We start from the raw sequence: 144,179 nt of genomic DNA on the forward strand, positions 1-144,179 counted from the left end.
TTAACGGTGACTTATGTAGTTATATCATCATTAACCTGCATCCTGCTCACGTGGCTACGAGAAAATAGATAAAAAGAGCAGAGCTGCGGTAACATAATGAATAAGAAGGCTGTGGTCAAGTAAATAAATAAATTATTTTTAAAAAGTGTGACTGCTGAGAGCAACCAATTCTGGAACTAGGGACACCGGCCCTCGCGGCCAAAAAACGGACCGGCCCACCGGGAATTCTCCCGGTCCTCCCGATTAGCCAATCCGGGCCTGTTATTGAGCATGCCTGGGGAAGATGAAGAAGGAGGCATTGAAGATGAATGCAAAGACTCTTGAACTCTGGGAGTTCTGCAAGAACGCTTTCTTTGCCATTCCAGATCACTTAATTATTAAGTTATTTGAGTCATTTCAGAGATGTATGAGAAGTCCTCCAAGCTCATGGGAGTCATACACAATATTCATTCTGTTTCCACTGCACCAGGACTTGAAGTGACAAGACTTTTGTCTAATCAAAGTCAGACCTTACTGTCCTAATGAAAACATTAAAAATCAAAGCATGATCAAATTTTATTAAGGTAAAATAAGCATAATCTAAAGGCCTTTGCCTTTCATGTAAGCCACTTCTGATAACAAATGATCAACTAGAAGTCAAGTTATCATTTGTTGTTTCTAAAACTTGGATTGGTGACAAGCGGTTTGACAGGTAGTGTAGCTATTTACTCACACTTTACTTGCTATTTACACTCTTTACCTAACCTGTTTGACTTTCCTTCTTCTGTTGAACACAAAAAAGATATTTTGAATCTATTTGGCAGTGGCGCAGTATAGTGCTGTCGCCTCACAGCAAGAAGGTCGCTGGGTCGCTGGTTCGAAATTCGGCTCAGTTGGTGTTTCTCTGTGGAGTTTGCACGTTCTCCCTGCTTTCGCGTTTGTTTCCTCCGGGTGCTTCAGTTTCTCCCACAGTCCAAAGACATGCGGTACAGGTGAATTGGGTAGGCTAAATTGTCTGTAGTGGATGAATGTGTGTGGATTTTTCCCACAGATGGGTTGTGGCTGGAAGTGCATCCGCTGCGTAAAAACTTGCTGGATAAGTTGGCGGTTCATTCCTCTGTGGCGACCCCGCATTAATAAAGGGACTAAGCCAACAAGAAAATGAATGAATGAATCTTCTTTGGTGCTTAGTAAAAAAGCGTATATGGATTAGAAACCTCGCGAGGGTGAGTACATTTTTATTTTTGGAGGTGAATTATCCTTTTAAATCTAAAACCCACAGAGCTCTTAAAATGCCCAACCCCTTCAGCAGCAGCAGTTGCTCTCGCGAGATTTGCGCGGCTCGTCACCCCGGTCTCTCACAGGCGGAGTTCCGTCTTCCCCTTTCACAGTGCTGCTTCAGCCCACACTGACCTGAACTGTCACAGCGAAACAACCGGGCCGGAGCCGCAGTCCACCGCGCTTCCCGTTCAGGAACACCTTTGCATCCCGACAACAACAACAGTAGCAGCGAGCACACTACCGCAGGTACGTCCAGCAGCGGCTTCAGCTCGCGCTATCTGCAGTGAAGTGAAGCGTGAAAGAGTGAGTGGATGGAGCAGATCACACGGGCCTACTGCTCTGCTGCTCCGATACTCATCCACCGGTTCTCGGGCACACCTTTACTGCAGCAGGGCTTACATTTAACTGACAGAGAGCTGAGATCTCTGCTGTCCGTCGGGCGATAGCACACGGGCTCGCTATGCTAACGATGAATGCTCTTAAGCCTGTGATGATGCTTGATCAGTCCACGCCTCTCTCCTTCCAGCTAAGCTAAGCTAGTGGTCCTAATGAGTGCGATAATGCGGATCATTCCTCATGTTTGCAGCTCTCAGTTCCTTGTCAAGTGTGGAAACACACGAGTGGACAGTCAAGCACGCGCTGGTTGAGTTAGTCGGTCAGTCATATGTGGTGGTCAGTCAGGTGTCAGTCAGTTTCTTATTAAACGCCCCGACCTACTTTAAACCCTGGCTGCCATGCAGCTCTTTCAGGTTCTCTCTCTGTGAGGACTTTGCTACTTGCGCTCCACTACTGTTATCTTATCGTAAAGGTGTGTGCTGTATTGTAGACCTGCTGCAAATACCCCTTTTACTACGAATGTCTCTTGTTTTGCCTTGAAGTTTTGTCCTTTTAGTAGCCCTGGTGCAACGCACATTTCCCCGTCATGTGGGTAACAGAGGGCATTATCTGTCATCAGTAGTAGATGTGTGGCTTTTAATAGTAGCATGTGTATGCGCACTGAGCTGTCATTTAAAGAACTGGGAGGAGGCCTCATGGCAGGGAACATGTGTTCCAGACTTATTTAAAGAGCACATGAATTGGACATTTGAATTTTATTATTAATCCTAAATCTGTTAACTAGTACACTTAACTGGATACATGTATGTCTAAAAAATGTGATTTAATGGGAAAGTCAATTTCAGAATCATTCAAACTCTTGTACTACACAGTGCCTTCACAATCCGTTTGATGCGGCTGACATTGTGATTCGTAAACAGCAATGAGCTATGGGATGCCAGAATTGTTTAATTTATTTTAATTTGAGTTTCTTTCTCAATGGAATTGTGTTCTGGGTTAATTAGAGTTTTGGTTGAGGCCCAAAATCTTTATGGTGAACAATAGTTTCTGAAAATCTGTTCTGTGTTGATTTGGAGTTTTCCAAAATGCTATTCTCTTGAATCGACTGTGAGCTTAGATTTTGACTGCAGTTACAAACAGTTGTAATTTGCTTGCATTCAATTCCTTACAAGCACCACTTGATTCTCAAATAATCATTTATAAAGTTAGGAAAGCTTTAAACATATTACAGGATTCTTTATTGAGCTGTTTTTATATTAATTTTGTTATTTTTAAAGGTCTCATAAAATCAAAATAGTATTAACTTATTAATATACTTTTTTAGATGTTAGTTTCAATCTGTTATATGGATATCTCATTACCTCCGCCTAAATTAGAGGTGGCTAAACTTTTTCTTATGAAAGGCCAGAAACCAAACTTGATTAAGGGTGGTGTGCTAAAGGTATTACATTAAATTTGCCAAGGTAATTTCTTAATTTATTACTATATATTTAAAAAAATTGTATAATTAATAATTATAATTTTTATAATTGTATAATATTTTAAAATTTTACAATGAACTTCTTGCTAAACAAACAATCTTATTTATACAACAACGGAGTTTTATGCATTGTCTTCTATCTGTCAAGTAACAGCATTTATATTTTAACATTTTTACAAAATCTGATTCATTTAATTGAAACATTTAATTTCAGTCTGCTTTTTTTTTTTGTAGTTCAACAACTAAATACACAAACAAATGTTTATGTGAAATTAGAACTGACGGTCTCTGTTGAAGGCATTTGCCTTAACCTTTACCATCATTTCCCAACCTCTTCTCAGATGGGACGGCAGGCCAAATCAAAGGATACCATGGGCCAACTTTGCCCTAGTTTAGACATCTCTGGCCTAAATGGATCAATGGTTTTATTCATGATACTTCATACTTTAGTCTCTTATTAAATCTTCTGACCAATCAATTGCTCTTTAGGATCTGACATGCCCCGCCCCTTTAAGACATTTCTCTTTTGCTTTTCATTTGATGCGCTTGATGTCAACCTCTCTCACTGTCAGCTGTGATAAAACAAAACGCTATTGGCTAGTCTATGTCCCACCCTCTTTTTAGTATTCAGTTGAGATTACATCAAACATCAAATCGATTCAAGTGAGAATAGCAATACATTTTGAGAATCTCAGAATCAAGATTTTTCTTCACAGCTCTAGTGATGTCAGGACGTTAAGGTGTCTAATAGGCCAGCTCTGGAATCTGGATTTTCTTGATGGTATAGACCATTTTATTGTGCTTATGTCATTGACCCATGAACATTTCCTGTTTGTTATCAAACTATTTCATAACTGTAATGAGGCAGTTCAATCATAACTTAATGTTAAAACAGTTTTCATAACATTATATTTATTAATATGTAGCTTATTGGAAGCTGTAGAAATTAAAATTGTAAAACAGGAAATACCTTGGGACCATTGTTATTGTTTGCACCCCTTAAAATAGTCTATACTAGTGTGTCCTGTTCCACTAAGCTGGCTGATGATCTCCGCTTCAGTGCAGATAGTGAGGAGCTGTCTGGTCTGTGTTTCATTCCAGTTTGCAGACGTTTTTTTTTTCTGTTGTTGATGCTGATATTTATCTAAATCCCCTGAGGCCTGTTGCACAAAACAAGTTGAAGAAACTCTGGGTTGTAGAGTAAATTTCTGGTCGTCAAAAAATATGAACCTATTGCTCACTTTTTAAAATGTCTAATCATCTTGTTTAATCCCGCCCCTTTTCGCAGTGCCGTATGACAGAATTTTGCAGACATATGCATATGTAATGTTGAGCATGATTTTATATGCATATTTTATGCATGATTCACACTTTTACAGAATCATCATGAGATATTGAAGTAATCTAGTGAAATTTTATTTATATTACAGTAAAACAGAATATCGCAATATTCGATTTTTTCGATTATATAACATTATATATATTTTAGATATACATTTTCAAATGTAAATGCTAATTTAAGGCATTAGTAATATTACAATTCAAAAGTATTTCATTTTATAATATCAATAATTATAATTCATATAATATAAACAAATTATTAGATGCAAAAAGTGATTTAAAAATGCTAAAAATTATTTAAACATTTCTGGTAATACAAAAGACTTTTATTTTGGAGCAAAAGAAACACTGAAAGTGAATTTGTTGCATCAGGTATATGCAAATTTACTCGCAGCTCTCTGGTCCAGTTTGGTTTTGCAGTCTAGCCGACAGCTAGCTCTCTGCAGCTCTCACATGGTTACCCGCTGAAGCTAAGCAGGGCTGCGCCCGGTCAGTACCAGGATGGGAAACCACATGGGAAAACTAGGTTGCTGCCCGGAGTAGTGTTGGTGAGACCAGAAAGAGGAGCTCAACCTGCAGATTGTGTGGTTCCTAACGCAGAGTATATTGATGGACTCTATTCTGCTCAGTGAGTGCCGTCTCTCAGATGAGACGTTAAACCAAGGTTGTTAAAAATCCAAGAATGTCCTTCGAAAAAGCGTAGGAGATTAACTCTGGCATTCTGGCCAAATTTACCAACTATCCATCATTTCTAACCATCCCCATATTATAATTGGCTTCATCACTCTGTCTCCTCTCCATCAATCAGCTGGTGTGCGGTCCGGCGCAATATAGCTGCCGTCGTGTCGTCCAGGTGGATGCAGCACACTGGTGGTGGAGGACCCGCCCCCCACCCCCTCAAATGTGTAAAGCGCTTTGAGTGTCGAGAAACTCGCTTTATAACATATTACCATGGCAATGAAACCTGATAAAAAAAACAACCTGCCGTCTTGAGCCTAAAAAACTCAATTTGCTTCGAGTAAACATGAAATTACCTGGTTAAAACCTCAAATTGGCTTTTTGCAAAAGGCTTCATCTCAAAGAGTTGTTTGATAACTGCATGATAACTCCCAGCAAGGTCCCCATGTCTTCTGGAAAACGTGTGACTGACAAATAGACGTTCTTCAGTACAGAGCTTTCAAACATGATGAAGCAAGAATATGGTGTTGTTACCAGTACAAAGCAAACTTCTTTAGCCATTATAAGTTACTGTTGTTTCAGAAAGTTTTGTCAAATTTTGTCTTCTTAATAGCGGCATGTATGTTGTTAAAGAACTGATAATCCCTCAGAAAGCAATGTGTAGTCTGACCTTACAAAAACAAAAAAAAACAACAACATAAGCAATAAAAGTGAGGCCAAAACTTTTTAATCATTCTGCCTGGTGGCTGGATCAAGTAAAGTGAATAAATCCTGTGACCGTTTTCTACAGTGGAAGGAAGTGAAGATGCGTCATCCATCTTTTTTTCAGTCTATCAATGGTGGAAGCGCAAGCAATAAGTTTTTAGCTACAATTAACTTAACAGCCACTCTAATATTAATAATTATAGCACCGCAAATTGAATAAACACAAATTGAGTTACCTTTTATTGTTTTTTGCAAGTTTAAGTGGATTGAACATAAAACAATTAAGTGTTCCCAAAAAAAAAAAAAACGAAATTGTGTTGATTCGGCTCACTTTAAAGGGTGCAGTAGGTGATCTGCCAAAATGCTAATCGGATAATATTTTAGCTTTGGACGGCAGGGAGGGACTGTGTTTTAAAGCCACGCCTCTTGAAATCATGAGCACGCCCACCGTGACACAACAGCAGACAACCCAGTTCATTCGCCAGTTAGAGGCGTATGTAGTGGTTGGCCGGGCGGCGTGCAGGAATTTCACTTATTACTAAGCCACACTTACATGCTGTTTCAGACTGAATATTCAGTGTAGCTGTAAACAATTTCGGGAGTGCGTCACAGGCTGTCATTGTTCAGAAATGACCCAATGTGAATATAAAAGCAACTTCAGCTCAGCAAGCAGGCTAAGCGGAATAGCAATATAGTGATGATTTGTTTTTAAACTGAATAACATTATAAATCTACATCATCCATGCTGTAAAAGCTCCCTTATGAAACTAAAAATAGTTATATTTTCAGAGATTTCAGTGGCTGAACAACATGTCTGTGCATAGAACCCATTCATAACGCAATACTCTCTACATCAGCTCTGTGTGACTAATATAGTTTTAAAACAGAACATTACCTCTCTAACAGAAATACTTTAGCCATTGTGTGGTGTCGTCCTTTGTCCAGCGTGCAAAAGTAACTCCAATACTGATTCAGGAGTTTCAATTCAGCATTTGATTTTGCCATAACTGACAGTCTCGCTTGCACATGTCGCTCATCTAGACGTGCACGCGTGGCAGACATGCACATGCTAATGGCGGATATGCGTGACCAGAGATGCGCAAAAGCCCTAATCTGCATTTGTTGACTGACAGTTTGAGTTACTTATCGGAATTATGAGAGATGTCGGTCCGACTCTATTTAATTGGATGAACATTTTTTATCCTTATGCCTTACCCAGAATGAAAAAATATGTATAAATATTTCGATTATTTACTTTAATCATTCCTATTGGACTGTGAAGAGACTTTCAACCAGCACAATAAAAAAATGTGTCTGAAGACAATCACCTACTGCACCTTTAAATTAGCAGACAACCAGCACAAATCCCCTTTTAATTGCAGATTGTGTTGTTCGGGGAATTGCAGCTTTTTAAAATGTATTTTTGTCTTCAAATTCTACAATAATATTATGAATTCGCCTCATAACTTGGTTGTCTTATGACTCTTTAACAAATACTTTTCCGATTAACTATTGGACCTTGATTACCTAAGTGCTTTTAGAACCAAGCCCATGGAGGAAATGGGCAGCCATTGTTGAAGTCAGTTGTTAAAATTTGTGTCCAATCAATTGCTCTGTAGAAAAACAATGCTCTTCTCACTATCAGCTTCAGTCTCTGGGTAGTTTCATCCAACCATGCTCCTCTGCTGTAATGTATAAAGTGTGATTTCATACTTTGTTTTATTAACATCACATGTGCAGTCCCTACTACCCGTTTTAAAACAAAAAAAACATTACTATAGTAAAGAAACTACTAGGTACTACTAAAGCATTTAGTATTGGAGTGTTTAAGTGTTTATTTTGGTGTGGAAGTGTACTTCGCTGCTTTTGTTTGAGTATGTACTTTTATTTTTCTCTATTTGTCCGAACCATTGTTCTGAGTAGTGTGTATTTAAATTAACAAAGAGAGGAGTTTACATCAGTAGATCACTTCATTTTTACTTCCTGTGCCCTTCTTAGGGGGAGTTTGCAACACAACTATCTTAAAAAGTGTTTTCTGTTTTTATTCTTTTAAAGACCAGTCAGGTTCTTTTTTTGTGGCGTTTTCTGCACTTTTAACATGCACCCACAATGTTTTTATCACATGAGCTACTAGAATAAGTTGTCAGTTTTATTGGTAATTTCTTGTCTGTGGTCTAACTTGTCCAGTGCATGCATGCTTCAGGATCTCTGCAGTAGAAGTAGGTAAATATGGTACTTCTCATCTACTGTTTTTATAATACTATGATTTTGGACTATCTGCTGAGTAGAGTTGTCCGATAAATCAAAATGAAATTTCAATTTCAAATCAAATTGAAAGGCTGCAGTTGTCATGCACATCTTGTCAGGGAAGCACAGTTCTGTGATCAGTAGTAAATTTCCAAATATCTTGCTCAGTGGTTTGGACCTGCCTAGCTGTCACTGTTCAGTTTGATTATGATTATTATTAGGGGCGTCAAAATTAATTGTTTTTTCGGTGCACCGCGATGCAGACGCAGATAATTCAGTATCAGTTCAGTAATAATCATAACCGATAATTGTGTACTGACTGGGTGTTTTGTTCTGAATGCTACCTTCAGCTACAAGTTGCTAAAACTCGCACATTCAGAAGTGGTAACTGGCAGCATGCAACAACTTTAATCATAAGTAGAGCTGTACAAGTCTGGCTAAAATAAGATGTGCATTTTTCTTTTGCCTAAAAAAAAGATCACGATGTTCTCACGATTCTGTAGATATAAAATAAAGGTTAACTTGAGTGGGCTATTATTATTGTTATTCTTAAACGTGGTAAAACAGCAATAGGTTTTGTGTAGCTGTACTGTTGGTTAAAATGCTACATTTTGTATAGACTTGGAATGGTGGACTTGAACAGACTTTAGATTTGTCCTGGTCAATAATGCTGATGAAGATAACTCGGATGTTGAATTATTGTGTTTGAGACATATACTAACAATCTGTAATTGTCTGCTTAAAATCCGTCACTGACTTGATTTTCGTGAATACAGAAGACTGGGTGGGTATTTTTGCATTTCAGCGGGTTTTGGATACTTTTTGGGCTGGAATCAGTCAGCTACATCTGGCAACACTGTGTGAGCTTTTGGTTTCATTTTCACTGCTAAGAGCGGTTCACTTCCCGCGCGGCTCTCAAACGATCACTCTGTGCCATGAACTGAATGTTATTTACAACTTTATTACCTGTAATTCACAGCCCATGCAGGTTCTGTTCAATAAAATACATTTCATTCAGAGGCGCGCGCGCCGGCCTTCCCTGTGGTAACAGTTGACGGTTAGCTCACGTCACGTGTGATTTTGCGGTCGCAAATACATGCATACAGAAATTACATTTTTTGGGTGAATTATATCTTATAAATACAGCATGTGACTTCAACACTATTTGGAGATGTCCACGTTACTAAACAACACATGTAAAACAATGTGAAGACTTGTGCGGCCACCATTGCTTCTCTTATGAACTTGAAAATATGATTGATAGAATTGTAGAAATGCTGGATTAGGATCGTCTAGGGCACAGGTGTCAAACTCGTTTCCAAAAGGGCCGCAGCTCTGCACAGTTTAGTTCCAACCCTAATTAAACACACCTGATCAAACTAATTGAGTCCTTCAGGCTTGTTTGAAACCTACAGGTAAGTGTGTTGGAGCAGGGTTGGAACTAAACTGTTCAGGGCTTCGGCCCTCCAGGAATTGAGTTTGACACCCCTGGTCTAGGGTGTCGATTCGAGATCACGATTCTTTTCAACTATTAATTGTGCAGCTGTAATTATAAGATAAATGCATAACGAAAGTTTAATCTGGAGCTTCTTCACAGGACTCGACACTTATAAACACTCACTCCATCGGGCTCGCTGCTTGCTCTCCTGCCGGCTCTCGGCCCCACCCATTCTCATCATTGATACCATGCTGACCAATCACAGAGCTTGTGCTATGCGTCGCTGTGATGTGCAGTTTTTTGAGAGGTCAGCATCAGCCACGGTGAGGGGTATGCAACTGCGTGAAGGCTCCACCGGACCACTATAAACCAGCCTTTAAACTTCTTTGTTCTGTTTGTGTTGCTCTGCCAATAACACTTCCGAAATGCTAGCAGGCAGTGGGGTTTCTTTATGTTGAGTTTGTTCACGGATGTTTTGTTTACACCAGATGTGTGCTCTGCTAACTTAATGTAGAAGTAGTTCCAACTCGCACCGATTTATAGAAGAGACAAGAACCTGCAAAAATGCAACATGCAGGACTCTGCACTTGTTCAAAACTCTGGCTACCAGGCTCACTCCGCCCACAGGACTCTTTGCCCCGCCCACACTCATCACTGATATCAAGCATGCTGTTTGTGTTGCTCTGCAATAACACTTTCGACATGTTAGCTGGCAGTAAAGTTTTTATGTTCCTCTATGTCGTATTTCTTCACAGGTGTTTTATTCTGAATGCTACCTTAATGTACAAGTAGCTAAAACTTGCTCATTCAGAGGCCGGACAGGCGGACATGCAACAACTTTAATCATTAGGTAAACACAAAACAAAAGTTTCCATCTGGGTTTCCATCTCTGATTTATGGAAGAAAGGGGCAGGAAGCTGCGAACATGCTACATGCAGAACTTGGCACTTGTTCAAAACTCTTACCAGGCTCACTCCATACACAGGACTTTCTGCCCCACCCACACTCATCACCGCTGCCAAGCTGACCAATCACATCTCTTGCACCATGCATTGCCGCCACGTGTAATAACATTATAGAAGTTTGCATCAGGCTATGAAAAAGGTTACGCGAAGGCTGCACTGGACCTTTTTGCATGGTTTCGAGACCGCATCCTACCCAGTAAACTCTCTTATTTACATCCGAAAATTAAAGGCCACCTATGGTGAAAAATCTACTTTTCAAGCTGTTTGGACAGACGTGTGTAAGTATAGTGTATAGACCGTTATATTGGGATGATATACACACACACACACAGTCCTTTTTTTCAATGTAACATAAAAACGGTGGACCAATTGGAGCGGTTTTCAGAGCGACTGCAACTTGACGTCGGAGTGCGGTACCCCCGCTCACGAATTTTGTTTGACAGTCGCATCACCATCCTCAGTTTCTCGTTTCACGTCTGCTGTTTTCAGCGTGTGAGTCAAAGCGATGTCACTAAAGGAACACCCTTGCTCTATTTTTAGATGTAAAGCTCATTGGGCTCAACACAAGATCAGTTTTCTCCACATTATCGCTCTAATCGGAATTATTGTTTGTACCTTTTGGTATGTTTGCAAACATGTACTTTTCATTGCGTCAACCTTAAACTTCAGCTGTTTGCATTTCTCAAGGTCACAGAAGCTCCCTGTGAGTGTGATCTTAACAAGGTGCAGCTGTAAAGTGCGAGCGCCTTTGCCTTAAGTGAGTTTCACTCCATTGAAAATAAAATAACAAACTTGCCTGCATGTCGCACACCAGAAGCGCCTCTCTGCGTGGCGCAGCGCCGTGCATTTCGGAGTTCTGGGCGTGGGTTTCTGTCGGGGTGCACACGTTGTATTTGCCCTGGTGGAGGCTGCGTGGCGCTACGATTCGGGACACTTCATGTTTCTGCCACGCCACTGAGAGTGTGCCGAGTGTGCCGTGTCGTGGCTTCAAGCGGCACATCCGGTGCCTCAGTCAAAGTTAATTTAGTGTGCGTGTTTATTAGTCTAGGTGTAAAAGCTCGGCACTTATAACTAGCACACAGTTGACAGTAAAACTAGACAAAGACACAAATGATTTTGTACTCACTGCTTGGTCTGTGTCTGAGTCGTACATGTACGGTTGAACATTGTTCCTAGCTTAGCTTCTCTATGTCAGCCTGTCTGTTGCAAACACAGAGCGTGGAAGCTTTTGGCTCCGCCCCCTTGTTACATTGGGTGGGAAGCCGAAAAAAATTTTCATGTGAAGCAACATGCTTCTAAAACAGCGAGCTGTGTACACGCCCACAACATGACACTTTTGAACACATTATAATAAAAACATCTGAACTGTGTGTTGAACTGATTCTAAACTGGCACACTTAGAAGAACCATAATGTTAATATTTAATCATAAAAAAGGGCTAAACTATGTGCCCTTTAAAGCTAGTTTAATGTGGACAATGAGCATACTATGCAAAATATCCAGTGCTGTACAAGCAAAGTGTTTACTAATCCAAACAGGAATGAGTCATTGATAACATTTACATGGATATCAGTAATCAAACGATTTACCTTAATCTGAATAAGGCAATAATATGATTACGGTGTTTATACGAGTTGCTCCTATCATGTTCCTGTGTAGTACAAAGATTGATTAATGTAATTACATCACCACACTTCCCAATGTTTCCTCTGGAGTTTCATGCAATTGTAGATGTTTCATTTTAAATTTTTCGATTTTCGATTTCATGAATGCCCCCGTGACAAACTCAGAGTTGTTTTAATGGCATTTGACTCCGCACACCGAATGGAAAGAAAACGTCTGCATTTTCTAGACATTTGTGAAATTGTGTTTGGTGATAGAGGGTGTAAGTCTCACTGAGTTCACTGTGGGTGGCTGTGGTCCTGATCTGACTCAATAGGTGTAAAGCTGCAAATGTGGCCTGTCCTGTTGCAAATAGTCGTGAAAAGTCCTACACGATGATAAAAGTTTGATTAAGGTGATTACAAGTCTGTACTGCACTTCAATAATGCAGCTGAATACTCCACGTGCCTTAATTTTCCATAACTACAATTATTACTTTAGTTTGAGTTAAGGTCATCAAAAACCTCTGTTTAAATGCTAGATTCTTAATCAGAGTATTGTCTTGTATTGTGATTTAAATTAGAGGATTGGTGTCCATGTTAATATACTGATTAGTGTTGTTGACCACCGGTTTGCCATTACTGAACACCTCCTTCTGTGGTAGTGCAAAAACTCTCATATTTGTTTTGGTTTTCTTCTCAGCAGGACAAAGAAAAGTACAAGCAGTTCAGAGCAAGCGAGCAGAGCACCACACCCACTTTGTTCTGGGTGAAGCTAGCAAACGTGCAGCCAAAGAAATGTGTTTTCACTTACTTGACAAGGAATATACAAGTAAGGGCAATAAGCAGATTCAGCTTCCATTTCAGCGGCTGCTTGTCCCGTCTTGTATGTTTTCAAACTTTCTTTACTGCTTATGTACTGTAAAAAATAGCCCAGTATGCTTTTTTCAGTATGCTGGTACATCTATTGCAGAGTTTGACTTTTTGACAAACTAAGTCAAGACTGCAGAATATTAATGTAAATGTAGGAGTTTGGATTGAAGTGTTCCTCTCTTTTCCAACTCTTTCAATGTCCTTTAGTGCGTAATGTTTCTGTTTGTGCATGAAAAATATCATGCAATTGTGCAAAGTTCATTCCTAAGGGAGCAATATTCTCTCTCTCTCTCTCTCTCTCTCTCTCTCTCTCAAGTTCAAGTTGCTTTATTGTCATGCCATTCAGTACAGTATTGCCAAAGCACTTCAAATATGAAATATATTAAAACCATTGAAAAAAAAAATAATACAGGTAAGATATGAAAAAAAACAATACATTTGATAAATATAATAATAATAATAATAATAATAATAAAAAGTTTTAATTATTTAAATAAGATACATGAGTTTACATTAACCATTTCTTATGGTGTGTAGGGTGTATACATATTTTGCAGCTAGTCTAGATGTCAATTCGTCCTCTTCGATTATATGGTAGTTTTTCTGAGTCATTTAAATTAAAAAATAAATTGATCAATGTTTCAAATTGGGGGAAAATATTTCTCTAGTTGTGGACAGAAGGAAGTGTGTTTTATCTTCTATTTGGTTTGTGTCACACTGTATACATAATTTCTGTTCTTTTGGAGTACAGGAGTACGTGTCTTGTTTGAATGTTCTCTTAAAATTGATGTATGCGTTTTGTTTGTTGTTGGCAGAGTTACAAATGCACGGACTGTAAAAGGCAATACACTTTTTAGAAATGTGGGTGGGAAGTAGCATTTTAAGAGACATGCAATTTCATTTTGATTTAAAAAGATGTAAATGATGTGTTTTTGTTTCCATCGAAAAAGTATCACTTGCAGTTTGGTACAATAAACTGTTTAAAGTTTTTTTTTTTTTTTCAATTAATTTGCAAACTCGTATGTTGTAGAATTCAATATGTAAATGCAACAATACAGAATTACTATTCATAATTGATTATTTGGTGGTGTTTTATCCATTATATTTATGCAAATGTTTAGTTTTTTTATTTATATTTTGTTTTTTAATAGCATGTAATATTTTTGTCATTGTCTGACAATGATTGTTTAGTTTCTTGTTTTTGTTTATGTATGTTTTATTTTTTATTTGACACAATAAGTATGATTAACAGTCTACTGCAACACACGTTTAGTATAAATAATTGATAATGATTGATGTTTAAGCCATCATATTTATGCAGATTTATGGTGTGCTTTTAATGGCTCTAGCCATTGCTTTCATCCTGTAGGTTAAAGGATTACATATAGTGTAATGGATTTAATTTGGGTCTTTTGACACAAACCATAATTAAAAGATTACAACAATGCTCAGTTATTATTAATAATTATTTTGATTAAATGTTTTGCTATGTCATTAAAATGGCTTTCGTCTAGCTTTTTAAATTTTTTTAGGTTGTCTAATTGTTGTACAGTTACACTGCTTTATAAATGTTTAGTTATCCGCTTAAGTGCGTTGTATGGAATTGTTTCCAGGTCCAAATCGCTACTTATTTGAATTGAAAAAATATTTGTTTATGACCACTTTTTAGTCATAGCACACAGTAAAGTTAGTCTTATATACACATCAGTCTCCGGACTTTATCACAAACACCCATTTTTAACTATTCATAAAAAATTTCTGGCCATCTGATATTAGGCATGTGTTTGTGTGTGTGTGTGTATATATATATATATATATATATATATATATATATATATATATATATATATATATATATATATATATATATATATATATATATATATATATTGCAGTCTTGATTTTTAAAAGTAACAGTGCTTTGTTAGCGTTTATTATTACCATTTGATAAGCCTCCCCATACAGTTTGGTATAGTGCTTGGAGCCGGATGCTGCTTTGCGTGATGACATACTTAACAAGCTTGATGGTCAGTATATTTTTCAAATCCCAGTATTTAAGTTTCGCCATTATAGATTTATTCAAAATAAGAAAGACGTTTCCATCCAGAGATACAAATTTTGTACTAAACTGGAATATTGCGTAAAACATTTGCGAATAATAACACACACATAGATTAATGATGTTGTGAAGGAGTATACAATCATGTGAGTTGTCATATTTACAAACACGTGTAAATTAAGCAGGCTCAGACAAAATTTTGTTTGGTGGAAAAGGAAAGTAATGAATGATTTATGAATGTGTGATGTCATAATTTTGAATTCACTTTATTTTATTTGAATTTAATGATGTAGTTGGCGTAACCAGGTTAAAAGCTTAAATGCTGTTTATAAAAGTTACTTTATCTGTCAACCAATAGCCAATGAAATATTTATGATTAAAAAACTTTGCTGCTACTGATACGACTAACCTTATTTATGCTGACTGTAAGCAGATCATATTAAACAAGCATATTTAGTTCCACACTCATTCTGTCTGTGTCTGCATTGGGACTAATGAAGGAACACTCCACTTTATTTTGGAAATGGACTTATTTTTCAGTCTCTTAGATCTCCAGGTCTTCCGGTAACACTTTTAGCTACATTTTAATTTAGTGTAAATCATTGAATTAGCTTTGACCATGAATGGCAGCAAAGTTAATTGATTATTATGGCGGAATGAGACTTCTTTGCCGTGTCAGCCTACAACAGGGCTGTCAAACTCAGTTCCTGGAGGACTGCAGCCATGCACAGTTTAGTTCAATGCTGCTTCAACACACTCACCTGATTTCAAACAAGCCTGAAGGACTCAATTAGTTTGACCGGGTGTGTTTAATGAGGGTTAAAATGCAAAGCTACCGCCCTTAGTATTAGATGTGTAAAGTTTTTTTTTGAAAAGGAAAACTATTAAAACACTTTTATCAAATATTTTGAACAGATACTAGTAGTCTAATCAGATTCAATGTTTTTTGCTAAGCTAAGCTAAAAGTGCTCCCGGCAGAACCAGACATCATCTGAATGGATTTCAAACTCCAATGTTTACACCTAAGGCAGTTGAATATTGAGCCTTTTCCAAAAAAAAAGTGGAGTTTTCCTTCAAGAATATGGCATGCTGTATCTATCATACATCTTTATTTCTTGGAAATGTTTTTTTTTTTTTTTGGCCTGAGATGTGACCGGAAAATGCAGAATGTTAGACTTATGACCTGTGTAAGGACTCCTGGGAGCTTGCAATATAATGGCGCTCTTAAATGTATTCTTAATGTAATCAGCTTATCCAGATTCCCAACACAGTGGATCTTTAAGACCAGCAGAAACAAACTGACTTCAGTCAGACAGAGAGCAAATAGACCTGGTGCTTCTTGCTGCTGCTTTTTTTCACTGTCCTAAAGGCAAGATTCAGCCAGGCATGTCTTCCTGCACAACAGTGGACTGTTTTCTGTTTGCTTCGCATTTTGTACTGAAGCACTCAAGCAAATGTCCACTTTTATGGCTTCCATCAAGAGGCTGTATTTTACTTTGTGTCTTTGATGTAATTGCACATCAGACAATACAGGTTTATCTTTTTGTAGTTGTATTTTAACCCTTAAATGGATCAAAGCTTTTCAAAACATTTTTAAATATTCAAGTCTTTACCGTCTCTTACTTGGATGTAACATGGACACTATCTCTAATTGATGCAAAAGCATAAAACTTAGTGATATTTTTACGTATAACATACAAAAGGATAAAATACGCTATGTTTGTTATCTTTTGTCTCTTGGAAGGGTTCAGTTCAGGTAGTTTAATTCACTATTATTGTTGAAATGGTGCTCAAATCTCCGGCAGCTAGCTCTATGCAACTCCCACATGATCGCTCACTAAATCTAAGCAGGGCTGCACCTGGTCAGTACCAAGATGGGAGACCACATGGAAAAACTAAGTTGCTGCCGTAAGGGGTGTTAATGAGGCTAGCAAGAAGGGTGCTCAAACTGCGTTCTGTGTGGGTCCTAACACCCCAGTATATTGATAGACTCTATACTGCTCAGTGAGCGCTGTTTTTCGGATGAGACATTAAACTGAGGTCCTGACTCTGTATTAGTTAAAAATCCCAGGATGTCCTTTCGAAAAAGAGTAGGGGATTAACCCGGCATTCTGGCCAAACTTGCTCACTGACCTCTGTTCATCATGGCCTCCTAACCATTCCCATATCATTATTTACTTCACCACTCTGTCTCCTCTCCACCAATCAGCTGATGTGTGGTGTGTAGTCTGGCGCAATATGGCTGCCATCACATCATCCAGGTGGATGCTGCACACCGGTGGTGGATGAGGAGATTACACCCAAAATTGTGTAAAGCACTTTGAGTATTCAGAAAAGTGCTATATAAATGTAAGGAATTATTGTTAAATCTTAAGGGAAATTAGCATCTGGTTCATATTTATGACTTCAACGATATTCTGAAAATAAAGTTAATAAAAAAATGAAAGTACACTTCTATATCATAGATCAGTAATCACCTTTTTACACTTCTTACAAAAAATAATAATAATTTGTGTGTGTGTTTTTAAAAAAATCAGGTGAATGACTGAAAGACATCATAAATGTCAAAAAACCATGGGTTTTAGACTCAAAGTACTTTTGTTGCTTGTTTAAACTACTTACTCAATGAGTTGAAACAACACAATTCTAAAGATTTTTTTGGAACAACTTAATTGTTTTGTTCATTCCACTTTAATTTGTAAAAACAATTAAGTTACCTTAATCGATTTGTGTTGGGACAACATGAAGCAATTATGTGAGACCCAGCATTTTTTTACACCATATAGAAACCTTCCTAAAAGTAAACAAACAGTAGAATATAGTTGACTTGATTTATTTATGATTATGGCTCATATAAGGATTTAAAGTAGTTTAATGAAGCCAATATGTAGTTAAATATGTTTGCTTAGAACTTACCTACAGTTATCCACATTCTCTCATCAAGTTTATTTTTTTATATATATAATTTTGTGGCAATTGGTGTACTTATGTTTCCACCCCCATTTTGTGCATGCACCTTGTTTATAAATGGGATAAAGATTTAAAACGGCAGGTTTTTCATATTTACATTTAACAAGCTGTTTGGATTTAAATTTTTATTTTGAGATTAAAGGTTTAAATGAACTGAAATGTAATTTAATATTAATAATACATGAAAAGCTCACTCTTATTTAAACACATACAGGAATCTTTTTTTGTTTGTTTGTTTTACTAAACTAAGGATAAAAATTTAGATTGTACTGTTATGGTGTGTTCAAACCAGACGCGGATGAAGCGTCAAGCGTAAGTGATTTACATGTCAAGTCACTGCAAAGACGTGAATAAACATGCTGCAGCACTATTTGTGAGAATGAGGCGACTGATAGTTAACGCAGCAAGAATGTCCGCTTAAATTCAGATTTTACAACTTTAAAGAAAAATGATTTATTCATGCGAATCACTCTAGTTGGAAAATCTGAACTTCTGCTGACATTCGTGCTGCGTTAACCAATCAGGAGCTTGATCTTGTAGGACCATGATCATGACGTAGCGCCTATTGCTGGTGTCCTGAGGGGAAATCCTCCTGCTAACACCAGACAACAGCTCATCAAACTGGGCTCCGTCACCCAGGTATAGTTTCTGGAGGAGTTGATGAACTCACAGAGCTGGGTGCACTTCTGAAAGGATCTATCGGTCTCAGACACAGCGCCGAAGGAATCTACGCTGTTTTTCAGCCTTGCTAAATCACATAAAGCACAGCTAATCTCTCGAGAAAATCCATGTTAGCCATTTAGCAACGAAACTAGAGTCGCCGGGCAGACAGAAGCCCTGCCCACGACGTGAATCCGCATCCATTGTGAAGTAAATTTGATGCACAAAGCGGGGAAACTCAAAGTGTTCATGCAGCTAATTGCGTGTGAATATCATGATTTATTTGCACATTCCATGTCTAGTGTGAACACCCCAGTTGTATTTGATGACATCTAATATTAAAGTGTGTTTTTATAATTACGTTAAAAATACAACAACATGAGCCATAGTAGCACGAAAGCTTTATTTTTATTTTTTAGATGCTGCTTGCTTTCACTTGCTTTTAATATTAGACTGGCACAAGAATGACATTCAGCCTGAAAAGATTATATATTTCTTCTAGGGCTGCACTGAGGCCTTTAACGGCTAAGCTTTGGACAGATTAGCATTGAGGGGGAAGTCAGTGCCGTTTTCAGCTCCGCGTCAGCGTTACTGGAGTGACATTTTCCAGGCTGGATATTTTTGTTGCCTGCAAAGCCCCTCTGCTCTTGAGTTTAGGATGTCATTTTAGTTAGCAAGGGTGTCTTGAATGACCACTCCGGCTTGGCACAGCTCTACGGTGTCATCTGTTCAACAAAGAAATGCCATTTATTTTTCAGGATGACCATGATGCTGGCTTTTTAATTTAGTTCATTGTGATCATATTGCTTGTGTGCAGTCTTTGTTCATGCTGAGCAAAGTGGATGTGTGAAGATGAGTGTTGCTGGTTGCAGGTGCTTAGCTTGGTGTCGATGAGTAAACCCAGATTGCTGCCCTCAGCACACATGCTAATTGGATCATACCACTGAGCGAGGCGGTGGAGGTGGAATGGACAAACCTTAATTATGGAGGAGGTTATGAGGGGTGACTTTTTTTCTAGCCCCTCGCTAGGCATATTTTTTCTTTCTCTTTATTATTTCTCTTACTGCTTCAGAGGTTTGAATTCATTTGACCTTTAAGTAGACTTCTCATGATATTCTGCCATGATTCCAGTTAAAAGTAAAAAGTAACATGTGCAAGACGTGACATCTAACTTATCACATGATTATAGTTAAATAACCCTTTACAATAACTCATTACCCTCAAGTTCAGCCAGCCAGCAGGGGTAGAGAGCCGTGAACACTAGTATGAAGGGAACATGTCTATCTCAACCAAATTTGTTCTTGGAGCTCTCGTCTAATGGGCTGGTTATCAAAATCAGCTTTGTTAAACAAAAGAGACATGTAAATGAGCAGTTTGAGATTGAGAACCGTTGGTTGAGGGTGAGAGAAAAAGGGAAATGTTTACCGTAGTAAAGGAGACATTGTTTGGGAGCCTGTTGGTTGGAATATCTTATTCGATTTGTTAAACAAGTGTACCATGGCTCTTCATTTTAGTTTTCTGTCTGAGAAACGTATCTCCTCTTGAGATTTGATTTGGCTTAGATCTTCTGGAAAAATTCATTATGGCTAAAAGAGCTGGGCGATACAGCAAAAAAAAAAAAAAAGTCACAATAAGAGGTTTCATATCATTCAATATCAATAATTATGGATATTTTTTACAGTCCATTTAGGAACTTTTTAAAATTGATTTAACCACTTTATTTTAATTTTCAAACATAGTACACACGAAGGCAAATAGTTTTAATAGTCAAAAACAAAACAAAAAAATTAATGTCTTTAATGTCTCATTATGTCTTATTAATAAAATAAACAAAAATGTTAAAGAGACTTTTAAACTTGATTAATAAAATGTTAAGTGTGTGCAATTTTAAAGTGTAAAGGCTGAAGAATCAAAGCTAACTTTAAGGTAGATCAACATCTGTAAGGTGTAAATAATAATGATACAGTAAACCTCAAAGTCTGTAAACAAAGGAAATTATTATAATCAAATCTGAGCTTTCTAGTAAAAGAACTAACCATCATTATTCGGATACATATTGCAACATTACAAAGTGTGAAGTTGAATGACTACATTACCCCGTATGCTAAAAACTCTTTCAGATGGAGTGCTAGTGGCTGGGATGCGCAAGAAAAGAAACCAAAAAGCCAATCTCCTCATGGCTGCTAGTCACGACAATCTTTTTTGCTTGTTATTTTGACCTGAGGTGGTGATGACGAAACTTAACCGGAATCCGTTCACATGATTCTTCTAAAAGCAGGTGCAAAACACTAGTGCGTGGGTTCCTTCACCATTTTCAATGGGTTTTGAAATGATTACTCTCTTTTGACTTGTATTTTGTTTTTAGCAAACTGTTTGCAGAAGGAAAATATCAGTACAGTAACACTACGGCTGCTGAATAATGGTCAGCTATGTATTGAAAGGATTCACTCATGTATATTAATGCTAGCAGTAAATATGTAATAGTGATTGTAGAGTTGAATGGCAGTTTGCTTCTGGAATGAATATTTGTCCTCACTTCTGTCTATCTGCTCTTCTTTGTGGTCTAGAATGGCGCTGGACATGGCTGACTCACAGTACCTCCTCATCCTGGCACCGACGCTGGTCATCGCTCTCATGTTTCTCTTTTTCTGGCTCTTCATGAAAGAGACTTCTTATGATGAGGTTCTGGCCCGCCAGAAACGAGACATGAAACTGCCTCCTGCCAAGCCTGATGTTCGTAAAAAGAATGAAAAGAAGAAGAACAAGAAGAAGGAGAGCAGCGGAGGTGGCACGGGTGGAGGAGGTGGAGGTGGTGAATCAGAGGAAGACCTGAGGGATTTCGATACATCTGATGCTACTAGCCCCACCTCAAATGATGAGGATTCGGAGGCACTACCCGTGAGTCCACCTGCTGCTCCGGTCCAGGCAGAACCTCCGTCCGGGATAAGAGAGAGAAAAAAGAAAGAAAAGAAGCCTAAATCTTCTCCGACTGCTGCCCCAGCTGTTGTCCCAGTGGTTGTACCTATAACACGTACCACCCCAACTACTACTCCTGCTTTAGAAGAACCAGAAGTTAATGGTTCCAAATCCGCTGTCCGTAAAGAGCAACCCATCCTTCTGACCAAGCAGTCCAGCCCACCGAAACCTAAGGCATCACCCCCTGCCCCCTCTGAGACCACCAGCAAAAAGAAGGCCAAGAAGCAGAAGAGTGAGGCTGGTGAGTAAACCGCATGCGAATATCAACTTGTGTCACATTATCTCTGCTCACATTAGTGGTTAGCCACCAGTTACCCTCTACTGAGGCAGTGCTAGTTCGGAGCCAATGTAGTAGCCAAATAGTTTTTTTGTCTTTCAACATCCGAAGCACTGGCTCTTAAGTATCAACAAACAGTGGCGTAGCGCAAAATGCGGAGGCCCCCCTGCAGGGATCACCGATGGGGCCCCCAGTTTTCAAGGGGTCGGGGGGGTTTGGGGGCGGCAGAGCCAGAGATATACACATATATCTATGATCGGGAGTTTTCCTGGATGTTAGTATTTTTATTTTTATTTCAATTATGAAAATTATAATTTTACATCACTTTTCTACATTGATGGATGGGCATTCCTGACAAAAAGCTTGTGTTTGTGTGTACAGAAATGTACTATCCACCCTCCCTGTTAAATTTGATCTAATCATGTCCTGAAACACAGCTCCTCTCCTGCTTTCACTTCTCATACTGATGGAGGGAGCGATTTGTTTGTGAATGAATCTCCATTATCAACGACTCCTTCACTAGCCGACAATAATACAAGTTTCTGGCACCGCAGCATCTCGTTGTCATATTTCTTTTTCATTGTTTGCTGATTTTATTCAACAAAGCTAGCATAAGCCGAGTATTTAGTGCGAATTGGAGCTACTTTGACTTATAGTGAATGCAGTAAGTGGCTTTATTTTTATCAATAACGCTACCTGTTTAGCACAAATTTCAGAACATACAAAAACGTAAAAAACTTAATCCTACCTATGGAATGTTCTGCCTTTGGGCTTTGTTTTCTTTGTTTGCTCGTTACTACACTCGTAGACAGCGCTACAGTCCCGCATCTTCACGTAATAACACTTGTCTAGTGCGACTGAATGACATTTGTCCTGGGAGCACTGTACCAATGTGGCGGCGCTATTGACGCATGCTCAGGGTCATTATACAATATCTAGTGTATATATCTATGTAACAAATTGAGGTGCAGGGAAAGGAGGCGGAGTGGAGCGACAACGCGGGTAATCCTTCACAAACTGAGGAGCGATCACAAACCGAAAGCGGCGAGAGCGTCAAAGTAGCCAGAAGTCATTCATTTTTTAACGAGAACCGGCGGCGAGAAACAGCGGCGCGTCTTCATTGGCTATGACGCGGTTCGGCGGCAAGCAATCAGAATGAAGTAGTCCACCGCTTGAGAGGTGTTCAGAGAACACAGACCTGTGAACTTTGGTTCCGTCCACAATTGTTCCCAAGAGTTTGATTATTGCGGTTCCTGGATTTTCAATTTTTGAAAATCGCGACGACGTGGGGCCCCCTAATCACGCGGGGCCCCCCCCCGCGGTGCGTGCCCGTCTGCTACGCCACTGTCAACAAAACACTGCTGGACTAGAAGTAAGAAACGCTTGTGTCAGGGGATGAGCCCAGGGATCTGAGACCAACAAGATAAACAGTTTTGAGCACCGTGTTTAAAATAGCAGCGAAAAACAATGCTGAGCACATTATCAGTTTTTTTGTTTAGTTCGAGAACAGTACTGACATTTCAGAAAAAACTATTTCCCTGTTAACATTTAAAGTGGAAGTGAAGCAGTCAGTGAAGTTTACATTATTTTGTAAATTGGTTTCCACTTTAAAGAGCCATGACACCCCCCACTTTTGGTTTAAGTCTACCTCAGAATTAAAAAAAAAATTCATCATAATGGGCGTGGAGCTCTGAGATCAGAGGCAGGAGTGGGCGTGGCCAGCGGAGAAGGAGGGGATAGAACAACTGTTGTTAGTTGGCTCACAAAATGAAACACAAATCCTGAGGAGACGTATGATTTTATAGTTTAAACAGTAATTTAATGCCCTGCTACGTTTGTCATTTGTAATTTCATAGACTCAACCACAATTTATATCGTTATAAAGATATTGGTGTTCCTAAACACTATAAAGGAGGACTTCTCCCTTAATCCCTGGGTCTGAATGCAGACTCAGTGCAGCAGGTCTCTTGCCCTGTCTATTTCAACTGAATTGGTCTCAATTCTTGCTGATAATCTCAAGGATTTAGGCGAACACAGCAGCACGCCGATGTGTCTAAATATGAACAAACTCCACTAATAAAAGACAAAGTCCGCCATACTTGTACAGCTCTCCTGACAAAAATGCTTGCTGCAAACAAACAGCTTTGCTGTATCGGCCCTGACAGGATCGTGGGGAAAAACATGCAAGAAACCCTGTGGATCATGGAAACAAACACATACGACCCTTCATGAACGGCGAAATACTGTGTGCCGTGGCTGCGTGGAAGAGGTCTCACCCAGTCATCAACATAGGGTCTCACAGCTTGGCACTGGCAGGTCTGTCTTGCCTTCGGAAAGCACACGCATTCATGATTTTTTAAGAAACAGGCTTTTCTCATAGGATAAGAAAACTCAGCTATGAATAAATAATGAGAAACTGACACGTCATATTTGCACTTATGTCACCGATTTTGATTCCGGCCCAAAAATCATTTTAAACCCGGAAGCTGAAATTAGCTGACAAAAGCTCAAAATTATCCAGTTTTCCCTCAATTAACACTGACATGTGCTAACATTGTTTTAACTGACGCTCAACACACAAATCTTTTAAAATCTGAAAAAAAGTACTTGAGGGTTTCATGAACCTTAAATGAAAATATATTCAATGCTTGGTTGATGAAACCATTTTGAAGAAAACAGCATCTTTTACTATAGCTTTTAGCGCAAGGGGGCAGCCATCTTGGATATTCCACATATGACGTCATGGTTTTGATTCCGTTGCCTCAGCTGAACAGATAGTGTAAATAATGGGCTGAACACAGAGACTGAAAAGCCTAATTTTACCTAATGCATGAAGTTGTGGATATGCTTAACAGAGCTGCTGCAAATACAAGCATCAAAGTTGTGTCCAATATAAACAAAAATAATTTTACGTTTTCTTTTTTTCTTATTTTAATACCTTTCGTTTGATGCGCTTTGGTCTACTCTCTCTCATGCTGCTCCAGTGCTGCCTGACGAGGGGATTTACATTCAGACTAATGCAATGATTAAAGCACAACCAACATCACGCTTTAAGTCAAGTCTTTGTTGATTGTCAACACATATTCCTTTTTCAAGTGGATCAACTTGATCCCTCAGCAAGTATAAATAAAGTAAAAAAACTGCCATGTGAAAAACCATGCTAATCTTAGTTTGGTTTGAACATGAAAAGAGGTGAGCAGCTGTAGTAGTAAAAGGTGAAATTACCCCCTTACGTCAGCACCGGATCTTGGTGAATCCATAGTTGAAACCCATTCAGGCAGCAGAATACAGAGAGTGGCCCAAAGCGCATTAAATAATCTGTAATTATAAGGGGAAAAAATAAGAAAAACAGATTTAAATATATTACACACATCTGATGCTTGTATTTGCAGCAGCTCCGCGTCCACAACTTTACGCATAAGGTTAAATTAGGCTTTACAGTCTCAGTGTTCTGTCCTTTACTTCCACTGTATCTGTTCAGCTGAGGGAACAGAACCAATCCCGTTATGTCACACATAGCAATATTCCAAGATGGCGGCGCCCTTTTTTAAAAAGCTATAGTAAAGCATGCCTTTTCTTTAAAATGGTTACATTAATCAAGTTTGTTTAATATATTTTTTAATTAAAGTGAAACCCAATTTACAAAATGTTAACTTGACTGACTGCATCACTTCCACTTTAAGCACTGTTGAGTATGTTCTTAAACAGCGCTGATTTTCCCTTGTGCTCACCAGAAATGACTGTGATTGGCAGTTCACCACATTTCACTGCTGTTTACTGAGTTCAATCACAGATACAGGAACGGTGTAATGTTTTAAAGCCGTCATAACTGGTTTGTCTATGAGCTTGATATTTGCGGCTTTAAGATTTGTGAAGATCAGTGAACTGATTATCTTCTCTCCCAATTACCGTCATTTCTGTTGACACATCTGTGTTTAAGTACGTGCTTAACAGCTCCCAAATGTTAGCAGGAAATGGAAGTTTGTAAAATGTCAGTATCGATTAATACTGAAATTCCAGTATCGTGACAACACTACTGCAGATACACATCATTCTCCTGTTCTCTGTCTGTACAAGTTACAGCACACTGCATGAACATGTTTTTATTGCTCATAATTCTCTTACTTTTCAAACTCTGATTCCTAAGCATGTAGCATGAACATAAGTTGATTTTGATGTTTGGATGCTGATAGAGGTTAGCATAGTTATTAACTTTAATAATAATGCATCATTGATGTCGTGTTTGTATTTGATGCTTGTAAGTTCTTGTCGCTGGGAAAGATGAGACACATTCAGTGATGTCGGAACTGGCTCTACGTTGGCTCTTGATTCTCTGGAAAGCAAATCAGTTCTGACATAATGGCTCATGAACCAGTTCTGAACCGACAATAGCACTGGCTCTGAACTAGCATCTGGTTAATGTTGGTGTGAAAGTAGGATATGGGTTGCAGGGGTGTCCAACCCTATTCCCAGAGGGCAATTGACCTACATTGACTTCAATCTTAATTAAATCTGCCAGAATCAGCCAATCGATGTCTTCAGACTCATTAGAAAAAGTCAAGTGAAAAATAAGTTTTCCTGTTTCAGTAAAATATTTTATCTTCCTTAAGTTGGGAGCAACCATTCGGTACATTTTAGCATCTGCTTTACAACACCCTAACAGCCTCCTTCATTACCTCAATAAACACACTAGCAGCAGAGTTCTCTGAAGATTTCTGGCCCTCTTTTTCCTCAGAAGAGCATGCACCCGAGGTCAAGCCTGATCCGTCACCTCCTGTGGTGAAGAAGGAAGAGCCTGTAATCACAGAGGTGAAGACACAAGATGGAGCCGCCCCTGTTTCCACCGCGGCTCCACCAACTGCCTCTAGCAGCAGTGGCCGTCGGAAGAAGAAGCAGAAGGTGGAAGCTGCTGTCACAGGTAAGAATAAACCATCATCAGACAAATAAATGGGGTCAGAATCTTAGTTCCATCAACACTATGAACATAAAACAAAAAGTATTATGTCAATACCTGAGCAGCTATGTGTTATTATCGAGCTTTCCTATACTGTCTACATTTATTAGGATGTGTAAATATGCCAGATCCTCCAGTATTTGGCCATATTTGTTATCTCTGAATTCACTGAAAATAGCCTCGAGTTATCAATACTGGTTTTTTGTCTGGTTTGTCATCCATGTATTTGCATATGAAATGTGTATGTTCCATACAAGATGAAACTGATCGCTCCTTGTCTTGTGACTCGCAGTGTGCTTCCGGTATTCATTCAATTTTTGCGTCTGGAAGCCAGGCACTTCCATTGGAAATAACAAATATGTGCAAACTCTATATAAGATTCAATATGCCAACTGCCCCTATATCAGTTGATCTTCTTGCTCAGCTATAAGAATTCACCTGATTTGTTAGCAAATGGGTTGCGGATCTAATCCTGGGCTGTTCGCTGGTCCTTCACTAGACCTTTTTGCCTTATTAAAGAAACTTTCCAAGGACGTCTGTTTCTTACTCATTTTGGTGCTTGTGAGTTAATTTTGGGTGCTCAAGTGATCAAGATGTATGTGAGAGAATATGGTCATTTTTCAAAATAATTTTGTTTTCAAAATAAAAGATTGTTCAGATAATAAATAAAACAGAAATAATTAATGATTTCTTGTGCGGTCCGTTACCAATTGATCCATGGACCAGTACCGATTTGCGGCCAAGTGGTTGAGTGTTTTTGTTTTTTTGAAACAAAAGTATTTTGTACAGAGGTAAATATTCTTACTCATCTTCTTTTGTGTTTCACAGAAGAATTAAAGTTATGTTTGTTAGGCAAAACATAGTGATGACATGATTCTAATCTTAAATAATTCTTGTGGTTGTTTTTGTTGCAGTGGATGAGGCTCATGTTCAGTCCTCTGCTCTGGTCATTCAGATAGGCTCCGCCGCACCAACAAACCACCAGAACAACCAAAACAATGACACTCCGCCTCCTGTTCCAGCGCCTGCCAAGCATGGCAAGAAACAGAAGAGTGAAACCAATAAAGGTACATGGCAGCATAGAGTAGCCTTTACATATGACTCATTCTTGATGTGCTTGAGCATTCTAAGCATTTTTCATTCATTGTCCTTAAACTGGAATGATAAAACATTAAACATTCCATTAATAATGCAAAAATAACTCAAATATGCTTAAATGTTATAGAGAACATTTGATTTTGTTACTAATTGTTGTTTAAATTTAGATGCTAACTCTAATCTCACGATGCTAACCTCAAACCTGATAGCACAACATTCATCATGTTGTTTTTAAGAAGTGAATGAGAAATTTAATGAAGTATCACAAAAATGGAGTTGACAATAATTGATCTACTATTGGTGTAAACGTGTCCTAAACATTGCACAAATAATATTTTTAAAACCGCAAATACATATTATACAGAAAATAAATGTTTCATTCAATCGTTTATATAACTTAGTTGAATAAACACACAAAATGATTAAAAAGAGATTATTTTTGCATCCTTTGAGACAAGTCCTTTAGCCCAGGCACTGGTCGTCTTTTATTTATTTACATTTTGATTAAAAGTCTGATTTTTGATCTGATATCTCCGATTTTTGCAGTTAGTCAGAGCAAAACAAAAATAACAGACTCCTATTGAACTCTACTGCGTAGAAGAAGAGCAATCACTGAACAAGAATAACAGTGCGCTCAGGTGCGCCCTCTTCATTGCGGCAGAGCTACTTCCTGCCTTACCTCATGTCTTTTCAGTGCGACTTTGTCAGATTCTAACACTAAATAAGTTATAGACATAAGTAAAATACATTACCCATTATATGGAAAGTGAGGACATATAATAAAAATGTCTACAATGTATAAAACATTTTAATAAAGCATTACATTGGTAGCAAACACTGAGTATGCAAAAGCCAAGCCAGTTTGCAAGTGATTGCACAATCTAACGTGAGGCACAGCTCAATGCTGTTTCAGCTCGCTTTCTACACTGTAATTTAACAGGTAATGCGCAAAAATAGAGCGATTTTGATTATTAGAAGGCTTGAAATTATTTGAATCATACAGAAATTGCATTTGTAGCACAGATCAGTCAACAAATATTTATATTATCATTAGTATACATCTTATGATGGCAGGTAAGGATGATGACAGTGCCTCACCTGCCTCCCTTGACCGCGTCCCTGCTACATATCCATTCAAACATTGTTTTTTAGGTATAACTCAGTAGATTAGTAGAATAGTAATGTAGATATTTCATTTAAAGTTTTTGTTTTTGAAAAGTAATAGAAATTTATTTTTGGAGATGCAAAATGTACTTGCAATTCTAGACTCGCCTATAAAAACATTGACATTAATATTTGGAAAATGTAGACTTAAATTAGTTTAAGGGGACATGAACTGAGAATAAATATAAAAGGTTATTGTGTCATTAAAATACAGTGACCTGTAAATTAAACATTTTTGTTATTCTAAACCGTTTATATTAAAGCCAGTCTGTCAAAATGGCAGATGCCTCTTTATTATGTAATATTATGGCTTAACTCGATCTCTGCTAAGGATCAATTTGCCTTCTCCATCGTTGCCTGTTTAGCTTTGCACACTGATTCGCAAAATTAAAGTTAGAGTTAAACGCAGGTCTACATTTATAATAAATGATAAAAGTCTTCTTCTCTTCACTGTCTTCAAAGAAAATTTTCACTAAGCCATTGAACTTACCTCAATGCATAATGGTATGTATGTCATCCTATCTTAGATTTGGCCTAAAGAGGTATTATTATTAGACAAAACTTATGATCTTCATAAAGTATTGCCCATTAATGGTTTTGAAAGTGTGAATTTTTTTTCTTGATTTGTGTTCTGTTTATTTTCCCACAGAGAACTCTGAGGTGAAACTTAAGGAGCTTCTGGCCAGTATTGGTGGACTCGTGCTGTCAGATTCAGATGTGGTCAGTCTTGTTTCACTGCTTCGAGAAAAGAGTCCCAATGCTCTGGACAACTGGTATAAGGTAATAGGATAGAGTTCACTTTTATTATTTTGTTATGCATTTTTGAAGTAAAAGTGAAAGTTTGAGTTGATTTTTCCACTGCTTTTGTTTCTTAGTCTACGGCTAAATTTGAGCCTACCCCCCAGCAGCTGGCAGAGAAAGATCGTCTCCTGAACACATTACAGGAGGAGGCGTCCATCGCCAAGGGCAAAGTCAAACAGTTAAGCCAGGTTAGTAATTTACCTCCATACAAGTTTCCTGATGTGAATTTAGATATGTTTCCTTGAAAGGGGTACAATTTAAGATTTAAGGTGTTCTTCACCCCCATAAAAGACTATTTGCTGTTAATTTACTCAAGCTCAGGCCATCCAAGATATAGAAGACTTTCTTTTTAAGTAGAGCATTATAGAAGATATGAAGCTAATTATGTCGTCTTCGGTGATTCATACAACTCAAGTCAGTGTCAAAATCGGTCTGTGCAAGAAACATTTTGTACAATGAGAAATTTAGAACATTGGACTCTTGGAGGAAAAATTTTTCACTATTTATTGCTTACATTTAGGTTTAATTGTTGTTTTTGTTACTAGCAAATAACCAAATAACACAAAGCAGGGTTGTAAAGACCTCAGTTAGGTAAGTTACCAAAACTAAATTAGACTTCATATAAACCTGTGCATATAAAATTTAATTGCGTAATTATGAGAAAATGCTGTGAATGAACAATTCTGACATTGATAATGAACTATTTTAAGTACTATTCTTTATAACACTAACTGTTGAAAGGGTTAAAATGCTTAAATCTCTTAAAATGCATTATTAATTTGAAGCCCTTTTTTTGCAAAGTGCCACATAAACACTGTAGTTGTGATCGAAAATCGATACCATATAAATTGAGCTGTGTGAGCTTTATTTGATACTAATTTACTGAATGGGATTTCAGGAGCTGCAGGCTGAGAAGCAGAAGACGGGCCGCGTGGAGTCTGTGCTGCATGAACATCGTGTTGCCAGAGATAAGGACATCATGCAGGCTAAAGCTCAGAGCTACCAGGAGATGCAGATTAAGGTAATCAGTCTCATTGACCAATAAAGTGGTCAAGCAGACTATAGGCAGATTATAGCTTGTTTTCCACTGAGCTTCATGGTGCTATATAGGACAGCGCAAAATTATTTCTGTTTTCAAAACAGCATATCATATTGTGCCAATCAGGGATGAACTGAATTTTCAGCAATCGAAAAATTAGACAAAAATGGCATTTTCGGGTTTTAGACGACAGTATGAGCCAAAAAAATGTTATGCTGCTCCCAAGTGCCTTACTGAAAAAGCAAAGTTTGCCCAAATAACACATAGACAAGAACTTTCTATGTAATAATTATTCCTGCTGCTTGCAATAATGCTACTGTGCTGTCATGGCATTGCTGGTAAAATGATCCCTCTTGAGTAATCATTGACAATAAAATGTGCTTATTTTATTGACGTTTTTTTTTTTTTTTAATCAGTATAATCTAAGCTAATGGGTTCAATTTAAAAAGTCATACATGCAGTATATTATTTAATAAAATAATCTAAAATTAATACAAAACATTTTTGTAGGAGTGGTTTTGGGTTTTTGGCATTCAGAATTTTCTCGTTTTGGCCCAAAAGTTTAATTTCGATGCATCTTTAGTACCGAATTTTTGTTATTCTCCTGTCTGATTCCTGAAGAGTGAAGCTAGCTGGACACAATGGTCTTTTGAAAGCACATTAGAAGGCAATGTGTATGTAGTATGGTTATGTTTAAGTTCATTCAATGACAATTGAGCTTTTTTCTCTGCAGTTTCAGCAGATAAGAGAACAGCTGGATGGTCAGATCGCTCGACTGCAGCAGGAAAATGGTATTCTGAGAGATGCAGTGGAGAGATGCTCTACCACCAATCAGATGGAGACTAAGTGAGTCCCGCCAGGTCTCTTTTGGTCCAGTTGTAGTGTTAGTAAAGTTATTATTTTTTTTACACGAAAACCACCTTCAATTAGATGCCTAGCTTTATCTGTCTGTCTGTTCTCCCAAACCAATCCATCCATACTTCCCAATCCATTCCTTCCCTCCCAATCCATTCCTCCCTCCCAATTCAATCCATGCCAATCCACTCACTCCCAATTCAATCCAGTTCCTTGCCCCTCCCATATTAATCCATCCATCCCCCCTTCCTCCCTCCCATTCCAATACATCCCTCCATCCCAATCCACTCCCTCCCACTCTCTTCCAGTCTATCCCTCCCAATCCAATCCATATGTCCGTCCCCTCCCAATCCATCCATCCATCCCCTCTCAATCCATTCGTCCATCCCCTCTCAATCCATTCGTCCATCCCCTCTCAATCCATTCGTCCATCCCTTCCCCATCCATCCATCTCCCCCCAATCCATCCATCCTCTCATAAAATCAATCTGTCCCTCCCTTCCAAACTAATCCAATCAATCCCTCCCAATCCACTCCCTCCCACTCTCTCCCAATCCATTCATTCATCCATCCATTCATCCATCCATCCATCCATCCATCCATCCATCCATTGAGTGCCAGCAGGGGCACTCAACCTGCGATCTGTGTTGGTCCTAACACAGCAGTATATTGATGGGGAATCTATACTGCTCCGTGAGCGCTGTCTTTCGGATGTGATGATAAACCGAGGTCCTGACTCTCTGTGGTCATTAAAAATCTGCCAAATCGGCCAAATTTTCCCACTTGCCTCTGTCTATCATGGCCTCCTAACCATCCCTATATCACAATTGGCTTCATCACTCTGTGTCCTCTCCACCAATCAGCTAGTGTGTGGTGTGCGGTCCGGTGCAATTTGGCTGCCATCGCATCATTCAGGTGGATGCGGCACACTGGTGGTGAATGTGGAGATTCCCCTCGAATTGTGTAAAGTGCTTTGAGTGTTCAGAAAAGCGCTATATAAATGCAACTAATTATTATACCCTCCCAATCCAACCGTCCATCCCATCCAAATCCATTCGTCCATCCCCTTAAAATTCATCCATTTATACCCTTCCAATCTATCCATGCCTTCCCAGTCCATCGCCTCCCAATCCAATCCATCCCTTTCATCCCAATCCATTCACTCATCCCCTCCCAATCCATCCGTCTGTCACCCCCAATCCAAACCCTTCCAATACAATCCATCCATCCATCCATCCCCTCACAATGCAATCCATCCGTCTGTCCCCTTCCAATCCATCCATCAGTCCCCTTCTAATCTATCCGTCAGTCCCCTGCCAATCCATCTGTCCATCTCCTGCCAATCCATCCATCCGTCCCCTGTCAATCCATCCATCCATCCCCTCCCAATCCATCCATGCACTCCCAGTCTATCCATACCCTTACAATCCAATCCATTCATCCCCCCCTAATCCATCCATTAATCAATCCGTCCTTCCCCTCACAATCAATCCGTCCCTCCGCTCCCAATCAATCCGTCTATCCCCTCCCAATCCATCCATCCATCCCTCCCTCCCAATCCATTCATCCATCAATCCCTTCCAATCCATTCATCCATCCCCTCCCAATCCATCCATTCATCCACTCCCAATCCACCTGTCCATTCCCTCCCGATCCATCCATCCCAATCCAATTTATCCCAATCAAATCTATTCCGATACAATCAATCCCAATCCAATCCATCCCTCCCTCTTAATCCATCCACCTCTATCTCCCAATCCAAAAATATTTTAAACATATTTTATTCACGATTCACTATTTTATTCACATCATCAACTTTCAAAAATGAAAGTTGCTGCTCAGATAATACGGTAAAAAATTAAATTATATCTATTTCTTTGGCTCAGACACAGAATGCAAAAATAATGACAGATTTTACAAGAATTATGAGAATTAAGGGAAAAAAGAACCAATGAGAGTCCTTCTGAAAAAAAAAAAACTTCACAAGTTACATTGTGTTATTAAGGAATATCAAGAAAAATGAATGATATTTTACGATGATGTGGCATCTTCAGAAAGTTCAAATGTCGAGTTTAGTTGTCATTTGATTATTATTGTGTTTTCAGGCAGTCATCTGAGCTGAATAAACTTCGTTCGGAATACAACAGCCTCATGAAAGAGCTAGCAGAGACCAAAAACAAGCTTCAGCAGGAAGAGTTGCAGCGGAAGGGTCTAGAAGTGAACTACAAGCAGAATGTGTCCCAGCTGGAGGTGCACTTCACATAACACCCATAAAACCACTGCACAATAAACACTTTTGATCTGACTCCTGCTGTCAGTACACCACATGAGACATTACACCATAAATTAGCGGTGTTTTATAATGTACTTGCACTATATATTAAACTACGTCAAATAGTCACAAGCTGTGCCAAGCATTCAGACAAGTTTGGCAATTGATTAGTATTTTCATTTACAAGGATTCATTTTTATTTCCCCTATGCCACTAGTGGCTGAAAACATTAGGTTTTTGCAGTATAAGGGGCTCTTGAAAACAGCTGAACTCATCTGTTTTAGTTTTCACTACTGTTATTTATTATTCCCAACACTAAAAGAGGTCTGTCTTTTACCGCAGGATGCCAAACATCGTTGGGAAGATCTGCAGAACTATTTGCACAGTGTAAATGCAGAGAGAGAGAAGATTCAATCAGGTAAACACGGTAGAAATACTTTTTTTTAGATATCTTGGAACAGATTTTTTGAACAGGGTAAAATTAGCAGATGAATGTAATCCCCGTAAAAGTGCAGATGAGTGTGGAAAGTTCTGTCGATGAACTACTGACATTGAGCCATTAAAATAACAGACCCAGCCAGATAATTTTCATAAAAACCAATGCAAATTGCTTGGAGCAGTGCAAATTGCGGTTTTGAATAAAACCAAATCTTAATCTGTGGCATTCCAAATAATAATCTTTATGGAATAATATAATACAACACACTACATATTGAAACATGGTTGATGTTTTTTATAAAACTGTAACCGATTAAATTGCTTATTTTATTGGACTTCAAGTCAGCAATTTATATAACACTTTAGTGTTAGTTGTTGAATATTATCTTACAATCATAAATATTGCGACTTTAAGGGCGCCTTTATAAAGAAGAAGATACCTAGGCTTAGTCAAATAATGAGAGATCGCTATGTGAAAATTGCCACACCATGACAAAAACTATAGAATACACAAGACATGTCACTGGTATAGTTTTGAATGGGGAAAAGTGTAACGTCAATATGTCGAATGAAGCCCCGCTTTCTAGTACAAGAGCCAATCACTATAGACTGTCGTTTCTCCAGCTAGGAGCAGACGTGTGGTTTTACAACAGTTTGGTGGGCAACAAACACTGGAATCTCAGCGAATACTTGCTTCACAGACATAAGACATATATCCATATAAAGCTTGTAATCTGTACTTTTAAAGGAACCTAGTGCACTTGAAAATAAAAGTTTTTTTGGTTTTGTAATCTATATGAAACCAAAATGACGAACAGTTTGTCCTGACAAACGCACATCACTTAACAGCAGCAACTACTCAAACGCCCACAAACTTGTAAACAAAGAATTACTATTATCTCTGGAGGAGATTCACCATCAAGACCAAGTTGTGAATTACTTCAGAAGAGCAGCACGATCAGGTGAAGCATTATTCAGAGGGTGATGATGTAGAATGGCCATAAATGAGGTTGATGTTGTGAACTTGTTCCTTTCGAGGGCGCATTAGCTTGGGCACCCTGAATAAATGCAGATTTAGTTTGATTCACATTCGGTTTAGACACTAAACTGAGACAGATTTTGCTTACTTTTATTGGTGATTTCAAGTATGTAATATAATCATTAGCTTGGCAAACAGTTTTGGAGAATTTGATGATTACCCATTCAGACAGAATGCCCGAGCACACTGAAAAGAGGTGTTTTAAAGATGCAAAATGTCTTGCCCTAAAGGGACTTTGATCATAAGCTCCAGACACCATTGTTTCCTCATAAATTTGGAATTCTGAAATTCTGTAAGTGCAAAACCCCGATGAAAAATAGTGTTATCAGAACACAAAACAGACTGTTGCGTGATTCACGGAGCACACCCTCAAGATTTGTATGTACTTTAGGTCACGTTTTACTCATCCGGACCTGACGGGCAGCTGTATCATCAAGAAATCATCAGTCAAAACATAGACTGATACTAGAATGTTGCTCTGGGATCATTAATATGCATGCTCCAGGCTACGGTTGATATGCTACAACATTCTTTAGTGAGACAAATTTATATATTTTTTTTTAAGTTTATCTGAGTTTATATTAAAATGACTATATATGGGACTTTTATTTTGAAAACGGGAGATGCAGATTTTTTTTTTTATGTTGCTATGCATTGACTTCATGAGCCATCTGTTCATAAGCTCATTGGAACACTAAATACAACAAAACAGTACAAACAAAAGCCACAGTACGTTTGATTTGTTTTGTTTCGACTTAACAAGTAATTTATTTATTATATAAAGGCCCACAGTGGCTGCTCCTACCACAGCATATTCAAATTTTCTTTTGATCTTTATCATCGTTTTATCAGGAAGTGACAATTTTTTAAAATCTTTGACACATTAAACGAAACAGTACTTTACTCGCAAAGGTTTTATGCTGTTGTTCATTTTTGCGCATAAATCTGGTTTGCATCCTTGGATGTAAACAGCGCTATTGACAGGAGCCATTGAGCAAAAGTGCCCTCAGAAGTGTAGCACCACCGCTTAACCTTTTTTTCACTGTCTATTCCAGAGCTGCAGAATCAGATAATGGTAGCGGAGAGCGAGATGGCCAGTAAGAACAAGGAGATCCAGAGTCTCCACAGCAGCCTGAAGGACACGCTGATGTTCAAGGATCAGGAGCAGCAGAAGGTGTTGCAGCTAGAACAGCAGGTTCGGCAGCTGTTAGAGGCCTCGCAGCGCTCCATGCAGCCTGATGACCAGCTGCAGGAGAAAGTCCAGGTGCCTCCTCTAGACACTATATACTACAGAAGCCAATTCAATAGTTATATCAATGCTAATAGTCACATTATGTCACTCTTTACAGGATCTTCTAAATGAAAACAAAACGCTCAAGGTTCAGATTGATAATCTTCAGACTCAACTCAACACTCAGGTATGTGTGTGGGCTGGTAGATGCGGGTGAATTTGCCTCTGTTTGTTGGTGGACATTAATTTGAGTATTTTTGTCCTTTCTTTTAGGCTACGACAGTATCACATTTTGAGGAGCTCCAAAAACTGTAAGTCATCAGCACAAAGCATTCTTGTTTTAGCATTTTTTTTCAGTGTGAAACACTAAGGCCTGTTTCATACTGCATATATAGTTGCCGGTTAGATATTAATGATCAAACTGATCATGCGTAACAGAGGAATTGCTCCACGAAATGTTGAAAATGTGAATTTGTTTGGTGTTAAGTGCTGAAACCAAGGGTTATCACGGTACCAAAGTTTCTGTATTCTTTAGCAGTGAAAATACACAGTTCTTGGTACCAATTTCTACAAATAATAAAAAAACCACACTAATTAAACAACCCAATTTTTATATTAAGTAAAACTGCTGTCAAACTATCAATTATGGAAGAGGGAGCACTTCACAGAAATTTTAACTGTAATCTTTGTAACTCTTTAAAATCTAAAATAAATTATTGTCATCTATTGATGTTTGCTATTAAAGTTTTTTAAACGAATGGTCCATTAGTTAATGTTAATGTTTACCAATGAACAAACAATTAGGCCCAATCCCAATCCTACCCCTTAGCCCTACCCCTTGTTTTGTGCATTCATGTGAAGGGGTAGGTGTGTCCCAATATTTTTTAGCTTGAAGGTGTAATGCTAAAGAGAAGGGCCAGATATCCCTTGAAATAGATTTGTTAGCACCTTACTAGAAACCAAGGGGTACGAAAATTTCCCTAAACACACCATCTACAACAGCAACGTTTCTGCACACAAATTATTATTATTATTATTTTTTACAATATTAAGGATTTTTACAACAAAAAATCACATTTTATCACATTCATTGCGGGATTCGTGTTTTACCATCATGCTTTTTAAAAATAAAACAATAAAAACAGCTACATTTCGGTATCTATAATCCCTAATAATAACTCCTGTATGATAGTCTCAGAAAATACTTTTACAATTGTCACTCGATGACTCTAATATCCTGTCAGAAAAGTCTACCTTTTTAAGGAAAAGAATTACCTTTTTACAGTGTCTGGTATGTCCCATTTCTTTGGGGTAAATTTAAAGCACTTCCCCTTCACATTGTTTTAAGAACCAAAAAGCAGTAAAAAAAACACCAAAAACAGTAAGAGTGTCAAAGCAGCCAAAAGTCATTCATTTTCAATGAAAGCCGGCAGCGATAAATGACGATAAGCGGCGAGAAGCAGTGTGCCGCGTCTTCGCCGTTGTGGGCGTCGAGGAGAGTTGAAATCAAAAAACTTAATGGTAATGATTTGGTTCAGCGGCAAGCAATCAGAATGAAGAAGTTCACTGCTTGAGAGGAGTCCAGAAAACACAGACCTGAAAAACTTTAGTTCCGACCACAATAGTTCCCAAGGGTTTGATTATTGCGGTCGTCGGATTTCCAATTATTTGCAATGTTTTCTTACAGGAACATGCATTAAATAAGTTACTGGCGAGTTACTGATGTGCATTAATGTTAAAGTATTTATCTTTAAAAAAGCGAAAAAGGGAATCTCATGCGACAGTACAAAACAGTATTGCTGCTTCAGGATATTTCAGACATATGGACATATTTGATAATTAAGTGGAGCAAAGCCTCACCACAAGCTACTTGATCTTCCATTGTTAAATGAATTTGGTAAAAAGTGTGCAACATTTCACACTAGAAAGCACATTTTAGGCAGAAATGTAACTGATATGCTGCAACAGCCCCTTTAAATACGAGATCAATGTATCGAATTTTGACGCTCTTGCTGCCGGAGCCAAATCCAGACAGTGTGTTGCCAGGGCGGCCAGAGCGACCTTTGACGCTCTCGCTGCCTTTTGGTGTGAACGCACAGTTAGTAATTAAGTTATTATATCTTCATTAGCCTTAAAGTTATTTAAGGTAAATAACATTAATTCATGTTCCCGTGCATTAACTAATGTGAAGAAGCACAACTTTTTCTTAAAATTCCTAATAGATTGAACGATTATTAATAAATGCTTAATAAAACATTGTTCATACTTAATGTTAGGAAATACATAAATTAATGGACCATTATTCTGTAAAGTTACCAAAACATTTTAATATTATGTTATTTTGTGTATTCATTTAATATTATGTCAAACGAATAAGGGAAATAAATGAAAAAGGAATTTGATAATTGGCCTAGAGCGGGAACCCATAGCGTAAACTATTATTGTGTTATGCAGTTGCGTGGCAGTCAACCAAACAGCAATAGAATAGCAATAAAAAACATTTTACTTAAACAGTTTGAAGCTACTTTTTGTGGGATCCACTTAGCATAGATTAATTGTGGTAAAACATTTAAATAAGAAACCCTTTTTCCAAATAAACCAGACAAAGATTTTATTCAGAAAATGTTTGAATGGACTTTTTTTTTTAAACGGGTTCTCCAGGAATAATATTAACATTATTTTAATTGTAGGTCAGGATTTTGTAATAGTTTGCTGATTATTGTTATTCATTTATTTTATATGTACTGTATACAGGAAGAAAGACCAATTGTATTAAATGATGAAATGTAACCTGAAATGTAAGGATGGCCTTACACAAAAAATAAATATCCAATTTAGATAAATACATTTCAGTTTGGATGAAGGTGTAAAGTAGTAGCAATAACGTGTTGTAATAACACTCAGTGGCCTTGCAACATTCATTACATCATTTATGGCCCATCTGTTATTGCTTTAAATAAAAAATGAAGCCAATCATTGTTTACTCACCCCAGCATTATTTTACTGCCTTAAGCGTCTCTTTATTTTTCTTAACTCAGAAGGATGTTTGTAAATTAATAAAGTCCTGTTCAATCTTGTCCATCCAGTGGCTGTGAATAGGGGGCAATATTAAGGTCCAATGTGGCACACACTATGTTCCAAGATAACTTCTTATTGTATATGATAGACTTTGGTAGAAAGCAGATGCAAGTTATTATTTGTTTAAAAATTCGACATTGACTCTTTTTATGCTCGATTTACACATTAATGAGAATAAACTAGCACCACGCAGCATGCAAAACACACAATCAAACCATTTGTGTAGCTCAGTATACTCAATTCCTAGTGAAAGATCCGTATTGTTTTTTATTAGGTTTCTAATAAAACCTTATAAAAATCAATTTCTTGACTAGAAATCCACTAATAAACATGTTACCTTCAAGAAAAGTACATAGTACATTTCTATTATCATATAAACTGTTGTGTAATAAAAGTTGTGTCTTGCACAAAGACAAATAATTTATTTTTTGTTAAATAATACACTGCATTTCAGTTTGTAGTTCAGTTGTATCTCCATAACCCAAATGTATTGCAGGTGTCATGCAAAGACCATGCTTTGATACTTTTTAAAAATTTATTTTGGAAGCGTAATGAAGGTCGCTATGCAGACAAGTGTGAACAGGACTTCTTTTTTTTATTATTTCTCTTGTGATATAAAAAAGAAAGCAACACGTAAGGCATTACAACAAAACCAGGGTGAGAAAATAAAAAAATGGTGCCTCAGCTCTTATTTTTGAGTGAACAGTCACATTAAAATGCTCAATAGTATATTATATATCCTTTAAATATCGAGTTTACTAACCTAAAATATGGAAATAGCATGTGCTTGCACGCTAGTGTAGAAGCGCCATGTTAGCTTAATGTTGTTGATCAGATCCTGTGCTAATTAGCTTTCAGTTGCAGAAGCTGCTTTCAAAGCTACTCATAATTTAAAAGACATTTCTTTCACTTGTTGACTTGAGGAAATATTTGTATACTTAATATTATATTTATTTAACTCTGCATTGACCTGCCCATAAATGATCAATTGAGGTTTTTTTGTTTTTGTTTTTTTGTTTACGAATGTCTCTTGCTCACCGAAGCAAATGTCATCAGAAAAACAAATGCAGTCAAATGGTTATAAAGTGGAATATTCAGAGTTTCAGGGTTATTTTATACAGTTGAATTCAGAATTATTACAGATTTTTTTATCTTTGCCATGATGGCAGGACATAATATTTAACTAGATATTTTTTAAGACGCGTCTATACAGCTTAAAGTGACATTTAAAGTGACATTTAAAGTCAGGGCAATAGGCACATGGTTGTATAATGATTTGTAGACTGACAAAATAAAATATTGCTTAAAGGGGCTAATAATATTGACTTTAACATGCTTTTTTAAAAATTAAACACATTTATTCTAGCTGAAATAAAATAAATAAAACCTTCTCCAGAAGAAAAAATATCATAGGAAATACTGTGAAAAATTCCTTGCTCTGATAAACATTATTTGGGAAATATTTAAAAAAGAAATTTCCAGCAGGGCTAATGATATTGACTTCAACTCTACCTCATCTTTTATGCGTCTCTCTTTAGCCTGGCTGAGAAAGAGCTGCAGAGGAAGAGTCTAGAAGATTCCCTCAATGCCGAGAGGAGCAGCGGCGCCAGCAGGGAGACCAACATGCAGGCGAGTGTCTCCAGCATCGCTCTAGATCTCTTCACTTACATTGAAGCTTGATGTTATAATGAACTCATGGCTGTTTCTGCCCTCTGCAGGCCATGCACAATGAGAACCACACACTGAAGGCCGAGCTCCAGAATCTGCAGGCACAGATTTCTGAGAAGGTACTGTTTCGGTTGCTTTCCTAAAGTTATTCATGGAATGTAAATATTAACTCACGACAAGGTTTGTGTTTTCTTTTTCCACAGGTTGTATCTGTGGATCAACTTCAGCAGAGGTGAGGGCTTTTATATATATATATATATATATATATAGTTGAAGTCAGAATTATTATTAGCCCCCTTCAAATTTTTTTCTTTTTTTTTTATATTTTCCAAATGATGTTTAACAGATTCTGGAAATTTTTACAGTATGTCTGATAATAATTTTTCATTCTGGAGAAAGTCTTATTTGTTTTATTTTGGCTAGAGTAAAAGCAGTTTTTAATTTTTTAAACACCATTTTAGGGACAAAATTATTGGCCCTATATTTTTTTCGATAATCTACAGAACCAACCATTGTATGCAATGACTTGCCTAATTACCCTAACCTGCCTAGTTAACCTAATTAACCTAGTTAAGCCTTAAAATGTCACTAAGCGGAATAGAAGTGTCTTGAAAAATATCTAGTCAAATAATATTTACATCAATACAGTTATTAGAAATGAGTTATTAAAACTATTATGTTTAGAAATGTGTTGAAAAAAATCTCTCCGTTAAACAGAAATTGGGGGAAAAAATAAACAGATTGGCTAATAATTCAGGGGTGCTAATAATTCTGACTTTAACTTCAACTGTATTGAGAGAGAGAGATGAAGTTGAAATTATTAGCCCTCCTGTGAATTTATTTTAATTTCCCAAGTGCTGTTTATCACAGAAAAGAGCATTTTCATAAAGTTTTTAAACATAATAGTTTTAATAACTGATTAGTAATAGCTGATTTGTTTTGTCTTTGTCATGATGAAAGTATATAATCTTTCTAGTCATTCTGCAAGATGCTAGTATTCAGATTAAAGTGCCATTTCAAGGCTTAGTTAGGTTAAGATTAGGGTATTTACTGTAGGCAAATCATTGGACAACAGTGGTTTATGTAGCGAATAAAAAACTAATAATATTGTTCTTAAAAATGCTCAAAATAATATTAAAAGAACATTTTTTCCCCAGCCAAATTAAAAAAAAATAAGACTTTCATTAAAAGACTTCATATTATCATATTATGCACATTAATTATTCATCTTATACGTGTGCGTTTGACGCAGAAGTATAAATAAGCCTTAAAGGTGCTGTTGACTTGAAATGTTCACCAGATGTTGAGAACAACCAAAGAAATCCATATATGCAAAGAATTCAAATCTAATTAGTTTACAAATGAAGTTATGCTTAATAAAATGAAATGATGCATGGAAAAAGGATTGAACACATGAAGAAAGGGAGGTGTAGAAAGGCAGTGAAAGACCAGACAGCAGCTGAAATCTCTCAGTAGTTTTTCAGTAACCCCTCTGCCCTTTGTCATTGTACATTTCATATTAGCTGCTTCAGTCCAACATCTACATTAGCAGGATAAAACCAAAGTGGACATTTCAGCAAGACAATGATCCAAAACACAGCCAAGCAAACTCTCAAATGCTTTCAGAGAAAGAAAATCAAGCTGTAGAATAGCCCAGCCAATCACCTGGCTTGAATGCAATAGAAAACACAAATTAAAGATCAGATTTGATAGACGAGACTCACAGAACCATCAAGATTTTTCCTCTGTTGAAGTCTGTGAAAAACGCACACTCGAGCAATGCATGTGACTTCATTCTGCACATGAAAGGCGTCTTTCATTCAACACATTTTTTAGGAAAACTTTAAAGTTTTTGATCCACTTCAAATGTTGTCCTTTATTGTTTGCATTGACTTGATCTCCTTTTTTTATTCATCCATTGTTGTATTATGTATCTGTAGTCTTCAAAAACGAGATGAGAAGACTAGAACGGTTGAGAACTTGCTGGAGACTAGCCTCATTCAGGTGGCCAATAAGGAAGATGAATTAAAGGTGAACTAGACAGCCTTATATTACCTTACCACGACTAATTTATTTATTTTTTTTACATATCTGCATGCATTTGTATATATTTATATATGTGAACTGTATAAGTATGTTTAATGTATTATTTAAGATTTTATTTGGTTTTTTAACAGGTGGTAAGAAATGAGTGTGAAGGTTTGAAACAGCAGCTGGAAGCAGTACAGAAACAGACAACAGAACAGGTAGAACAGAACAAATATGTAATATGTAGAGGAGAGAAATTCATTATTTATTCCCTGCCAAAAGCTGCCCACTCACGTTCTTCCTCATTCCACTCAATTTTTTTCCCCAGACGGTGTCAGAAAAGGCATTAGAAGAGCTACAGCTAAAGTAAGTCACGTAATCATGTCTAGAGATTTTCATTTGAGTTATACAATAATGCCATTTGCTGATGTACGAAAAGCAGCACAAAATCGAGGCCGAACATGAGATGAATTGCTTCAACTTTGGCAGGATTCAAGAGAAAGATGAACAAATCAAATCGGTCGAGGGAAGTTTGCAGTTAGCAGTGAACAAAGAGTCCGAAAGAAAGAAGGTAGTAGAGGTGAGTGTGTTCTGTATGTACTGCTCATTTAGATATTTCATTGCTCTAGATCAGTGGTTCCCAATCTTTTTTATCTTGCGGCCCACACAAAACATGCTTGTGTTTCTATGGTCCACCTGCTATTTGTGATGGGTTGGTAACTTACAATCTGTATTGAACAAACTGCTAATGATTTGAATAAACATCAAATGTTCATAACAGATCACCAAGCCCAAAAAGATTTTTCTCGCAATATTGAAGTTTTGTCCAGGTCTATATCTAGCAATGCATGTTTTCACCATGTAGAAACAGACACCTGTGTGTGGCGATTGCATCGCTTGCTGCTTTTGCAAGAGAAAGAGCCTTAATAATGTGTCCTTGTTGCTTCTGTTAGTTAGATAAAACCAATTTACCCTCTTTTTACCAATTCATCATAACTTTTTTTAACATGTGTCTATTTTGTGGGAGGTAATTTTAGGCATCCACAACCTGTGCAAACATCTTATCAGCTGCACCACAGTTTGCTTATCAAATCAGGTTCTGTGAGTCTCTTGCGTTTCCATTATTATGCCGAATGGTTCTAAAAACAGGCAGGTATATTTTCAGTTGTCCAGCCTGGAACTCCACAGCACGAATACAAATCATTTTAGGCCTGGATTTTAGTCATGGACAGACAACCTTTCTAAACCGTTCTGGACTTGTAGCGTGCTTGTTTGTGTGGCATCGCCACTCTGTTGCCTGGCTACCAATTTTTTCATACGTGGCTAAGTGGAAGTGAGCTATTTAAGTAAATGTCAGGGGAAAATAGGAAATAAAAAATATCTGATTGTTGTCCATATTACTGTTTACATCACACTCATTTTACTCTAAAGAGTTTTGTTATCAGCACTGCAGTGGAAAATTTAACCATTTTTGTGCTGATGGGAGCATATAAGCATGGAATTAAATGGTTAAGCAAACAGAACCGTTCAGCCTGGTAATGGAAAATCAGTTTATGTCAGAGGAGCAGTTAAAACCAGCAAAGAACTGGAACACTGGGCCCGTTGACAGCCATGTGTTCAGCAATAAATACGTTTTAAAGTAGGCAAGGCAAGGCAAGGCAAGTTTATTTATATAGCACATTTCATACACAATGGCAATTCAAAGTGCTTTACATAAACAAGAATAAAAGAAACAAGTAAAATAAAAATAAAAACAAATAATAAAAATGCATAAAAACAAAACAAAACATAAAAACAGGTAAAATGTGATATGAAAGAATGAAGAAGAAGAGAAAAACATGATAATGCAATCTGTCGGACGCAGCACAGTGCTCATTCAGTAAAGGCACAGCTAAACAGATGTGTTTTCAGTCTTGATTTGAATGTGCCTAATGTTGGAGCACATCTGATCATTTCTGGAAGCTGATTCCAGCAGCGAGGGGCATAGTGGCTAAAAGCCGATTCACCCTGCTTTGACTGAACTCTTGGAACTTCTAGTTTATATGATCCTAAAGATCTGAGTGATCTGTTAGGTTTGTATTGAGTGAGCATATCTGTGATGTATTTAGGTCCTAGGCCATTTAGTGATTTATAGACCAGTAATAATACTTTAAAATCTATTCTGAATGTAACTGGTAGCCAGTGTAAAGACCTGAGGACAGGTGTGATGTGCTCTGATTTTCTGGTTCTGGTCAGAATCCTGGCCGCAGCGTTCAGGATGAGCTGCAAGTGTCTGACTGTCTTTTTAGGAAGACCAGTGAGGAGACCGTTACAGTAATCCACCCTGCTGCTGATAAAAGCATGAACAAGTTTCTCTAAATCTTCACTAGAAACAAAGCATCTGATTCTTGCTATGTTTTTGAGATGATAGTATGCTGATTTACTGACTGCTTTGACATGACTGTTGAAACTCAGATCTGACTCCAGAGTCACACCAAGATTCTTGACCTTATTTTTTGTCGTTTGACCTTTAGTGCCAAGGTACGCATTTACCTTGAGAACCTCATCTTTGTTTCCAAACACAATCATTTCAGTTTTCTCTTTGTTTAACTGAAGAAAGTTTTGGCACATCCAATTGCTCATTTCATCAATGCATTGGTAGAGGGTGTCAATGGGGCTGTAGTCATTAGGCTGTAAGGCTAGGTAGATCTGAGTGTCATCAGCATAGCTGTGGTAGGAGATTTGGTTCTTTCTCATTATTTGGCTTAGAGGGAGCATGTAAAGGTTGAACAGGAGAGGTGCCAGAATCGAGCCTTGTGGGACTCCACACGTCATGGGTGTCCACCTCGACCTATGGTCACCTATACTGACATGGTAACCTCTACCTTCTAGGTAAGATCTAAACCATTTGAGGACCGTGCCAGACAGCCCAACCCAGTTTTCCAGCCTATCCAGAAGTATGCTGTGATCGACAGTGTCAAATGCAGCACTGAGATCCAACAATACCAGCACTGTTATTTTACCTGAATCTGTATTTAGGCGTATATCATTGATTATCTTTATAAGAGCGCTCTCTGTACTGTGATGTGCTCTGAAACCAGATTGAAAATTGTCTAAACACCCCCTGAAGTTTAAGAACTTGTTGACCTGGTTAAAAACAACTTTTTCAATGATTTTGCCAATGAAAGGGAGATTTGAGATTGGCCTGTAATTGCTCAATAGGGTGTTATCCAGGTTGCTCTTCTTCAAGAGGGGTTTAACAACTGCAGTTTTAAGTGAGGTTGGAAAAATCCCTGATAGAAGTGAAGCATTTACCACTTTTAGAAGATCCATTTCTAAACAGGTAAACACCGTTTTGAAGAATGATGTGGGGAGCGTGTCAAGACTGCAGGTTGATGTTTTCATAACTTGCACAATCTCTTCTAAAATTTTGCTGTTAATTGCCATGAAATCAGACATAATGTCTGATTTCTTAAGTTGTGGTTGAGCTTGTTTGATATCGACACAACTTGACTGATTGGATGAGCTGATTGCCTTTCTGATATTATTAATCTTATCAGTGAAGAAATGAGCAAACTCATTACATTTGCTTTCAGAGAGGAGCTCACTTGGAATCTGACTGGGGGGGTTTGTGAGTCTCTCTATCGTTGCAAATAGTGTACGAGCATTATTTAGGTTGCTGTTTATAAGGCTTGAAAAGAAAGTCTGTCTAGCAGTGTTTAGTTCCATATTAAAGGCATGAAGACTGTCTTTATAGATGTTATAATGGACTACTAGTTTCGTCTTTCTCCACATACGCTCAGCTTTTCTGCACTGCCTTTTCATCATTTGTACTCTCGGTGACCTTGTCCAAGATCCCTTTTGCCTGCCAGTCATCTTCTTGACTTTAACAGGAGCGATGTCATTTATGACATTCTCAATTTTAGAATTGAACAAATCAAGGAGAGAATCAACAGAATCTGCAGATATACTTGGTGCTAGCGATATAGCCTTCATAAACTGCTCACTAGTGTTTTCATTTATGCATCTCTTTCTGACAGAGACAGATCTGTCTTTAATAGCTGGAGTGATCAATATATCAAAAAAGATACAGAAATGATCAGATAGTGCCACATCCTTAACAACAGTTGATGAAATGTGTAAACCCTTAGTTATAAGTAGATCAAGGGTGTGTCCACGATTGTGTGTGGGTCCTTGAACATGCTGAGTCAGATCAAAAGTGTTAAAAACAGTCATCAGTTCTTTTACAGCATTGATTTCTGGATTATCAATGTGAATATTAAAATCCCCAGCAATACTAAAATAATCAAATTCAGAGGTTACTATTGATAACAGCTCTGTAAAATCATCAATAAAAGCTGGAGAATATTTTGGAGGTCTGTAGATAATGATCAGTAAGATGCGTGGAGACCCTTTTAGTGCTATACTCAGATATTCAAAAGACAGATAGTCACCAAATGACACTTGTTTACATTCATACACATCTTTAAACAGGGCAGCAATGCCTCCACCTCTCCTATTAACTCTAAAAACACTCAAAAAGTCAAAGTTTAAAGGAGCTGCTTCATTCAGAACTGCTGCGCTACAACTGTCATCCAGCCAAGTTTCATTTAAAAGCATAAAATCAAGGCAATTTGTGTTGATAAAATCATTGACTAAAAGAGACTTATTGTTGAGCGATCTTATGTTTAAAAGCGCTAACTTAACAGTTTTAGCTGTTTTTTCTATAGTAGTCTCAGATCTACATTTAATAGACACCAGATTTGAATGATTTGCTAAACGGCCTGATGAAGTCTTTGGTTTTCTGTCACTTAACACAACACATATCTGCTTAGAGAAAGCTACAGACACACTGGGTTCCTGCTTGTTCTGAAAACATTTGATAAAGACACTGTTATCTAAGCAGGTCCCCGACACACATCACAGAGAGCTCTTGTGTTCACCAGCTGAAGATGGGGCGTTGTTGTTTGGGCCCTGGCGGTGTGATCGGAGGGCTCTTCCAGGTGGGCTCATAGGTGGTAGTGGAGCAGGCCGCTTTTTGGTTGGTAACTGGGGGCTTGCGGCAATGGAGTGTGAAAGTTTAGTTCCAGCATACACCAGTTCCTCCATCTTTTTTGAAAAACCCAAGAGTGGTGAACACTGTGACAATGAGAACGTGTCCGGTGACAGAGGCTGTGCATCTGGAGATTCTGTCTGCAGAAATATGTTTTTCTGAGGATCATTTTTGAGCGACGAGACTTGATGCTGTTCTGATGCGTCACAGTCTGCCTGTGTTGAGCAGAGGGCAACTGATAGTGTCTCTATCAACATTGGGTGTTTTGGCTGCGTGGCATTATCACTGTCCTTGGGTGATTCGTCAGCCACAAGTCCACTCAGGAGCTGATTTGAAGTCCTGTGGTCATCTGGACATTTGCTAGGTGTGTGTTTGCAATTCAGTTCAGTGGCATACACAGCTGATGGATGATTGAGGGAGAAAAGAATATTGTCCTTTAGCACCTTTGCACCAAGTTTGTTTGGATGAAGGCCGTCTGATGTAAACAGCTGTCTTTGGTTCCAGAAGAGATTGAAGTTGTCGATAAAATTCAGTCCTTTCTTGTTACATGTTTTCTGTAGCCATACATTTAGACCAAGAAGCCGTGAAAACATATTTGTCCCTCTTGCAGGGAGTGGTCCACTTATGAACGGCTGAACCTTCAATCTTTCAGCTGTTTCCAAGAGCTCAGAGAAATCTTTCTTGAGCAGTTCTGACTGTTCCTTCCGAATATCATTCTTCCCCACATGGATGATAATCCGTTTTGCCGTCTTGTGCTTTTTCAGAATTTCCTCAAGCTCTTTGTTTACATCAGAAACTGTTGCATGAGGAAAGCAGTATGTCATTGTAGATCTGCTCCTGAAATTCTTGATAATTGAATCTCCTACGACTAGTGTTCTTATCTCAGGTGCGATCGGAGCAGAATGTCGCTGTCTAGTCGGCCTTGAGCCTCTGTTCCATGCAGAATTAGTTGCTGAATCATGCGATCTCTGTCTGACTACATTTGGGGATTCTTCACCCATATTACTCAAAACTTCATATCTGTTCTGAAGCTGTATTTGAGTCCGAGCTGTATTTGGGGTAGAAGACGCTAATGCGGCAGCGTATGATCTGACCCCTCGAGTACCCTTTGGTCTCGCACCTTGTTTATGCCAATGCTCATTTTCAACAGTTCTTTTCTGTTTTTCTGTGCTCAAAACAGTAGCAGGAACAGATTTATGGGACTCACCGGCTGTGTGCTGAGAGAATCCACAATGAAGCTGAAGTTCTGGTCGGATCGCAAGCAACTTCGTTTCAAGAACTGCAATCTTTTGTAGAAGTTTGTGGCAGTTTGTACAGCAGTGAGAATCTGAATTAATCCGATCCAGAGGCATTTTCACAGCCGTGTCTTCCCGTCTCCGGAATGTAAGCAGCTGATAGCTGGTAGCGGGAGGATTGTTTAGACGGTAATTCCTTTCTTGTTGGTATAGCTATATTCCAGAAAGTTTGTAGAATCGATGCTGATCTTCAAGCCGTGTTGTTTGAGCACTGTGCTGATAGGCTCAAGTTAAAATTAGGGTATAAGATATAAAAGCAAGAGTGCGAAGAGCGGAGCAGTGGGCAAAGACGTCCGAACAGTAGCAAAGCAGGAAGTTCAAAAAAAAGTAGCAGTTTGATATTAAACCAATTTGTGTAATTGAATTGTTAACCCATAGTAGCAATTTATTACTTATTTCTCATTTATTATACATCAAATTATGACTACATGTTACACATATTATAATATACACACATAATTTTTTTTATTAATAACAGCTGGCGGCTCCGCTTGAATTCCTTCATGGCCCACAGGTTGAAATCCACTGATCTTCGATGTTGTTTTGCTTATGCATTAACATGATGTGTTAAAGACTGGTGCGTATGTGTGTGTGTATGTGTCCACAGGATCTACAGCAGCAGGTGGAGGTTTTAACCGCTGAACTTGCCCATCTGAAAACTCAGGAGTCAAACTCAGACTTGAGCGCTAAACTCCAGGAACTTCATGCTCAGTATGTTTTTCTCTATGGGCCATTTTATTTGCCAGTAAATTGCAGATGGAAAATGCAGAGCAAAATCAGTTTTTAAAGCACTATTATTCTTCCTGTCCAGTCCTCAAAATGTGGACTTCATCACATTGTAAAAATAATGTGGGATTCTTGCCATTAATTTAGCCACATAATTGCAATGCAAAGGTAGAGAGAAGCATTATTAAGTGTCCTTAACTATTCAATTCACCTTTATTTGTATAGCGCTTTTACAATGTAGATTGTGTCAGAGCAGCTTCACATAAATGGTCATTGTAACTGGATCAGGGTAGTTCAGTTTTAGTGTTTATGTTCAGTTTAGTGAGGTTTGAAGTCATTACTGAGAGTCCAAACACTGAAGAGCAAATCCATCGATGAGTAGCTTTTCAGATCCTGAACCATGCAAGCCAGTGGCGACAGTGGAGAGGGAAAAAAAAACTTCACCAATAGGAGAGTGAAGAAAAAAAACTTGAGAGAACCAGACTCGGTCGGACCCGACCATTTTAATTTCTACGCTGGCCAAACTACTATGTACTTACATCAAAAAATAAATTCAATGTACTTACTGTGTTTATAATGCAATTGAGAACACTTGTGGGGCTTTTGAGTTGGGATAGGGGTTGGGTTATGAACAGGTTTGGTGGCATGGGTAGGTTTAAGGGTGGGTTAAGGTGTAAGGGATGGTCAACAGTGTATTTACAAATGTAGTTACAAAAGTTAATTACATACATGTATTTAATCAAGCATAAGTACACAGTAAATACATGTATTTACACAATAATAATAATACATTGTAACAAACTATTAATTCCTGTTTAAGTACATATTAGCTAAGGCCACTTAATATAAAGTGGGACCGCACAAATAAACATCAGGTATTATTGATTTAACTTTTTAGCAGCATGGTCTAAGCCAAATTTGGTGAAAATTGGGCTAACAATCTATAAAGAGTTCAAAACAGCAGATTTTTAAACTAATTCAAGACAGTGGACAGGATGTTGTGTCATTCTATATAGGTTGTAAATAAAACAAATTTATTGTATTGTACAAATATTATTTTAGAGCTTAATTAAGTAATTTGAAGATAAAGTATCTTACGAAACTGTATGAAATCTGCAGTTCAGTGATGCATCTGTATGTCATAGGTTAACAGCCAAAGATCAGGATGTTGAAAGACTCCAGAGAGAATTGGAGAAAGAAATGCAACCGAAGCAGGTGAGAATGCTTAAGAACTTGAACTCCGGTGTCAAAGAAAAAACTATAACAACCTACTAATGCTAAACTTCAGGTGTACATTTGCATTGATGCAGCCATTTATGTCTCCCTTTTCCTAAAGCAAACTGTTTCAGCAGCTCCCAGTCAGGAATTATTAACAGCGTAAGAATCACATTCTTTAATTTACAGCAGGAATGTCAAACTCAATTCCTAGAGGGCCGCAGCCCTGCACAGTTTAGTTCCAACCCTAATTAAACACACCTGATCAAACTAATTGAGTCCTTCAGGCTTTTTTGAAACTTACAGGTAAGTGTGTTGGAGCAGGGTTGGAACTAAGCTGTGCAGGGCCCTCCAGGACTTGAATTTGATATCCCTGATTTACAGTTTGTGTGGATCTCAAACACCTTCTAGTATAATGTCCTTTCATAATATACACATCTGTCCTTAGGCTGGCGGAGAAGGATAAGCGGTTATCTGATGTTCAGGAAGAGCTGCTTGAGTTGAGGGAATCTGTGGAGCTTCATCGAAAGAAGAACAATGTAAGTTGAAAGAGGTTGAACCTGTTTTTGCCTAACAGCTTCTTTTTCTGTAAACGAGTGGGTAGCATCCAAGCTTTAGATTTTCTTGTCTAATGCACATTCTAAAGAGAATGTAAACCTGACCACATGCTGTGTGTCTGTACACCTGTGAAGAGTAAATTCCTTACAAACTTTTTAGTGTGTAAAACCTAGTTCACACTACAGGAATTTAAGCCGACAGATTGGGCTTTGATCTTAAAAATATGTAAGTGCTTGTCGTTGTGTGAACTATGCTTCAAAAGAGGCTCGCTGACAAAAAGCCAATATCTAGCATGCTAAATATTCCAGACCAGTCGACCGACTCTACCCCACATGGGGTCAGATATAGTAACAAGCTGCAGCAAATGTGAGAGCAAGTCATGGCCTTACTGGCCGTTGGCGATTAAGTTAACTTGATTGTTGTTACACATTTTTGTAATTGGATTGAACACAAAACAAATAGGTAGTCCTAAAAACCTCAAGAATTGTTGGTTCAGCTCATTTGAAATAAGTAGTTTGAACAAGCAGCAAAATTGAGTGTATTTGAGTGTATTAAAGCCACGTCTAGCAGCTGAACTTTGCAGATCAGCTGATTGAAGAGGCTTTCAAACTCTCCCTTGAACGCTTTCAGAAGGATTTCAAACATTCTGTGACAGTGATGTCATCATCATCATCATCATCATTACACAGCGGCCAATACACAGCAATTAAACTCAATTACACACACGGCCATTACACACAATACACAGCGGTGTTCTGCTCTTTAGGATGGCTGTTGTTTGGGTGCTACACAGTTTGTTGGGTGACAGATTTGTTGCCATATCATGTAGTGTTTGACTCTTGTGGATCATTTATGTAGTGTGACATTCCAGTGATTTAAAGACACAATAAGCAAGTTATGCTGTCTGAACGGCACACTTGTCTTCCAATGTCTTAAGTCATGTAGTGTGAACTAGGCTTCAGTGATAGTTTTGCCTTGCAAAGAGATTTGGGGCAGGTTTCTGGATCAAAGGTGGACTAGTATGACATTTAAAAGGGTGGTTGACCCAAAAATGTATATTTGCTGTTAATTTACTCATTTCATTCAAAAAATAGGTCAATCTATTTTTTTCTTCTTTAGTTGAACAGATTTTTAGCTGAATTTATATGGTCCTTTTTGTTCAGTGGATCTCAACCAGAGGGTCGTAGCTGGAAACTTAAGCCTGAGTTATACTTCTGCGTCGAGTGATCGCTGTTCCTCACATTGCACATCTTGCATGTAGCATTCTGTTCTGCAATCACACTTTTAAAACACTAGTAGCCAGTGGGATTTTTGTTTTACCATCAAGTTTCTTTGCCAGTGTTTTGGGTTTTTGTTGAAAATGTGTGAGATGCTAATTTAGAAGACCCATTCAGGGAAGGCGGGAGCCACCGAACGTTTAACAACTTGAATCACAAAGTAAAAAACAAAAGTATCCATCTGGAGCTCCTTCACGGGACTCAACACTTGTAAAACACTCTATCTCTACTAGGCTACGTCTGCTCTCTTGGCCTCGGCCACACTTGTTACCACTACTAAGCTGATCAATCACAGATCTTGTGCCCCGTGTCATCGCAACAAGTAATTACATATTTTGAGAGATGCGCATCAGGTTATGCAGAAAGCTATGCAACTGTGTAAAACTTACGTTAGGCCTACTGCATGCATTTGACGCAGAAGTATAAACTGGCGACATCAAAGCAATGATTTAATTTTAAACAACTAAGTATTAAAATAAGTTTAGATTACTGATCCTTTATATATGAAAAGAGTTTGACATTTTGACAGAGGTTTCACAATTGAAAATCTTCAGTTTCTTTTTATACATGCATGAGGATATATTACTGTATAATTATTGTCATCCTCTTAATATAATTGAAAGGTTGAGATTAGCTGCTTTAGATGGTCTTGTGTGTACTCATTATAGTTTATGAATGTGTTTTATTTTATTCATTCATTTTAAATTTGCTATGATGTAATTGGTTTCCTTTGCTTGCTCGGATGCTTTTTAGCGGAACACTTTTCATGATACATTTTCATTTTTCCATTTTGTTCCTCCTATTATTGTTGGATTCCTGGATGGTTTTGCTCTTTTGATTGAAAACTCTATGAATGTGTTCAACACACAAATAACAAACCCTGAAAATGGTAGGGCTGTTTCTTTTAGCCAAAATATTTATGTAAAACAGCGGTACATGGAAGTGCCTTGGCTGCGCCTTGGATTTAATTCATGCCAAAATGAAAGGACAATCATTTGTTTGGCAAGAGTGTAGGCTGAACTGAAAGTGGTGTTTCTCTGAAACTGACTAGGAGCTACGGGAGAAAAACTGGAGCGCTATGGAGGCGCTGTCAGCCACCGAGACCATACTTCAGGGAAAACTCACCAAGAGCGCCAAGGTTCGCACCACAACTCCCAAACTACTTCACTCTAGAGTCAAATCAAAGCATCTCCAATAAGCCTCTGCCATTTATTGACCAGTGAAGTTCTCATTCCTCCTTAACTTCCTCATGAACGGCTGCATACTCATTTCATTACGCTCAACTGCTCGGCTGCATGCTACTGATGCGCTGTGTCAAATCCTGACAATAGTCTGCAGCTTCAAACATGCAAACGAATGTGCTTTAAATTTGCCCGTATATTTTGGCCGGAGCTTGCTGTTTGCTTTATTAAAAAGAAAAAATGTCTTTGAATGTTTTTGAGTTTTAAACAAGACCAGTGAAATGAGTGTGCGGCTATTTTTATTTTTATTTTATTCCCCTTTTGTTCTTAAATTAGCATTTAGTTTATGTCCATTGTGTCATTTGATCATTCATTAGTGATTTGCCCTTTTTTGATTTCCTTTTTCCCGGCATGCCGATCACCTCCTGATTTCCATTATTCTGCACCAATGTTTGTCTCTCCAAATATCAATCCAAATGACTGTTTTTATAATGACAAAAGAAGATCAGGAAGAACTTTTAAATGGGAAGCCAGACAAAATGACTTTCTCAAAGATGCACATTTTGTTCAGCTAGTCAGGTTACATCCATCTTGTTCATTCCCTTTCCCTGCACCTATTATGGTCTCTCCATGTCTCTCTCCTCAGTCAGTTACCCTAAATTCTGTTAATAGTTGTTCACCCCTCAGGGTGTTACAATCCCCATGAGACCTTCGTTCATCTTTGGAACACAAATTAAGATATATTAGATAAAATCTGAGAGCTCCCTCATTCTCCATAGATGGCAACGCTCCAATTCGCTTGTTCAAATTCCAGAAAATTACTGTAAACATCCTTTAAACACACCACAAGCCTTCAGTGGTTCAATTGGAGTATTATCAATCAAAAATAATATGTTTAGTGCACGTACAACAAAAACAACGACTTTAATCTGTTCATTTTTGCTCCTCAGTGTCAGTATAGGGTGCACTCATGAGTGTGTTGTGCTCTTTATGCACACAATAGTCAACATTTGAGGTGTATTAGATCCTTTCATCAGAGTTGGCCTAACTTGTGGCATTTGAGTTGATGTCTATGTCATGGCATAGAGTAACTACAGTAGTGGCTCTATAAATGTACTGAAGCTACAAATAATGTTGCTTACATCATGAGCAATTCTGCGGTTCAGCTGGCGATCTTTAGTCATATGGACGGCATGTACTGTGAGGTTTATCTGATCTTAGTCATGTCCAGCTGTACCAACCCCAGCCCTGCACCTGCTCTACAAATTCAGTGTTTTGCAGAGTTCTCTTGCTTTCTTTAAATTTTTTTGTCTGTTTTGATTAGTTAAATATGCTTTAGAAAATACAAAAGGGTTGTTATTTGGGTAACATGCATTGATTAAACACATGCATTGATTAAAAGGGTTTGATCAAAGATTATAAAACAACATTTTTACCTTGGGAATAATACACCCTGATGAATAACAAAATAGCCCTACTTGTTTTATTGATGTGCATTAAATATCTTGCGAAGAAAAAAAAAAAAACATTGGTGCATCATATTTAAAAAATAAAAATCTTATTTTTATCTTTGTGACTTTTTTGATTTGATATTTTGAAAAATGTCTCGTCAGTATTATATCTATATTTGTTTGGTTACCAGCATTTTTCATCTAAATCTAAGTCTGATTTTCTGTTTTACAGAAACCCCCCAGCAGGCACACAAGGTCATAAGGCGCTAATATTGGGTTAGATTTAGGTTGTGACGTCAGGTGACCAAAATTCAATGCCTAGCCAGTGTTTAAGGTAGGGGTCTCAAACTGCTGGCCCAAGGGCCATTTGCGGCCTGCCCTCCTCCTCCTCCCGGCCAGCAACTGACGTCAAAAAGTATAACGAGATTCGGCCCACCAAAACGTATATTTTCGAACCACTATCATTGTTGTGCAGTCGCGTCTAACCACCTGTACTTATTATATTATTACCGTACTAATTTTCTCTCAGTGTAGGGTCGAGATTACTTGTGTTTTAATTCTGTGGCTGATTTAAACATTAAAATATATAGGATGTCAGTAAGTGCTCTATTTTACTAAAGCTCTATATTTGTAAATATATAAGGGTCATTTGATTATTATCAGTTTTATACCATTTGTATTTTGTTGTAAAAACACTTCCTCATGGCTTACACCAGGGGTCTCAAACTCAATTTACCTGGGGGCCGCAGGAGGCAAAGTCTGGGTGAGGTTGGGCCGCATAAGGGATTTCACAAAAAAAAGTCCTCAAATGTCATTATTAACAGTTTTAATTATTTCTTCTGAACATGAAGTGTCCTGAACATTAATAGAACATTGAGTGAAGATTATGAACAGTTCTTCTGAACATGGCATCTTTTGCCTACTTCTTGCTGCCAGAGACTTGACAGCGCTTCTTCTCACAAATCTGAACCACATTTGGCTTTAGAGCGGAAGCAGTTGACACCCTCAGTATGGCTTGAAGATGATCATCATTAGGTCTAGACCTGTACTTTGACTTATTGAAGTCCTAGGGAAAAAAGTGGGGGAACTCACTCAAAATTTCCATTTCCTCACCTAAAAAAAAGGCAAAAATACTTACGTTTTCTCTAAGATGCAGGGCAGGCACGCATAGGGCTCAACCTGTGCAGAGCACATGCCCTTTTTAGTCTTGCATAGAAAGTGCCCTTCCAAAATGATCAAAAGTGCCCCCGCGACGCGACACACCCTCGGTCCCGCCCTTCAGTAGGCGCGCGATAACACCGCTCTTGAGTACGCGCGCGACAACACAGCTGATCAGAACGCGCGCGACTGCGCATTGAGTGACAAGCGCGCTATGTACGGATAGAATCAGCTGAGCAGGGAGCGCTCTCTCTCCCCGCTCCGCTGATTCTGTCAGAGTACAGCGTCGGCGCGGGCCACTAAATATTGCACTGAGGGCCACAAATGGCCCGCGGGCCGCGAGTTTGAGACCCCTGGCTTACACGTTATGCTGGTGGTGTAAATATGAAAATTTTGCTACAATTCGATTGAAATGGTTTTATTTAATAGATTTTCTTCATATGGTTATTAAGATTTGCATAAAAACTTTGTACATTAGTAAAATTGTACTACTGGTTGAATTTAGCTTGTTAAAGTAAATGTGAAAATGCATATACTTTTGCCCTCTTTGTTGTAGTTTTACAAAAAAAAAAAAAAGAAAGATATTGAGAACAATTGGCAGTAAAGTCACTTAAGTTACCCAAACTGCTTTCTGCTTTTCTTTACAATTTTGAACAGAATAATAATTATTATGCCTATTATTTGTAGTATTTTAATAGCAATATAAACTACCCCTTCAATATGTATGACAAGAAACATCAAGCTAGAGTTTTGACTGCATATACTCTGTGGAAGAATGACAGATTGGGTGTATAACGTTTGGCCATACACACAACAACCATAGATATACTTCAGCAGCTGATGTGTAGCACGATAAACGTGCTGATTTGCATTATCACTGACAGGTGATGGGTAATGCTTGAATTATAAACGTCATGTCTGTCATCCTAAGATGGATTAATTGTCAGGTTTCTGCTTTTTTTTGTATTTAAATTTTAAAACGGCCCTCCTATGAAATGTCCCCCTGCCAGTTTGAGTCTGAGACCCCTGGTTTAAGGACGCTATTTATATGTCCAATGACAACGTCAAATTACGTTGGTATTTGATTGATTTTTAGGTTGTATTGGAAAGATAATGTCCACACAACGTCAAGCCATAACATCATAGATGTTTATATAAGGTTGGAAATTGGACATTAACATCAGCCTTACATTGGCTTCTTACGTCAACTGGATTTTCATTTCCAAACAATATGCAACATACCCACGACGTTGGAGTAAAGCGTCAATCTGACGTCATGTTGACCTCCTGTGCCTGCTCTGAAAGAACATAAAGTTGAATATGTTATGACAAAATTTACAAAACTTGTTGGATACCATGTGTTCCTGATATCCGGTTTCACTTTAAGATAAAAAAAAGGCTAAAAAATACTAGACTTTATTTTATTTTTGCTAAATATTAACTGTTTTTCAAACAATCTTATGTTTTTTTAATTCACAAAAACCAGTGTATTAAAAGGCGATATTGTAAAGTGCAATTATCAAATCACAAAATTTGTTATTATATGAACATACAATCTGTAATTTTAGTTTTATAAAAAAGTTTTGAACTAAACTGATTTAGTAAAAGTTGTTATAACAAAGCCAAAAAATTGCTAAAACAAAAAACAGTTACAAATCAGAATTAAATACAGATTTTTTTAATTATTTGGTTTAAAATGCTAATTATGATTAAACATATGATTAAACATATACCTGCCCGTTTGTTCTGCCTTTTTTAATGGTAGAATGCATACAATTTTCTCCAATCATTTGCAAATGTGGTAAAATGCCCTGGAATTATATCACACCCTTTAAGTTCATATTTCAGCATGTAATCTAAAAAAACATGTGAACTTAACAGCTAATACTGATTTCTGTTTTGTTTGGCTCAAACTGTTTGCGCCTGAAATGAGTTTTCTTTTTTCCTTTTTTTCTTTCTTTCTTTCTCTTATGTATCGTGTTCTACAGTGGTCCAGTTCATTGTCAGCCCTAATAAATTTCTTGATTGCTGCCTTGTGATGCTTAATTATAGATTTAGTTTTCCTGTTTGTTGGTGTTGTTGAGGATAGAGGTTGAAAAAGTTGTGGTAAAGTAGAACCAAATGTTTACTTTTGATGACAGAAATATTTTCTATTTGAGTTTTTTTTTTATTTATATAAGTTTTTAATAGCATTAGTAGTATTTTTATGTTTGTTACAGCCATTTCAGGGTGTGTGTCGTGTTTAAGAATACTTTAGGGTTAATGGCTTGTAGCACAGTTGTTCATGTGTTGTTTTTTTGTTGTAGTATTTATTTCAATCTCACTTTTTGGTAGGGAAGCACCACTGGCTTTACTGATCTTGGCACAGTTGTGGTGTGGATTATTCAGTGGTTTTCAAACTAATCAGAGAGTCTTTTAATCAATGTGCTTGATGAAAGTGTATGTGTTTTTCCACAGGAGCATCAGACTGTGCTGGAGTCAGTGGAGGCAGAATGCAGAGCGTTGCTGCACAGACTCCTGCCGCACATACCGCTGCCCAGTGACCAGGTGCATATCGGGAATCACATCTGTGCAGAATCGTGTTTAAAGTTAGTGTATTTGATTGTTGAGTGCATGCAGTATCAATTCATGTTTGTTTTCCGATTGATCTGATTGTCCAGAACCACCAGCAGTGGGTGCAGAAGTTCGAGGCGTCTGTGAGAGAAAGCTCGTCTGGGGAGGCGTCCTCTGGAGATGCTCAGGTACAGATTCAGGGTCAGTCTTTTAGGCCACATTTACACTGCATGGCTCAGTTGGACAAATTCTGATTTCGTTCTGCATATGTGGCACAGATTTAATGTAACCCACAGTAGGACAAATAAGCATATGGATTCTGATATTGTCAACATTGTAGCTACAAAACTGAATGTAATTTCATCCATGCACACAGATTGAGTAGAACATTATTTTCCATTCTTCCTCCAAACCACAAGCATGGAGAAGTTGCATTAGCCCATTTGCTACTGCAACTCTCTGCTAGCGGGGCTTCCAGCTAACTCTATCAAGCCTCTTCAGCTGCTCCAGAACGCAGCAGCACGAGTGGTCTTTAATAAATCTAAAAGAGGTTAATGACTAAATGACTAAATGTAAATGTAAATGCTATCCCACGCAAATGATTCATACCTAAATTAATTTAACCAGAGGTAATTTACTGGTACTGCTGCTTACAAATAAACAAATAACTTTAAATTATGAAAAACAAGAGCAATATTACGACATGTTACTTTTGTAATAATCTTACCAGTGATGAAGTATTTCAGTAACTTGCCAACAGTGTTGGTACACACAAGCGCCTTTTTAGTGCCTTACCTGTTGATCCCACACCCCTTTTCATCCCTTAACAGTAAACTTCTTTGCAACATTCGTTGCATATTTTACTCGTAGCCTACAGCTAACTTTAAGATGAAATGGTCTTACATGCTAATCTCAAAACCTCTGTCCAGAAAAGTAATCAAACATGATCCCAAACACAAACAATATTAGACAGACTTACACTGCCTACTTTGTCTGAACGGTTTATTCAAAGAAATCAAGGTATATAGTATAAATGTATATAATGTTGCTTTTAGATATTAAAGAAGCCCAAACAATGGGTTTGATTCACTAGCCATCATGATTGATCACAATGTTCATGTTAAAATGTATTCTAAATGTTTTTTATTCAATCTAAATGAGAGAAAATATGAAATATAAATGTAATATATAAAATATTTTAAAGATATATTTCTAAATAAATAAATATATATATATATATATATATATATATATATATATATATATATATATATATATATATATATATATATATATATATATATATATATATATATATATATATATTATTATTATTATTATTATTTATTAGGAGGTCAAACAACAACAATCTGCTCTGTCTTTTCATGATAATTGTGTTTCACCTTGTGTTTGGAGGCATAGCAGTCCTGATCACATTGAATGCATTTTTTTAAAGCTATAGTGTAAATGTAGATATCTTTTAAAGCAGGTCAACAAAACAGGATGCGGTCACACAAATAAAAATAGGCATCAAGAACTGCAGTGTAAATAAGGCCTTACAGTCAGTGCCTAATGAAACCATTCCACCACTTTGTGAATCAAGTGGATTCATCAACATTTAGATGCGCACTTTATAAAGACATCTCTCCATCCATATCCATTTTCCTACAGGCTTTAGCAGAAAAGTTGAAGGAGGCTGAGGAGGCCCAGAAGGTTCTACAGAAAGATTGCGAGACGTACAAGAAAGTGTTGGCGGAGACGGTGAGTCTGCTGTTTTATAAGCTAGACTATGTGACTATCGTTCTGACCATCTGCTTGAAGCGGAGTGATGAGTGATTGTGTGACAGAGGGTTTTGTTGATGTTTGGTTAACAGGAAGGGATCCTGCAGAGGCTACAGAGCAGTGTGGAGCATGAAGAGACACGCTGGAGGGAAAAGCTGGACCTCTCACAGGCTGAGCTCAAAGAGGTTTAGATCAACTACTACATCCTCATTTCTACACTAGAACATTTAATAGGTTTATTTTTGGCCAAAATAGACCAAATATTATTCTTTTTATTTGGAAACCAATAAGCCATATGTAGGTTGATAAATTATTAATGTGAATAAAACATGGTTTTTCATCCAATAACCTAAAAATGGCAATAAACATGATTTATTAGCCTATAGTGATATGGCTACTTATATATCTTTGTATATCCGTCCGTCCATCTATCTGTCTGTCCGTCCATTCATCATCCCTCCATCCATCCGTCTGTTTGTCTATATGTCCATCCATTTGTCTGTCTGTCTATCCCATCTATCTATTGTCTATCTGTCCATCCATTTATCGTCTGCCTGTTTGTCTATCTATCTGTCCATCCACCCTTCCGTCCATTTTCTCCATCTATCTGTCTATTTATCCATCCATTTATCTATCTATCCATCCATCCATCCGTCTGTGTCTCTGTCTATACATCTGTCTGTCCGTCTGTCTATCCATCTATGCATCCGTCTATCCATCTGTCTATCTATTCATCCATCTCTCCATCCATCCCTCTGTCTATCTGTCTCTGTCCATCCATTTATCCATGCATCCAATCATCTATCTATCTATCTATCTATCTATCTATCTATCTATCTATCTATCTATCTATCTATCTATCTATCTATCTATTCGTCTGTCTGTCTATCCATGTTTTTGTCTGTCTTTTGATCAATCCCTCAGTCCATCTGTCTGTCTGTCCATCCATTCATCTATCAATTTGTCTGACTGTTTATCCGTCCATTTGTCTGTCTATCCCCTATACATCTCTTTATCCATCCATCCATCCATCCATCTTTCCATCCGTCTGTTTCTCTGACTGGCTGTCATCTATCTGTCCGTCTGTTTATCTATCTATCTATCTATCTATCTATCTATCTATCTATCTATCTATCTATCTATCTATCTATCTATCTATCTATCTATCTATCTATCTATCTATCTATCTATCTATATATCTATTTATATATCTATTCGTCTGTCTGTCTATCCATCTTTTTGTCTGTCTTTTGATCAATCCCTTCATCCATCTGTCCGTCTGTCTGTCTATCCATCTTTTTGTCTGTCTTTTCATCAATCCCTCCATCCGTCCATCAATCCATCCATCCACCTATCTATCATCCATCTATTCGTTTGTCTGTTTATCCATCCATGTCTGTCTATCCCATCTTTCTATCTGTCTCTCCATCCATCCATCCATCCATCTATCTATCTGTCTGTCTATCTGTCTATCCATCTGTTTCCATCTGTCTATCCATCTGTCTGTCTGTCTATCTATATATCTGTCCGTCTTTCCATCCATCTATTCGTCTGTCCATCCATCCATCTGTCTACCCCACCTATCGATCTGTCCATCCATCTGTTCTTCTGTCAGTCTTTGTCCATCTATCTATCCATCTTTTTTATCTATCTATCCATCTTTCTATACCTTGTTTTTTTCTTTCTCAAAGAGTAAAAAAGTACATGCATTCCTTTAAAGCCTTTTGATAGTGTTTATGTGGAAATGAAACAATAATCATTGTATATTGTGTTTAGATGACTCAGAGGGCAATTGCACTGGATCAGGAAGTGGACAGACTGACCTCAGATGCAGATGTGGAGAGTGTGAGTTTGTTTTGCAACATTCTATTTATACCTTTAGTTTAAAAAAAAAAGCAAACGAGCTGAGTCAAAGAACATACCTTTGAACACAACTTTACAATGTGTATGTCACAGCTAAGGAGAGACAAGCAGCAGCTGGAGTCTGAGCTGGAGCGAGCGGAGCGTGAGAGTGCCACCTACGTCTCGGAAGTGAGAGAGGTAAAAGCATGAACACACAGAGCCGTATTGCTTGCTCACTTCTGTTTCTCAGTCTCTTGTTTTAGTCTGTTGCTTGTCGTTTTTGAATGTCTAACATGTCTGATATCAGCTGCTCAACTAAAATCTCTTTATAGCTCTGAGGTTTGCCGTCTACTTGGCTGCGCTCAGTCCAGACTATATCAGAATGGTATGAGGGAATTTATGATGTACTTCTCATTATCTTCCAAATACACTTTATGGAGAGCTTTTATTGTCTGGACTGAGGATTCATCTGTCTTAATGGAATGTTCTGGGTTCATATAACTAACTCTTGCAATTATGCCACATTGTTGTTTTTCTTTGGTCTTTTTTATCATTATATTAATTTCAGTAGTAGTGGAATTTCTTCTGTGGTATCCAGGTTGATTCTCTATGAGCCTGTTGGCAGATATTTGTCGTTTAGATCATAAACTCACTTAAAACAAGACTTTGTCGCATGTCATTTTGGAGTGTGATGAGAATTAAACGTTATTCATCCATATCATTTCCATATTTTTATAAGCTATAAGTATTTTAGTCCAAAAGCAGAGCATTAATGTATTTTATTTATTTTCTTTAAAATATTCAATACGGCTTGATCTTGGCTTGATCTTATAAAGATTTACTTTTAAACATGCACAAAGTCAGTCAGATGAGCTCACAGTATAAACTCGATGCACTTATTTTCGGCGTTTTTAATTAAATGTCTTTCTGTGTAAAGATGGGAGATTTTCCATGGTGTATATTCTGCTTGTCTGTGCATTTTATTTATATATTACATAAAATTTAGTCATTAAGCAGACATTTTTGTCCAAAACGATTTGCAATTAAGGCATTCAGCGATTCAACAAGACGCAATACACACAAGAACTGATAATTATACAAAGGAACTTTTAGGGCTCAGAGAATTAAATGCTAAAGAGTAAGAGTGGGGAGTTTTTGTTTGTTTTTTAAGGCTCATTTATACTTCTGCTTCAAATGATCGGCGTGAACCACGGCACCTGCCTTGCGCCTTGCGCCTGCCTTGCGACATATACCACATGTCTTTGGTATAGAATACCAAAGACATGTCACTTGTATAGATTTGAATGGGGAAAAGTGTAAAAGTCAATATGGTGAATAAAGCCCCTCCCACTAGTAAGGAGCCAATCATCAATCGCTATATGGCGAATAAAGTCCACCTTTTAATACAGGAGCCAATCATAGATCACTATATACTGACGATACTCTGAGGGGCTTGGACCAGATGCGAGTTTCTGTTTGATTCAAACGTTTAGAAATGAAACTAAAGAGACAGTTGTTTAATTTTATTGCTGATTCCTTATATGTAATGTAATCGCAAGGTTGGCTAGCAGTTTTGAAGAATTTGATGTTTCCCCATTCAGACAGAATGCCCAAGCAAACTGCCAGAGAGGTGTTCTTCTCAGCGTTCATACTTCTGTGTGCTATTTATTTAGCTCTGCAATATCACTTCCGAAATGCTAGCTGGCAGTATGTTTTCATGTTTCTCTGTGTCGAGGAACATTTCACTAGAACATTGAAGAACATCAGTACAAATTGTGACATTCTTTGAACCTGTTGGAAATGACAAGAAATCCCACAGATCTTGACTAAAATCCAGACCCCATTCTCCAATAGCACCAGCTAGTTTTTGCTCCCTAAACATCTCAAACTTCATTTCAGCTCAAAGATCTGTTGACCGAGTTGCAAAGCAAACTAGACGGCTCATACACTGAGGCCGTGAGACAGAATGAGGAGTTGAATTTGGTAAGCCGTACCCCTGGATAAACTCAAAAAGCTTTCACCTTTCACCTTTGAGCTCACACGGGTGGGGGAACTCGCTTTAACAGGCTGGAATGTTTATGGCAAGGAACTATCTGTTATTTCTGAATGACAAACATTTGTTTAGCTGTAAGTGAGAATTCTTAAAGGGATAGCGCATGTGAAAAATGAACATTTACTCAGCCTCAAGTTGTTCAAAATCTGATGAAAGAAAAAGCAGATAATTGGTTTAATGTTGCTAGTTAAATTGTCCCATCGCTATTGACTTGTGCTATGTTTACATGACAACAACTAGATAAAAACTGAAAGGTTTTTCAAAACGATCTTCATTTACATACTCCCACAAAAACGGACTAAATTACTGTAAATACTGTATTATCCTTTGCCAGTATTTAGCACCGTCACCTTGATTGTAAACAGTACCTGTAGGGAAGTGATCACTTGGCCGGTAATGATACAGAATTGGTGTTGTTTGATTATGTTCTCACAGAAATTGTTGCGACAAGCGATATTATTGTCATTTTGAGATCATTTGATTATATAATGATTATATAACAGCATAATAATGCAGTTAGCCATGAACACTTAAAAAAAATCTAGCATTCTTAAGGTTATTTAGATTCTGTAATTTAATTTCAAATAGGTAAACGTCCTGTTATATATACTGTTAAATGTCCTACTAGGTAAATGTCCAGTTATAAACTTTGACACCTGTGATGTAGAATGTAAATGTCACTAAAATGGCTTTAACGTTATTTGTGAATTTGTAAATATATATTCAGGTCATCTCGAAATATTGCACAATAAGTCAATAGATAGATTATTGTGACAGTCCTAGTGATGACATTCGTTTTTATTTAGAATTTGTTGGTCGTAATATGAAGTAAATTCACACCTTTATGGTAAAATGTTAGCAACAACAAGCATATTATGTATACACATGACATCACCATTTTTAAAGGACGTTTACATGGAAACAACAACAGCATTTTCAAAAACTGTTTTCGAATCAACACAAAGTTTCCAATTTTTGGGTGAAAAAATTGTGTAAACAGCCCTTTACATAGAAAAATATATATATAATTGAAATGTATACTACTACTGTCCACTGAGTAGCTACAAGTAGACTTCAAAATATCATCACGTGTGTTCAGAGGTAGAAATAAACTCACTTGAGGTTGAGCATCTGGTCTTTTCATTTTTTGGGTAAACTATGCCTTTAAATCACAGGTGTCAAAGCCAGTTCCTGGCGGGCCACAGCTCTGCATAGTTTAGTCCCAGCCCTTTTTAAACACACCTGATCAAATTAATTAAGTCCTATAGGCTTGGAACCTACAGGTAAGTGTGTTGAAGCAGGGTTGGAGCTAAACTGTGCAGAGCTGCACATCTCCAGGAACTGGCCTTGACACCTGTGCTATAAAAGAACCAGTTAGAACCCAATGGACCCTTTTCACATTTCCTAGTTTCTCAGTAGCAGAAATCATCATAGTTGGGGAAAAAATATTTTTTACAATCCTATTTCATAAAATAACAAAAGGAAAACTCCACGATGGTGTTATCAAGGCTTTCAGAAAAAGGAAAACAGAATGATGATGACAGCCAGAATAGAGAAAAACGTCAAATGTACTCTCAGCACCATAGCATTGCATTAGAAACGCCTCACATAAGCGCTAATTAATTTTTTTTAATTTGATGCAAAGATGATATAATACATTCATATGTACATATAAATGTTCATACATTTTATTAAAATTCTAAATATTTAAGGATTTAAGATGCCAATAACCGTTACAACACAAAACGCGTCATAATAGTCTTGTGAAAAGGGTCCATAAAGACACTTTGTGGTTTCAGTAATAAATAAATAGCATCATAAATAGCTGTTAAATTGATGGAAAAAGTCAGTCATATGACATTTCAGAGATGACAGATATACCTTGCCAGGATGGTGTCCTCTAATACCTTACTCTGTTTACTCTGCTGTCACAGTTTGACTTGCTGTTACTTTTGCTTAAACCTTAAAAGCACATGCATTTCTAACTGCACAGCTGCTGTTTGTTACATACATAAATTGCTGTTCAAAGGTTTGCAGTCAGTAAGATTTTATTACATGCTGTTACATTGATTAAATTAACTGATTTGTAAATAAGATAAAATATAATAACAATTTTTTAACAGCAAATCGATATAGTAGAATATAGTAGGATCATGTGAATTTTTTTCATTACTTCAGTCTACAGATTTGGACCAGAATAGAAAAGTACATTAAACATTACAATTAAATTAAACTTTTTTATTTGTTAATTTAGTATTTAGCAGCTTTATTGATCATAATCTTTTGAACAGCAGTGTTATTAATGGGTTTTTATTCTTACGTAAAATCTTTGTTGTTATAGTGTGTTATAGTGTCAAATCTTCAGTCTTTGTGTTTTGACATTTGCACATAACCTGCTTTTTAAAAATCCACAATTTAATGTCTACTTTTGTCATTTTACTTTTGAATTAACTTTTGTTTTTTAGTGCAACACAATCTCACAACAATTTGTAACTTTTTGATTTAGTGGCTAATTCGTATGAATTCTTACAATCTAATTTGTACAATTTAGTATGATTTGCTCATCCCCCAATGACGGTTGGGTGGAGTGAGGTGTCATGCCTCCTTTTTAAAATCGTACAATTTCGTACAACTGAACACATACTAATTCAAACGAATTAGCCACTAAACTGGCAAAATGTAAAATACTTAGTTTTCTTGTGAGATCAGGCTGTTTAGAGAGATGTAACCAAATCGCCTGAAGTTTTGTCTTACTGACTATTTAATATATTGACTATTTTGTTTAGTTTTTTATTATTAAACATTGACTATATTAATTAGTTTGTCATCATCGCATATTTAATAATGTGTCATTTTCTGTCTTCTGTGGAAGGAAGATGTTTTGCACAGTGTCTGAGCTGCTCTTTTCTGCTCGGTGACGGTGAATTCAACCTTGAGGCTGTGCAGCTCTGATAAACAAAGAAATATATTCATAAACTCTCACCTAATAGGCAAATTACTATGTTTGTAAACATTTAGGATGCACGCGCCGCGAAGTTGCAGAAAAAACGGGAGCGCTAGCATTTACAGCGCGGGAATGACATCCTAGCGGTACAGAGTTTGTTGTTGTCTTAGAAATAAGTTATATTGATTTACATATTATATATGTCAGTGGTTCTCAAACTTTTTTTTACCAAGTACCACCTCAGAAAAAAGTTGCCTCTCCAAGTACCACTATAACAACTAGCATTGAAATACAGTAACGTAGTTGGGCTAATTAAGCAGCTACAGCTCTGCACAGCTCAAAAATTAGACAAGTTAATTCCTATTATTAAGAATATGTATGACTGTCGGCCACTTTGAACATTATAAATAAGTTTAACATTAGCTGTGCTTGCAGGTAAAAAAAAAAAAAAAAAWTATATATATATATATATATATATATATATATATATATATATATATATATGTTTAAATTAGAATGTGCTTTTAAAAGTTTATTAAAAAGGGCACTGTTATCAAAAACTAATAAGAAAATGTGTACAAGTTGTAGTATTAATGTTTAGTAGCCAGTAGGCCTATGTATGTCAGAAAAGTGAGTGATTAAATCAACACAGTGCTTAACCAATTCTTACGTGTGGCAATTCCGGGATTTGGTGCGAATGAGATCACATCTTAAGTGAACTGTAAAGTTCGCTATATACCGACCGTTGTTTTCAAGCAGACTTTGGTACCGGGAACAGACTGGTGTGATCGTGGCTTCAGGGAATAGTCAACACTGATCACATCAGTGTTATCATACACGTCAAAAGTTTAAAAGTGTGTTCATTTTAGTCTTTTATTATTCAGCAATTCCTCCGTGTATCACTAAAAGGAAGCCCAAGTTGCGCTAGTGGTAAGTGTACCACAGTTTGAGAACCACTGATATTTATTATTTACATAATGCTTTCAGCGTATTATAACAGCTCTTTACCCAGTGAAGAGCTCAGTGATCCAGTGAAATTAATGTTAAAGTGAGCGGCGATCATCTGACAGGTCCATTTGTGATAGTACCCTCCTAATGAATATTGGACAAGACGAAATGGCCAAACATCCAGCCCCAAATGTACAATCTCATTGAAGCTCTAAGTGTTTTTACAAGAGAGAAGTTAAAGACCTACAAGTTTTTGGATTCAAAACTATGTAGTGCTAAAAATCGAGGTTCTGCCTAGTCAAAGACAAGGGAAAAAAAGACAGAGCTATACAAGGTCTGGGTAATCATCAACAAGCAAAACTGCATTTTGACAGCGAACTGCACCTCTATGGCAGAGTATGTGAACTTAAACATAGAGGGAAAGTTGGTTTTATATTCCCACATTCAGACTTTCTCCTTAATAATATAATTTCATAAAAGTTTTTTTTTTTCATAAAAAGCGAAATCATATTAGCAGCCAATGACTATCAAAGTGCAACATTGTTCACAGTCAAATAAACAGTGTTAATGTTGATTTCAAGTCACACTTGCAGGTTATTTCAGACCAAATATTCAAAGTGCCGTGGTAAACAATATAGGGAGTGTCACAAGTTGATTGAATGTGTGAATATAAAACCAAGTTTACCCTAATAACTTTAGGATTTTCACGTTTTATTCTAAGCATTCAGTGTCGGCAGTTTAATTAACCATAAGTAACTGTTTTTGCTGAAATCATTGGTGCAAACAAAAAATAGTATCAGCATAGCGTGAACTTAATATGAAATGAGAACTGCGGAGTCGAGCATTTTTAATTAGGTCGTCACTTCATTCAGCTCCCTTTTAGCCAAAGACGTCTGCGGTTGGCATTAAAACCAGTGTGGTGTATGGTAAAAGTTAAGTTTTCTATTTTTGGACTTTTGAATTTGGCATCCTACTGCACAACACGACATGTTTGCTATTGCAACCAGTCTCTTTTTTGCAATTTAGGTTAAGAAATAAAAGCAGTTCGTTTAGCAGAAGCTCACCTCACACCAAACACTTGTAGAAGTTTTATATTTCAGTTTAATATTTTTTTATGCACGTAATCAAAATAGCGATGTGGAATATTGTCTTTAAACATTAAATGACAAAAGAATGAATGAAACAGTAAGTCTGATTGAATGGAAATGAACAGCACTTTTTAGTTTAATACAAACATGCATGCGTGAGAGTTTTGATGCAGTGGAATATTTATTCTTCAAGATCTAACTGTCAGTTGCAGTCAGCTTGAAATAAATAACACTAAACGCCAAATCCGGCTTCAAATCTAAGCATATTTTGGATCAAAACTGGCTTCAAAATCTCATTGAATCATGACCCCAAGAAGCAGGTTGAGTGAAGTGTTGTCAAACTGAATTGTGGGTCCTTCGAGTTGTGATTGGCTGTTAGAAAGTCGATAGAAGCTTCAGACGCCCTCTATCAACCTTTAACGCCAATTCACTGCGCGCTCAAATTTTAATATATATAAAAGAACAGCTTGGGACATTCTGCTCTTTATCTTCCACAAGTCAATCATGCAGGTTTTGAAAAGGTCAATGATTTTCACTTTTAGGTGAACTGTTTCTTTAAGAGCTGCATTATTGACTTCCCAATGAAGGGATTTTTTACTTTTTTTACTTTTTCTGTTGTAATTCAGCTAAAGACTCAGCTGACAGAGACGTTGTGTAAGCTGGAGACGGAGGAGAGCGAGCGACAGAAAGTGGCTGGAGATCTTTATAAGGTAAACCTTTAGATTCAGGAGGATCCTTCTGTTGGTCTTCAAGAGGTAAAGAAGCAAGCTTGTTTATTATTAAGTAAGTCCCTCATTGTATGTTGTGTGTCTTGGTCAGGCCCAGCAGTCCCTGGAATTGATTCAGGAAGAAATTGTAAAACAAGCCGGCCAAGCAGACCTGATAGAGACCAGCGGACTCACACAGATGGTGAGAACCCTTTTAGGTTTTATATTTTAAAAAATATATATAATTACAAAACAGTGTACTCTTCTGTAATGTTGAGACTTTGTAGATTGTTAAATGTTAATGGATTAGTATTGCTTTATGAGGACTAAGATAACCCCTATATCTTGTATCCGTTGATCTTGTGCGATCTTTTTGACATGTTTTCAGGAGGAGATTGACCGTAAGGAGAAGATGACTGCAGGGTTGAATCAGACAGTACAGGAACTTCAGGAACTACTTCAGTCTGTTAATAGACAGCTTACCAAGGGACATGAAAGGGTAGGATTTTATTATGTGTTTGTTTTAAATGTTGTTTTTTTTTTTGTAAATAACGGGATGGGTTTGAACAATTCAAGCATATAGTCCTCATAATCTAAAATTCGCTCAATTCAGCCAAGATTGTTAGAGACTTTGTTTTCAGTATTTTAAGCTGAAACCATGAACCTGAGTGATTTGGTAGGCCCTGTCCACACAAACACGGGTATTTTCAAAACTACACTTTTTGAAAATAAGGTGACTGAAATCAAAACTTTCTGAAAACTCTGGCCAGGGTGAAGATTTTCAGAAACTGGGTACAGTGTGAACACTACAACTGAGACCCTGTTTACACTAGTGCCTTTTAGAATGAAAACGATTCGCGTCCACACTAGCGTTTCACCCAAAGTTTCTGAACTGCTCTCCGTCTACACCAAAATTCTAAAAATGCACATCACGTGACCACACACACTCTCTGGCATGCGCTGCAGCCCATCTAACCAGATCAGAGTGTTCATCAAGGATCTCCCGCTGGATCGAATCTCACTATATTTGTAAAACGTGATATTTAATTCATCTTATTGTCTATGCCTAACAACATATTCCCTGACTTTGGTCTTTTGAATCTATTACTTGTTCTCGGGTAACGTGTTTTGGCTGAGCACAAAGATAAATTAATAATAATTAATGTAAACACATACATTCTGTATATTGAGTAATTGCTTGCCTTTATTTCCTATAATGTATAAACTTATTGTACGTATACTTTTATAATGGCCATTATCAATTATTAAAACTGATATTCAGCAAAAGAGACGAGGTATATTTCATAATTTCAATGAAAATGAATGGAGGCTGTAATGTTAGGCTCCGTTTTGTTATAAATACACATACAGTGAAGATGACGTTCATATATGCAGCACAACGCCTCAACAAGTTGCTAATATCAAAATGAAAATAGCAGTTCCTTATGTTTTTATTTTATTGTTAAGAAAGTGAAACAATTTAGCCAGTGTGATGTGAGTAAGGTTATACAGTACATCGTTCCCTTTAAAGATTTACCCGATATTACCCGGGAGTCTCTTTTCTGTATCAAACTTGCTAAGTCTGAACTTACAAGAAGAGGATGCAGAACTTTGACTGTGTAGGCTACTTGATATTGAGGAAAAGCCCCAATCAGAGAGGCAAATGTCGGCAGCCCCACCTCTGTTTTCAGATGTCTCCGTTTTCCCCCATTCACACTGAGACGGAGCAGCCGCATTTTAGAATCAAACGGCCTCTTCAGTGTTTCCAAAACGCTCTGTTTTCGGCGCTCAAAAATTCCGGCGTAGTGTGGACGGATGGCGTAACCGTAGCAAAACTTATGCGTTTTAGTTTGAAAACGGGGCCTGAAGTTGATGGCTCATGACATCAGCATTTTTAATGTTTTTTTTTATTATTTCTGATTGGCCAACATTGACTCACCAAACGTGGAAGAAATGAAAGAGGCTAATTATGCACGTTCGCGACAAACACAGCACAAACTTTTGCACCATGGGGTCCACCTCTGTTTGCATTGACTTGTATGCAATTTACTTGTAAAAATACTTAATTCTCCATTTGGTGTGAAACCTGCATAAGAGCGTTATTCATGCTACCTGTTGGTTCTGCATGCCCTTAAAATGAATCACTCCTGATTCACACTGGGCATTAGCTTCAACGCTTCCCATTCACTTTGAAAGGGTGCTGTCAAGCTTTGCCGAACTTAATAGTGGATCCAATGGCGGTGTTCTCAGCAGCGTTGCTCCCTGAGGATTTTGAAATTGCTCAACTTTTCCAGCACCAACGGAAGCATCAGCCAATCAGATTGCTTTATGCAAATACCCCAACTCGGACAGTAGCCTATTGCGGCCTAATTTCATAGGCTGATGCCGCTATGATAATCGCATCAGCACCAAGATTCAGACACGCCCTCCGTCAAAGTTTTGACGCTGAAGCCCTGTGTAAATAATTTCTTTCCTTACATGTGTATATAGTGCTTTTCTGAACACTCAAATTGCTTTACACATTTTTAGGGGAATCTCCTCATCCACCTGGATGACACGACGGTAGCCATATTGCGCCAAACCACACACACCACACACCAGCTGATTAGTGGAGAGTAATGAAGTCAGTTATGATATGGGTCCATGAGAGACAGAGGCCAGTGGGCAAATTTGGCTAGGATGCCGGGGTTAAAACCCTTCACATTTTTGAAGGACATCCTGGAATTTTTAACAACCACATAGAGTCATGACCTCAGTCTAATGTCTCATCCAAAAGACGGCTCAGGTTGAGCGCCCCTGCTGGTCTCACTAACACCACTCCCAGCAGCAACCTAGCTTTCCCATGTGGTCTCCCATCCAGGTACTGACTGGGCGCAGCCCTGCTTAGCTTCAGCGTGCGACCATGTGAGAGGTACAGAGTTGTCAATAAAGGTGAATCTGACATCACATTGCATTTTTGCATTTTCATGTGGACTTTAAATGAAGGCAGGGAAAACTCTTGTTTATTAAAAATCCTAGTGTACGTGTGGACATGGCCTTATACTGAGTTATTGGCTACTGGTACATTGAGTCAAAAAAGACATATAGGCAAAACAAACCGAATACCTGAGCTTGTGTGAATTGAAACTATCACTCAGAACTGAACATTACTTATAATATTATGTTTAATCCACAGCCTCAGCTTAAGTTTTGCAAACAGTTCAACAAATTGGTTATTTGTTGCACAAACCATTTTCTTAAAATCTTAATATAATGCCAAGAGAGACGTTTACTGATTTTGATTTGCCTGTGTGTCTTTTATTCTTTTGTTTTTATTTAGACTCTCATAATCTCAGTAGCTGTTGACTTTTATTGTATTGTATTTTATGAATTAGAGAGGAGCAGGTTTATTTCTATAATGAAAAAAATTTGTCACCTACTTCTTGTAAGCTTGAGACAATTAAATTGATGACAAATTGTTACATTTTTGAGGGTAATGATGCCTTTAAATTACACATCTTTTATATTAAAACTAGGGATGCACTGAAATTAAATTTCTGGGCCAAAACCAAAAATTTTAGATTCAGTTGTTTAAAACCCAAAACTAAAAATGCATTGTTATAATTGTTTATTGTTTTAATATTTAATAAAATGTATTTTTTAATTGAATAACTGAAAATAGCTGAAAATAAAATAAATGAATTTTTAAATTCAAAGAATTGAAAATGTTACTTAAATTATACAGATTTTATACTGAATCTGGAGGCATTATTCAACGTTCCCATGACAGCACCGTAGCACAACTGTATGCAGCAGGAACAAATATACTACATAGAAATGCCTGTCAGCGTATTAATTGAGCAGACTTTGTTTTGACCATTAGTTATATGTGTATATGAGCAGAATATCAAGCTATTTTGAACTTCATGTGTAAGCTACTTGACGCGCTCTTGCTTGTCTGCCTTAATCAGTGTAGTAACAAACCGAAAACTAAAAATAAAATTTTTGACAGCCAACAATTCTGTTCCTCCCTATTATAAATTGTTTTAAACTCTTTTCTAGTTTGTGCCTCACAAATTATTTCACTAAGTGAAGTTCCACAAACTAATTTTGAGAGGAGCACGTGAATTTTGAGAGGAGCACGTGAGGATCGACTACAGCTGGTCTTATCACTAATCATTAGCTAGCCTATCGGATCATTCCAAAATTACAATAAATATCCTTCCTAAACTTCATTCCCTATCTTCGTTTTGGAAAAGCCCCCCTCTATCCTTCCCTTTTCTCCTTCTCAATTCTAAGATTAGATGACATGGCTGCCTCTCAGCGGGAGGGCCAATGGTTTAAGTTCTAATTGAGCCAGTCGGCACACTCTGCGTGAAGTTTGCATGTTCTCCCCGTGTTTATGTGGGTTTTTCCCGGGTACACTGGTTTCCTCCCACAGTCAAAAAACGTGACATAAGCGAATTGTAATAATAATCCCACGCATACATCAGTGGTCACCAAACTTGTTCCTGGAGGGCCGGTGTCCTGCAGATTTTAGCTCTAACCCTAATCAAACACACCTGAAGAAGCTAATCAAGGTCTTACTAGATATACTTGAAGCATTCAGGCTGGTGTGTTGAGGCAAGTTGGAACTAAACCCTGCAGTAACACCGGCCCACCAGGACCGAGATTGGTGACCCCTGGCATACATACTATATCGATCCTCAGAGAAATACTCTATTAACCAAAGTGTAGTTGAAACAAACTGGGGGGCTCTCAAGAAATAGCTGCTCTCATATTCCTCCAAATGCTCATTGACCAGGCGGGAACCTTGGGCTCATCTATCTCCAAGCTCAGTGTTCTCTCCTGGGAAAGCATGCCAAACCTGCTAACATCGTCAAGCATTATCTAAGTGTGAAATCTTGAATAAAGCATATAAAAATAAATACATAACTATTATTACACATTTATAAATCAATTACTAATCAGCTGTTTTACTCTTTCTGTTTCAGGATGATGGGGATAAATTATACTCCAACTATAAACTGTAATGAAAAACACGACAGTGCGCTCTGATAAAGCCACAAGACTTCATACCAGAAAAAACATCAGATTTCAGCCCTGTTTACTACACCTGCTCAACCAGCTGGTCTCCAGTTAAACCAGTCCAGACACACTCCAAACCTGCTGTCCAACCCTGACTATAAAAGCGTGAACTCAGTGAATCCGGATCCTTCCTCGTGGCATTCCTCCTTTTCAGTAGACAAAGGCATCCGCTAGACGACACGGTTAGACTCGCTCCTGTTTCGTTCCACGCTTTTTCAGTCCCGATACTTTGAATACTACTGCTTTTTGTTCTGTTAGCTCTCTTTGACCAGAGAGGTTTTTATCCTTTCGTATAAAGAACATTGAGGATATTTGTGTTGTTTTAAATGATAATAATATAACTGTTAGGATCTACTGACGCTCACTTATGCGTTTTCAGCTCTTGCTTTGAAACCCTAAACTCAGAGGCACATGCCAGAGATCCGTTTAAACCAATAAATGCTTTTCCTGACTAATGATGCCGAATTTAGTGACTGTTTTCCTGGGGGATGTTTGTGATATGCGGGTTGAGTCTACGCTAAATGCCATAGCAAGCAATTGTTTCAAATGCTGCTCAGACAAAGGCATCCTCCTCGTCTGTTTTCATCACAATCTATATTCATGCTAATTTCATTAACACTGTTATTATTTTTTTTTTTTGTAAAACAGGAGACCGGTAATAAAAGGGATGCTTGATTAAAAGCACAGCATGGTTCTTTATTCTATTTTAATAACTTTTTTCCAGCACAGGCTTACTTTATATGTGTGATTCAGCCTGCATTTTTGTAAAATACATTGCACCAGATTTGTTGCACATTTCAGATGTCAAATCCACTAGAGGGCGCTGTCTACATTATAACTAGGGCTGCAACAATGAATCAATAAAAATCGATTACTAAAAGGGTTGGCAACGAATTTCATAATCGTTTCGTTGTCGCGCGACACAGGGACGTTTGATTATTAATAAAACACTTTAGTTGAGCAAGAAGTGAACATGGTCTCTTTCGTGCACTGATACAGAGTTTAGCACCTCATAGACAGGGATGAGGAGGAAGGGAGTTCAACAACAGGGTCCTACTTTTGTTCCGTTTTGAAGTGCTTATTTTTTACTTGTTATCCAGCTTAACAAGCATGACAAGTTATCGTTAGCACGTTTACCTTTAGAGCTTTGGAGCGGTGTCTGGTGCTGAGGCAGAAAGAGCTCGTGCTGAGCAGAGCACTCAGTAAGGGACCATCGAAAAAAGTGCTTCTGTGCTTTCCCGCTGAGAAAGACGTGTCATTTTATCACAATTATGCAGCGTTTTGACCGCCTAATGCTTAATTTATGTTTTAAACATGTAAATACACACAAGTACTAGTAAAAGAAAACATTTCTAAAAGTTTGTAAAACAAACAAGAGTCTAATAATCTATTCAAATATAATTGTGTTTTATTTGTTTCAGATACACATTACACATAGTGAAAGTAACTAAAGTTGAATCTACTCCAAGTTCACAAGCCACTTACTTGCATGTATTTGTGGAGTAACTGGTGAATTAGGTGCTCAATCCTGCGTGTTCTGCTTTTTATGAATGAGGGATGCGGGCAGCTGCAAGTAAACGTAGCAACGACCATCTCATGTTATAGATCACGATTACTTACATGTTTGTGTGAACTGGTAAAAATTCTGTTTGAGATTATGGGCACTACCATACACCCGGCGCAATGTGGCGCAAGACGTGACCCAAGAGTTGTTTTGAGGTGTAGCACCACGCTGTTTATATAGCAAATGCATTTGCGCTCATATGTGCGCCCATCACTGATCTGGTCTAAAAAAGCAGGTGTTCTGAATTAAAATATTAAGGATATATATAGGATATAAATTTAAAGGATTAAAATATTACAAAACATTATTTTCTAGCCTACATGAATTTAAAAACCACTGCCTTACCTTCTTCATCTCGGGAGGCTTTTTCAGTTTATTCAGAACAATTTGCTTTTGTATGATGTTATTATTATTAGCAGTATTATTTATTATATCCATATTTATATTTTACTTTATAAAAAAACAAGCTTAGATTTGCCCACCTGTCAGGTTTCAGACCATTTGGGGCACAGCATGTGTATTTGGATATAACTGTTTTTGAACACACTTCGTTATTATTGTTCATTTTTTCATTTGCTGGAAAATAGAACTGAATTTAGAAATAGTTTTGGAACAAATCTTTGCGCTTAACAAACGAAATTAATTATTTACAGGCTAATTGATGTCTGTGCGTACAAGGTTTCCCTATCCAAGAGAGTGAAAGTAGATTGTGAGATGCCTTATCTCTCATTCTGGCGCTGCAGATGCTCTGTTTAACTGTTTTCTTGCTAGTGAAACACTCAGTTTTTCCACTTACAAAGTCATCATGTAAATAGCAAATGCACTTATGGCGAGACGCAACTGGCTCTTAAAGGGAATGGGAGATGAGACTGATTGGTTTATTCTCAAAACACACCTATAAAGAATACACACCTCATTCACACCTCATTCAGAAAATAAGTTCAACCCTTTTAGACCGATTGATTGAAAACAGGACAAAACTACTTTGTTTTTATTTCATTATTTTTATTATTATAGGTAGTAGTACAACAGCTCAGGGATGAGCTTTTTTGATGGAACAGTTGTAAATGAATGTTTTTCTTTTTTTTTATCAAATTCATCAAATAATCGAAAACATAATCAACAGATTAATCAATTATTAAAATAACCGTTAGTTGCAGCCGTAATTATAACAAATGTAAGATACATTACTTGGAGTACATTTCATATACATGTCCACCTGAAAGCGATCACCCAGCAAAACACTGACAAAAACGCTTCTGTGTTTACAAAAGGAAACCTAAGAAAAAAGCGCACTGTGGCCACATGGTTTTACCTTTCTTTTATTGGTATTGTGGACCTGTGCTTTACAAGACTCAACCTTGAGAACTTTTCAACACCGTACAAGGTGTGTTACTGTCCAAACTGTAAAAGTTGTGCATATGGCGGTAGACAGTGAGAAAAATGTATTCGATTTCAAATCCGTCCTAAGACATACTTTATATGCTGTTGTGCAAAGAACTGCACAAAAAACAATTATTTCATTGTTGATATGCCCCAGTAAGTATCATCAAGCGTGAAATAGAACAAAAGTTGTTGTAGTTGTACTTCTCTGTGGTGTACATCTTGCCTACAAACTGCAGTCAAACATGTTTAAACCACAAACCATAACATATTTACCATTAGCATTTTTGTACCCTTAGCCCTTGAAACAGAGTGTGAAGGGTTCCAAAATGTACCCCAAAGAATTGGGACAGCATTACAACACCTGCACAAGTCATTATGTCTCTCGATCTCTTCATATGAAATAGACGATGGAGACTGCTGTAGTTATTTCAGTTGTGTTCTTTTTTTTTTTTGGTGTTTATCTTCAGGAAATTACTAAAGACATAAATCATGTTATCATAAAGATTTCATGTGGCAATAAGATTGTAACTATACAGTGCACTTACATGCATATTCATCTAAACCCATGAAAACAACATTAACATTATAGCAGTCATTGCCAGCTACTAGACCTCTCTGACGGGAATCAAGTGTCATTGAGTGACAGATGGAAAAGCATGTTGTGGGACTGCTATACAGGAGTTATTATGAATTATAGAAAGCCATGAAGGGGAAGGGCTAAGGCAGGGCAGGGGTGTCCAAACTCGGTCCTGGAGGGCCGGTGTTCTGCTGAGTTTAGCTCCAACACATCTACCAGGAAGTTTCTTGTATATGTAGTAATAGCTTGATTAGCTGGTTCAGGTGTGTTTAATTAGGGCTGGAGCTAAAGTTTCCAGGACACTGTCCTTCCAGGACCGAGTTTGGACACCCCTGGGCTAAGGGGTAGATTTTGGATTAGGCCTTTCTCCCCTGGCACCATTGAAACAGATGTTTGGCACTGGCATGGACCAACCAAAGGTGACTCATGCGAACTTTCATTGTTCCTTTTCTATACAAGGTATTATTTAGTCTTACACTCAGAAATGTTTGCCGTTTGTTTAAACTACTTATTTAAAATGAGCTGAAACAACAAAATGCTTGAGTTGTTTTAAGGGATAACTGTTTAATTTAATCCAGTTAAATTTGTAAAAACTCGATTGTGTGGAACCCAACATTTTTTTACACTACGAGTGATCCACTTTCAATCTTGCCATTACATTTTTTTTCTTGTCTGTTCATATTTTGAACATTTACTGATTCATACATGATTTTTGTATTTTCTAATACCTCCTTCCCTGACCTTTTCCCAGTTTTATTGAGACTATTTTACTGTGTGATGTCTCTCTTGCTTATTTGTCTGCTTTTGTATTCCATTCACTCCCTAGTGTGCAGATACCCAGCATTTATTCCACCTCGTGCTTATTCACTTATTCATCTTTGCCAAAATGACATGGCATATCAATTTCTGTACAGATACAAAATGTAAATGAAACCAATATATAGTGTCAGTGAAGTTTAAATTTGGGTTTTGCTCTTGACCTAAAACTGTACCCGTTTAACACTATTAGCCAACTATTATATATACTAGTTAAAAAAAAAACCTCATCACCAGTTTTCATGTTTTGATGGTTGCAAATGACCAGGTAAGAGATATCAGAGGTGGACCCCTCACCATAATTCTCTATATATTAAAACCCCCAATAGCTACATCTTAAAAGGCGTTACATATGAAATCTCATGAATATAAAGAACAATTACCTTCAACGCATTCAACCAATTCTTTGCTTTCTTGCTTGCTTTTATGCAAAATATGTAGCAAACTATAACACCATAATTGCTGTGAACGGTCATACAAGCATTGATTGTGGTTGTGATCAACTCGGAGCCATAATGTGGCCACATATGTCCAGGGGATATCCTGGGTTATTAAACGATTAGGCTGCGCAACAAATATAACTACACACACGTACGTCAGCACTTTCATTCTGTTGTTGACAGCAACACAGTAGCATTTTTGAAACAAGTTTATTTTCACATTTATTTGAAGCACTTTTAAGGACCTATGTGTGTTTTCAAGTTCTTCCTATGCCTTCCAGGAATCAATGAGTCTGAGATTCAAGTACTTTCTGTATCAGAATCCTGAGCAATACATGTTTCACATTGTCCACAGCCTAAGATTTTCTCTCCTGGCTTCACTGAAACGGACGGTTGGCATTCGCATGAGTCAACCAAAGGTTTGGCTATAGGAAACTGCCCATATATATTGACCCTGTGGAGCTCCCGCCGAACAGTTTTGGTGGAAACCGGAGATTTGAGGTGCACATTTAACTCTGCTGTGAATTGGGCAGCTGTGGTTACATGGTTTTTAGATACAATCCGGGTTAGCACGCGGACATCCCTTTCAGACAGCTTCCTCTTACTTCCACAGTTATTCCTGTTGGATGTGGTTCGTCCTTCTTGGATGTATGCTGATGTTACTCTGGATACTGTGGCTCTTGATACACCACAAAGATCTGCTGCCTTGGTCACAGATGCACCAGAGAGACGTGCACCAACAATTTGTCCTCTTGTGAACTCTGATGTGTCACCCATAATGCTGTGTGTTGGAATATTTTAAGCAAAACTGTGCTATTACTCCACTAATCAAATCTTCACACGGTGCTCTTACAAGTGGAACTGTCTTGTTCCAGGACACAAATACAGCTGGTCTTTGAGCAGCAGTCTGAGGTCCTTTGTTGTGCGATGAATCCTCCAAGCCTCAGTCTTTAGTGCATGTTGGGGAATTATTATGCTGCTGATTTATGACTCTTGAACGTATGCGTGGTTCTATAATAAACAAATGAACTTAATCAGTAAAAGAACCACATTGTTGTGCAGAATACAACAAAAAGGTACTGCTACAGTTAGGGCTGTGCGATTAATCCCATCACAATTTGAAACGTTGTGATTAGCCAAAATTGCAAGAGACTGCAATATGAAATATGTATTATTTAAACTTCCCCCGCCCAGAGCAAATGCGTGACTGCCATATGTGTGTGACAGTCTTATGCTGTGTTCACACCAGACGCGGAAGGAGCGTCAAGCGCGAGTAATTTACGTGTTAAAGGGTCACGAAACACCAAAACATTTTTTGAGCTGTTGACAGTCGTATATGTGTCCCACACTGCTAAAAACACTATTAGGACACCTATATTTCACTAAAAAGTGTAAATTGGTTGTTTTTGCGTTATTTCAAGCAAATTCGTACTTTTGGATTTTCGTACTTTTCCGGTTTGAAACAAATTTTTGAAGCTGCGTCACGGTCATGACATAATAGCGTTGTATTCCAGCGTGCAGACTGGGCGTCTGTGCCAGAGTGTGTCTTGTCTCTACAGATTTGGTAAGTGAGCGACCAGTGCTCTTTGTTTATTCAGTTTGTTCGTATTGAACTAAGTTAACTATTGCATCGAGTGTAAACATGTTAGCACCACAACCAAACTTTAACCTCGTGTAGGGTTTTCACCGCATTTTGTGACCGGAATAACACACGCGGCTTTCTGATGCTACCTGCTGTGTGCATCTAAGTTTCCAGGAAATGCTGAGGGTTTTTTTTCTCTCATTCGCTGTGCGATATCAAACACTGCATGAAAAATACACGCTTAGAGTAGTTCCTCGAATCAAATATCTCGTTTGTCGCGAGGGGCATGAACGAATTCCCTAATTGAAAGAGCCAAACTGCAGTTAAAGTCCACCATTTAATAATTTGGCAAATAATTCGACTACAGATGTCCATGTAAACACCATCACTTTCTCCCGTGTTTGTGTGTGTGTGTGTGTGTGTGTTTTTTGACTCTGAAACTCAGCGCGCCCAAATAGACAGGTTAAACACAATCTCTTTCTCCTGTGTGTATTTTGACTGAAACTCGCGCGTGCCCAAATAGACACTCCCACACCCTCCCACTTTAGTTCCTCCGACACTCCCCCCTAAACAGAGCTGGACACGCCCACTTTTCTGACTTTTTCCAAAGTAGAGGTGTGAAAACACCCTGCTGAAACAAGGGGGTTTCACGGCCCTTTAAGTCAAAGCAAACACGCGAATAGCCATCCCACGCCGTGGTACGTGCGAACGGCAGGGCGCGAATTGAGGGTTTTGCACGTTTGCTGTGCATTTCCCACGAAACGCTTGAGTTTAAAAATCTGAACTTAAGCGGACATTCACTCCGCGTCAACCAATTAGTAGATTGCGTATCACCCGTTGTTGGTGTCCCGTGGAAAATCCTCCAGCCGACACCGACAACAGTTCATCAAACTGGGCTCGGCTCAGTCAAAAGCAATGCTGAAAGCCTCCATCATCCAGGTTAGGTTTCTGAAAGAGTTTATGAGCTTACAGAGCTGGAAGCACCTCTGAAAGGATCTAGTGGACTCAGACTTGACCCTAAACTCATCGACGCTGTTTTTCATCCAATTTTAAAGCACATAAACACTATTATTTTCTTAATAAAATCCATGTTAGCCATTTAGCAATGAAGCTAGAGTCACCGGGCAGACAGAAGAGCTGCCCATCACGCAAATCCACATCTGTTCTGAAGCAAATTTGATGCGCGAATGAAGCGAGTAAACTCAAATGTTCACGCGGCTATGTACGCACTAATAGTACGATTTTATCCACGCGTTCCGCGTCTGGTGTAAACACAGCATTAAGCTGCGGTCACACTAGAGTTTGAGCTTGCGAAATTCTGTAGTACAGCGATGCTAAAAGGGACAGCATTAAATAAGATTATTAGACAAAAAAAAAAAAAGAGCGATTGCTCCATGTTTTAAATTTCTGTCCAGAGAGGTTATGCTGAGATGCTCGATTGGTCTCGCGCAGACAAGTGATGCGATTTCTTCGCAGGTCAGAGTTTACCAAGAACTTGAACTGCACCGCAGCGACCTGCGAAACCTAACGTATGACATTGCGTTTCTGGTCTGACGCATTCGCGTGGGTATGAATGAAAGTCTATGGGGAAAAAAGTCCAGTGTGACCGCAGCTTTACCTAGGGCCAGTGTCCTGGAAAAGTTAACTCCAACCCTAATCAAACACACCTGAACCAGCTAATCAAGCTCTTACTAGAAATACTAGAAACTTCCAGGCAGGTGTGTTGGAGCTAAATTCAGCAAGACACCGGCCCTCCAGGACCAAGTTAGCACATCCCTGCTATAGTTTGTCTCTTGGCCTCAATTATTTTCTCCAAACACAAAACACAGATTTTGCTACTTACTTTCTTATGGTCCAAATCGGTAATAGTAGCGTAAATATCACTCAGTAGCACTTGCTGAGAAGTTAGAGTGTCTCACCTTTCCTCACTACCTGTGAATAAATGAGGTAAGGTTGGTTTTATATTCACAACATTCAGACTTTATCCTTAATATTATATTTTCAAAAAAGCATCCGTTGCACATTCTACATAGAGAAATCATATTAGCAGCCAATGAGTATCAAAGTACAACATTGTTCACAGTTAACAGTTAGATTGTCCACAGTTAAATTGTTCAGTGACTTAAATATTGCTAATGTTGTTTTGAAGTCATACTTGCATGCTATTACTGACCGAATATTCAAAGTAGCACGATAAAAACCATAGGGGCCCTATCACTAAACAAACATGTGAATATGAAACCAACTTACCTCAATCTGTGAATGCTGGAGATTTAATGAGATCCAGAAATATGAGACTACAGTCTGTAAAGCAGAGGACTCCATATCAAAGATGGCACCACACAATCAACAGCAGCAACAAAAGGTAAATAAACAAAACAAAACAATAACTATGAATATCAAGAAAACAAAAACGATAATAGTTTCAGAACATAAAACACCACAAAGTTTACTAACTTAATAAAATAACGATATCGTTTTACAGACTAACGTTATCCTGAATTCTCAGGTTGTCTTAGCAACACGCTCACGATGCATAACAAACTCAACACGGCGTTTTTGTTTTTCACATTTTACACATATGGATGTCTCAAACAGATTAACATTACATTAACATTTTAACTCACTCAAACTATGAATTAATTATATTTTAATATGTTGTAGCTCAAAGAACTCGGTCGTCTACTCATAAACTATTAACGAGGCGTCGTAGATAGTCAACTTATCAGTTTCTTTATAATCTTATTCCTAGTCTTCATGCAGCATCTCTGTGCAAATATAACTAGATTTTTTTCAAACATCTCTACCTAATCACACGATATCAAAGTATTTAATCAGAAAGATCTGGAACACCTCTACTCACTTCTTTTCAACCAGCGTGAGAGAAAATCACATCCCCTTCTTCTTGTTATTTTAATGGCGGTCGGAATACAACAAAACAGTGCACTACCGCCACCTACTGTACTGGAGTGTGTGTTTGCGTCAAATACCTCCCATCAAATCATAGATATATACATATCTATGCCATGAAATAAGAGAGAACAAAACAAATAAACAAACATGTTGTAATCCATTTAATCAACGTGGACTAAACGTACTTGACTTTGAAATATCGAACACTAAATTTAAAATTAAGTGGATACAAAATGTATTAGTTAAAAAAACTATGGTATTACATTCGTAATGTTTTTTTTTTTAAAGTAGGTGGCATTGAATTTCTTCTTAATCGCAATGTTAATAATCGTAAGCTTCCCATAAAACTTTCTAATTTTCACAAACAGGTTTTGTTTTCATGGATGATTATATACAAGCACAATTGTTCCCCTCATAAATGTTTAATTTGGAATAATACATATATTACACACCGAAGTAATCTCTTTTTTTATTAATTGGTTTAAAAATAACATTTTGCTGGTTTCACAACTTTTAAATAGTAATGGTCATGTGCTTACCTATTTAGAGTTTCTAGAAAAAAATGTTCCCTTTATATACATGTTAAAGAGTATACGATGGTAATTAATGGCATTCCCTTAGAAATTAAAATATTATTAGAAAATATTAGAAGTATAAGTATTAGAAAATTATGTAGTTCAAAATACAAATTGAGTTTAGTCTTAAATTGGAAGGTATAAATATAAAAGAAAAAATGTGATAATAATTATCTTAGAATGATTTGCCAGATTGCTGGAACGAGACTTTTAAGATTTCCAGGCGTTTTTGTATAACAAATAAAATTAGAGAGGAATCATTTAAAATTGTTCATTCTATTTATCCTGTAAAACAGGTAATTGCAAAATTTTGTAAAGATGTTGATTTTAAAATGTGCTTTCTGTAACGATAAAGAAGAAAATATTGTTCATTTATTTTATGATTGTATTTATACACAATTAATTTGGTGTGATGTTTTCTTTTTTGGTTAAGCAGAGTGCGAATACTGCATTGGAATTCAAAGAAGTATATGTGTTTTTTTTTTTTTTTTTTTTTTAGAATGCAGTCAACTTCAAAATTTGGCATATTGTTAATTTGCTCATTATGTATGGACATTTTTTAAATTCATAAATGTAAATAGACAGTGAAAAAAGCTAATTTTACTCACTTTAAAATAGAAATCGGCCATTACCTAAACACAATAAAAGAAAAAAATGCCAAAGCAAAAAGAACTGTTAATCATTTTAAAGCTTTAAATGTAGTTTTTTGAAAAATTAAATTTGTAATAGATTTTTGTATTTTCTTCCTATATTGTATTTGTTTGGATGTCAATATAATGTTGTTATTGCCCTTGTATGTTCTAAAATTGTAATAAAACAAACAAACAAACAAACACAAAAAAAAGCTACCCTAAGAATTAAATAAACAAATTATATTCTGTTAATTAAACCAGTTTCCATCAAGTAATTAGTTACATTTATTGGGTGTATGCACAGGTAGTGTGTTTACCCTACTTATAAACATATGGGCCGGATTTTTCAAAAGTAATCTACTAGGATTTTGGATAACGGATTGGATCAAATCTTTTAAACGGGTTGTTCAAAAGAAAAAAGAAAAAAAAAACGGATTACATAATTGGAGATCACGTAATCCAATCTTGGTTTTGATCCGAATCAAACCTTGTCACCCCTCATATGCAATCCTCAAAACAGTCATAAAGCGGTGCGTGACTGTCAGCCGTGCTCCATTAGTGATAAACAGACGCTGTTTCCCAAACGGATTCTGTACACATGATTGAAGCCAAGCAAAAGTCTGGGTTTTGGATGCGTGTTTGAACAGACGTATGTATACACACATAATTAATAATAAAAATAACATCTAAAGATGATTTTGTTGGGGTTTTTTTAAACATTAATTTTGTCCTAAATGAGCATAAGGAAAGCAATCAAATGCTTTTATTATAGTGCTGGACGTGTGCACTTTTAAAGGGACACCTGTAATGTAATCAAATAAAATCTAAATGACAGATTCAATCGTTGCTCTTTAATCAAAAGGTTTAAGTTATACCTTTAAGAAAAAAATGATATTCTATTTCCTTATAATAGCTATTTATTTTAATAAACTGTTTGCTAATTTATTTGCTGCTATTCATTCATTCATTCATTTTCTTGTCAGCTTAGTCCCTTTATTTATCCGGGGTCGCCACAGCGGAATGAACTGCCAACTTATCCAGCAAATTTTTACGCAGCTGATGCCCTTCCAGCCGCAATCTCTGGGAATTATTTGCTGCTAATGTATACCATTTTTTCTTTAGTAAATAATAATAAAACATATTACTTACTGTTTAACAGTTTATTTCAGATAAAACAGCTCCAGATGAACATATTTAGTCATTCTAAAGAGGTCTTTTGGTAAGCATATCCCTTACATTCATATCCTATGTTGTATGGTCCAGTTTTGAAGAGGAAGATGCATGCAATGTGTCAGGCACTACAGCAGGGGGCAGCCGTCTCATTATGAATCATCTGCTCCAGTGATATGAACGAAGTTCTGTAAAATATCTACTGGAACACATTGATGCTTCAATCAACACAATATAATCTAATTGCACAGTACACACATTGACATTACTGAGTATTGCTCTCAGAGAACGGAAAGCGGACAAACAAGTGTTTACGCAAGCATAATTACCACAATTAAACTGACATTATATAAATATTCAGCCAATTAGAAACAACCCAAATTTTTATGTGGCACAAATAAAAGAAAGTAAAAATAAAGTCGGTGGCGCGAAGTAGGTGAAGGTTGCTGATTTGAGCCTCGGCTGGGTCAGTTGGAGTTTCTGTGTGGAGTTTGCACGTTCTTCCTGCGTTCGCGTGGGTTTCCTCCGGGTGCTCGGGTTTCCCCCGCAGTCCAAAGACATACGTTACAGGTGAATTATAGGCTAAAATTGTCTGTAGTGTATGAGTGTGAATAGATGTTTCCCAGAGATGGGTTGCAGCTGGAAGGGCATTCGCTGTGTAAAAAGTGCTGGATAAGTTGGTGGTTCATTCCACTGTGGCGATCCCGGATTAAAGGGACTAAGCTGAAAAGGAAATTAGTGTATGAATGAAAAATAAAGTCAATTTCTTCCCATCAAACACAAAAAGGATGCTCAAATCATTGTACTGAACTGTCCTTTTAAATGAGTGTAAAGTTCACACCACATCACTTGGGGTTGTTTTTCTTTCACTCCACATGGCTATGATGACGACTTAGATTTAATGAAGGATGAAGAACAAGTTTAATGAAAACAAGAAGACTTTTGTGTGTTTCTGAGGTCAGCAGAGTCTCTGCACATTCCCACCAGTGTCACACAGCTATCAGCTGATCCCAGACCTGCCTCTGTATACATGACTCTCTTGACACCTTACCATCATTCAAGGCCTACACGCTGACAAGTACAAATCAGGTATGTTCTAACTGGACACTTGATTAGGCACCTGCTCCTTAATAGGATAGTTCACCCAAAACTGAAGATTCTGTCGTCCTGTATTCAAGCTTCACTTTTCACAAAACTGTATGAGTTTCTTTCTTCTGTTGAACACAAAGAAGATGCTTTTAAAATGTTAGAAACTGACTATTTATTTCATTCAGAATCTTCTTTTATGTTCAACTGAAAAAGAAAAGTTTAGCAATCACTCAAAGGGTAAGTGAATAGTGGGTACATTTTCATTTTGAGGAACTATTCCTTGACGTTATGCTCTTGATGTGTGTTTTCTAGTATGACAAACTTTATTCCTCTTTTTTAGAATGTTGTGGACTTTCCAATGTTGCAACAGTTTATGTATAGGATCAAGGACACGGTACACAGGACACAGTATGTCTGATAGTATTTTTTGTTCTGGTAAAAGTTTTATGTTTTATTTTGGCTAGGATAAAAGCAGTTTTTAAATTTTTAAAAAACATTTATAGTCAAAATTATTAGCCCCTTTAAGCTATTTTTTTCGATAGTCTACAGAACAAACTATTGTTATACAATAACTTGCCTAAATACCCGTACCTGCCAAATTAACCTAGTTAAGCCTTTAAATGTCACTTTAAGCTGTATAGAAGTGTCTTGAAAAATATCTAGTCCCTTTAAATGTGTTGAAAAAAATCTCTCTGTTAAAGAGAAATTGGGGAAAAATAAGGGGGGGCGGGGGTGTTGGCTTATAATAAAGAGGCTAATAATTCTGACTTCTATTATATACATACAGTTGAAGTCAGAATTATTAGCCCCATCCCCTGAATTATTAGACCGCTTATTTTATTTTTTTTTTTCTCCAATTTCTGTTTAACGGAAAGAAGATTTTTTTCAACACATTTCTAAACATAATAGTTTTAATAACTCATTTCTAATAATGGGTTTATTTTATCTTTACCATGATGATAGTAAATAATTTTTGACTAGATATTTTTCTTATTTTGATCTTTAATATATTTTTTAAAGTGACATTTAAAGGCTTAACTAGGTTAATTAGGTTAACTAGGCAGGTTAGGGTATTTAGGCTTGTTATTGTATTCTGATGGTTTGTTCTGTAGACTATTGAAAAAATGTAGCTTAAAAGGGCTAATAATTTTGTCTCAAAAATTGTGTTTAAAAAGTTAAAAACTGCTTTTATTCCAGCCAAAATAAAACAAATAACACTTTCTCCAGAAGAAAAAAATATTTTCAGACATACTGTGAAAATTTCCTTGCCCTGTTAAACATTATTTGGAAAATATTTAAAAAGAAGAAAAAAATTCGAAGCGGGCTAATAATTCTGACTTCAACTGTATATATGTAATTGAAAAAATAATTGTATGATATGCATGTAATGCTGATATATTAACATACAAAAGAGGCTACAGGGGTAAACGATGCATCAGTGCTCTGGATGCAGGATTTAAAATCTGCATACAAATCAGTATGAGGTACTTGAGTTTGAAAAAAAAGTCTTTATTATCATGGCTAATGTATATTCAATTATCAAGATACAATACAAGCACAGACTATATGGCAAAACAGCTTTTTCCTACTTTCTTTGTCTGTTTTGGAAGAGGTGTAAAATATCACATGAATTCCGAGCGGGACATTACTCCTGTGACCTGAAGCAATAAGTTACACTACATTAAAAGCTTTCACAGTTGTTGTTGAGCAATAACAAAATAATTTACTGTCGAAGAAACAGTCACTGTTACTTAGAAATGACTCTATATAGTTAGTCATAAATTTCCTTTTGAAACTTGCATTAATGTAGCTGGTAACAGTGTGAGGTCTTCTTGAACTGAATTTGAGTACACCACCATTAAATAATAAACTGATTTCATTATAGTGAAAATATATATGGCATTCTTGTGTTAGTGGATTGTAATAAAGAATGTTTGCATGTCTGAAAATGTAAATGAGCTGCCACCTGTATTTTAGTGTTAGTTCACCTATTAATGAATATTCTGTTGTTAATTACTCACTCCCGTCATTTTAATCCAATAAGACCTTGGTTCATTTTCGGAACACAAATTATAATATTTTAGATTAAATCATAAAGCTCTCATCATCCATGGACAGCAATGGTTCTGGGACGTTCAGAAAAGGAAACATTTCATGTGACTTCAGTGGTTCAACTGTAATCATACAAAGCTTCGGGAACGCTTACATGTTGCAAAAAACCTGCAAAAAATGACTTTATTTGCTTTTGTCTTCTGTATCAGATCAGGGTGTGTGTTGAATATGGGAAATACTATGATTGTGCATTGTGCTATTGATTCGAATGACAATATGTTGTGTTTCTATTATGGTAAACACGCACCCATGTAGCTGGATTAGCTTGCTAGCTAGCTAAGTTTTAGTTTAGTTTGCACCAGTCTTGTGTTTTAGGTAACATTAAAGCAGCTCAAATTAAAAAAAAAAAAAAAAAAAAAAAATTGTGGCATTATTGAGCAGCTAAGCTGAGCTACCTTTGTGTTACCCAAAACTCAAAATTAGGGCATAAACTGAAAATTAACTGGCTAGCAAGCTAATCTGGCTGCGTGGCAAAGGCCCCATACAGCTTTATTTTGAGGATCTAGGCGCAAAGTCTAAAGGGCAGGGCGCATAAGGTTGTGTCAGAATCCACTTTTGCTGATATAAGGATGAATAAATTCGCTTTGCACCGCGGTGCATAGTCTAACGGAGTTGAGCTTGTTCTCTTAAAGAGTTATAGGTGTGTTTTGAGAATAAACCAATCAGAGTCTTATCTCTCATTTCCTTTAAGAGTCAGTTGCGTCGTGCCATTGCGCATTTGATATTTACATGGCGGAGTTTAAGTGGAAAAACTGAACGCTTCAGAGAGAAAACAGAATGAGAATGAGAGAATGAGCCACCTCATTCTTTACTTTCACTTTCACTCTTGTGGCTAGGGAAACGTGTTGTATGCACAGACATCCATTAGCCTATACATAATTAATTTAGTTTATTAAGCGCAAAGATTTGTTTTAAAACTATTTCTAAATTCAGTTCTAATTTATACCAAACAAATAAATGAACAATTATAACGAAGTGTGCTCCAATTATTTCCAAATACACATGCCATGCCCCATATGGTCTAAAACCTGACAGGTAACCTAAGCTTGTTTTTAATAAAACAAATATAAACATGCATATGATAAATAATACTGCTAATAATAATAACATCAAACAAATGCAAATTGTCATGAATAAACTAAAAAAGCCCCCCGAGATGAAGAAGGCATAGAGGCAGTGGTTTTTATTTTTATGTAGGCTGGAAAATAATAATTTTTGTAATATTTTAATCCTTTAATTTAGACCTTCTCTTAGCTGGTCTATAGCAAATAGCAACGTGCCAGCAATACACCCTAACACGCCTCCTTTTTTAGACCAGAATGCCTGTGGGCGCACATATGAGTGCAAATGCATTTGCTATTTAAACAGCATGCTGCAAAACGTCAAAACGACTCATGCGCCGAGCTGAAACTAGCAACAATTGTGTTGCGCCGGGTGTATGATAGAGCCCTTAGCCTTTGTTGTCTCCAAAATGTGTCTGTAAAGTTTCAGCTCCAAATACCCACCAGATTATTTATCATAGACTGATAAATATCTGAATTTGGTGTAATTTTTTTGTGCCTTTTAAATGCAAATGAGCCTGTTCTTCCTGCCTACATTTCCCAAATGCAACTGTTTCTCCTGCTGCGCCACAAAAACAACAGTCAATAGCTGTTTCCATCCAAAAATGAGAATTAACTTTATGCATAAAGTTGGATTATCTCATAAAAGACGTGCGAATAAAGAAGCGTTTCCATCCAATGAGTCAAAACTAATGAAACCATCACTTCATGATTAACTGGCACCAGATGTAAACTTGAAAAACTGAATTTGCTGCAGTAGGAAAAGCTGTGTGAATCTTTTCTTCATTTAATAAATCTTGACACACAGTGAACGTGCAGTGGTGTTTCAAGGCATGAGACGCAGAACACAGACGCTCTTGATTTTGGAGGTGATTAATAATATAATAACACCAAAACCGGCGTTTAAGAATGACCAAAACATTTCAGATGTTTTACAGTGTGCTCAGCCTGCTGGTTTGTCCATTTGCACACATTTTTATCATCACATGATCTCTTGTAACAAGTCACATGGCTTTTTTTAAATGTGCATACCGGAATTTGTTCGGTAAAAGTGTTTTCATCGTAGTTTATCCTGCTTAGTTATGCAAATATGTTTTTTTATGCGCATTTTCAAAATTTATATGCATCTTGGCGTTTTCCTCAACCTTTTTTTACGCACATTTTCATAATGCACATAAAAATGGGTGGATGAAAACCCATTATGTGAAGCAGATATACAGATATTTGAGTAAAAATACCATGTAAGTTTATTTGATGTATTTGTTGTTAAGTTTTTTCAAGCCTTTCTGCAATGATGAGTCACACAAATGTTGTTACAAAATTTGCAGTACACACAAACACACACATATTTAACTTTGCACTGTTTTTCTGGTGGCCAAGAGAGCTTAACGTGCTGCAATTTCAGAAAACCCATGCAAGAATACGTTGATACATTCCCACAAAAAAACAAAAACAAAACAAAACAAAACATGCTGTATTTTCTCACAACGGCAAAAGAACAGAACACAATGGAATTGAAATTATTTATTTTTTATTTTAATATCCTGATTCCTGTGTCTTTGGTATTTATTAGCCTAAATAACCATAGCCTAAACAGCCAGGTCCATCAAGTTTTAGAATCCCCTTGAAACATTGTGCAGCGCATTTTATCAATTTGTATGGGTTGTGAGAAATTGCAGCGTGTTTTTAAAAAAATGTGTTTACATTGTGAGTAATTGCAGCATGTGTTCTCAAACAGATCTTTTCTCAATATTTTTTGTAATTGCATATGTTTATTAAAACTGCATCACGTTAAGCTCTCTTGGTCACCATAGTTTTTGCAAATCTAGTTGAGGCAAATATGACAGGCGACAAGTTAATATACACTGCTGTACTAATATCCTTCATGCTTTTGTTCAAAATAAACCAGATTTAACATCAACAAACCAGGACTCTTGTATGTTTGAAGCATCCTCTGACACAGCTGTGGTGAATCCAGCTTTTATGAATTACAGCAATTACTGTCTTTTCTTTATTACAAGCATTCAATATTATAAAAACATTTTAAACCTGTAAAACTCATTTGTGGGGTGCAGCTGATCACAGAGAGTTGGAACAGATCTTTTAATCCCAGTTTCTTTACCAATCCTTTTCTGTGGATGTTTATGTTGGTTGGGAAAACCTACGTGACATTGCAGTCGGCCTAAAAATTAAAAAGATTTGAGTTCAATTTTAATGTCAGGAAATTTTTGAAAAAGAGATTTATTGTGTTTAAATCACTCCATAATGAATATGTAGACACTATGCATAGATAAACTTCTGTTCAAAGAGCTTTTAAAAGATGATTTTCATCATAGGTGCCCTTTAACACACACACACACATATATATATATATATATATATATATATATATATATATATATATATATATATATATATATATATATATATATATATATATATAAAAGTTATTTCAGCTCAGCTCTAAGTTGCCCAATCACTCGGTGTCTCTGGTCATGCGTCATGCATAATTTCTCCTTTGTACATGCAGTTATACACTCAAACAACAATCCAAAGCAGACACCAGCCTTTCAGGAACAGCAGCTTTTTTGCATCTGCTATCCATCAAGAAGGAATGAGTGAGCAAACCTTTGATCTGGGCATGTGTGTGTGTTTTGGGGTAGACTGTAATTCAGGCGAATCAAAACTTGTTCTAGAGCCACAATTTCTAATATGTATTTATATATTTTTTTATTATGTTTGTTTTGACAAATTTGTGAAAATTATTATAGCACAATTGGAAATGCCTTTTATAATAGACCATGGATAATGTAAAGGTTTTTCCCAAGTAGACAGTTGTGGTCAAAATTATTGGTATTGACGAACACTAAAAAATGCTGGGCTCCACACAATTCCTTCATGTTGTCCCAACATAAATCAATTATTGATTGATTCATTCATTCATTTATTTATTTTCTTCTCGGCTTAGTCCCTTACAGTTTTTTTTTTGATTGCTTTGATGCAGCCGTCAACTGAAACTATACATTTTCAAAACAGGTAACACACAGGCCTAAACAGCGCCACTCATGGTCAAAATGACCCATTTTGCATGCAAAATGCACATACCGTGTCAAAACATTTAAAATATGCAACAAAAGTAAAAAAAAGTAATAAAATACTGTAAATATAAGAGAAAACATGTAAACCAATATACAGTCATATCTATTGGGAGTATAGGACATAGGGACTATTGGCCTCCTCCATCCATGCTGGCACAGAACACAGATTACCACCATTTTCAATGTTTGCAGACTAACTGAAGGTTTGTGTAAAGGAGTGTCAAACCAGTGCTTCAGAGAATTCATACTGATCTTGGTAATTTCTAATGGTAAGAAATAGATGGTTTGTTTGGTTACCATAGCTAAAACAATGGAGTTTTGACTGCTTGAATGACATCCGTGTTAACTGTTTTGAAAAATGGTGGGGAAAATTTGTCAACCCAATGAGAAAGGGTTTACACATTTGCAAGACCTGTCTTCTGCTCTGCTGGGAAAGTGATGAGGAAAATGGAGTGGAACCTAGTTACTTTAACCAGGTCAAAGCAAACAAGAAAAACTGTAATTAATCTGGATGCAGCCTTTATGATGCAAGCTGCGATGCAATGTCAGACGCAATGCACTCAAATGAGTGAGTGACGTCATTGTGAGGAGAAGGGTTAGGGGTGGGGTTCGGTGAGCCCATTTAATAGCACTGGATGCAGCCCAGATTGCACTGCACCAGGTCTGCATCCAGACTCCTCTCAGGTGCGCCACAGCGGAATGAACCGCCAACTTATCCAGCACATGTTTTATGCAGCGGACGCCCTTCCAGCTGCAACCCATCCCTGGGAACACAAATCGATTAAGTTGCCTTAATCATTTTTACAAATTTAAGGATTGAACATAAAACATAAAACAATTAGGTTGTCCCTAAAAATCCTTGAGAATTGTGTTGTTTCAACACGTTCTAAATAAGTAGTTTGAACAATCAGCAATCAAATCTTTTTTCAGATATATAAGTGAAGATAGCTAAGAAAATAAATCTGTTTCAATGTTAACACTAACATTTAATTGCAATAAAATCAATAAAAATGAGTGAGAAACTGGTATGAAGGAAATTCTTGTCCCCCACCCCAATCACGGCCTTGCTCCGTTTCATAAAAAAAAAAAAACTGTCTATAAGATCATGAGACATTTTCAGCAAAAAATAAATATTTGTGAGGCATCCTTATATTATTCATCACTTAGCGGGTTTCCCCACAGGTTTTTGCATCTTGTTTATATACACTGAACAGCAGCCATGCTAATTACTCTCTTTATTCTCCATTTCCATCTGGGGATACTCTTCCCGAGGCCCTCAGACTATGCAGAGTCACTGATTCGATCCAAGACCAGCGACGAGATGATCAGAAGGTTTCCATGTCCTGGACTAGGCCGTATCCTGAGCAACTGCTGTGGTGGTCATGGAGGAGTGGACAGCATGAGACTGATTCCAGTGACGCTCCAGGGACATACAAGTCTTCGCCAGCTTCCAGCCTCCGCTGCTGAGAATGCAGCTCTACACAAGACTTTTGGCCAGCGGAGAATTTAAAATGTTTGTGCCCAACTAAATCTGGTTTCTCTCAAGGTTTTTTTTTCTTCACTTTCGCCAATCGGTGAAGTTATTTTTCCCTCTCCGCTGTCGCCTCTAGCTTGCATGGTTTGGGATCAGTAAACCACACTGAACTGAGCTAAACTGAACTGATCTTGAACACTAAAAATACTGAACTACTCTGTTCCATTTTACTATGACCATTTATGTGAAGCTGCTTTAAAACAAACTACATTGTAAATGCACTATACAAATAAAGGTGAATGTACTAAGCAGAATGTTTTATGTTTACTGAGATTAGGCATTAAGAAGCTGAGATAGAAGCATATTTGGCAGCTAACCGCCTAACGTGAAACTAACAGTCCTGCGGTAATGAATGGGATGTTCCAAACAGATGTTTATTTACAATTCTCAAACTGAATCTAATGTATTTGAAAAGCCTCTCAAAGGAGAATCCGATTAATTGTTAATGTGATTGAAAGAGTTGTAACGCAGAAGTCTGGATAATATAATCAAAAAAGTACATTATTGTAGAAATATTTGGAGTCGTTATGTGTGTGTTAAGAAATTAATTATTTTATTTAGCAAAAACACATTAAATTAAGTTAATATAAATAATTGTATATAAAATATGAATATACGCAGCATATTAGTGCTATGATAGTAATTTTTCACTAACACTTTGGTTTTAAGTAACAATTCACACCATTAAAACTGGTTTATAACCTGCCTATTATTAAAATATTGGTTGTTTATTAGCACCTATAAAGTATACTCTTATTCTACATCTAATACTTCATACTTAATGCTTCTATTAAATGGTTTGTTAATAGCTTGAATTGTGCATTAAATAAGGTTTGAGAAATCTTTCTAATTCACCCAATCAGAATGATTTCTAAATATGGCATCGCTACAAACTATATATTATTATTATCATTGCATCAATATTTATTGGCTCTATTATTCCCACTTTAGTTGACTAACAATGTGTTGTTTTCAATGGTACCAAATGACTATCACTGTCAAATATTTCAAACTAGTTAAAATGATAGTTTACCCATAACTGATCATTTACTTGCTTGCCACAAACCTGTTTGAGCTTCTTTTTAAGACAACTGGGTAACTGGGGTGGTGGTTTCCATTTTTAAGTAGGGGGACCAGAGGGTGTGTTCTAGGATGGGATCACACTCCTCAGCCTCACCAGGAAAGTCTATGCCAGGGTACTGGAGAGGAGGATCCGGCCAGTGGTTGAATCTAGGATCCAAGAGGAACAATTTGGTTTTCGTTCTGGCTGTGGTACACTGGACCGGCTCTATACCCTCACCAGGGTGCTCAAGGATTCATGGGAGTGTGTCCAATCAGTCCACATGGAATTTGTGGACTTAGGGAGGGCATTCGACCGTGTCCCTCATGGCATTCTTTGGAGGGTGCCCTGGGAGTATGGGGTCTGTTCTGTTAAGGGCTGTCTTGACCCTGTATGAACAGTAGAAGTTTGATTTGCATTACCGACAATAAGTCAGACTTGTTTCCAGTGCATGCTGGACTCCAGCAGGGCTGCCCTTTGTCACCAATTCTGTTCATAATTTTTATGGACAGAATTTCAAAATGTAACCTTGGGCTGGAGAGGTTCCGGTTCAGGGAGCACTGTATTTTATGTCTGTTATTCGCAGATGATGTTATTTTGTTGATTCCATTGAACATGGACCTTCCAGCATACACTGGGGTGGTTTGTTGCTAACTGTGACACGGCTGGGATTAGAATCAGCACTTTCAAGCCCAAGGCCATGGTGCTCCACCAGAAAAAGGTGGTTTGCCATCACCAGGTTGGAGGAAAGTCCTTACCCCAGGTGGAGGAGTTCAAGTATCATGGGGTTTTGTTTACGAGTGAGGGAAGGATGGAACGTGAGATTGACAGGCAAATCGGTGCAGCCACAGCAGTAATGCTGTCTGTTGTCTGTTGTGATAAAGAGCTGAGCCAAAAGGCGAATCAATGTTCCTACTCTCACCTATGGTCATGAGCTTTGGGGACCGAAATAAGTTTCCTTTTCAGGGTGGTAGGGCGCACCTTTATAGACAGTGGAAGGAGCTCGGTCACCCGGGGGGAGCTCGGAGAAGAGCCCCTTCTTCACATCGAGAGAATTCAGCTGAGGTGGCTCAGGCATCTATTTCGCATGCCTCCTGGATGCCTACCTAGGGACGTGTTCCAGGCATGTCGCACTGGGAGTAGTCCTCGGGGAAGAACCAGAACACAAGGGGAGGAGCTCTGAGTCCACATCGAGAGAAGTCAGCTGAGGAGGCTTGGGCATCCTGGATGCCTACCTATGATACATGCTTGATGGACTCTCGGCTGGCCTGGGAATACCTCGACATCTCTCTGGAGGAGCTGGAGGAGTGTTTGGGGAGAGGGAAGTTTGGGGTTCTCTGAATGAATGAATGAATGAATGAATGAATGAATGAATGAATGAATGAATGAATGAATGAATGAATATTTATGACAATTTTTCTAGATAATTTTGAAACCGGTAACCATCGACTTCCATTTCTCTTTCAGATGTCCATGGTTACAGATTTTTAGCTTTCGTTAAAATATCTAATTTTGTGTTCAACAGAATAAAAAACACACAGAAAGAATTATAAACACACAAGGGTGAGTGATTAGTGAATAATAATAATCTTTGGCTTAACTATCAGTCTGATTATTTTTATATTTTTTAAGGCAAATTACAGTTTGTTTTTATTCAGTGTTTTATTTTCTGTCCTTTTATTTTCCTTTTTAATACTTTTTTTGTGAAATCTGCCCACACAATGATCACAAGGTAAATAAACTATTTGCAGATTTTTGTTAAGGTAATACACATCTGTGATTTGTGATGTTTATTTTGTGAAGGAGGATGTAGGAGACAAAACACCCGCTGGATAGACTGCGGTGACAATGTGGGCTAATTACAAGACTTAAAAAGGGTATGGAGGTAACACATTCAGCAGGAACGTGTGAATGACTGAACAGCCGTCAAAGTACATGGACGAGTGGGAGAGTTAAACGGCTGATCAGGAGCTTTTGGCTTAAAGCACATAAGTGGGAGCTTCACCACCTGTGATCAATATTAACAACACTTTATTTTAGCTTCTTGTGATCCACAGAATATCCTTAAATGAGAACATATTTAGTTACTGAAGGATAAATGACAAGACCTTTTCTTCCTTCCCGACAAAGATACAAACAAGTAATCTGTTATTATTTTTACACTCTTTCATCTGATTTGTTGTTTGGTGCACAAAGGAGAGTAGTAGAAATATAGAAATCAGTCAAATTGTTCAATGTTTTGACGAATAGTTTTGTTTAAGCACGTTTCTAGGTTTAAAATAAAGGTGCAATAGGATGTGTGTGTGGAGACACGTATGGATGAAACGCAGACTTCTATAGCAAATGGCTCATTCATGTGTACTGAGCTGTTGGCACAGCATGATGTCTGTGTTGGAATTGACAGCATTTTAACACGCTGATGGTTTACAGCACAGTAGGTCAACAGTTTATATTCTCGGGCCTAGTTTACATAGTACGAGCACAACACATGGGGCTTTCCAAAGTACAAAACATTTAAAGGATAAATCATCGGTGGTGGAAATAGTACAGAAAAATCATACCTAAGTAGAAGTACCATTACCTGCCTAAAATGTAGTGCAAGTAGAGGAAAAATTTCTGTTGTAAATATTATTTAAAGAATGAAAGTATACATTTTTTTGTGAGTATTACGCTGTAAAAAGCTGATGCATTTACATCTAATTTGTGCTTGTGTGATGTGTAAACGTAACATTCTTTAGTGCATCTAGCTATTGCCCAGCAGGCACACAAATAAAAAGTTAATATTAGGTTAGATTTAGGTTGTGATGTCAGGTGACCAAAATTCAATATCTAGCCAGCTTCTAAGTACAACATTATTTTGATGTCCAATAATAACATAATGAATAATAATAATAATTAATAATAATAAAGAAATAATGTTGATATTTGGTTGATTTTATGTTGTTAGAAAGTGACCAAAATCCAATGTCAAGCCAACATCTTAAATTAACATCATATTGACAGATATGATACTGACATTTATTCGTCAGGAATGGCAACTAAAATCCAACGTCTGACAGACATCATAGTGGTAACGTCCACACAACATCAAGCTGTGACACCATTAGACGTTGATATTTGGTTGGTTTTAAGTTGGACGTTGGACAGCCTGATGTTGAATCCTGACGTCAACCCAGTTTCATTTCTAAACAAAATGCAACGTTCCATGGGTACAATATCAATCTGATGTCATGTTGACGTATTGTGCCTGCTGGTTGTTTAAGTCTTATTTCGGTCATCATACAGTAAACATCCGTCATCTTCTCATTATAATCAGCAGTCTAAACAGTCTCTGGCTTAATGAGTGTAAAGATTTTCTTGGACACTTTTAACGCTTACAAACAGATTGCAGCAATGATAAAGTGCTCATATCTTAAGATTCTGAGGAGTTCATTATGAAGCGATTTACCTTCTATGTGCAATTTGATTGGACAGGAATCACTGGACTGATTTTTCCTATCCCTATAGATGTGAAATAATAAAGTAGCGACTGCAGGTTGATTAAAAGTAGTGGAGTAAAAGTACCGATACAGAACTAAAAATGTACTCAAGGAAAGTAAAAGTACACATTTTCACTTCTTAATTAAGTACAATTCCGGAAAAACACTACTCAATTACAGTCATTTGTAACTAGTTACTTTACACCACTGCAAATCATTTATTTTTGAAGGAAACCAACTTCCGGTGTTTCTAACATAACATTTTGTAAAAAATAAATAAATAAATTATATATAAACATATATGTGTCAAGATTGATGAAAATAATGGGATAGTTAAAATGTTATATCTAGAATTCAGAAAGCCAGAAAATGTTACTAAAACCACCAAAATCAAGAATTCATGATTTATTCATTCATTCTTTTACATTTGGCTCAGTCACTTTATTCATCAGGGGTTGCCAGAGCAGTAAACCACCAATTTATCCAGCATATGCTTTCCAGAACTAACTTTCCTGAATAACTACAACCCATAACTGGGAAACACCCATACACTACACCAATTTAGCTTATGCAATTCAACTGTAGCACATATTCTTAGACCCTGGTAGGATACCCACATGTACACGGGGAGAACATGCAAACTCCACACAGAAAAGCCAACTGCGGGGACTCAAACTAGCGTCCTTCTTGCTAAGCCACCACTAAGCCATGCATGATTATATGGTGTTAAAAAATGTCATTATAATGGAAGTCAATGGGGCAAAATCAGCCACTAACATAACGAAAGGGTAATCAATCTGAACAATACACAAGGGTTAAGAATATTGTGGCTGAACAGAGGTTTGTTATGTTTTCTTTTATTTTCCGCACAAAAAGCAAATACAAAAAACAAACAAAGAACGATCACCACTTCAAAGTAGAAGCAAAAGGACAGACTTTGACTGAAGATTACCAAAACATTTGTTTTCAATAGATAACTTGCACAAATGACTTCTTCACCTGAAGAACATGGACTTTAAGCTTTTGTATGGCATTGTGGGACCTTGATCTCTGCTTCGACAACTTTTGAAGTTGAAAAGTTTGAGCAGATTGACTTTTAGTGACATTTTAATAGTTTGAAGTAATACATTACCTTTGTTGGTCTTGTAAAATTTCAACACAGAAACTGGTAATGAGCTGCTAGTACTTTTAACCTCTGAGTTCAATTATCAACATCTTTATTGACGATAATATGTTATGATAATATTGATATGTGGACATACAGTGGAACGAAATGTCGTGTCTCGCAGGACCACGGTGCCACATAAATAAACATAATCAAAAATATGAATAACACTTGGACATAAGTTTTAAAACTTATAAATAACTAATATGGATGAAATTGTGGCTCAATAGTTAGCATTGTCGCCTCACAGCAAGAAGGTCGCTAGTTTGAGTCCCGGCTGTGTCAGTTGTCATATCTGTGTGCAGTTTGTATGTTATCCCCATGTTCGTGTGGGTTTCCTGCGGGTGTTTCGGTTTCCCCACAGTCCAAAGACATGTGGTACAGGTAAATTAAATAAGCTAAATTGGTCGTAGTGTTTGAGTGTGAATGAGTGTGTATAAGTGTTTCCCAGTACTGGGTTGCAGCTGGAGGAGCAACCACTGGGTAAAACATATGCTAGATAAGTTGGCTGTTCATTCCGCTGTGGCGACCCCACAGCGGAAGAGACTAAGCCGAAAAGAAAATGAATTAATGAATAACTAACATGCTGAGCGGTAATCTAACTATATACACTAAACTACAGTAGTGAACATCTGAAGTGACATCAAAGGTGTCCTAAAGCTATTGAACCAAATCTATTCTTGTCTCTGGGTGATTTAAAAAAAACTTTTAGATCCACTATATGTGGACTAGTGTACTTAACTTTACACTTTTACACAAGTGCTTTTACACAGGACAACATTTAAGACAGTTTCATCAAAAACTATATTTTAGATTTGGTTATGTAGCTTACTGCTATAGTTATATTTAATAAATCAAGGGAAATCCTTTTTGATCCCAAGTGTAACTGTTTCTCATGTTGCCAGCATTTGTTCATAATCAAAATTAGGATTGCATTTCTCGGGTGCAATATAGGAGGGCAAAATCTTACATGGGACACTGTTAATTGGGTCTGTGAAAAACACCAGATTGTGGTTCTGGAATTAATAAGAAAATTATGTATCTTTTTTTATCACTCCATATTTATTTTATCAGTCTTTCTGTAAAAATTTGAAGTTGAAACATTTGTATATTGACCTAACTGCCATGAAACTAGATGTAAAAGACTATACCAGCACCCAGATTCTGTATGAGCTATGTACTCTGAATGAGTCAAACATAATCCCATCCCATGTACTCTATCCATGTTATATTGATCTCTTTACCCTCTGGCAGGTGATACAAAATCCCTGATGCAAACGGAACAAGTCCAGAAGCTTTCAATTCAGTGTCAATCAGACTGTTGACCACTGTTAAAGCTGCTTTGTAATATTTTATTATATCAGGCTAGGGCGACACGGTGGCTCAGTGGTTAGCACTGTCGCCTCACAGCAAGGTCGCTGGTTTGAGAGCCGGCTGGGTCAGTTTGCATTTCTGTATGGAGTTTACATGTTCTTGCATTTTGCCGTGGGTTTCCTCCGGGTGCACAGTTCAAAGAGATGCGCTACAGGTGAATTGGGAAAGCTAAATTGTCTTTAGTGTATGTGTGTGAATGTGAAAGTGTTTCCTATTGACCTTATTCTAAAATGCAGAAGTGCGCCTGTTTTCGCGATTGTCTTAAAACTTCCGTTTCAGTTCCTATGGGAGAAATGACAAGGAATAATAAATGTCAAAAAACGGTCAAACTACTTGCTCTACAAACAAATGTTTGCATGACTATACAGACCAAGTAGAATAATATAACAAGGAAATATCAGTTTGCAACATCAAACAGCGAAACAAGCAGTTTTTAATGTCTAAAAATTAATGGAAGTGAATGAGACCGGAAGTCTCGTGCCAAAAAGATTTAAATGGCAGCGCCCACTCGTCTGCGGAGAATAAGGTCAATAGTGTTGGGTCGCAGCTGGCAGGGCATCTGCTGTGTAAAGCATATACTGGATAAGTTGGCGGTTCATTCTGCTGTGGCAACCCCTGATTAATAAAGGGACTAAGCCAAAAAGAAAATTAATAAATTAAATTTTTCGTAGCATGAATGTATGTAAATGAGTGTGTATGGGTGGGTATACACACTCACACTACAGGTGAATTGGGAAAGCTAAATTGTCTGTAGTGCATGTGTGAATGTAAAAGTGTTTCCAAGTACTGGTTGGCGGCTGTAAGGGCATACCTTGTGTAAAACATATGTTGGAATAGTTGGTGGTTCATTACGCTGTGGTAACCTCTGAAATAGAAACTAAGGAAAATGAATGAACTTATGATGCTATGCTGAAATGCTACTTTTGTTTAGGGGACAATAAAATGTGTAACAAGAAAACAATATAATTTTATACTCCATTTAAAGAATGTGTTATTTATTTCTATATCTAAAAATAAAAAAAGATGTTTCCCTATTTTTTATGGAAAAAATACATTAATGTTTATATTATTTGCCCGATATATAAAATGTTTCTAAATTAAGATGGTAAAAACTACCTTCATAACCTAATGATATCTCTTTAAAAATGTCGAAGTTTCATGCTTTGTTTACATAATTGAAGGTGCCGCCTCAGACCGCCGTTGAGTTGGACTGTGCCGTTAGAGGGGGTGCGTTGTTTTCAGAACGAAAGATGAAATGTCTTAGCGTAATTTTTTCCGTTATTATTAACGAAGAGGAAAGACAATTATAAAAGGTTTCTAATTATGCATAGCCCGCTGATAAAGGGTATGAGAATATTAACCACAATCTTAAAAAAAAGTTTCCTAGTACGCCACCCCTCGTAAAGTCGTTATAAGTGAATGGTACGGTCCACCCCCTACTAGTACTGTTTTTCTTTCAGCGGATGGAAGCATTAAGTTATTCGCTCTTCCTATAATGAAATGTCTCCCAGACTCTAGGCTTTATTTTTATATTTTCTGTCGGATATGTTATTTTGCTGATTTGAATTATTTTTAGAAAAGTACAACGTAAGACTGGGCGCAGGTAAAACGGGTAACATGGCTGTTAAAAGCGTCCTTTGAAGTCTTTCCCTTTTCGTCGCTGGATTGATCGTGTAATTGAGAGAGAGAGGCGCCGTGTTGTCCGAAAAGCCTCATGTTTTCACCGGGTCAAGAGGAGCACTGTGCGCCCACCAAAGAGCCAGTAAAGTACGGGGAACTGGTGGTTTTAGGGTGAGTCCCGTATACACGCAGCTATTTTTCATCATGTTTATCTAATGTTGACGAGTTCGCCCGACTTTACTTGTATTACCTGCTTGTTTCCTGAGTTCACGTGCTCTAAATACTCTCACAGCGGGGTGCTTCAGCAAGTCTCGGGCGTATTTTTGAGCTGCTGTTCAGCTGAAAACCGCGTTTTTGGAGAGTACGGAAATAGTTTGTTTACACACTTGATATTGGTGTGCAGTGCGCGAGACCTCCCAGCTCCTAAAATTCACGCGCTCACGTTACTGCACAAATGAAACACGTGCGCTTTAGTGAGCGCTTTTCCTAAGCTTATGGTTGGCTGTAAAATACACACACACCACTCTTATTTATATGCACAAAAATACGCAGCTAAGGAGATTTGCAGATAATTCAGAAAGGCGTTTATTGAACGTGATGCGTGTTTTACTCCAGCGTGGGGGTGGATGGTGTAGCTGTGATTTGGTTTAATCCTCAGACACCCGTATTTTGGCCCTGGTTTTAGGATCGTGATGGGACCTCCTCATCGGGCTCGTTTATCATCATCTGTACGGAAAGCCATAACGAGATGAAGGGTGGTGGAGGAATTCGGAAGCAGCCCACTAAAGTTATTTGTCCCCCTCCTTTTCTGTGACTGAGCAAAGAGTCTCTCTCTCTCTCTCATTTTTTTTTTAACAATGCCCCTTCCTCGCACTGCTGGTTGTAAATCACAGTGCTGTTCAGTGATCTAGAACAGAGCTTTCCAGCTCATTCCTTGAGAATTGCTTCATTAGTTTGTTAGGTTCTGATCTGGATGTCTGTAATTAAGACAATCTTAAAATTTCATCACCTTTAAACTATTTGTTTTATAGCATTGCAATCAACAAGATTCAGACTCGGACCAAAGTCGTTGTAATAGAAGGTAATGCTGGAAAGCCTGCTGCATTGTAACTTGACCTGCAAATGAATGCAGGTTTAAATGATCAACATGACCAAAACTGCTGAAAAACCTGTTGTGCAAACTATAGGCCTCCTGTCATCTGACTGACACCTTATACTTTTTTAGCAAATAAAAGAGCCAACAACACAATTAAATGGGTCTGCACCAAACTGCACATCTCCATAACGTTTTATATGTTAATCTGCTGTGAAATCCCACATTTTTATCAATTAAATGTTAGAATAACTTAAGCTATTAACAACATTAATGTTGCTTAGATGAACACGGACTGAAGCATTGTATGTTTACTAGGTTTATGTGTTCTTATCTTATATGATATATCAGAGTTTTGAGAAACACCCATCTTAAATTGAGGTAAAGTTAGATTTATATTAGCACATTCATTCATTTAATGACCCCTATATTGTTTACCTAAGCTACTTTAAATATTCGGTCTAAATTAGCATGCAAGTACTTCAAAACAGCACTAGGGTAGCACTATTTATTTCAGTGTGAGCAATGTTGTACTTTGATTGTCATCGGCTACTAATCTGATTTCTCTATTAGAAATTTACAAATAATGCTTTTCTGAAATTACATTAAGGAGAATGTCGAATATGCGAATATAAATCCAACTTTACCTCTATCAATCTTAAGGGACAGTTCACCCATACATGGAAATTACTCGCAATAAACTGGTTATAAACTTTTCCCCCCTTTTAAGAATAGCCATTTAAAATCAATAGTTGAAACAAAAATGTAATGATCCCTGTAATGATAATGATTCCATGATGCCTTCATTTGTGTTTAACAAAAGAAACCTCTTAAACCCGTTTGGAACATTTTTGGGTGAATGATTTCTTTAATCATGGTGTCAGCAGTTCTTAAAGCTCTTACCCTGCAACAACTGAATTTAGTCAGTTTTTTTTTTAACTCTTGCTTTAAATGTTGCATGCATTTCAAAAGCAAAACAAACATGCCCAACTGCCTTCTCCAAAATATACCCTTAGTGTTTTTGTTTTTCAATACATGCATCTAAACATTTGAAAATCATGATATATTTACTTAACACGCTAAATCTTTAAATCTAGACAAACTAAATTTTGTTAAACGAGATGTAATCAACACAAATTACTTGTATAAAGCAGTGGTCAAAAGCTACACAGCAAAATTTATTGTTTTTGTGTTTGAGAAGGTTATGTATATTATTCTGTATTTACAGTTGTTTATTATTATTATTATTATATATATATATATTTTTTAAACGGTTAGAAAAAGTAGTGCAGATCAGGACAAAGTTGTTGTTTCAGACTTCTAGGTTCTGTGTATTTAATTTTTTTCTATTTTGTTCTCTTAAATGTACAGTTTATGACTACGCCCATAAACTGTACAGTGTGTGTGTGTGTGTGTGTGTGTGTGTGTGTGTGTGTGTGTGTGTGTGTGTGTGTGTGTGTGTGTGTGTTTATTTTTAATCCATCCATCTTGACTGAACCATTTTCTCATATTATGATATCAGCCTTAAAAGCCTGAAATGTAAAATATATATTTATGTGGAGAATTCATTTTTATTTAATTTTTTTTTTTACAAAATTCTGTGCAGAAGTGGCGCAATAGTCTGTCTGTTGATTCGGGCTGGCCCTGTTTATGACCTTTTTTGCTTCCTTTTAAATCGTTCATTAAATTCTCTCCACTTAAAAAGGAAACCTGCAGAAACCCTGCTTAATGTTGCATTGTTTTGTTCTTACAATGAACACTTGAGATGTTTGATCGCAAAACTATGTATTTAAGTATCATTTTAGTAAGACGGCATTGGTAAATTTGTAATATCATATGAGCATCGATTTCGCAATGTGTGCGTCTGTAATAGTCACATCACAAGATAGGCAATGTTGAGTTGGGAATGGGATTATAAATGACCAGAAACCACAGGTCAAAACACATGAGATTTGTAGAGTGGTTTAATTATCTGCATTTGTTTTTAAGGCCTGTGACTGTGTGAGCATTTTTAGAGAGTTTAAATCATTTTATTACACTGTAAAACCCAAAGGCGATGCGGTAGGTAGTGCTGTCGCCTCACAGCAAGAAGGTCGCTGGTTCGAACCTCGGCTAAGTTGACGTTTCTATGCGGAGATTGCATGTTCTCTCTTCGTTCGAGACGTTTTCCTCCGGGTGCTCCGGGTTTTCCCCACAGTCCAAAGACATGCAGTATAGGTGAATTGGGAAGGCTAAATTGTTGTGTGTGTGTGTGTGTGTGTGTGTTTGTTTGTTTGTTTGTTTCCCAGAGATGGGTCACGGCTGGAAGGGCATCCACTGCGTAAAAACGTGCTGGATAAGTTGGCGGTTCATTCCGCTGTGGCGACCCCAGATTAATAAAGGGACTAAGCAGAGAAGAAAATGAATGTAAAACCCAACTGTCAACTTTATCAAATAAAATGACTCGATTAACTGAAAGTTAATTTTACTCTGTTAAAAGTAATGAGTTAAATACCTTATTTCTTCAACCTAAATGAAGTTTGCATTACTCGTATAGATAAGTTATTTAACTCAAATGGTTTGTTGCAATTGGTTTCCTCAAATGGTTTGAGTTGCCTTTACTCATTGAGTTTTACAGTACTCAGTGGGTTTAAGTACTTCATTTATTGGGTTTTACTGTGCTCAAATTGCTTTGTTTAATTAAATGAATTAAGTTCACAGTACTCATTAGGATTCATTTTGAATTTAAATGGTTTGTTGCAATCGGTTTCCTCATGGATTGAGTTGCCTTAACTTTTTGGGTTCACAGTGTAGTGCATAAAGAAGTTAAATAAAGATTGCGTAGTCTTGATCATATAAATAATTGAATGTTGTTTTACTTTTGTTTATTTAATTTTTGTACCTGAATATGGTTACTCTCTCGGAAAAACCAAGCAGCACTGCTTATTTCACTCTAATATTTGCTTAATTGTGTTTATTTATGACTGCACTTTGTTTTATTATAGGTGTATTATAAATGAAAAAATATTTTTATTTCACTCCCCTACCATCCTAATTAATCTAAAGGAATGACTTGGGGAAACAGAGCTATTTAAGTCATCTCAAATTGTATTTATATCACTATAATATTGCAGAAAAAAATACTAGAATGTAAAATATTTTCCAATATCGTGCTGCCCTAGTAACAACTGCACATTTGTGTATTTGGTGCAGGTCCTTTTTATTATGTTTTGCACCGTTTGTGCCTTTAAACATTTCTTGAGAGAGTGCTCAATGTTCTCATTATGATATTGGCTAAAGATTTTGATTATAAAATGTATTTCTCATCTATCAAGTCTTTTAAAAACATCTATTGTACTACAATAATAATATTATATAGTATATCATGAGTTACAGGGTTAATATAGCAGTGTGACATCATACACTTATGACCCATGTGTCTGTATCCCAGGCTTCACATGTTTTTGTTGGAGCAGCTTGTGTAAGAGCACTTTGTTTCATTCTCCAATTTAACGTCAATTTGTAGGCCAATATGGCTTCAGGCATCCTGGGTTCCCTTAGGATTTTTTCTATGGTATTTTTTTTTAGAATAGTGGTTTTTGGTTTGAGTAAATTAAGAAGAGCTGTGGTTAACAATATGTGAAGACTGTTTTATGCTTTGTTTCATAACATAAGTGTTGTCTAATTTCACATCCTTCTGGTGCCTGCAGTACTCCGTGTAGCAGCTTTTTAAAAATGTATCCGCTTCAAAACCGCCCGACATTACATAACTTTTGTAAACCAAATAAAGTCTGTTTAAGATTTAATAGCTACCCTTTAAGGTGCGACAGCAGGTTTAATTTTTGTGAACAGTTTCGTATTTATTAGTTTAAATATGACTGAAGTGACATACATTGTTAGGTATATTTAAATGGAGCCCGTAATTATGACTTGACCATAGATTTGGGTAATTATTTTTAAGACTATCAATTTTCTTTGATAGACTGATATATTTCATTCATTCATTTTCTTTTCTGCTTAGTCCCTTTATTAATCCCGCCACAGCGTAATGTATAGCCAACATTTCCAGCACATGTTTTACACAGCGGATGCCCTTCCAGCTGCAACCCATCTCTCGGAAAGAACTTTACCTACTCATTCACACTCATACACTACGGACAATCTAGCCTACCTAATTCACCTGCACCGCTTGGACTTGTGGGGGAAACCGGAACACCTGAAGGAAACCCACGTGAACGCAGGGAGAACATGCAAACTGCAAACAGAAACCCCAACTGACCCAGACAAGGCTCGAACCAGCAACCTTCTTGCTGTGAGGCAACAGCACTACCAACTGTGCCACTGCGTCACTGACTGATCTAGTTATTTATTTGATTTATTTTTATTTTATTTTTATATATTTATTTTAGCTTATTTATCTTTTAAATTGTATTTATACATTTTTTGATGTAGGTTTTTTTTAATTTATTTTTTAATGTAATTTTTGAAGTTATTTATTTTTGAATTTTCTTTTTTTTTTTTTGGAATAGTGTTTTTGGATGTTTTTTTATTTGTATTTTATTTTGGATGTTATTTTTGTATTGTTTTTTTGCTTTTTATTTTTTGTAATTTATTTATTTATTAGTTTTTTATTTATTTTTAGTTAAAAAATAAATAAGTTTAGTTTTTTTTAAAAATGTTTTTATTTAGATAAGTGTTACATTTATAATTCTTTATTAAGGCTGCTTTCACATTATATTTGTCTTAAGTCTCCGATTCAAGGAGTTTGCCATATGAATTAATCATAGTTACACAGTACAGAACAAAGTTGCCATATGACTTCATCACATGCAGCTCTACAAGTTGTTAAACTTTGCGTGTATAAGCCACTAGAGCAACTGTAACACCTATTCCCTCAAACAGATACCCCGGTACCAACTTTCCTCTGGCCTGATTCAATAGGGCGGCCTGGCATTGGCTGCTGGCACACAGAGAGCAGAGACTGAAAGAGGGTATTATTGATCTGGGCACTGGCAGATCTGAGCCTCCAGTTCTCCTCTCTGTTCATTGTTTTCATTAGACTGACTGAGCTTTTTGATAAGGTTTTGTGGGACACCACAGCCCTTTAAAATGCACCTTTTGTGGTGGTGTCTTTCCTCTGTGACTGATAGCTGTGGGGAGATGGGTCTTGCTGACTCTAAAGTTTCTGCCAACTCACTGAGATGGCCTAACAATCCACCTTACTGATCGTCCTTCAAACTCTGACCTCCTGAAGGGAGACAAGATCAACCTAAAAGATCTCAGATGTACTACAGATGTCTGCCTAATTTAAATGTGTTGTTTTTGCAATACGTCTTTTATGCTCACCTAGACTAAAACAATTTGACATGCATTAAATAAGTAATATTGTGAAAATATATACATGGTTAAAGGTAATTTTAAGAATGGCAAAGCTGAATTTTTGAATTGGGTTTAATCTTTTACTAGAGATATTTTATATATCAGGACAGAATCTGCTTGGGGTTGCTATATTTGTACAGAATTTAGTAAAATAATCTGCAAATTTTGCTTTTGTGGTTTTTCGGAGTATCGGAGGTGACCGTTTTTTCCTGGGATTCTCCCGTATTTTACAGTTTTATCCCGCCATCATCCCATAAAGGTATTTTCCCGTATTTCTCCCGTATTTTCAGTCTTTCTCTGAAGGGTGGCCAACAAAAATTAAAGGGCCATGAAGCCCCCTCGTTTCAGTAGGGTGTTTTCACACCTCTACTTTGGGGAAAAAGTCAGAAAAGTGGTCATTTCCAGATCTGTTTAGGGGGGAGTGTCGGAGGAAGAAAAGAGGGATGGTGTGCGAGTGTCTATTTGGGCATGCGCTGAGTTTCAGAGTCAAAACACACACACACACACACACACACACACACACACACACACAGGGGAGAAAGTGACCATCTTTACATGGACATCTGTAGACGAATTATTTACCAAATTATTAAATGGTGGACTTTAACTGCAGTTTGGCTCTTTCATTCAGGGAATTCATTCATGTCCCTCGCGACAAACAAGATATTTGATTTGAGGAACTGCTCTAAGCGTGTATTTTTCGTGTAATGTTTGATACCGCAAAGCGAATGAGAGAAAAAAAACCCTCAGCATTTCCCTGAAACTTGGATGCACACAGCAGGTAGCGTCAGAAAGCTGCGTGTGTTATTCCTGTTACAAAATGCGGTGAAAATCCTACACTAGGTTAAAGTTTGGTTGTGGTGCTAACATGTTAACACTCGGTGCAGTAGTTAGTTAGATACAAACAAACTGAATAAACAAAGAGCACTGGTCGCTCACTTACCAAATCTGTTGAGACAGGACAATCAACCGCAACTACTAGAGCCGCGTCTTTATTAAGAGAAGACTACAAAGCGAATCCGGATCTCAGCGTTTGCAGATGAGAACAGCTCTCAGGTAAACGATGTTCCTCCTTAGACACGCAAGTTATTGTTGTCGAGCGTCGCGTACACTGTTAATCCAATTAATTAATGAAGTTGCACATTAGGGCGCGCTGATTGGTTTGAACCAAGCCTTACTCATGCATTAATGCATCACACTCTGAGACGTAATAAGGCACACACTGGTACGATATTATGTCATGGCCGTGACGCAGCTTCAAAAATTTGTTACAAACCGGAAGTACCAATTTGCTTGAAATAACGCAAAAACAAACAATTTACACTTTAGTGAAATATAGGTGTCCTAATAGTGTTTTTAGATGTGTGGGACACATATACGACTGTCAACAGCTCAAAAAATGTGTTTTGGTGTTTCGTGACCCTTTATAGAGTCGATCCTTCCTATTTGCAACCCATACCGCTGAACCACCAGGGGCTGCCCCTCGCTCTTTAATGCAAGTCTGTTCTGTGCTTTCACTTTGTTTAGTGATAAACACTTTAAAGTAAATATAAAAACTGGTGGGATTTCCTTTCTTTTTCATTACAGGTGCCATCTCCCCTTCATATGCTATCCTCTAAACCAGTGGTTCTCAAACTGTGGTACTGTACCACTAGTGGTACGCAGGCTTCCTTCTAGTGGTACACAAAGGAATGAAATATGTCATGCACATAACTAATAATAATAATATCTAAAGATAGGGCTGTGCAATTAATCGAAAATCCGATTTCGATTTTGGGTTGTATCGATGAAATTGTATGAAAAACCATTAATCGAGATAAACGATTATTCCTTCCCGTACCGCCCCCTTTCCAGTTGTACACGTGTGAAAACTCTTTGCCTCTGCAAAGCTCAGTTCCACGTGAAAATGACTAAAAGCATGTGCTGAAATGTAACTTTTGCAGCATAGGATGCGCATCATACATATTTTTAAAAGCGCAAAAGAGCACGTGCTGTTGTGTGTGTATGCGCCGTGCTTACGCCCTATTCACATGGGGCGTCAGCGTCAACGCTTCCCATTCACTTTGAATGGGTGACGTCAGGCGTTGCCGAACTGCATTGTGGATCCATCGGCACCGCTTCAGAAGCGTTGCTCGCTGCAGAAGTATGGAAGCGTCAGCCAATCAGATCGCTGTATGCAAATACACCAGCTCAGACAGCTTTTATGACTATTGCTTCAGCCCCAACTTCAGACACGCCTTCCATCAAGCATTGACGCTGAAGCCCCGTGTGAATAGGGCGTTAGCCTCGGACGGGTAGCATGTGTGTGTTTGCGCGCGCGCCGCATTTAGCCTCGGACAGCAGAGCACACACACATCTAACGCGATCTTAATGTGAGTGCTTTAATGGTCAAATACATGCACATTTGTGTCAGAGCGCGGTGTTTAGTGATTATTCATATTAACCCTCATTTGTTTAATAAACGCACAAGTTGAGAATCAAACGACACGAGAGAGAAACCATATCATAGCCGCACTATTCTTAAAGTAAGCGTGCGGTATTCCTGCTGCTGCCGACTGTTTTTATCATTAATTAATAATAAAATCAAAAATACAGCGAAGATGCTTAAAGCGCAGTTTAAACATAACAGATTTAATAACTAATTTTTAATAACTGATTGCTTGTATCTTTGCTATGATGACATTATATTTTACTAGATGTTTTTCAAGAAACTGGTATTCAGCTTAAAGTGCCATTCAAAGGCTTAATTAGTGTAATTAGGCAAGTCATTGTATAACAGTAGTTTCTTCTGCAGACAATCAAACATATATATTGCTTAAAGGGGCTAATAATATCGAGCTATTAAAATAGGTTTCAAAATATTCAAACCGGCTTTTATTCTAGCTGAAACAAAACAAATAAGCCTTTCTCCAGAAGAAAAAAATATTATAGATAATACTGTAAAAAAAAAACTCTGTTAAACATAATTTGCGAAATATTTATATATAAAAATAAATTCACAGGAGGACGAATAATTTTGACTTCACCTGATAATCGTTTTGAATAATCGTGATTACAATTATGACCAAAATAATTGTGATTATGATTTTTCCCATAATCAAGCAGCCCTATCTAAAGATATCGATCTTAGTGGGGTTTTCTTTTTTTCTAACAACTAATCTCGTCCTAAATGAGCATAAAAAGTTAGGAAAGCAGTCGAATGCTTTGATTTATAACGTTGGGCGTGTGCATTTTTAAAGTGACACCTCTTATTTAATGTAATCCAGCGAGGGGAAAAAAAATCCAAATAAATAAGAGATTTGTTGGTTGCTCTTAAATTAGAATATGCAAGTTATACAGTGAAGAAACCGTTAATGAGATTTGATGGCTTGATTCTTTTTTTTTTTTATTATAAAAGCTATTAATTTTAATAAGCTGAATTATTTGCTGCTAGTGTATAAATTTATTTTTTTCTTTTGTAAATAATAATGATAATAAAACATATTACTGAACGTTTAACTGTTTATTTACAACAAAACCGCTCCAAGTGAGCAAATCTAGTAATTTGGGGATTTTTTTTTAAAGGAGGGTCAGGGGAATCCCTAATTATGATGGGCATATCCCTTATTTTCACATCCCAATGTTGACTGGTATGCATGAGCAATTTTTCTATGTTAAAGAGCCCCATTATGAGTTTTTGAAAATGACATCGCCAAATGTCATTCTGGTTCTGGTCCGGTAAAACATGAATGCGACTTTCCCTTCAAACACTAGCAGAGGGCGGGGGATCATATGACTGATCATGATGCAAAAATGACGATCACTGACAGATGGAGATTCGGGTGTGGAGAATAAAGGGTTGAAGTTCAATTTCACAACAATACCACAGTATAGTCAACCTAGTGACATGTTTGTATCAATCATCAGGAAAATGGCAGGAACAATTATCTACGCTGTAACGCAGGATTTGCCAGCCGTTCGTTATCAAAAGGAGCAGCAAAGACGATAATGTTTGGGACTTTGACAGGGACTTGTCAGTAACTTTTACAGTTAATATGAAGCAGTTTTTTTTCTTCCTCCAGATCATAACATGCAAGTATAATTAAAATTGTTGCTTCGCTTTGTGTAGTTTGCAAAATATGTTTATTTGTGTGCTGTAACTTGTAATGGCTCAGTGCGGCTTGTAATCACTTATCTATTATAGATCAGTGCTTGTAATGCATCTCAGAATTAATCTTTATGGGACTGTCCACATATAGTGTCCAAAACTATGTTGAAAATGTGACATGTGTATCTACCTTTATCAATTTATATGCAATTCTGAGCTTGTGATCTCCTGCCGTTTGTCGTTGGCCACCATAAGCTGTTCCTACACACCCACGGTGTGGTCCTTTTACGAAACGGTTCAACTTTTGCCACTGTGTGGATTAATACTGAATGTGTGTCGTTGTTATTACTTGAGATTAGCGTTAAGAGTAAAGTATATGCTGGTGTTTAATTGCATTGCATCCCTGCATTGGGCTCACACATACTTTGGTTCCTGCCTAACGTTAGAGGGCAGTTCTTTTCATCTCACAGTCTCATTCAAACTATCACAAAAAATTTGGGTCATCGGACCTATCAGCACAGATTAGCCTGCAAAGGAGGGGTTTGGGAACAAATTAATCGCTGAATGAATCATATGGGAAGCCCTTGGGATATCTAGGTAAAAATAAGTGTAAAGATTAGATGCAAAAACCTCTTCAGAAATGAGCATTTATATCAGGCTCCTGGGTGTAGTTTTAGTAATTTCACTTTTAGGGCAAAGAGTAAGTTCTTTACATGGTCTTCAAAATGAAAAAACTCAACAAACATAGAAGTAGAGAATAAGGCTATTTTAATGGAAATTTCAGACGTTGCCTCTGAACTCTTCAAATGCATATTACAAGACAATAAAAGTGTTTTTTGATCTTGCACACACATCTGCCTGTTGTTGGAGACCCCAAAAATCGGACCTTTTTATAATGCACAATAGGGGTTCTTTAAAAGGAGTGTTTGTCTTAACCATCCGTGACGGTGTCAAAATCAATCATTCAGCATAATAATCACTCCATCTCAATCAGTCTGCACTAGGTCTACTTTTAAGAATGTTAATAAGGTTTAATTTTTATTAATTGGATTGTAAACCTGTCCATTTCATTGGTAGTTCCATATACTATTCTATGCTGCTAAATGGCTGGTAATTCAGTCTTTGTCATGTTTGGTACAGGCTGTTAAATTGCTTGTCATGTTTTATATAGAGTGCAAATCTAGTTATATCTATACATATAATACACTCACTAAAAATGTAAGAAATATTACTCCACTAATTGGACATAAGTCGTTTAAAAATTGGAATATTGCTTGTGCACATTGTTCTCAGATAATTCTAAACAACAGTTACGGCTTCAGTCCACACTAGCCTGGAGTTTTCAACCCCTGGAACGATGTCAAATTCACCAATAAATGTCATAAGCACAGTATTACAAGGCGCCGCTTTTGTTAGATGGACTTTTTTTTTTTGTGAGAAACGCTTAATACTTCCATTACCTGTGACTCAATTGTGTTCAAGTCTTTAGTCTTTTAAAAGCACTATTGTAATGCTTTGAGCCACTAAACACTGTTTCTATGACTTTTTTCACAGAAGGAAAAATTCGAATTACTTAATAAAAAAAAAAAAACATTTATAGAGCTGGTCTTTAATTTCACCCTCTTAGGAAATGGAGGCCACGTGATTGGTTTGTAAGCACAGTTATGTGAACAGCATGCAATATCATCTGATAATTGGAGGACATGATTCCTAAAAGCAACTGACTGGGTAAAGCCACATAAAACAAAACATCATCATGATTTATATGTATATGCTGAGCTCAGCGGCTAATCGGCCGAAATCAGCTGGGGTGGCGACCAGGGAGACCTAGCTGTCACTCAAGTGGCCACGCCCTTAATTATGCAGTCTTAATATAAACGAAACGATTGAGTTATAAAAAATTTCCCCCACAGTTGTCGTGAGGGGTAATATTAGCTATATGAACCTATTTTTTTTTTTTTTTTGCACCATGCTGTAAATACTTTTTTTCTGTTGTAAAGTTGGCCATTTTAACAGTGGGGTCAATAGAAATGTGCTCTTATAGAGCCAGGAGTAGCGAAATTTCAATGAATTGCAGTTTGTTAATTCTTGTGTTTTTACACCTCTACTTTGGAAAAAGCCAGAAAAGTGGACGTGTCAAGCTCTGTTTAGGGGGGAGTGTCGGAGGAGCAAAAGAGGGATGGTGTGGGAGTGTCGATTTAGACGTAATACGGTACTCCCAGGTACAGTCGCCCAGTCTACATGCTGGAATACACGCTAAGATCTCATGGCCGTGACGCAGCTTCAAAAATTTGTTTCAAACCGGAAGTATGAATTTGCTCGAAATAACACAAAAACTACCAATCTTCACTTTTTAGTGAGATATGTGTCCTAATAGTGTTTTTAGCAGTGTGGGACATGTATACAACTGTCAACAGCTCAAAAAATGTGTTTGGTGACCCTTTAAGCTCACAACCCCTATAATAACAACACCAAAAGCTTAAGACAGTGTTGTGGAATCGATCTGCTGCAACTGATGCTATTGCAGTGTCGTTATTTGATAAAACCCCATGACACCCACTTTGGGAATTACTAGGAAATAAAAAATTATCACTATCAAAAAGTAAGCTAATTTAACCATCTAATGACGTGTTACATGTAGTTTTTCACTGCACATTAAGAATTTGACCCTTTTTATCTATTTTTCCTTAACTTATTGGAAAAGCTAAAGCGCCTGCTTTTGTTTTCCAGGCAGTCTATGCTAGTGGCATTCATGCATAAAGGCGTTTTCTTAGGACAATGTTTTCACACAGTTTATCAAGGCCCTGTGATATCTAATGATCTAGAACAAATTCAAATGAGCTTCAGTCACAACCAAGCATGTATTTAATGACAATTTCTCCCTAAAGATGAAATCATTCATTGACTTTTCTGCTCTGACAGCAATGTGAAATCAAAAGTGGAAACCGATGTATCATCTTCAAAATCAGACCCTGTAAAGACGTCTCCGCAGACAGGATATTACACATTTGGTAGACTCAAACATGCCTTAATGCTTTCTGTAATTGTGTAAGTGTCTAGTGATAAGCATCAATAGTACAGGATGTCTGGACCTCTCTGGTGCTGACATCATGCTCACTGTTGGGAGCCAATTGTAGATTAGCATTTTACTCTGTTACTTTTCCTTGTTCTTGTGAATGCTGTATGCTGTACTCATAGGAAAGATCCAGGAGACTTCCAGGAAAAGCTTATGGAGCAGAACAAATGCCTGACTGCTCATAACTAGAGGAGACATGAGGAGCTTGTGTTTACAGGATTTAATCCAAGACATGTCTTGAGCATTGTAGTTCCCTTTTATCTGTGAATGGATTTAAGTTTGATTTAAGGTATGGTGTCATTTCTGTCTTCTCAGAGTAAATGACAATTACATTTAGATAATTATTAAACTTGTATAACACAAAGGAAGCTGTCCAAGGGAAGTAACTGCATAAGAACTACACATGCTGGTCAACTTGAGAACATTGTTCCTCTTTACTGATGAGTTGTAAATATTACATTGATTTACTGAATCCAACACACTTTATTCATATTTAATTTCAACCACAACTGATTTTAATGTGATCACAATTTAATAAATGAGATGGATGTTGTTAGTAAGAGTGTGCTTTTTGATGATGATGATGATGATTATTATTATTACTTTTTTTTTTACATTGATAGTATTGGTGTATTATGTTTTATTTTTTTTTCCGTCAAGGTTCGAACCATTTTTTTTTTTTTTGGATCAGCCAATAAGGGGAGGAGACAAATGTCATTTGCTTTCCATTTATTACTAATTAATAAATAATTCAGGTATTCATTTGTAAATCTTTGTGTTTCATTGCTAGATGTGTCTTTTTTTTTTAAAGAACAATTCAGTGGCATATTTCTGATGGCTGGTTGTCGCCACATATTGGTTAAATAATGTAATAGAGGCCTACAACTTTCATTTTCGGGCATCAAGTTAAATGCACATGATGGTGTTTAATCTTTACCATAAACATCAGTGTTTTTATCTAAACTATAATCTGTATCTCTGAATATATCTCTGAATGTATCTCTCTCTATTTTTTTATTTTTTTATTATTATTATTTTTTAATCACAGATTTGAATGCAGTGATTCAATAGATTAATAAACACATGCAAATCACCATCATTTATCATTTGTTGCGTGGGTGTTGAGATCCCGATCTTTTAATGTTTAATCGTGCAACTTACACTGAATGCTTTAACGCAGGTTGAACAAGTAGTGACAAAAAACAGCTTTAATAACCTAAGAAACCCACCACATCCCAAAAACCTACCACAACTTCTTCTGTCAACATATTTTTTCAGGAAAGCCTAAATGCTTTCATACTAGCAATTTGAATGACACAGGAGGCCATCTCTTTGCAGTCGTTATAAATGTTTTACCAACCACAAATGCTTTGTTTTGCTAGTAAATATGAGCATTTAAATATTTGCAACCAAATGCAAACATTTAATCGAGTTTTGGTCCGTGACGAGCAATGCCATACATTGTGGGAAAGAAGATTTTATTTTAGCAGCTGATAATGCACTGAAAGTTCTAATGGTACGCTGCAGATACCAGCACAGACTAATCACACTGTTGGCATTGTACATGTCAAAGGGTCGAGATTTGAAACACAGTGATTTTTATCAATTTTTTAAAATTATTTGTCTGTCTGTCTGTCTGTCTGTTCTATAATTTTGGCTGTCCTCTTTTACAGGTACAATGGCTCCCTCCCCAATGGTGACAGAGGGCGAAGGAAAAGCCGGTTTGCCCTTTACAAGAGAGCCAAAGCCAATGGGGTCAAGCCCAGCACTGTACACATCCTTAACACACCACAAGCCAGCAAGGTAATCACATGTCAGAAACTAACTGGGAAATATAATCATCTATGAGATTTTTCTGTGTTGTCTGTTATCTTATCAACATGACTTTTAAGTCGGAGTCCTCTTCACAATGCGTTCAAAATGTTTACTTTGCAAGTAGTGTTTGAGGAAGATTTCTTTCATTATTTATTACTTTTTTTTTTTTAATAGGGAAATAAACTTGAATGAGACAGGGTACATTCTCATGATGGCTGAGTATTGGTGTTATTTGAGACCAAATATAATTTAATAATTATAATCAAAATGACCAAATATTGGGATTAACAAACTTAAATATAGCTTTAAAGACTAGCAAAAATAAACTAATAATAGAAAAAGAATCCTGTTATAAGCAATAAATCCATTGCTTCATATCTGAAAGTTTACAGATGCCCTTCAGAAGTTGCTTTCACACATGGCATGTTTGTGCATTTGAAAGTAGATTGTCGTTTGTTCAAGTTTTGTATCAAGTTTTACAGTTTTAAAAAGGCCTTCATAGGCTATGTGAATAGGCAAGCACTAAAATATTATCATTATTTGATGGATTGGTCAATGCTTGTGTAATTGTCAGCAATTAGAATACTGCCAACTCTAATCATTGAATAGAAAATCCAAATTCCTTGCCCTTTTTAAAGTGGTGGCATTTAATATTTTTTTGCTTTCTAACAGCAGGGTGGATCAACTCATTTTAGATTATGGGCCGTGGAGAAATGTTAGCTTAGGGCTTTTTTTTTTTTTTTTTTAAATCGTGCCATACCAAAGGAAGCGCATGATCAACACATGCTCATCTGGAGATTGCAAAACCCTGAATCAACTTTATGCAATGGCAAAACATGGAATTTGAAATTATTATATTTATCACAAGACTTTCCAGCTCCACATAGCAGAGAAATTGCAGAGTATCCTGGATTTTTGCCCAGTTGTAAAGCTGTACAGAAATGTTTGGCAAGAAATGCTGTGATCTATTATATCCTATTCTGTTAAAGCACAACAAAAACAAAACAAAACAAAAAAACACTGGCAAGGATGGCACACCTAATACCACTTTAAAATCTCTGCTTGCTTACTAGGACATTCTTAAGGAATTAACAGGGTGGTACTAAACCTAATGGGTGTGGTTGGGTTGTAAAAAGTTTATTGTCATTCACAGCAGCCACTACCAATAAACAAATCCATGCGGATACTGTTCCAGCTCCATGAATTTCACAATAACATCTGGAGATAGCAGAGACTGTCTCTTTGATATTTTACTAATTTTATGGGTGACGTGTTGCCTGAAATGTTTGAACACTTTGGAACAGCCAGCCCACAAGTGCAGCCCACATTGTATTAACTACTCACAATAGACGAATTTCGATATTGACTTCTATCCTAGTGACTTTTGGATCTTTCTTTATTGTGGTTGGTGGCTTCTCTGTGAAATTTGCTGATGACTCTGTTATTTTGCTGCTATTCCAGTCAGCTGAAGGCAAACTGCCAACCGCTAGCACTGTCTGAGGAAGTCTTTTTCAATGAGAGCTGTTTCCTTACAGTGCGCTACTCCTGATCCAAAACCTAGCAAGCTGTCATACTGACCAGTTTTAACGCATACACATGACTGATTTTTCACTAAACGAAAGCAGCCATGCCTTAAAACCCATTCACTCCTGGAATTAAGATGCATTTTAGCTAATCCAGGTACTACCATTAACATAAATGTACTTCTGTGGGTGCTTTCACACTTGCCTTACTTAGATCAGTTAATGCCAGAGCGTTTTTGATTCAGTTCTTTTTTATAGGTGTGAAAGCGGCAACCGTTTTCTGGTGCACGCCAAAAGTAGACCAAACAAGCGTACTGAGATCTGCTCGAAGAGGTGCTCTTGGTACACTTTCAAACCAACACAGGAGTGGTTCGTTTGAGGTGGGAATGTGATCTGGCCTCGAACCAACCCAAATACAAAAAGTATTAAGCCTTTTTGAGCTAAACCAGCTGCCGTAATCAGCTGTGACATGCATTCTGGGATGCGTTTTTTTGACACTTTATGGAATTATGGCAGATCAAAAGCAAATATGGAGTTGTGAGAAGGTCCATACTGCATACTGAATCTTCCTCTTTTCTGTTTACTTTCGTTTGTTGTGTACGTGAGTTTCCTGTGCATTAATTTTGACCAATTACAATGCTCAAATTGAATCCAGGCAATAACCCCTTCACACAGTGATACTGGTAAATAACTCAATTCACACAGGCACAGACGTTCTGAAATTTTTCTGGAAAAGACCGTTCACGCATCCATTCCAAAATAAATTCTGACATCATTAATCAGAAATGGCCTTTAATGGCTGCGCTTGTGCTTGTAAATATAATAGTGGTCGGGCTTTTGTTGATGGTTTCGCTTTTATTAAAAATTAGCCGCGAACCGCAGCTAAATGTTTACACATTTGACTACATTACAAATTCTGTGGATAGATAAGTATTGTGAACAAATTTGAAATCATATGGAGGAACACTTTCGCATGATGAGCGCCATGCAGCTGAATGCAGGGCTCGCAGGTAAACTCACAGCTGTTTATCATAAGCATTTTATTGATAGCTGTTTTTTTTCTGCAGTTGGCATTAAAAAGGAATAAAGAAACGTTATCTAACAAACATCTAGCAGCTAAATGTTTCTGGAAATATTATTGAAAGGCTTTTATTTTCATAAACGGTGTGGATGTGAATGTTCTGATTGGCTGGAGTAGACGTCTCACGTCAGCAAGTTCTAATCATGAAAGCGCTCTTTCTGGCAATTTTCCTTCTGTGTTCACAAAGAGCAGCATTCCCGCAAAATACCGTGATGTTACAACTTCTTTTTCTGGAAAATTGCCGGTACAAATTTACCAATATTTTCAAAAAAGGCCTGTTCACACATGATCTTTTTGCCGGTAATTTTTGGAAAAGTCTGTATGTGTGAGGGGCTGATGACTAATATGGATCACATTACTGCTTTTTACTTAATTCCAACTGGATATGATCATAGTAGGGCTGTGCGATTTTAAATTGAAATCGTATTAAAATCACAATTTGAACATGCGTGTTTTCTTAACCGCCTTACAGCACGATTTTTCCATAGTGTGCTGTTTGAACCAATCATAATGCGGTGGGCCTAAACAGAGCTTGAGAACAGGAGACTGAGCTTAATGACAAAAAGACTGCATAAACAAGGATGATGAGTTCAGCACAGGAGAGGATTTTGTACCCAAAAAAACTCAACATCTGGGGCCTCATGTTCAAAGACTTGCGTTGAAATTCTATTAAAACATTGCGTACGCACAAAGCTGTAAATGTGCGTACGCAGTAAAAAATTCAGATATATGAAACACTGCGTACGCATAATCCCACACATTCTCTTTGTACATCAGAATTAACGGGAAACTGAGCGCACATGCACGAGTGCAAAACCCCTCCCTGCCTCCTTCCCCGTATGAATATGCTAATGACTCTACTTTGGCAAAACCAAACGAAAAAGCAATGGCAAAAGCAAGCAAAAAGAGAAACTTTAAACCAGGGGTCTCAAACTCGCGGCCCGCGGGCCATTTGCGGCCCTCAGTGCAATATTTTGTGGCCCGCGCCGACCGCTGTACACTGACAGAATCCGTCCACACTACGCCGGAGTTCTCGAGCGCTGAAAACGGATCGTTTCGAAAACGCTGGAGAGGCCGTTTTCATTCTGAAACGCTGCTGCTCTGTCTCAGTGTGGATGGGGAAAGACGGAGACATCTGAAAACGGAGGCGGGGCTGCAGACATTCGCCTCTCTGATTGGGGCTTTTCCTCAATATTAAGTAGCCTAACACACAGTTCAGTCCTGAATCTTCTCCGTGTAAGTTCAGACTTCGCAAGTTTGATAAAGGCTGCATCTCTTCTTCTCAGTTTGATATGGAAAACATACCGAGGACACGCGTCAATCTTCACAAGGAAACCGTGTACTTTATAACTTCATTCACATCGCCCTGGCTACGTTGTTTCACTTTCTCAACAATAAAATGTAAACTTGATATAAGGAACTGCCTATTTTTATTTTAATATTAACAACTAAACAGACAGCAGACATGTTGAGGCGTGGTGCTGCATGAGCGTCATCTTCACTGTGTGGATATTTATAACAAAACGGAGCCGATAACAACTGCCTCCTTTCAATTTCAGTGAAAATACGAAACATACCCTCTCTTTTGCTGAATATCAGTTTTAATAATCGATAATGGCCATTATAAAAGTATAACATACAATAAGTTTATACATTATAGGAAATAAAGGCAAGAGATCAGTCAATATACAGAATGTACGTGGTTACATTAATCATTAACTTATCTTTGCGCTCAGCCAAAACACGTTACCTGAGAACAAGTAATAGATTCCAATGACCAAAGTCAGGGAATATGTCGTTAGATAAAGACAACAAGATGAATGAAATATCACGTTTAATAAATATAGTGAGATTAGATCCAGCGGGAGATGCTTGATGAGAAGTCCGACTAGCAGAGCTCTCATCTGGGTAGATGGGCTGCAGCGCTCGCCAAAGTGTGTTTGTGTGGTCACGTGATGTGCGTTTTCAGCGTTTTGGTGTGGACGAAGAGCAGTTCAGAAACGCTGGGTAAAACGCGAGTGTGGACGTGGATCGTTTTCATTTTAAAACGCCTTTTTAAAACTAAAACGCACTAGTGTAAACGGGGCCTGACAGAATCAGCGGAGCGGGGAGAGAGCGCTCCTCGCTCCGCTGATTCTATCCGTACACAGCGGTCACTGGCGCACCCCGCCCCTTTGTTAGACGCTGTGACAGGCGGGAAGTGTTAGAAGGGAACTCGCGCCGGCCAGAACCAAGGTAAGCTGTTCCCGCCCCTGCCTGCCACTTAGCTACCTATCTGCAGCCTGCCACCTACCTAGCTACAGCCTGCATCTTATATATATTATAGGTAGATACAGACTGGCACAGACTGATGTGACTGGAGTGGGGTGGGGGTGTTTTATTTATACATATGTACGCCTTTTTTTTTTAGGTGAGGAAATGGAAGTTTTGAGTGTGTGAGAAGTGTGTGAAGTTATTCTCCACCTTGAACTTCAATAAGTCAAAGTACAGGTCTAGACTTAATGATGATCATCTTCAAGCCATACTGAGGGTCTCAACTGCTTCCGCTCTAAAGCCAAATGTGGTTCAGATTTGTGAGAAGAAGCGCTGTCAAGTCTCTGGCAGCAAGGAGTAGGCAAAAGATGCCATGTTCAGAAGAACTGTTCAAAATCTTCACTTAATGTTCTATTAATGTTCAGGACACTTCATGTTCAGAAGAAATAATTAAAACTGTTAATAATGACATTTGAGGACTTTTTTTTTGTGAAATCCCTTATGCGGCCCAGCCTCACCCAGACTTTGCCTCCTGCGGCCCCCAGGTAAATTGAGTTTGAGACCCCTGCTTTAAACAGAATGTGAATTGGCGGTGCTCCTGTCGGAGGTAGACCGGAGAAAAACAGTCTTATTTGCAAGTTTGTTGTTGGAATGAGCTAGTTAAGTGATTTCCGCCCATTTGTTTGGCAGAGACAAGAAAGTTAAAGAGAGAGAACAGCATAAGTGTGAGTGGCGTAGCGCGTAACGCACATGGCATCATGTTTTGAAACTGTCATTCAAGAACGCAGTTCGAATCAACCGTTTGATGAACTCATTCTTCTTTTTCCCCCCGCTACAAATAAGGTTTTGTCTACATTAATAAGTGTGTGTATTATGTTAAGCGCATTTAAGCATAACACATTATTTGCACATTTATTGAATGGGAATGTTTCTGATTCACATATGCAAATTCGTCTTCAGATGGCACCTTTATAGCAGTATGCGTGCAGTTGATCACTCCGATTACAATGGGAAAACCGGCGATCGCTGCAAGTTGCGCTTATGTTTGGCTGGTCAACTGTAAAGTATGGAAACCTTATATACCTGCTAGACATGCGGATGATCTCGTCCTATACAGCTGTCAGCTGCCATTGCACGGCTCACAGATACTTTGTAGTGTGCAATTTAACACAATTGCCTCTAGGTGTCGCCAATCTAAATAAAACAAACACACACAAGAAATGTACATACGCCAGGCATGAAGTTGGCGTGGAACAACGCACATTCTCACGTTCATTTCATTGTTAGTAAATCCAAACGCGAGCGATTTTGAGCGTGAAACCTGGCGTACACAAAGTTTTTGTGCATACGCAGCGTTGATACATGAGGCCCTGGTGTGCAAGATTACTTTCAAGAAGAAAGATACAGGAATGCAAAATTATTGCAGAACCAGGTTATTTGTAAGACCTTTCAGTCACATATCGCATCTAAAAGCAGATATGCACTCACGTGCCTTTGTCGTTGCTTGGTGATCATCAAACGTTTTCTCAACAAAACATTGCTGCGACGCTGATACAAGTTGTATTTATAGAGAAAATTAAAAAGCACTGCAGTGTTTGAGTGCCCTGTTTTTGTCTGAGGTAATTAGTCTATTGAAACGTTTATTCTATTAGTATGAGGCTGAATAGGTCAGTTCTTGTTACGTGACTCGCAATGCTCTTGCAACATTCTAAAAAGTTGATATGTTTTCAACAGTGTACCTAGAAAACATGTGGGTCTTACCCAATATACGTGCAAACTGTGCACCTCCATTAGAAATAGCGCATTTGTGCGTGCAAAAGACGTGATATGCAAACAGCCGCATCACAAAGAGGTCTGTGATCTATGCATAGCAAAAAAATAATAAATCTTTGTACTCATTTAAATTTACACGCAACTTCTTCTGATATGTAGTCAAGCAGAACATCGGAGCCTTGAGTTTCACCACACACACACACATACACAGTAGTCTTATTTATTAGATTTTCCATGGGAAAAAAAAATTGTCTCTTTTCCAAAAAAATTATACCAAATTTATGCATTTACATCACTGCATGTGGATTTGGGTAACTTTTGAATTTGGTTAGGCAAAATCCAGGCGGAAATCCCAAAACAGCACTGGAGTTTAACTGGTCAACCTCCGAGGGCTTAGTGGCCACATAAGTAGATGGCACATTTTAGCTCTTAAGTGGCTATTTAAAATACTTTGTTTTATATTTTGTTCCAGACATACAGTGCCATTCTGCAACTTTTTTGCAGGATATGAAATGTCCCAAAAACTATTTTTAAAGGTCCAAAATGGGCAACAATTGCTGTTTTTACTCCCTGTTAGTCAAAACATGTTCAAAAAATATGTATGTGTTTATTAATGCATTAAAAACAGTCTGGAAAAAGTGTTTTATATGTGGACTCATGGTCCGAATTCACATATGGATGTAATTTTTCTCTAAAAGTATGTCGTATCAAAAGATGATACATAGGTTTTATTCTAATTAGGTTCCAATTAGCCTAAATGGAAATAAAAAAAAAAGCATGTAAAAAGCACCTTGGACCTTAAGGTTTTAACCTTTTTTTTTCCAAGAGCAGTCCGTCTGGTGTGAAACAGAACCAAAACGGCTGAAAAATGCTACAATTAATAAAACATTTTTAACCTTGGTTGGGACCAAAAGAAATGTACTATTGGTGTGAAAGCATTCTAAAGCATTGATGTACTTTTGACTGCATTTCAGGATTCGTTGAAAAACCCATTTAATTTATTTGCTGGTCACAATGTATATTGTAAAAATGCACTGTAATACCAGGTGCTTATTTTATGCAACCTCGACAATCCTTTGTTTTCAGTAGAAAAGTTACATTTTAGTACCTTTTTTAAAATGTCAATCAAAGGATTAAACTTCATTTAAACCAACTGCAAATAGTATATTGTCATGCTTTAAAGTATAGCAACTGGTACTTCATATTAGCTTGTCTAATGTTTAGGGAGAAATACTGCAAATCAAACTCAATCTATCAGGATGTAATTTTGACGGAATTTTTAGAGAAAGAGGTTCACCATACCAACTTGTTGATAGTCACCTACAAGTGGGCAATTGTTCATTGTGCTTGTTTGGAGTCAACAGAGCAGGAGTTAGGTCACAGCCTGAGAATAGCCATGGCATTGTGCCATCTTACATTCATTATCCTTCTTAACAACTCAGTTTTTACCTGCCTGTTTCTCGCAGGTTCTACACTTCACTCATGCTGTCTCCAGTTTAGTCCTCAAAGTTCACACTATCATCACAGATACCGCCGTGAATGTTGACCATGGATGTAACATTTCATCTCATGCACTCTTTTCCTGATGTTGTCCTGCACACTGTTGTACTCCCTCCAAATCTCCAAAACTCCAACTTTGTTTTTCCTTTTGAAGCACTGTAGCACCTTTAATAAAAATGTTATGAGTGCAAACAGTGACATACAGAAATACACTTGCACTGTATGGCCCTAAATTTTCTGAGTAGCAGCGTAGCAGAGTCTTATTAACAATAAAGATTTTTATTAACTAACACTGTTCCATTTGTAGAAACTGTTATAGCCTAATTTTTTATATTTGTGGAACATGATGTCTACAGGTCATTGCACCTCACTACCAATGAAAAACGTTAACTGCTATTTTGTTGTATTTATGAAAAATGTAACTACTGCTCTTCATTGGATTGTCATTTATTGAACTGAATCAGTTTTAATTTAACCAGAACTACATCAGCATTCTACAGGACTCTCCTGCCTGCCTGATATGCTGAAATATCATGTTTTTTGTTTTGTTTTTTGCTTGAAACTAATGGCCAATTTACACTGAGTGGTACTGTTCGGTTTGGTACACTTTTATGGCTGTTTCCACTGTCAAAAGGTACCTAAAGGTGAAGTGTACTTTACCACTTATTGGTCACCCTTTCGAACGAATTTTAAACCAATGAGCCATGGTTGACCCAAGCTCAAACAAACCTTGTCGCTGTCTTGATGTACAGCCACAAAGCCAAGAAGAACAAAATCTGCTGTGTCCTGTTTTTGTTTTATGAGGCCATTTAAAAGCGTGAGCGGTTTTCGCTTTCTCCAGGGAGCTCGCGATTGCGTCTATATTTGAAATAAGGAACTTCTTAAGCTGATGATAATAAAGTGTGTGTGATTTATTGAAGTGAGTGGTTTGCACTGACTGTAGGCTGTATGTTGCGTGTTTTTTATAAACCCAAGTAAGGACTAAATACATGCTGTCTGTAGTTTTTCTGTAATTGATAACATATCTGAGACTGTAAAGGTCTGTATGTGTTCTTAAATGCTTTTTTTATTTATTATTTTATTTGATTGCAGACGTGACAGTAGGCTATTTCACAGTCATTGATCTGCAGTATAAGTAAATTATGTTCATAGAAAAGTTAGTAATGAACATTTATACACAAGTATTTGTGTATAAAGCCTCTTTTTTTTTTTTTTTTTTTTGTGGGAAGTGCATATACTTCTTATATGGTATGTGAACAACCCGCACAGCTAGCTTTACTTTAGACTAGGGGTTAGATCTGTAATCAGGCCATAAAAATTAGGACTAATAGTGTTCGAGCCCGACAAGTACATTTTGATTGAGAGCTTTATAAAGCCTGAACCTGTTTATAGCACAACGTTATTCAAATGTGCACAGGCACACAGCTCCTTTGCCTTTTTTCAAGAATGAGTTATTTATACGCTTTAACATAATTTATTCGTAACAAATGTTGGCTATAGGCCACTTGGAAGTTGATATAAAATAAGTATAAAATAAGTCCTCTGTAACATTGTAACACCTCAGCACTTTATTTAGGCCTAGTTTCATACACTTAGCTTTTAAATTTGGCAACACACCAATGAAAATAAGTCTTTCTTAACAAACTAAATTAAAAATATGTTAGAAATGATGATGGGTATTTGACGTGTTCGGGCAAAGATCTTCAGCTCTACTAGGGTCACCAAACTTGTTTCTGGAGGGCCGGTGTCCTGCAAATTTTAGATCCAACCCTAATGAAACGCACCTGAACAAGCTAATCAAGGTTTTACTAGCCATACTTGAAACTCACGGGCAGTTGTGTTGAGGCAAGTTAATGTAGCTAAACCATGCAGAGACACCGACCCTCCAGGACTTAGACCCCTGCTGTAGACATTTCCTCATGTGAGAATGACCTTGACTGAAACTTTCTGTCCTACACCACGCCCACCAAATGAGCACCTTTGGTACCCTTTAGCAGTGGAAACGCAAGCCTGAAGCCTTCTTTCCACTGCACACGACAAACGACAAGCGACTGACCGGAAGTCATTCATTTCCGATGGAGAGCAGTCCGGGAGCTGTGTGGAGTTCCAATCATCTCCGTATGAGGAAAATTCAGATCCGATTTGAGCTGCGGATCCGTTGAAAATTTTGAACTCCTGCGACTAGACCGCATGCGACCAGCCGGCCGGATGTAATGCATTCCAGTGTTGTAAAAGCAGGTCCGTGCGCGCGAGATGAGAAATAGGAGTTTATTTGGTTATTTTTTTGAATTATCATTAAAAGTCTATATAATAGAACATTTGTTCATTAATGCAACTGAGAAAGTGATAAAAATAAATATATTTTAATGTGGTCTCCACATTCTCCAATATTTCAGTGGTCTATGAGTTTCTAGTATTCATTCATTCAACCATGTAAACGCAGAAAGAGTAAAGGCTTTTGCTTTTGCACTCCTTTATTTCAGACATTGCGAGGATCAGCTTCTCTCCCTTGGTGCACGACAACACTGAAAATACTGTGCGACTGCCACAAGGGGGCAGATTCTGACAGTCGTGTCAATGTCGTGTGCAGTGGAAAAGCGGCTTGATAAAGGTGACCCGTACCAACCCGTACCGTACTGTACCAGTCAGTGGAAACATGCTATAAGTCACTGAGATGTGGTTAGAAAAACAAATACACTTCTCACCTGATTTCAGTGTTTAGCAGCTGTAATTGATTTTGTGTAGTAAAGACACGCTAGCTTGTGATGTGTTGCTTTATTTATTTATTTATTTATTTTTGATATATTGTCAGCGCAGCATTTTGTTCATTCAAGTAGTGTTATTTTAGTCTGCTGTTAGTGCCTTGGCAAATAAAGGAGAATGGAAATGCTGTCCGTTTCATTAGCAGCAAAAAACTTAGAGCCCGATCACACTGAACACGCTTTTTGCGTTGAGAGGCGCATCTATTGAATGGTTTACTAACAGCTGCAAGCGTTTTGTCTGCTGCTTATGTGCCCTGTGTGCCTCATGTTTTAACTGCCTACTGTGCCTAGCGTTTTTGCCGTCGCTCTGCGCTCAGTTGAAAAAAGTAAACTTTGAGCGAAAAAAAAACTTGTGCCTTTTTATTCTCCTATCAAATGAAAGCAGAGGCGGGGTTTCCGTCGAGGTGACAGCAGTGTTTGTGTTAAGACGACTACAGAGTTTTAAAGATAGAGAAGAGACTAGTGGTTGCTTTTTTTTTTATTGTTATTACCCGGAGCTGTATGACTTCACAAATCTTGAAAATCATTCATTCATTCATTTTCTTGTCTGCTTAGTTCCTTTATTAATCCGGGGTTGCCACAGCGGAATGAACCGCCAGCTTATCCAGCAAGTTTTTACGCAGTGGATGCCCTTCCAGCCGCAACCCATCTCTGGGAAACATCCATATACACACACACACACACTCATACTCGTACGCTACGGACAATTTAGCCTACCCAATTCACCTGTACTGCATGTCTCTGGACTGTGGGGGAAACCGGAGCACCCAGAGGAAACCCACGCGAACGCAGGGAGAACATGCAAACTCCACACAGAAACGCCAACTGAGCCGAGGATCGAACCAGCGACCTTCTTGCTGTGAGGCAATATCACAATATTATTAAATATTTTGAAATTATAACAATATCATCAGCAACACTTCTTGTCAACAAAAAAGGCAGAGTGGTATGCCTCCTGTTTTCAGAACGGAAAAACATGTTCGGTGTGATCAGCCCCTCGTCAGCCTAGAACCAAGAAACTTACAAAAACTAGAGTTTGTAAATGTCAACAGATCATGATGATGAATGTAAGTCCCATGGTCCATGCATCGAGCACCAAGGGCCGAAATATACTTTTAGGAAAAGTCTAGAAAAGGCATCAAATCATCAACGTCCAAACAATCCTATGATTTCAATTGTTCATGTGTGCACCAAAAAAAAACAAAAAAACTATAACTTATTTTGTTCACCAGTGTTTTTCTCTTCTTCATCTGTTTGCCTGCGTGCTATGTATTGTGGGCAACACAATGTGTATTGTGCTGCTGACTTTAATCGTTTAAAGCAAACGCTGATTGCTTGATGCAGAGGAGAATACATAGGCAAAGTATTTTTTTATTTTATTTTAAAATTCTGTATAATTGTGAGTGCGCTCACTACACACCAGCTATTCGTTGGATGAGGATGATTCGAAGGCTATGATCGTAAGTGCTTGAGGGACTTTTGCCAGGACGCTAGGGTTAAACTCCTGCTCTTTACGAGAGGTGTCATGGGATTTAAGAGTCAGGACCTCAGTTTAACATCTCATCCGAAAGACTGCGCCCACTGACAGTATGGTGTCCCCTTCACGTTTACTGGGGCATTAGGACTCTCACACACAGGTTGATTGCCCCCTGCTGGCCTCTTTAACACCACTTCCAACAGCATCCTAGTTTTTCTATGTAGTCTCCCATTCAGTTACTGACCAGGTTCAGCCCAGCTTAGGTTCAGTGAGTAACCGGTCTTGGGCTGCAGGGTGATATGGCTGTGGCACAAAAAATCCATGAAACTGCTAGACCGCAAAAGGTGAACTGCGTTATGGTGAGGGACCACTGTAATTAAAATCTTTATTTGGTTAAACTAATCGTTTGTAGTATGAAGTCAACATTAACAGCCAATAGCAGTTAGATATTGTGCAGTGTTAATGCAGTTTGTTTTTACAGCTTAAAATGAGCGTTGATTGGGTCAACGGCACAATAGTTTTCCATCCTAAGTGACTAAAAGGGTTTCTATATAGAGTTCTAGTTAGTTATGGTTTAGTTCTTTTTGTTCATTTATAAAAAAGGATCTATTTGTGATGTTTGTTTTACACAAAGGCACGCTCTCAGTAATTAAAGTCCCATGAACGCAAGGAATGTTTTCTTCTCACCATGAAACTCGCTGGCATGCTGTATTTTGGGGAGGTTTTGTTACTGTTGGCTGCTTATTATCCATCCACAGTGCCTCGTCAGAGCTGAAAATAGCCCAGCGCACAGTCATCTGTGAATCACGCTGCTCTTTGGGGTCACAACGCTCTGAGGTGGAAGGGCCATCCATGTCTCCAGGCGTCGCTCCGAAAGGGTTAACCTCAAAACGGCCAGTTCTCCAGCAGTGACACACGTGCAGCTGCATCATTGTAATGGTAAAGTTGAACAAAGAACCGGCTCTGCAGCTCCTTTCAGATAACGGGTCACAAAATGTCACTTAACTATTCCAGGAACAATATGCGATTGTTCATGGATGTCTTGATGGTTTTTTCCCCAAAGAGAGTACAGTTCTTTAGCCACTTGCAATGTGGGCTACCCAGTGCTGGTGGAGGGTACAGTTAAATTGGATCTCGTGGCTTGAGGTTGGTGGTCAAAGAATCTCATCGCATGTGTTTACTACAAATGCGAAGCTCAAGCTGCTCTGGCGTCTCGCAGATGGAGCGGCTTCATTTACCCTGTTGTTCAACGGGTGCAGATCTATTGTTTGGAGTCCTTTTCTAAAGCTTTTGTGGCCCACTGTAAAACAGGGGTGGGATGTGGGGATGGATTGATGGACCCCCTGCTGTGAGTGTGGAGCGCAGCCTAATGTTTTACCCTCAAGCCTCTTTGTTCCACTTCACTATGGGCACCAAATGCAGCACCAGCAATAACGTCCCAAATTTTTCAGTTGGAAGACGGTCAGTCACACACGAAACAGAGTCCCTTTATGAGAAAAACTAAATGGCTTTGGATTAAAGCTGGTTGAGATAGATAAAAAAATAAACTTGAAATAAAAGAAATGACAATATGCAATAAATCTGTAGTGATTTGTTCAGAAAAATCCTAATTAATTTTGATTAATGGTTAATGACCACACTATCAGTCAAACTGAAAGTTATTAACACCGATATACTGCAAAACGAATAACCATTACAGCCTTTATGAATGAGGAAGCATGTTTAGTTGTTTGTATCCATTGGTATTATGCATTACAAATATGTTATTACCAAATAGCTGGTGAATGAGCAGGACAGTATAATTGTACCCTTTATAAGTTCTAAAAGATGGTGATTAGGGTTGTTGTGTGTAATTATGCACACTTTACTATTACATCTACAGTAAGCAAGGACACAGAAAAAGAAAGTTTTGCCAGTAAGGCTGTTTAACTGTGAATTTATTATTTTATTTATTTATTTTTTGTCATTTAAATTTTTTTTTGACTGCTTTCAATTTTGTTTTTGTTTTTTATTTGTAATAATTTTTTCAAGCTTTAGCTCAGTCTTTATTGTAGGAATAAGTGTTAGTTTAAAATTCTGTATTGAGTGTTAAAAAAAAGGAACATATATATATGTATGTGTATATATATGTATGTATATATATATATATATATGTATGTATATATATATATATGTATGTATATATATATATATATATGTATATATATATATATATGTATGTGTGTATATATATATATATATATATATATATATATATATATATATATATATGTATATATATATATATATATATATATATATATATGTATATATATATATATATATATATATATGTATGTATGTGTATGTGTATGTGTATGTATATATATATATATATATATATATATATATATATATATATATATATATATGTGTGTGTGTATATATATATATATATGTGTGTATATATATATATATATGTGTGTATATATATATATATGTGTGTGTGTATATATATATATATGTGTGTGTGTGTATATATATATATATATATATATATATATATATATATATATATATATATATATATATATATATATATGTATATATATATATATATATATATATTACCTGATGGTAACAATTGGAAGGTGTTTGATAAAGGATGTCTCTCATCACTTACAATCATGATAGCCTTATTTAGTACTCTTTCTTTGTATGTACTATCAATGCTTAGTAGTTTTATTCACAACAACTTACTGGCTGTTGTTACCACCTCCCCCATTGAGCTCTTCTGGGCCTCAGAAGCTTTTCCATACTAACAGATTACACCAAATGTTGCAATACATTCAATAAAAGCACTATAAAACATGATCAACAATGTGTTGTCAACAATAAAAGACAATAGTTTCTTTAAGTAGTACATTCTCTGAATCTTTTTCCTTATATTCAGTTCATACATCCCACTTAAGTTTATTAACCAACATCGCACCCAAAAAAGTTTGTTAAATTTTAGCAAGACACTTCACATATAGCCTTCTTTTTTAGGTGCTGGTTGTATGTCCTCATGCTGTGGCAACAATTCTGTGGCGGCTCTTACAAATTACCTGGTTTTGTTTGTTGTCTCTGACTTTAAAACCCTAGATATTCCCATATTACCAACATGCTGTTTTTTTTTTTTTTTTTTTTTTTGATATTCATTTGTCTATTAATGCTTCTAAAATGACAAATGCCATCATTCCACTTGTTCGCGCTTCCCTGTTTGTTTGTTTTTACTGTAGTTTCGTTGCACAATTCTGATTGGGCAGAATGAACTTGTGCTCACTCAATTGGCTAGTGAGACTGTCACACACAGACAGCAGTCACGCGTTTGCTCTGGGTGGGGGGGGAAGTTAAATTATCCATATTTCATATCGCAGCCTCTTGTGATTTTAGCTTATTGCAACGTTTAAAATCGCAATTACGATTTGATTTCGATCAATTGTACAATGCTACTTGCCAGATTCTGTATGGGCCAGATAAGTGAATTGGATGGAACATATTTAACTGTGAGCAGTTTTATTTCATTCATTATAAAATATTTTGTTTTAAATTAGGGCTCGGCCAGTAAACAATATTATATCAAATCATGATATTTTGTCAATGACAATAAGCTCTAGACCAGGCGTGCATAAAGTTTTTTTTTTTGTATGAAGGGTCAAAATCTAAATATCATGGAGAGCTGTGGGCCAAAGGTCAATTTATTAAACTATAGTACATTAAAGTTGCCATAGCAGGGTTCAACGCTAAGGATTTTTTGTACTGGTCTGATCGGGCCAGTGGTTCAGATATTTACCTGCCCTGCCAAAATTTTTAATGGCCCCACCAAAAAAAAAAAAGAATAGCTATATTTTAGCCGCATATTTTAAATAATGTGTCAAAAATAAAGTTTGTGAATTTACAATTTTAATACTTAAAAAAAAAATTAATCAAATTGTTATGCAAACAAAAAGAGTAGTATGGAAAATGTGGAGGTATTTTATTACAGTTCGAAATTATTTAACAAAAGGTGGGCTGACTTGTCAAACTGACGACAAACTGTGCAAAACATCACTTCATTTTTTTGTCACGTTGTTCACATGTAAATGTCTGCTTCCAAGACATTAGAAACAGACATTTTCTTTTAGCCTTATATTTTGATATTTGATGTTGCTGTTTCTTCTCCGTTCTGGTTGTTACCAGGGGTCCGTTCTTCGTACGTGGATTACTCAGTTAGCTGGATTTGGATATTGACGATTTGACACGATCCAGGATCATTTCGTTCTTCAAAGCTGATCCGAGAGTTGTTGTCATGGCAACAGATCTGCTAGGTCAAACCTGATCGGGAGCAGGTTCAAATCATATAAACAGGATTAGATCGGCTCAGTTCAAGCAAAGATGATACAGAAAGTATGTACCGAGTTCTGATATTTTCTTACAGTAAAAGTTATATACACTTGGGAAAATAGTAGTTTTTAACTATATATTTAAAGTTATAGTCATTAATAAAATAAATAAAGTTTTACATATTAATAAAACGTATGCAATCTGCACCCTCGAAATGAAAGTACAAAGACTGCCACTTGGTGGTGCAAAGAGAAAACTTATTGATATGAACTTTTTAGATCGCTTTAGTACAAATTGTGTATAATAGAAATGCACAATATGTGACTTTTTTTAAAAGCAATAATACATTTATGCAGTCATAAACATGTTTTGATAGTTAATATGCTGGTGATTTGATGCTTCACAAAAGTTGCAGACGCCTTTACCAATATCAAAATGCTTTTGGAAACAACCAGTTATTCTTTACACCGATTAAAAAACTGTACTATAATAAAGAAAATCTTTTCTAAATGTAGAACTAAATACATTGATTTGCATTGAAATACATGATGAATACTCTTGTCTTGACAAATGAAAGTGTAAAGCCTGCAGCTCACAACTAATGTGAAGTTACTGCGTGTTATATTTAACAAGCCGTTTACTGCTAATTTGATGTAATTTTGCTCACATGGATAATTGAATATTAATCAGATGATGTCATTACGCTGCTGTGCCGTCAGCCAATCGTTGCATTGCTGATCATGATTTCGAGGATCGATAGATCTGTCCTTAACAACACACGCAGCGATCTCAGATCAGTTCATCCAGACATTCTAATCTGATTCGCGAACTTGTTTGAAGAACCAAATAAGCGAGAGATCAGTTATCAAGATTAAAAGATCCAGGATCTGCCAAATCATCTTAGATCATTTAAGCGAGGTACGAAGAACGGACCCCAGGTTATGGAAAAAAATAGCATGCTCAAAACATCAAATCAGATAAGAGGAACCTTAAAGAAATATGTTGTTTACTACATCACAGACAGGGTAGTGCTTAAAGACCTAAAAGCACAAACTTAAAATGCACGCAATTGACTAATAGTCGCAGACAAATTAAATGTTAGTGACAAGGCAGTACTGTCCCAATCGGGCCAGTAATGATCCTGTCTGCTGTCCCAAGCGTCTCTCACGCTGGCCCTGGGCCACTGGGCAGTCCTTATTGTTGAGCCCTGCATAGGTATAATTTCCTAATTTATTTCATAGTATTTCAAAATAAATAGAAAATATTACTTTAAATCCTATTAACTAATGCTGTTTAACTTTTTAAATGATAACTTTTATGCAGTTTTTTTGCAATTAAAAACATTTATAACACATTGGAGTTCAATGCTGAATACAGAAGTCAGTCAGAATCTGCCTTGACTTGATTTGCTCATCAACGTCTCTGCATTGTCATTGTGCATTTAAACCAAATTTGATTAATTTACACCATTTAATTGAAACTGTTAATATCAGTTAGCCTTTAAATAAAAAGCTTGAATTGATAATCGTGAAACCATCTCCATCATTTTCTCTTTCTTCTCAGTTGGGAATGGCGGGTCAAATCAAAGCTTACCATTGGCCAACTTTTGCCAACGGGCCCTAGTTTAGGCATCTCTGCTCTAGACTTTTTTTTTTTTTTTTAATCCATATTGATCTTAGAACCAGTCACACAGCAGAAATGTTCAACAATGGAAATCTAGAAGCATGTTGATATTAGAGATATACCAAATATTCGGCCACCAAAAATGTATCGGCTGCAAATGTTATTTAATGGACTCTGATTTTTGTGGCTTCAGTTATTGTTGGGATACTCTTTCAAATCTGGAAACATTAACAACTTTTATTGAAATGTATATCATTATCGTTCAATATGGAAAATATTTATTGGCATTGCATTTTTGCCAGACCTACTTTTAAAAGCTTTTTTTGTCATGCATTGTGGTCTTTTCTCAGTTGCACAGTCTAGGGTTTTACACTCGTGCTCCCTGTAGTCTTTGAAGTATATCAACCCGCTGTAAAACTGTTTGTGAAATGGAAATATGGACATGATTTGCAGTTCATAATATTTACTGAATATAACCATAATTTCTGCACTGGAGAAGGCCTCTTTCGAGAGCATTAAGCTGTGCAAGCGCTCTTTCAGCACCTGCCATGACAAACCAATTCAAATTAAAAACATTTTTTATTCTTTACAGAAGCTTAGAACTTGGTAATTTTGTATGCTTTATTGCATGTAAAATGGTTATGCTGGCAGATGTTCTTCATGCCATATGAAGATATGCTTTTTTTTCTCTATAAATCAAAATATTCTTAACTTCTCCTTTTAAATGTAATATTCTCCCACATTTGGGGTTTGTACTACATGAGGTGACGACACTTTTTGCGTTCATCCATTCACATGTTTTTGGACCACTACTTGCCGTGTTGCGAGCTTAACCTTTTTTTTTTACACAACAGCAGTGTACTTCAAAACAAAGTGGTAATTTTCCAGTTTAGAAAACTTTTACATGCCGATGCCGACTTAGTCATATTTGTGGATTGTTTGGAAAAATGATGTATATTGTGTTCTAGGCATGTAGTTGGCAGTGTCATTTTATAATGAAACCCTATGCACCTGTACATATATGCTCCTGTAGTCTGTCATTGTGAGTACTTGTGCATGTTATTTTATTTTTTTAATGTACATGAAGATGTCTGTATTATTTTTGGCAAACTTAAACTTCAAAGTTTTCCACAACTTTTCCACCAAATCTTCAAAAAAATTCCAGGTTTTCCAATTAAAATGGATGTGTAAATGCCTTCAAAACCTCAGAAAAAGTTTCAAGATGGCCTTTTACTGAATATTTAAACATCAGAATTATTCTAAACACTCATATAATATAGCTGAAATAGACCATTTCAATGTGGTCATGTCATTGGCCCATGAACATGTCCTGCTTGTTATCAAACTACTTCATAACTGTAACTAGAGGCAATTCAATCATAACCTAATGTTAAAACTGCTATCATAACATTCTTTATCAATATGTGGCTCTTTTGGTATTCTCAGAATCTATGGAATTAAAAAATGTCAAATTGTTTTTGTTAACACCCCTCAATTTTCTAGAAGTGGTTTATTTATTTAAACTGTTTATTAAGCAGACTGTTCAAAGTCAGTCATTTTGTGTGAACCATTTCCCATACAACTTATCTTTTTTTTTTGCAAAGCACATTTTAAATATTTGAATGTCTTTTGGCTGAGAAATTGTATGTTTTTTTTTAGTTTGTGTCATAGTCTATATATAGACATGTAGACACCCATACTTGCATCACTCTTTAGTGTGCGATATTACAGGGTATATGTGGGGCATGAAATTTTGGCTTCCAGTATGCATATGTGAACTGCTTATGACCTCCAGTGTTATTGAGAAAAGTGTTACTATAGGTTCATGTGAACCAAAACAATCCAGTGCTCGCCATGTAAGTGGATGGTGAGATTTTAGACCCTGCTATCTATTGGTTGTTGCACAGATAGAAGCCACCTTCCTCTCTTGGCTGTGTTTTTCCATTGTTGCACACTAGTCTAGTAACCATGACCCAGTTTCCACTCCCTCTAGTGCGCACGTGATCAAGATGTGGGTAATTTGGAAATCACAGATTAGAGGAGCAAAAGGGTGAATCGAGAAGCAAGAAATAAGCATGCTGGGAAATTGGCTGTATATATCCCAGCAATGTGGTTTGTCTTAAATCACTGAAATACTGTTCACACACACTACAGTTTGAAGTGAACCTCATTCACATCAGAGTCAGATTATTTATGGTTAATTTCATGTTTCAAAAACGTTAATCTGATCTCAGGCCATACGTTTTCATTTTGATAGTCATGTGATGTTTGCCTCTTCTTACACACTTGATTTGAATCATGTATCATTTATTTATAACAAGCTGCGTATGACAGCTGTTTGAGTAATGAATGTTTGATGGGGGTGTGTTTCACAAACAGTAAAGTGCTCGAATTGCACATGTTTGTTGCAGTGGTGTTTTGGTACAACATTAAACCTTTACAAAGGTCATCATTATCCTCTTACCTATTCACGTTCCCGGGTTTTTAAGAGTAAATGTCATTTATAAAGGTCATATGAGGCCATGGCAAATATTATTAAAGCTTTGTCTTTTGCTCCAACACCAAAGCTTAAAATAAAAATCTACAGCAAGTACTTAAATAGGCCTGTCACGATATCTATTTTTGTTGTACGAGAAATCGCAGCAAAATATATTGCGATAATTGATATTAATGGTATTTTAGGAGCATTTATGCCACTCATTATATAATGCTAGAATGTTAGAAATATTTAATTATAGTCATTTTAGCAATTTAATAATTAGGCGTTGGAATCGGAATGTGAAAATGCATATCCTACATAAAATAATAAATGTTAACAAAAAAGTGCAAAGTAAAAAGTAACTGAAGCTGCGATATCTGCTACTAGATCTATTTTCAGTTGTCAGACAGCCACATTAAATCATACTAAAGTAATTTACAGTAAATACTATAGTGTTTTTTTAACCCTACTGACATTGACACCTTCAATAGAAAGAGGTGTTGCACAATCCGCTAAAATGTTGCTAGAATTGGTCTATGTATGGTTGATGTATATTGCATCACCAAAAACGATTGAGGTCTGGTCCATGCGTTGTTTATGTGGATGTAATAAATATTGTGACAGGCCTAGAACTAAATAAGGTGCATGAATTACAGCATTTAGAAGACAACACCTGCTGTACATGTGCACCTGTGTATGTGGCGGTCCAGTTTTCCCTCATTTGGAAGTTGATTAAAGATTAAACAATGCAGTGGATTCTCAGGCCACTGGATAATTAATCCAGGAAATATGATTTAGTAATAAATTTAGGCAGATTTTCTAAAGTAATTTATCAATATTGAATGTTAAGTTTACTCTGTTGGTACTTTTTGCTGGCTTAGGTTTGTAATGGATACTAAAACCAACAGTATTTGGCAGCAGGTCTGTCTTACTGAGTGATTTGTTTAATCATTCATTCATTCATGCGGATGCTTTATTTATTTATATATATATATATATATATATATATATATATATATATATATATATATATATATATATATATATATATATATATATATATATATATATTATTATTATTATTATTATTATTATTATTATTATTACTATTACTATTACTATTTTTATTTAAATGCAGTTTAATTTGGAAACCAATTAATTGAGGCTCAATTTCTATTGGTATCTTAAATCCTTGCACACTCCCTCCAAGTCTACATTTTTGCAAATTAAGGCAGCACTATGCAAGTTTTTGACCTTAAGATATTGTTTCTAAAGTTAATATCAGTGGTAGAATAACTTTAACTAATGAATTTTGTTGCTGTGGTTACCAGATCTGCCTCCTTCACCTGAAATCTTCTTCGCAAATATTATTACTCATCCCTTTTGTTAGTTATATGTGGACTAATACACTCATTGGTCACTTGATTAGGTAAACCTTACTAGTACTGGGTTGGTAAACCGCTTTAATCCTTCATGGCAGATTCAACAAGGTACTGGAAAAATTCTCAGAGATTTTTGGTTAATATTGACATGATGACATCACGTAGTTGCTGCAGATTTGTCGGCTGCACATCCATGATGTTAATCTCCCATTCCACTACTTCCCTAAGGTGCACTAATGGATCGAGATCTGGTGACTGTGGAGGCCATCTGAGTACTGTCACCTCACTGGTTTTCTTTAACATGACAATCTGAAATGATTTGCACTTTGACATATCATGTTATCCTGCTGGAAGTAGCCATCAGAAGATGAGTACACTGTGGTCATAAAGTGATGGACAGGGTCGGCAACAATACTCCAGGTAGGAGTATTGTTTGGCCTTGAAACAGTGCTCAATTGGTACTAATGGGCCCAAAGTGTGCCAAGAAAATATCCCCCACAACATTTCACTACCACCAACACCAGCCTGAAATGTAGGATATAAGGCAGGATGGATCCATGCTTTCATGTTGTTGATGCCAAATTCTGACCCTACCATCCGAAAGTCGCAGCAGAAATCGAGACTCATCAGACCAGGCAGCATTTTTCAAGTCTTCTATTGTCCAATTTTAAGCCTGTGCCAATTGTAGCCTCCGTTTTCTGTTCTTAGCTGACAGGAGTGGCTCCCGGTGTGGTCTTCTGCTGCTGTAGCCCATCCACCTCAAGGTTGGATGTGCTGTGCATTCAGAGATGATCTTCTACATACCTCGGTTGTTACGAGTGGTTATTTGAGTTGCCTTTCTATCAGCTGGAACCAGTCAGTAACCTATATCTCCTCTGACCTTTGGCATCAACAAGACA

General features: G+C 37.2%; 2 protein-coding genes and 3 long non-coding RNA genes across 14 annotated transcripts in view; 3 read left to right on the forward strand and 2 right to left on the reverse strand.

The window, feature by feature from the left end:
- Nucleotides 1–1,318: 1,318 nt before the first annotated feature.
- ktn1 (kinectin 1) lies at nt 1,319–77,091 on the forward strand. Of its 9 annotated transcripts, none has more exons than NM_001309329.1 (36): nt 1,319–1,506; nt 21,181–21,830; nt 26,602–26,784; nt 27,735–27,887; nt 29,732–29,862; nt 29,958–30,071; nt 30,782–30,904; nt 31,656–31,768; nt 33,882–34,026; nt 34,391–34,466; nt 36,581–36,789; nt 36,875–36,943; nt 37,030–37,067; nt 41,373–41,463; nt 41,553–41,621; nt 41,706–41,734; nt 43,443–43,533; nt 43,680–43,748; nt 43,859–43,896; nt 44,020–44,110; nt 50,465–50,568; nt 51,729–51,798; nt 51,920–51,960; nt 52,247–52,337; nt 54,685–54,771; nt 59,881–59,970; nt 60,084–60,164; nt 61,648–61,737; nt 61,851–61,943; nt 63,535–63,603; nt 63,715–63,798; nt 65,500–65,583; nt 71,260–71,343; nt 71,453–71,542; nt 71,729–71,839; nt 76,314–77,091. In NM_001309329.1, exons 2-36 carry the CDS (start codon nt 21,182–21,184, stop codon nt 76,350–76,352), a joined length of 3,789 nt encoding a protein of 1,262 aa, NP_001296258.1. In that variant the 5' UTR covers nt 1,319–1,506; nt 21,181; the 3' UTR covers nt 76,353–77,091. The 9 variants fall into 9 exon arrangements, 8 of the variants coding, with proteins under 8 accessions (NP_001296258.1, NP_956375.2, XP_005158942.1 ...); XM_005158885.4 differs by having other exon boundaries at nt 1,367–1,506; nt 26,605–26,784; NM_200081.2 differs by lacking the exon at nt 65,500–65,583.
- On the reverse strand, nt 30,262–33,885 carry LOC141378413 (uncharacterized). Its single transcript, XR_012392990.1, has 3 exons — nt 33,401–33,885; nt 32,560–33,353; nt 30,262–32,462 (listed from the first exon to the last, which is right to left on the reverse strand). It is a non-coding gene; the product is annotated as an uncharacterized lncRNA (long non-coding RNA).
- Nucleotides 77,092–78,984: 1,893 nt separating the features above from the next.
- On the forward strand, nt 78,985–84,153 carry LOC141378412 (uncharacterized). The gene is made up of 2 exons (XR_012392989.1): nt 78,985–80,090; nt 80,277–84,153. It is a non-coding gene; the product is annotated as an uncharacterized lncRNA (long non-coding RNA).
- On the reverse strand, nt 79,071–85,677 carry LOC100535512 (uncharacterized). 2 transcript variants are annotated; one of them, XR_117875.7, is made up of 5 exons: nt 85,636–85,677; nt 85,023–85,076; nt 84,616–84,704; nt 80,411–82,201; nt 79,071–80,099 (listed from the first exon to the last, which is right to left on the reverse strand). It is a non-coding gene; the product is annotated as an uncharacterized lncRNA (long non-coding RNA). The 2 variants fall into 2 exon arrangements; XR_002455968.3 differs by having other exon boundaries at nt 79,790–80,099; nt 85,023–85,091.
- Nucleotides 85,678–105,531: 19,854 nt separating this feature from the next.
- The window catches only part of peli2 (pellino E3 ubiquitin protein ligase family member 2), a 50,124-nt gene continuing 11,476 nt past the window's right edge, over nt 105,532–144,179 (forward strand). Inside the window, 2 exon segments of the mRNA NM_001002616.1 lie at nt 105,532–105,825; nt 120,942–121,071. Coding sequence (NP_001002616.1) covers nt 105,749–105,825; nt 120,942–121,071 — 207 coding nt within the window. The 5' untranslated portion in view covers nt 105,532–105,748.

The sequence above is a fragment of the Danio rerio genome, chromosome 17 (genome assembly GCF_049306965.1).
Source record: "Danio rerio strain Tuebingen ecotype United States chromosome 17, GRCz12tu, whole genome shotgun sequence".
NCBI lineage: Eukaryota > Metazoa > Chordata > Actinopteri > Cypriniformes > Danionidae > Danio > Danio rerio.

Coding starts and splice junctions, on each gene's coding strand:
- ktn1 (NM_001309329.1), top strand. CDS start 21,182: ATGGCGCTGGACATGGCTGACTCACAGTACCTCCTCATCCTGGCACCG. Junction 43,749..43,858: donor AGAAACAGACAACAGAACAG/GTAGAACAGAAC, acceptor TTTTTTCCCCAG/ACGGTGTCAGAAAAGGCATT. Junction 50,569..51,728: donor CTCCAGGAACTTCATGCTCA/GTATGTTTTTCT, acceptor TGTATGTCATAG/GTTAACAGCCAAAGATCAGG.